At 41.7% G+C, this 128,660-nt stretch overlaps 1 protein-coding gene across 2 annotated transcripts; it reads left to right on the top strand.

Moving 5' to 3' along the window:
• Positions 1-28,268: 28,268 nt before the first annotated feature.
• ppp2r5eb (protein phosphatase 2, regulatory subunit B', epsilon isoform b) lies at positions 28,269-125,944 on the top strand. 2 transcript variants are annotated; one of them, XM_078406773.1, is made up of 13 exons: positions 28,269-28,944; positions 78,722-78,918; positions 80,582-80,683; positions 82,672-82,764; positions 84,576-84,706; positions 87,793-87,852; positions 89,413-89,521; positions 113,167-113,220; positions 113,311-113,361; positions 117,399-117,518; positions 120,583-120,710; positions 122,130-122,231; positions 122,746-125,941. In XM_078406773.1, the coding sequence occupies exons 1-13, from the start codon at positions 28,791-28,793 to the stop codon at positions 122,837-122,839; spliced, it is 1,395 nt and encodes a 464-aa protein (XP_078262899.1). In that variant the 5' UTR covers positions 28,269-28,790; the 3' UTR covers positions 122,840-125,941. The 2 variants fall into 2 exon arrangements, with proteins under 2 accessions (XP_078262899.1, XP_078262900.1); XM_078406774.1 differs by lacking the exon at positions 122,130-122,231 and having other exon boundaries at positions 122,746-125,944.
• Positions 125,945-128,660: the final 2,716 nt, after the last annotated feature.

The raw sequence follows: 128,660 nt of genomic DNA, 5'->3' as shown, positions 1-128,660 counted from the left end.
TCCGAGGGTTCGACGACCTAGACCATTCTCCATGGTCGCTACATGACCCCCCCCAGAACCCGAGGTGCGGAACCTAGCTGGGAGCCTGATTTCGCGACCACAACGAGTACGGAGAGGGACAGCCTGAACCACAGGAGCCGGAGGTTCCGGACTTGGTGGAACAGCCGGAACGAGAGGTTCTGGAGGAACTACCGGCACGGGGGGCTCTGGAGGAACTGCCGAAACGGGAGGTCCTGAAGGAACTGTCAGAACGGGGGTTTCTGGACTGGGCGGAACTAACGGAGGTCGGCCTCTCCGAGGGGTTTGACCGACCAAAACTGGTTGATCCGGGTCCAAATGGGCAGGTTTAAGCCGGGACACCGAGACGAGTTCGCTCTTGCCGCCCATGTCTAAGGTGAAAGTAGCCGTTCCCTTACGTAACACCCGGAACGGCCCTTGATAGACCCTCTGCAACGGGGCGCGATGGGCATCCTTACGCAGAAAAACAAACTCACAGTCTTTCAGGGCAGCCGGTTCGTGTACCATGGAACACCCATGGCGTGAAGTCGGCACTGGAGCCAGGGAGCCCACCCGTTCCCGGAGAGATGCTAACGCTGATGGGACCGAAGGGAGCAGGGCTGAAGGGTCCGAAAAAAGGTCTCCGGGTACTCGAAGTGTCGAGCCATATACTAGCTCTGCAGACGACGCACCGAGATCTGGCTTAGGAGCAGTCCGGATGCCCAAAAGAACCCAAGGGAGTTGGTCCACCCAGTCCGGGCCTTCAAGCCTTGCACTGAGGGACGCCTTAAGTTGGCGGTGGAACCTTTCTACGAGTCCATTTGCCTGGGGGTGATATGCAGTTGTGGGTTGTAACTTGGACCCGTACAGTTCCGCCAGCGCGGCCCAGAGGGACGAAGTGAACTGTGGCCCTCTGTCAGTGGTAATAACTGCCGGGACCCCAAAACGAGCTACCCAATGGAGGGCCAAAGTCCTAGCACAAGACGCTGACGAGATATCAAACAATGGGAAAGCCTCTGGCCACCGGGTGAACCGATCCACCACCGTGAGGAGGTGGGTGTAGCCCCGGGAGGAAGGCAAAGGTCCGACCAAATCCACGTGGATGTGAAAAAAACGAAAGGCCGGGACCTCGAAATCCTGTACGGGGGGCTGGACGTGGCGCTGGACTTTAGAGGTCTGACAGGGCACGCAGGAACGTGCCCACCCCGCTACCTGTTTTCTCAGGCCATGCCAGACAAACCTCGCTGCTACCAAGGCAGAGGTGGAGCGGATGGACGGGTGCGCCAACCCATGAATGGCATCGAAAACTCGGCGCTGAAGGGAAGGCGGCACTACCGGCCTGGGACGAGGAAGAGAAATATCGCACCAGACTTTCGTGCCCTCCGACCCACAAGCCACCTGGGCCAACTTTAATCCCGAAGTGGTGGACCGGTAAGCCGAAACGGTATCCGCCAGAAGCTGCGCCTCCGCGAGCTCCTGGGGATCCACCTCGCAGTCCACCGCCGAAATAGGGGGAAAAGCAGGTCTAGACAGGGCATCAGCAACGGCATTAAGCTTACCCGCGATATGACGGACATCTGTTGTAAATTCGGAGATAGCAGTCAGGTGCCGCTGCTGGCGGGCCGACCATGGGTCAGACAATTTCAAAAACGCAAATGTTAATGGCTTGTGGTCCGTAAATGCCACAAATGGGCGGCCCTCGAGGAAATACCTAAAATGACGGACAGCTAAATAGAGAGCTAGAAGCTCTCGGTCAAATGCACTATATTTCAGCTCGGCCGAATTTAGTTGCCGGCTGAAAAAGGCTAAAGGCTGCCAATGGCCACCAACCTGCTGCTCCAGAACCCCACCCACCGCCACGTCAGAGGCGTCAACCGTCAGGGCCGTGGGGGCGGAGGGGCTCGGATGGACCAACATGGTGGCGTCTGCCAGGGCTGCCTTAGCTGCCGTAAAAGCCGACTCTGCGGCCGGGGACCACAACAACTCTACCGGGTTCCCTGCAAGGCATTGGAAAAGCGGGCGCAGGACTCGCGCCGCTGCCGGAACGAATCTATGGTAGAAATTAACCATACCGACGAACTCCTGCAGCCCTTTTACAGTGGTGGGCCTGGGAAAGGCCCGGATGGCTTCCACCTTCTCGGGTAAAGGTGCGGCACCGGCAGGAGTAATTCTGTGCCCTAGAAAATCAAGGGCAGGCAGGCCGAATTGACATTTGGAGGGTTGGATAATGAGCCCGTGGTCTTGGAGCCGCTGGAACACGGTCCTCAAATGGGCCTGGTGTTCCAGCACGGAGGGGCTGGCTACCAGGATGTCGTCTAGATAGATAAACAAAAAGGGTAAACCCCGGCCCACGCGGTCCATCAGTCGCTGGAAAGCCTGTGCCGCGTTCTTTAAACCGAAAGGCATACGCAACCATTCAAACAACCCGAACGGAGTTATAGTTGCAGTTTTTTGTATGTCCTCCGGTCGCACCGGAATCTGATGATATCCTCGCACCAAATCGATTTTGGAAAACACTACCGCACCTTCCAGCCCAGATGAAAAGTCCTGTAGGTGCGGTATGGGGTAGCGATCAGCCGTGGTGACAGCATTGAGACGCCGATAATCGCCACATGGCCTCCACCCCCCAGATGCCTTGGAGACCATGTGTAACGGCGAGGCCCACGGGCTGTCAGACTGACGGACAATTCCCATTTCCTCCATCTTCCTGAACTCCTCCTTTGCCACCACCAGTTTGTCTGGCGGTAGTCTCCTGGCCCGAGCGAAAACGGGAGGGCCTTCGGTGCGGATGTGATGGACCACACCGTGTTTAGCCGAAGGTGCGTCGAAACGTTGAACGAGCAGCTCTGGGAACTCGGCCAGAATCGCAGCATACGAGTCGGGGGCCGCGACGACGGCCTGGACAGTAGGGCTGAGCGAGGAGGCGATTGTCGGAGCGACGTGCTCGTCTTCGGCGGAAGGTCGGAGGTCGTTACCGCGGACATCAGGAACCAGTGAAAAAGCCCAGAGAAAATCTGCGCCCAGGATCGCTTGTTTGACGTCGGCTATGATGAATGGCCATTCATACGTGCGGAGGCCTAAACCCAGGGACATTTTCCGTGTACCGAAAGTGCGAATTGGGCTGCCGTTCACCGCGATGAGGGTGGGACCTGTCTTACCCGATCTGGTTTCGAGGTCGGTCGGCGGCACTATGCTGACGATGGCTCCCGTGTCTACCAAAAATTCTGTGTCCGTGAATCGATCATGGACATAGAGGCGCCGGTTCTGGCCAATCGTAACTGCCCCTATGTACGATCGGCCGAGGCATTTCCCGCGAAGGTACAAGGCAAACGGCAGTTGCGGGATTCGTTACCCCATCGTAGGTGATAATAGCACCAGCCGCGCTTGTGCGGATCTTTTTGGCGGGCTTTCGGAGAATTGGCGGGAGACGTGGCGCCATCTTGCCGTCGCTGTGGCGTGGTCACCGATGTCGAGACTTTGTTGATGGAATCCCCTGCCTTGTTTTTTCCCGCTATGAGCGCGTCCGCTTTCGCTGCATATGCTTCGGGGTCCTTAAAAGAACAATCCGTAAGCAGCAATCGGACATCCTCGGGAAGTTTTTCGCGGAATGCCTGCTCAAACATCGGGCAATCCGTATGCTCACCGGCTAGCACCATCATTTCGGCCATGAGGACGGAAGGCAGTTTGTCTCCAAGCTCCGGTAGGTGCAGAAGTTTTGCCGCACCACCATGCTTTTTTAACCCGAAGGTCCGCAGTAATACCTTCTTCATGGTTTCATACTTGTCTTCCGCAGGTGAATTTATTATGAACCGCATCACGCGCTTGGTTGTGTCCGGCGATAGCGCGCTGACGAAGTAGAAATACTTCGTGGAATCATCCGACACCTTCTTTATATGGAATTGGGCCTCGGCGTGGATAAACCAAGCTTGCGGTGCGTACGTCCAAAATAACGGAAGATGAACGTCCGCCGCGCTTGACTCCGGTGTGCCCTGCTCAGTCATCGTCAACGAGGCGTCGGGTTTTTCTCAGTCGGTGATCGTCCAGATCACGTTCGGGGTCACCAATATGGCGTGTCCGAGACTTGTAGTTGTAGATGAAGTTTATTGCAACCGCAATACACGAATACAGAATCAAAACAACAAGTCGCAGGACAACCAATATAAACTTACTGTCTTCCTTGAAGACTCAGACGAACTAACTAATTCGGGCGCCAAACGCACCCATGACATCGCTGGCCAATCAGCGATGTCCTTCCCTGGACCAATCCCCATGGTCGCGTTCCCACGTGACCTCGCTGGCCAATCCGAGGGTTCGACGACCTAGACCATTCTCCATGGTCGCTACAGTATCACAGTTTATTGATTTGTGCAGAGTGCTCTGGACATGGGAAGACTGGTTTAAAAATGAAATCTGTTCTAGTGGTAATTTGAGTTTTGCAACTAAGCGCTGCAGTTGATGTGCAAAATACACAGGCATAGCATGTTGCTGGTGTCTGCAGAAGCAGATTAAATAGACAAAAGGAGAACCTAATTAGGAGATCTCTCCAGGTTGGGTTCTTAATATTGACCTGGGACCTTGCAGGCAGGACCCCATTAAGGCATTAATAGGCTCTGGTTTACCTGTTTGTGTATAACTGAGCCACTCGTGGTTCAATAAAATCCCCAAAGTGGTGTCCACACATTCACATGATCAGCACGTGCCCAGAGCCCTTCAATGTGTCGTGCTTCAAACGTGGAAGACTGGAACGTAAATCACATGTCACTCTCGTGAAGTCCATGATTTTCATTAATGTTTTGTTTTCCATAAAAACTAGATTGCATCATGTTCAGAAAATATTGTCATTACGCTATACAATTTCTATCCATTTACCAAAACTGTTAATAAAATTGCAAAGGTGATATACTAAAGATGTTGTAAATATGAAATATAGAGTGCACAGAAAATGAATACGAGCAAGCACTAAAACTTGGGTTCTCTCTGTGTGGGTGCTTACTGACCTGCTGAGATTTTACAACATTTGATATGTATATTTATTAAAGCAATATTGCTTTAGGTAGGAATAGTTATGAAAGTACCAACTAGAAGCATATGAAAAAACATATTTCCATTCACAGACACAATGTGGAAATTTGGAAATAAAATAATCAACCCTTTATCTACCATTTATCAGCAAGGGACTGGAGAAAGTGGTATTCAACCAAATACAACACTTTCTGAATCAAAATGACATTTTAGAGAAATTTCAATCTGGTTTCAGAGCAAATTACAGCACCGAGACTGCCCTGGTAAAAATAGTCAGTGACCTTTTAGTTGGCACTGACGTGGACAAAGTCTCAGTGCTGATCTTTTGACACCATAGATCACAGTATTGTTATAGATCGCCTAGAAAACTGGGCCGGCCTGATCTGCCTTAGATCAGGTACTAAGTTGGTTCCAATCACATATGTGGAAGGAAGTACTTTGTTAGCCTTGGGGACTATGTGTCACAGCTGCATGATATACCCTTTGGTGTAGCACAAGGTAGCTGCCTTGGCCCGTTACTCTTTCCCTATACTGCCGCGAGGAGGAGTTATCAGACAGCATAATGTAAATTTTCTGTTATGCCAATGACACTCAGTTATACCTCTCTGTCGAACCCACTGATGCAAATGCCTCGTTATTTGACCTCCTGCCTGTTTTCCATTAAAAAATGGATGAATGCTAACTTTCTTAAACTCAATGATGAAAGACAGAAATGTTATTACTTGGATCAAAACTCAAGAGAGAGATGTTACTCGGTAAACTGGGAAATTTGACTGCCTACGTCAAACAAGAAGTCACAAGCCTGACAATGATCTTAATTTTAAATCTCACATAAATAAGGTAACAAAGTGTGCTTTCTATCACCTCAGAAATACGGCCTTTCTTAACTCAACATGACTGTAAAAAAATCATACATGCTTTCATATCAAGCAGACTTGATTAATGTAATGCATTATTTACCGGTCTGCCTTCAAAATCTACCCACAAGTTACAGCTCATTCAAAATGCCTCAGCCCAGCTTTTAACAAATAACAAGAAAATGGACCATATCACCCCTGTATTATACTCCCTTCATTGGCTCCCTGTGAGATCCAGGATAAACTATAAAGTCCTCCTTCTTGTCTGTAAAGCCCTAAATGGCTAAGGAGCAGCATATTTTACAGAGTCCCTCCTTCCCTGTGCCCCTACTCGAGTGCTCAGGTCTTCTGATGCCAGCCTGTTGGCCTCTCAATGCCGCAGCAATAAGAAAATTGGTGAAGCAGCCTTTTTCAATTATGCCCCCAAGCTGTGGAATACCCTACCCAGGGCTATGAGAGACGCCCACTCATTTGACATTTTTAAACGGCAGCTAAAAATGTATCTTTTCAATCAAGCTTTTAACTGACTTTACTTCTTCTGATGACATTGTAAAAGTTACCTTTATTCTCTTGTATTTCAGCAAACCCTTCAACAGCTTGTGAACTCATATAGTATATGGGACTCTGTATTTGACCTCAGTGTTTTTGTTTTTTGTCCTTTTACACTCTCAATGTTTTTATTTTTATTTTTATATAAATACTAGACAAAGTGGACCCGTTGGGCCCCAACTTCTCCTGCATTGGTGCAGCACCCTGTCCTCCCCCACTCCCCTCTCCTCAACCCCCCTTCCCCTCTCCCCTCTCCCTTCTCCCCCACTCCCCCTTTCCCCCCTCCCTCCCTCCTCCCCCCTCCCCTCCCCCTCCTCTCCTTTTAAACTTTAAAATGTGAATAACTTAAAAAATATAAGACCTATTTCAATAAAACTACTTGCATTATCACTAAAGTGACAATGGTGAGTAAGGTGGGCCTAAATTGTCACGCTATCGTGTACCGTTTTGGCTGAAGTTCAGTCACAAACAAGATAACAAACAAGAGTTTTAGTATATAGATTTAGGACTTGAGAAAAGTCCATGTAGAATCCTTGTGTGGGAATATAAAGAATTGTGCATTTCTTCTGCGCAGGATCTTTCTGAAGTGTAGTGACAAACCAGATGCTTATTAAAGAGATATAATTATTTGACAGCAAGTCAGCACTACAAAGCATTAGCTGTGCACTTCTGGGCTTGAGGACCCATATGATACATTCTCACTGGCTGCTGAATACATCATTGATTCCATTGAGAATACATGTTGGACAAACAAATAGTTGAGTTGCCATTACCTATATAATGAGCTATACTCCACTGGTTAAGAACAAGCTACCTGTAGTCTGTTCCTCATCCCTGAAACAGGATAACATCGTAACAGATGAGGCAGACTTTCATTCCAGCTGAGATTTGGATAGAAGGATAGAGCAAGCTGGGTTAATGATGTATTAAAACAAAAAACTCCTTTCCAAATATCAGCTCTGGTGAAGGCACAATATTTTATGAACAAAAACCTAGTCCTACTTGGGAAATACCTCAAACATTTTGTTATACCTCACCAGGTCACAAGCTTGTTATTAAGCTTCCAGTGACAGAAATAAGAGAAAACAAATATTGAGTTTCATGGAGCTGCATTTGTGTTGGCAATCTGCTTGAATATTAGGAACTATCATATTTTCAAAAACAAACCATAGTTCTTCATATTCCTGAAAAATAGTTGGGCATATGGTATATTTTACCATGTGGAGACTATTACTTAATTTAAAAGTCTAAAAGAGAGAGACTAGAATTTTTGGCAGGCTTTCAAATTTAATGCACAGTTAACCTGAGCAGTCACCATGACAAATGAATTTATACCCTTGGAAAGAGTCATTATGTTGATTTGATCACTACTTATGATTCACAGATCAGTTATTTATTAAGCCTGCATCCTCAAAAGGTTTGAACATTTAATTATGGTCATTTCTAGCAGATGACGGTGGTGCTGCAAAACTACTGGTGATGATTCATTAAATTCCCACAAATAGTTTGCATTTAGAACAAATTCATTCTGCACCAAACTGGGTTAATAGATAATAATCAAAATATCAATCTCACTGCAAATATCTTTTATGTTCCGGAGGTTAAATAAAATCTTTACGTAATAATGTGCAAATAAATGTTCTGGCATTACGATATTATAACTATTGAGCAATTTTGTCTATTTGTGGGATATCCAATGATGGTAGCACTTTTAAATTTCAATGGGAGTACCCCACATGCGACCATAATTAGTTATCCCATAAATTTACAGAATAGTCAGTACTGGCGTTTACATTCCACAAAAGCCTTCTCCCACCTGATGGCTTCTACGCCATCCTGCAGAAATTTCCATCCTTTCCTCCATCTGTAATTATCTAACCTACCCATAAAAGTTTTAATGACATATCTTCCTATTATTTCATGTGTAGTAGTAGGTTCTAACGACAAATAGAATTATAAATAGAATCCAATGTACAACAACCCCTCAAATGTATGTTGCAATTTTAGGTGATTTGTTAGTAGACACCTTGCATTAATGACTCGTAGTTTTGGACTCTTGCTCAATGGAAACATTATGTCCACGTATTAATTCTCTACACAGAGATTGTAAGATTTCCATTAGGCAACTGATCAGCCTTGTCTCTTCTAAAGAGGTAAAACATGTTCAGTCTTTTCTGATGGTTCAGTGTGATACAAAGACATTTTTTGTGTAGAAGTTAATTTATTTTCCTTTGTCTTTGCTTCCTCTCTACCATGCAGGGATGAAGTCTGGGAAATGTATGCCTCTGGTACCCTGAACATTCTCCGTGTGAGTTTCAGCAGAGAACAAAAAGGATTGTCAGCTACTTAAAATGGAGCATGCAAGCAAACAAAACAAAAAAATCCCAACCCATTCAGTTAGCCAATCTCTGCTTTTTCATTATCATTATTCCCTTTCACTAGCTGGTTAAATTTAACTGATCCGGTGCATTCAGTAGGTGGTTTGAAGGATACTGTGTGCTGTCAAGTAATAGCTTGCTCAACCTCTCCATGGTAGAAGTGGAATGAAGAAAAATGGGAGCAGGAAATTGCTCTTACAGCCCATTTGAGCCCACACCACTAAAAACGATCCTCTATCTCATACCTTTATACCTCCCCATACATTTTGATATCTCTGCATCTAGAAATCTACCTCCTTCTGATCTATATAGTGACTTGGCATCAACAACTGTCAGTGGTAGAAAATACCACAGGTTCATTGCTCTCTGAGTTAAAAAAACTTCTCCCCACCTCAGTCCTGTTTTACCCCATATATCAAGATTGTTGGTTCAAAACTCCCCCAGCTAGGGGAAAACTCTAGTGAACTCAGTGAATACAGCCTTAGTCAAAGCTAGGAGAGTTATTGGAGGAACTCAGGGGGCAGGCAGCATCTATGGAGGGAAATGGACTGTCGATGTTTCAGGTTCAGACGTTTCATCTTGACTAGACTGGACCCTTCAAACAATCTAGATGAAGGATCTTGACCTGAAAAGGCGACTATCCATTTCCCTCCACAGATGCTGCCAAACCCGCCGAATTACACAAGCAGCTCTACTTTTTGCCTCAGATTTTTGCATCTGCAGTCTCTCATAACTCCTCATCAAATCAATCTCTCCTAAAATGCAGTCTGGCCATGCCAAGAATCAATCTGGTGAGCCTTTGTTCTGATGGTTTTTGGGACTGCCTGCAGAACAGAAGGAGAACACAGATTAAAATGGCGGCTGCATCACTTCACAACAAGTTTATAGTACAATATAGAATCACAGAATGAGATTGTACAGAGTTTTTGGAAAAACTACTCAACCAATCTTCCTTTGCCTGGCAAGGGTAATGCAGCTAAGAAAACGTAAATTAAACAAACCATGGCATGTGACAGTGTTCATTCAACTTAAATAGCTGCTTCTTCGAAGGTAATGGTGACCTTCATGCAGTGACACCCAACACCATCAAATGTATCTTGATCCACATCTAAAAATTTGCAGTTTTAATAATTAATACAAAGATGTGTAGTTTTATTTCTGAATACTTTCCTGCCTGGGGTGGGGGCAATAGTTTTCCCTGGGGTGGGGGCAATAGTTATTTATGTTATTTTGATGTTAACAAACGCATACATGACTTTGGAGATATAAATCACTGCAGATATCAGAATCTGGAGCAAAAAAAACAAACCTCTGGAAGAACTCAGCAAGTTGAGCAGCATCTATGGAAGAAAAGGAAATGGTCAAAGTTTCAGGTCACCTACATCAAGGCTGAGGTAGTGAGCCTTGATGAGAACGCTGTTTAGAATGGAAAAATACACCTGATGCAGTGTCTTAACCAAAAATATTGACCATCCTTCTACATATGCACGTCTTTCTCGGGTAGAACTGAAGAATCTGTGATATCTTTTGACAAAATCACATCTAGATTTACCAGGATGTTGGCAGGACCTGAGAGCCTGAGCTATAGAGAGAGGTTGGGCAGGCTACGATTTTATTCTTTAGAATGCAGGAGGATGAAGGGTGATCTTATAGAGGTGTATAAGATCATGAGCCGAATAGATAGGGTAGATGCACAGTCTTTTACCCAGACGTGCATCTGGGTAAAAGTAGGAGAATAAGGAACCAGAGAATATAAGTTTAAGATGAAAGAAGAAACATTTAATAGGAACGTGAGGGGCAATGATTTCACATAAAGGGAGTGGATATCTGGAACAAGTTGCCAAAGTAGTTGAGGCAGGTACTATAACAACATTTCAAAGACATTTGGACAGGTATATGGATTGGAAAGATTTAGTGGGATATGGACTAAGCAGGGGCAGATGAGACTAGTGGTAGGCTTGGGGAAATTGGGCCAAAGGGCCTATTTTCATGCTGTAAGACTTTAGGTTTCCAGTTCAAATGGGTTGATTCTTAAATGGTTGAAGTACCAGCAAATGTCAAGGAACCTGTTTAGTTATCCTAAAAAGAATGAACGTAATGCTCCACCCCAGAGTACAGGAATGTGTAAGCATGCAAAGATAAGAAGACTAGTGGAGCTACTCTGCAGAATACAGGATGGAGTAAGAGTGATTGCTGCAAACTGATACTGTTTGTAATCTCATTCTCTGGCAAGAAACCCCTCAAAATGTTTTGAAATAGGATACACATTGTAACACCACAACTTTCCATATTAAATATAAGAACGTACAAAAAAAAAGGTCACTCAGCCTGCTTCACCATTCATCAAGATCATAGAAACATAGAAAATAGGTGCATGAGCATTCGGCCCTATGAGCCATCACCACTATTCAAGATAATCATGGCTAATCATCCAAAATCAGTACCCGTTCCGGCTTTCCCCCCATATCACATGATTCAGTTAGCCCTAAGAGCTGTATCTAACTCTTGAAAACATCCAGTAAATTGGCCTCCACCGCCCTCTGTGGCAGAGAATTCCACAGATTCACAACTCTTTGGGTGAAAAAGTTCTTCCTCATCCCAGTCTTAAATCATGCTGATCTATTACTTCAGTGCCACTTTCCTGCACTAACCTCATAGCCCTTAAATTTCCTTACCATAAAAAAAACACTGTGTAATGTGCACTAATTGTTTATGGAAGCCCTATAATGTTCTGTGATTATTTGAACATATAGTGTCCCTGAAAATTTCAGACATATATATTGTAAGATAGGATTATGAGTACAGAGGAGTATGTAAAGAGACTTTACGGGAATACAGACAAGCCAAGTGAGTGGGTGACAACATGGCAGATGGAATATAATGTAGGAAAGTGTGAGGTAATCCATTTTGGTGCATATAACAGAAGTTTTAGATAGTGCTGATTTTCATAGGGACTTACATGCACTTGTATAGCAGACCTATATATTGGTGCAGCGAGCGATGCAAAGGGTGCTTTATTATACAAGAACTAAGGAGATTTTATTGCCACTGCATAGAACCTTGGTGAGAGCACACCTTGAGTATTGTGTCCTGCTTTGGTCTCCTTATTTAAGAAAGGAAGTATTTGCTTTAGTGAAAGTGCATGAAATGTTCCTGAGTTTGGTTCCAATGATGGTGAATGTACCATATGAGAAGAGTTATTGAGTAGGCTGGGGCTATATTCTCTAGAGTCAGGATTGAGACAAGAAAAAAATCATTATGTAGACAGAGGATGGTGAAATTTTTGATTCGCTACCTAGAGGCGTGGAAAACGATCACAGTTTTCATCCAAAACTAACATCTTTAGATTTCTGGACATTGAGGGTACCAAGAGATATGTTGGAAGATGGTACTGTGTTAGAAGATCAGCCATGATCTTAATGAAAGAGGAGTAATTTTAAAGAGTCTGATGGCCTACTCTTGCTCCTCATTTTTTCTGTTAAAATACTGAGTGCTTCTATGTTCATTGTTGTAAATTCAATCTTGTTTAAAGCAAAATCTGACACATAGGACATTAGCAATGTATTATATTCATGAGTGGATTTACCTATTATTGTTTATTTTAACAACATTGAAAAAAAGAATGTTACTCATTATGGCACCTTATACACCAGAGAATAAATAAGTTTGATCTTTCCACTGTTAATACTCTTGTCTGCTTGAATTTAATGTAATAGGTTTTTTCAAACAATGGTGCTTTACACAATCATTACTGGAAGCTTCTGGGATTGATAACTACTTGAACCTCAAAAGCAGATATTTTTAACTGAGCAATCTTTTGTCAGAAAAATAGTGGAAAATAAAACTAGTTGCCACTTCAACTGAAAATAAACAACCCCAGTCAGCATACCCAAAATAGTCAGATTCAACTTCAAATGTTAACTCTGTTTCTTTTTCCACCAATGCTGCCTGACCTATTGAGTATTTCCAGCATTTTATTTTTCTGTTTCAGATTTCTGACATTTGCAATTTTTTTCATATCCAAACTAGTGTTGATTAAATAGGTGCCTCGTGTGCCCTTCAGTGCAGAGAACTATGTATAATGTTTTCAATTAATATCTGAGAAGCCACAGCTTTTTACTCTTTCAACATCCAGAAGATATGGGAGCAAATGAGCTGAAACTGCCATTCCAGAAACTGCCAACTATACCCAATAGTACCTTTATACATTAACAAAATAAGGAAGCCACAGTGTTTTATTAAGATTATTATATATATATACTTAAGATAGCCTAACAACAAAGCATTGATTTTAAATAATGACCAAACCAAAGTGCACAATCTACAACATACAACTGGAATTTTTCTGACATCTTCCATCTTTAAAAGTGCACACAAAACATTCTTCCAACATTACCCATGATAACAATAACCAGGGGGAGAAAACAGGCGAATGGGGCTCCTATACCTCTCAATCTCCTAAGGAAGTAGAGACGTTGGCGTGCCTTCTTAGCTGTCGCTTCAGTGTGGTTGGTAATATTGACTTCAAGAAACTTGAAACTCTCAACCATTTCCACTTCAGCACCATTGATGGTGTTTAGGACATGTACGCAACCACGCTTCCTAAAGTTGATAACTAGCTCCTTCGCCTTGCTGACATTGAGGTAGAGCAATAAGCTCCTATGTTTTATGAACTTACAAACCCTTGATTTGCTTGTCCAAATCTTGAGTTGCACATTGGTTTTTAGGGCTCACTATTCTTATCCTGATTATTTTGAAACTGCTAGCAATACAATAAAATGATAGAACTGCATTAGATATACGGCACAGAAATTGTCCATTAAAGGCTGCACAACATTATGATGATGGCCTCTAATTGTGTTCTAACAAGTCGACAAATTTGCTATAATAAGACCCCTCAAAATTTCTAAGACTCCAATATGTTCATCACTTATCTGTGTTTTCTCCGAAAAGAATGCAGAAATATCATATACATACAGCCGGAAACAGGCCTTTTTTCGGCCCTCCAAGTCCGTGCCGCCCAGCGATCCCCGCACATTAACACTATCCTACACCCACTAGGGACAATTTTTACATTTACCCAGCCAATTAACCTACATACCTGTACGTCTTTGGAGTGTGGGAGGAAACCGAAGATCTCGGAGTAAACCCACGCAGGTCACGGGGAGAACGTACAAACTCCTTACAGTGCAGCACCCGTAGTCAGGATCGAACCTGAGTCTCTGGCGCTGCATTCGCTGTAAAGCAGCAACTCTACCGCTGCGCTACCGTGCCGCCCTAATAAGCCAGGTCAGGTAGCATAAATGATACAGTACTACTAGAATACTAGGGTGGCAGAAGAATCGAGGAGGTGGAGAGTTGATAGGCATGTGAGAGAGTAGTTTACAGCTAAATAAGTGAGAGCATGAGACTAATGGTAATGCTCTGGAAACTGGCATATATCCAACAAGCTGAATGGCCTCTTTCTTTGGGATATGAAAAATATTCACTATAATTTTTTAGAATAGTATCTAATAGAATTGAAATAGAATTAGCCAAACTAATTTTAGTGATGAGTAGTGAACTGGAATTAATTAACAATCTAACATAAATTCTGTAATTCAAATTGTAAAAAAACTGTAAAATCAAATGTTTTAGTTTAGTTTATTATTGTCAAGTGTGCACAGGACAATCAAAATAAAGAGTTTTAAACTTTTGTCAGGCAACCTTTAAAACTGAGAAATAAATCTGCTGCAGTAAATTGATTGAACTATTCTGAAGAAGGGCCTCGACCCGAAACGTCACCCATTCCTTCTCTCCTGAGATGCTGCTTGACCTGCTGAGTTACTCCAGCATTTTGTGAATAAATACCTTCGATTTGTACCAGCATCTGCAGTTATTTTCTTGAACTATTCATAGATATACGCACAAACAATAAGGACTTGGTTGCGTAGAAAAATCGTACATAAACTTAACAGCTTGACATCCTACTTTTGCCGCTAAATATTAGTTGTCTAAAGGAGAGGTATGAAGCAGTAACAGACAACTTGAAAACATAAATGAATGGACTAAAAAAACTAAGAGAATTTAAAAAAGTATTTACAATCTAATTCCAAAGACGCAAAAGTCATCTAGCCCTTCAAGTCTTTTCCACCATTCATCAAGATCATAGCTGATCTTTTACTTCACTGCCATTTTCCTGCCTTGATCCCTTTTATAACTAGATGTAAATCAAATTATGTTCTGAATGGACTCAGTGAACAGCCCGATATAGGGTTTAGGTTTAGGTTTGTTATTGTCACATGTACCGAGGTATAGTGAAAAACTTTGATTTGCATGCTGCCCAATCAGATTAGGTAATAGTATACACCAACACAATCAAGTCAAATTCAAGTAAGAGCAAAGCCAAAGATACAGAGTATAGTAAATGGTTCTCAGCAATGTAGCACACCAGTCCCATAGACAAAGTCCAATGTCTGTAATGGGGTAGAAGCAAATCGAACAGTATCCCGGCTTCTGGAGGGACCATTCAGAAGCCTGACAATAAAGGGGAAGAAGCTGTTCCTGGGTCTGGTGGTGCATGCTTTCAAGTTTCTGTATCTTCTGCCCGACAGGAGCAGGAAGAAAGAGGAATGACCGGGGTGGGACGTCTTTGATTATGTTGGTTGCCTTTCCAAGGCAGCATGAATTGTAGATGGAGCAATGATGGGTGTAATGGACTGGGCTACGTCCAATTTCTTGCAGACATGGGCAGAGCTGTTGCCAAACCAAGCTGTGATGCAATCCAACAGTATGCTTTCTATGGTACATCAGTAGAAGTTGGTAAGAGTAATTGGAGACATGCTAAATCTCCTCAGTCTCCTAAGGATGTCGAGACGTTGGTGTGTGTTCTTGGCTGTCGCTACAATGTGTTTGGTTATATTGATGCCAAGGTTCTTGAAGCTGTCAACCATTTCCACTTCGGCATCATTGATGCTGATTAGGGCATATACTCAACCATGCTTCCTGAAGTTAATAACTAGCTCCTTCGTCTTGCTGACATTGAGGTAGAGAATCTAAAGATTCACCACCTTCCGAGTAAAGAAATATTTCCTATGAATTCAAACTAGCTTTTCATAGAAACATAGAAAGTAGGTGCAGGAGTAGGCCATTCGGCCCTTCGAGCCTGCACCGCCATTCAATATGATCATGGCTGATCATCCAACTCAGTATCCCGTACCTGCCTTCTCTCCATACCCCCTGATCCCTTTAGCCACAAGGGCCACATCTAACTCCCTCTTAAATATAGCCAATGAACTGGCCTCAACTACCTTCTGTGGCAGAGAATTCCACAGATTCACCACTCTCTGTGTGAAAAAAAACGTTCTCATCTCGGTCCTAAAAGACTTCCCCCTTATCCTTAAACTGTGACCCCTTGTTCTGGACTTCCCCAAAATTGGGAACAATCTTCCTGCATCTAGCCTGTCTAACCCCTTAAGAATTTTGTAAGTTTCTATAAGATCCCCCCTCAATCTTCTAAATTCCAGCGAGTACAAGCCGAGTCTATCCAGTCTTTCTTCATATGAAAGTCCTGCCATGCCAGGAATCAATCTGGTGAACCTTCTCTGTACTCCCTCTATGGCAAGAATGTCTTTCCTCAGATTAGGAGACCAAAACTGTACGCAATAGACCTTTTTTTCCTTTTACATGAATTTGTGAGCCCTAGCTTTAGTCTATTCAGCCAGGAAAAGTATGCTCCTTGTGTCCACCCTGAAAAAATGTTGTAAATTTCAATAAGATCACCTAATCTCTCAATCTCCTAAACTCGAGAGAATGCAAGACCAGACTACGTAATCTCTCCTTGTACAACAGATCAGCCATCAAAGGAACCAGTCCAGTGAATCTTTGCTGCATTCTATGATTAGTAAATCATATTTTGAATTGAATACGTTTATTGGCCAAGTATGCATATACAAGGAATGTGTCTTGGTGCTCCACTCACAAATGACAACACAAACATACAGTTAACAATTAAGAATAAAGCATAAGCACATCAAAACAATAAGGATACAACATTATGGTCTAAACATGTGGGTGAAAATAAACCAGAGCAAAAAAGAGACAACAGACTTTGGTTATTGAGTAGAACTATCACTCGTGGAAAAAAAGCTGTTTTTATGTCTGGCTGTGGCTGCTTTGACAGTCCGGAGTCGCCTTCCAGAGGGAAGTGCTTCGAAGATTTTGTGGCCAGGGTGAGAGGGGTCAAAGATGTTCTTCCCCGCTCGCTTCCGGGCCCTTGCAGTGTACAGTTCGTCAATGGGGGGAAGGCTGCAGCCAACAACCTTCTCAGCTGTGCAAACGATCCATTGCAGCCTCCGGATGTCGTGCTTGGTGGCTGAGCCAAACTGGACCATGATGGAGAAGGCGAGGACGGACTCAATGATAGCAGTATAGAATTGGACCATCATTGCCTGTGGCAGATTGTGTTTCTTCAGTTGCCGCAGGAAGTACACCCTCTCTTGGGCCTTTTTGACTGTGGAGTCGATGGTGGCCCCCCATTTAAGGTCCCTGGAGATGATGATTCCAAGGAACTTAAATGACTCCACAGATGTGACAAAGGTGTTGTTGATGGTGAGTGGGGGGAGGGGAGGGGAATCTCTTTGAAAGTCAACAATTAGTTCCACTGTCTTGAGAGCATTGAGCTCCAGGTTGTTGTGATGGCACCAGGACGCCAACTGTGTCACTTCCCATCTGTAGGCAGATTCCTCCCCATCCTGGATCAGTCCAATCAGGGTAGTATCATCCGCAAACTTGAGGAGCTTGACAGAGGAGTCTGTGGAGGTGCAGTCGTTGGTGTAGAGAGAGTAAAGGAAAGGGGAGAGTACACAGCCTTGCGGTGTTCCTATGCTGAGAGTCTGCGGGTCTGAGATGTGCTTTCCCAGCCTCACATGCTGCTTCCTGTCCGTCAGGAAGTTGATGATCCACTGACAGAGGGGTTGAGGCACAGTCAGCTGGGAGAGTTTGTAGTGTAGTAGCTCTGGCACAATGGTGTTAAAAGCAGAGCTAAATTCCACAAACGGAATCCTGGCATAGGTGCCCTTGTGGTCTAGGTGCTGGAGGATGAAGTGCAGGCCTAGATTGACTGCGTCGTCCACTGATCTATTGGCCCTATATGCAAACTGCAGGGGGTCCAGCAGGGGGGTGAGCAAAGATTGGAGGGGGCGGGGGGTGAGAGTCAGTCTCAGTCTACCCCATGACAGAAGGGGGAGGAGTTGTAAAGTTTGATAGCCACAGGGAAGAAAGATCTCTTGTGGTGTTCTGTCCTGCATATTGGTGGAACCAGTCTGTTGCTCAAGGTACTCCTCAGGTTGACCAGTGTGTCATGGAGGGGGTGAACTGTATTGTCCAGGATGCTCTGCAGTTTGAGGAGCAGGTATAGGAGCAGTTTGAGGAGCTAGTCCTCCTGATGAGTTTGTTGATCCTATTGGTGTCCACAGCTTTCGCCTTGATGACCCATCACACGACAGTGAAGAAGATGGCACTGCCTACCACCACTGATTGGTAGAACAGCTGCAGCATCTTACTGGAGACCTTGAAGGAGCGGAGCCTCAAAACCTCAAAAAGTACAGTTGCTCTGTCTTCTTGTACAGGACCTCAGCATTCCTGGACCGGTCCAATTTACTGTCCAGGTACACTCCAAGGTATTTGTACTCCCTGGTAAACTGCACATCCACACCATTGCGGGGGCTGTGCGGGTCAGTCGCCTCGGTAGGGGTTGAGTTATCTGTCCATGGGCATGGGGGTAGAGAGGGGAAGTTTTGTTGCCTTCCATCACAGTGAGGGGGTGTTTGGAGTCACTGTGATGGATGTTTGTGTTCGGGTCGTGTGTCTTGTGTTCTTTTTTTTTGTGTGTTCTGTGACTGCTGGAAAATGTAATTTAGTTCGGTATCTCGGTACCGAATGACAATAAATGAATACAATACAATACAATACAATTGATGGAGACAGGGGACAGGGGTGTTCCTCTCCTTCTAAAGTCCACCTCCAACTTAATCTTGTTGATGTTGAGCTGCAGGTGATTCAGCTCACACCACTCAGCAAAGTCGTTGACTACACCTCTGTATTCAGCTTCCTTCCCCTCACTGATGCAGCCCACAATTGCAGGGTCTTCTGAAAACTTCTGCAGGTGGCAGGAGACGGAGTTATATCTGAAGTCCGAAGTGTAGATGGTAAACAGGAAGGGAGAGAAGACCCTGTGTTGCTCATCACCAGTTCTGTGGCCTGACATATTGCAGTTGTCCAGTCAGGTAGTTGGTGATCCAGGACACCTATGGAGCATCCACCCCCATCTTCGTCAGTTTGCTCCCTGGCAGTGCAGGCCAGATGGTGTTAAAAGCACTGGAGAAGTAAAAGAACATGACTCTCACAATGCTTCCCGGCTTATCCAGGTGAGCATAGGAACGATGGAGCAGGTGGATGATGGCGTCCTCAACCCCCATCTTTGTTTGGTAAACGAACTGCAGGGGGTCCAGGTTTTACAAATAATGCCATGCGCTCTAATCTTGACCAACCTCATGCAGACCTCAGAGTCTTTCAAAAAGACTGGTTTCCCTTAACTATTCAAGGTTACATTTTCAAAGAGCTCCAAAAAATGATGCAAGGATGCCAATTTTGCACTCTTCTCTTACAGAGTTATATAATTATTGCCCAAGTTCAGAAGCAATTCAAATTCCTGGCATATGTTCCACTGACTGCAAAGTTCTGTTACGTTTTCATTTAGTATGTTTCCAGGTAAATTGTAATTAAACCATGAATGGAAAATTTGAAATGGCCTGCTAAACTTGTTTTGCGCTCAAATTCCAAAGATGGTTCACGATCAGAACAGGTTTGCCCATGAGGAGGCAAAAACCATGTAATGACTCGCTTTCATCCCCAGTCACATGCTCCCCATGCTCCTGATTGCACACAGCAACTGATTAAAATTGGAAAAACCTGTCTCATACATTTCTCAACAACCTATAGGAATGTAATTTTACAGACATAATGAGATATTTTAAGGAATAGAATGATTTTATCTTTAAAATTGAATTCACTTTGAGAGCCTTGAGCACATATTTCCCTGAGACCACTGACGTATCAATGAACTAATTAACGCTACAACTTTTCACTGTGCCAATTGTACAGTGACAGGCACGCCTAAACTGGGAATGCATGGTCTGTCTTCAGATGTCATTCCTGTTACCTGATGAAGGCGGACTGTGGATGATCAACTTTGTTAGTATCAGTTTTCACAGCCAAAATCATGACCTGTGAGCTGTGCATATGCACATTTCAGCTTCTATACTTTTCCTTAATGAGGATATGTGTTCCCATTTTGACAAAAAGGTGAATGATATCTGTATTCACCTATCACTTGCCAGGGTTTGTTCCGCCCCCACCTCTTTTCCAGGTTTCTCCTCCCTACTATAATTAGTCTGTAGAAAGGTCCAAACCCAAAACATCACCTATCCATGTTCTACAGTAATGCTACCTGCCCCATTGAGTTACTCCAGCACTTTATGTTTCTTGCTCATGGATTATACTTGACTATGGAGTCCAGGCTCACACATTTGAAATCTCTTAACAACGTATTAGATGACTGTAAGCAGCTGGGAGTTGCTTTCCTCAGGAAAGGTTAAAGAAAAAAGGTGAGGGGAAATAAAAAGATCTTTAGTACCCATTGTTTTAAATTATCTGAGGCAGACATCTGACCATTACAGGCAGTGAAGATGAGCTATATAATGCCCACTGTTGTAAATAAACTCAGTTTCCAAAAGGGCAGCACAGTGGCGCAGCTGGTAAAACTGCTGCCATACAGCATCAGAGACCTGGGTTCGGACTTGACCCAGCCTCAGGTGCTATCCGCGTGGAGTTTGCACATTCTACCTGTCACCGTGTAGGTTTCCTCGTGGTGTTGCCAAAGATGTGCTTTGTAGGTTAATTGGTCTCTGTAAAATTGCCCCTGGTGTGTAAAGTGTGGGTAAGAAGTTGGGATAACAAAGAACTACTGTGAACTGGTGGTTGATGGTCGGCATGGACTCGGCAGACTGACGGGCCTTTTCCATTACTGTATCTCTAAAGTAAAGGACTGTGTGCAAATCTGGCACTGCATTTTACTCAAACGATCAGATATGTTAAGAAAAAAGAAATGACTTTCATTACTGTACTGCCTTGCATGGCCTAAGGACATCTCAAAGCGCATTACAACATATGAAATATGACTGACACCTATAATGGCAAACATACCATGTGAACAAAATGTTTATTTGATGCAAGACCATGAGACCTTTTACATCTGCCCTCTGGGATTCAGTTAAGTATTTTATCTGGAAAAATGTCACATTGGCATGGGTAGAATTAACAATCATCATTTCTCCCTTAAATCTGAAATGTGGGACACTGGTGTCCCTTTTCATGAAGCTCATTTTGGTAAATATTATTTGGATCTCAAAATGCTGCGTGAGATATAGATAAGAAAAAAATGCTAGACATGCCTTACGGAGGAAATTATTGCCAGATAAGTATGCTGAGCAGATTCCTGTGAAACAATCTAAAGTGTTTAACACTCATAATTCCCATTAAAATGCCATCGCTCATACTAAGGTAGAGTTATCTTGGGATTACGTGTTTTTTTACAGTGGCGCTATTCTTTGTCTGCAAGCTACAAAGCTTAAATTGCTTAACTTGATCATCAAGTCAGGCCTTCTTTGCACTTGATCACACATACTTCCAGCAAGATTCATTACATTATGATGAGAATGATAAGTCCTAACCATAGATCTGTAAAAGTTAAAGCATATAAAGAGGCACAACCAATCTTACCTGAGCCAACACTTTGGAGGTCATTTTAATTTTCTTTAACAACATTGTATGACTGAAAATTAACATATTCTTTTCCTAACTAAAGGACATTGAATTTGTTTGTGAAGGTTTGAAGCATTCTGATCTGTATATGTTTGGGGCACTATACGTGTTACCAAACCACAATTTTCTAATAGCAGAGAGTCAATTAAAGACAAGAAAGAACTTGTACTTCACCTTACATTTCAAGACGTTACAGAGTACAGTCAATCACATATTGTTTCTGATCATTATCTCATGGAACCTCCACAATTGCACCGGCAAATATTCCTCCCAATCCTTTTCATGTGCAACCTTTCCTGCCTACACTGGTCCCATATAAAATACCCTGAACTAGCTCCAATGTCCCAGGGATCTGAATCATACCCCTGACCACCACTCCTCTAGCTTGGTAACTTATCTGCTGTCTCCTGTTGTTTTTACTTCAACTAGCACGTGGCACTGGTTGTAAACTTGAGATTACTGCCTTTGTACTCCTAGTTTTTTATTCAGGAATCCTGTTTATTGTTGCAGATGTGTCTATCTATCCTTCTCACAATTCAACACTCCATAGGTTTTGAATGCCCAATTTACAGACAGTTCGTACATACAAACATGTGTTTTAAGATTAGTAGGATGGATTTTCAGCAATGTGGGAACTTGTTTTGCCCCAATATCATTGCATTTTACAGAGAAATCTGAATGGTTGAGTTAAACACTTTGGTTTAATTGCTCTTCATCCTTTGCTGGCCTGTGTTTTATTTAAATATATTTTTAGTCAGCCACATTTCCAACTTGTGAGGTGTTCGGGTTACAAACAGTTCTCAGGAACAGAACCCTGTTGTAACCTGGAGAGGACCATTACTCTATCATAATGGGCCTTCCCATCTTGTTCCTCCATTACTGTGCAGCAGGGCCAACTGTGGTGCCATATACTTCGATGCTGCAGACTATCTTGATGAGCTATCTTCTCCAACAACATATACCGTGGAATATCTGGCAAATCGCCGATTCCTGCCATCAGTGGCATTTTATACTGTGCCTGGTGGTCACCCAATCCCTTCCAGCATGTGCACATTTTATCCTTGAGTAAATACATCGCTCAGTGTACTATTCAATTCCCAACAATTAATTAATCCCCAATTCAAGCTTCACATTGCATGCTCCATGTTTGCCCACATGGAGCAGGAGGAGCCATTAATCTGAGCTCTCCTTATGACATCCTATCATACTAGCAACCTAGACGCCACCCTCAACGACACTATGCGGATCATCACTGGCTGCCTACGCCCTACTTCGACGGATCTCCTGCCGGTGCTTGTAGGTATCGCACCCGCCAAGCTTCGCAGAGAGTTCTTCACTCAGAGGCTGGTGTGCAAGGCCCCATCGGACGCCAAACACCCTTTGCACCACCACGCCCAGGATTCACAGCAACTGGGACCTCAACGCCTGTCATCTCGTCGCCCTTTCTCCCGTGATGCAGCGACCCTCTGTGGTTCCGGTTTCAACATAGGAGCATGGAGAACCAGCTGGGAACAGACATCGCATCCTCCTCAATTCACTGTCGCACTGAACACCACAGCCCCACCCAGCTCGGACATGCCCCGCAAAGAGTGGGTCGCCCTGAACCGGCTCCGCACAGGGGTCGGCCAGTTCAACGCCAACATGCATCGTTGGGGGTTGCGTTCATCAGCAGCCTGCGTGTGTGGAGCAGACCAGCAAACAGCGCAGCACGTCATTTTCGACTGCACTGTCCTCCGTCCCCCTGGTGGAGGGGTAGACCTCACGTCCCTCGACAACAGCACATTTTTGCACTGGCTACAGCGCCTGGAGGGAGTCACATAACGTCTGCTGCCTCAAAGGCAAGAAGATGACATTCTATAACTTCTTTAATTTACATTAAAGCCTACCAATTATGCTAGAACCATATTTTACTATTAACACACCCCACATAATAAAAAGAAAACTTGTTTTTACTTTGTTAAATAGTACTCAACTGCTCCTGCTTACCAATCAACTGCTAGCTGTGCTATGTGTCACTTTTCAAGTAGTGTTGAACTCTGAAATATTTATGCTTCTGCATAGATTCTCCTCTTGCTTTTTGGCCAACTGTGAGAATATAAATTGGTAATAATATAAAAATGACTCAAAAGGGGCAGGACTCGGCATTAAATGTTTCTGAATACAGGAAGTCCATGATGAATAGCAAGAGAACGAAGAAGGAGGAGTAGCAATATTGATTGAAGAGAAGGTAGATTGATTGAAGAATTTTGATTGAAGATTGAAGAGAACATTATGGTGTTGTGCCGAGACAATGTCTTTGGGGGTTGGGGGGTCAAAGACAACATTAATTTAGTTCGAGCTAAAAAACAGTACAGGAAATATTACACTACTGAACGTTTTCTATTAGCCATGAAATGTGAGTGAGAGATAAAGTGGCAGTAAGATATAAGTATCTTACAGAGCAGCTGAAAATTATAATGGGTTAGTTTAAAGATCTCAAATGTAAACTGAGATAGTAATAGTACCAAGGGCGGGAGTGGGGTCAAAGTTTTTTAAAAAAGTCATCTAGGATAATTTTCTGGTCCAATGAGGAAGGAGGCATTGCTGGATCTAGTTCTGGGGAATGAATTGTAGTACAGAAATAGGCCCTTCGGCCTAACTCATCCATGCTGACCAAGATGCCCCATCTGAATCACGTGCAAAAAAATTGGTAGGCAACATCAAGGAGATATTGATCACATCTTGAGTTTTAGTTTAGCTGTAGAAGGAGCAATCAAATGTAAAAATAATTATCTGTAAGGCCAATTTTAATGGAATGAGACTAGATCTGGTCCAAATTGAAACCTAAAGTTAACAGGCAAAATTGTAACAGGAAAATGGGACTAAGAAATACATCATTCAGATCACATTGAGGCACATTTCATGTGGCCAAATAAATCCCTGGATGACATAAGAGAAATAGAAGATGCTAAAGTAAAACAATAACAAAATGGTCAGGTGATGTGTGTTGGATTGAAAATACCTGTGGAAATTAGGATGATTGCAGAGTAATCATAGGGAAAATTATAAGGAGAGATGAGAACATGTGAGAAACAATGAATGGGAATCTAAAAGTGTTCTATGAGCATATAACTAGTAAATAGATCGAATATGGAAAAGTGGAACCCATTAAAGACAAAAATGGGAACTTGCACACAGATGCTAAGGGCAGTGTTATGGCACTTTGCATCAGACAAGTGAAAGGTTTCAAAGGCGGAGAAATTTAGTTGAGAAATTTGATGCATTCAAAATTGATAGCATGGAGATATTAGAAAATTTGGCTGAAATAGAAAAGTCATCAGGACAAGATGGGATGCATTCTACGAATCTGAGGGAACTATGGGAGGAAATTGTGGGGTGATCTTGCAGTGGTTTGTAGATATGAGGTAATGGCATTAACCTGGAGAGATGCAGATATTAATCCCTTGTTAAAAAAGGGAGATAGGCTTAGTCCAGCAACTAAAATCCGGATAATAAAACTTAAATGGTGGAAAAGCTTTTAGAAACATTGACCCAGGAGAGCACATACAAGACCTGTAGTTGAATGGATTAATTCAGGCAAGCCAGCACAGATTTGTTAAGGGCTGTTAACTTCACTGATAGTCAGTGAAGTTGAAGCACATGACATAAACGGGACATTGACAGTTCAGACGTGAAGTTGCCTCAGTAATAGACGGCATTGCTTAGTACTGGTTTATTGTGTTTTGGGCTTGAGGAAGGTGAATAATAACACTTTCCAGGATTGAGTGTTAGATGACCATTGTTTATTTTTAATTTATATTTATGACCTAGATGTGGAGTATGTAGCCATAATTTCTAAATTTGCATATAGCACAAAAATACAAGGATGACAATAATACATTCAAGACCTGGATCCCTGAAACAGGAAGGGTGAAGGTGGCATTTGGCACATTTGCCTTCCTGGGTACAGGTGTTGGGGCATCATGTTGCAACCGTATAAGTCATTGGTTAGGCCACATTTGCAGTATTGTGCATAGTTATTGTTGCCCAGCTGGAGGAAGAGTGTCATTAAGCTGGAAAGAGTGCATTAAAGATTCACAAGGCTGTTACCAGGAATGGAAAGTTGAGTTATAAGAAGAGGTTGGAGAGGCTGGGAGTATTTCTCCTTGGTGTGGAGGAGGTTGGGGCAGGAGGGGACCTTACACGGTTGCATAAAACCATGACAGGCAAAGATAAGATGGATATCACAGCCTTTTTCCCAGGGGGAAACGAGAGGGCACAGATTTAAGATGAGATGGTAAAGATATAAAAGGGACCAAGAGAGCAATGTTTTCACACAGAGGATGGTGGGATATGTGGAATAAATTTCTAGAGGAAGCTGCAGGGATGGGTATAATTACAACATTTAAAAGATATTTGGACCAGTGCATGGATAGGGCTATAGTTTAGTTTAGTTTATTGTCACGTGTACCAAGGTACAGTGCAAGCCTTTTTGTTGCATACTAACCGGTTAGCAGAAAGACTATGCATGATTCAATTGTACCGTCCGCCATGTACAGATGATAAATGGAATAACATTTAGTGCAAGGTAAAGTCTGATTAAATATAGTCTGAAGGTCTTCAATGAGGTAGTTAGTAGCTCAGGCCCACTCCCTGGTTGTTGGAAGGATGGTTCAGTTGCCTGATAACAAATGACTCTGGAGGTTTGTGTTTTCACACCTCTTTCGTGATGGGAGAAGGGGGAGTGACTAGGGTGAGACTCATCCTTGATTATGCTGGTGGCGTGTGCAGCGTAGATGGAGTCAATGGAAGGGCGATGGTTTAGGTTGCATCCAAAATCTCTGGAATTTCTTGCGGTCTTGGATGGAGCTGTTCACAAACCATACTGAGATGCATCCCATAAAATGCTTTCTACGGCACAAATGTAGAAGCTAGTGAGAGTTGTTGGGGACATAATAATAATAATAATAATATATTCCTTTATTGTCCCACATCGGGGAAATTTACATGCCAAACTTCCTAAGCCTTCTGAAGAAGTAGGCATTGGTGTGCCTTCTTGGTCATTGCTTCGATATGGCTTGTTCACGATTCAGGGACAGTTTTCCCCCAGCTGTTCTCAGGCAACTAAACCATCCTACCGCAACTGGAGAGCAGTCGTGAACTACTATCTCATTGGTGACCCTCAGACTATTTTTGATCGGACTTTACTGACTTTACTTTGCACAAAACGTTATTCCCTTATGTGTCTATACACTGTAAATAGACCGATTGTAATCATGTATTGTCTTTCCACTGACTGGTTAGCACGTCACAAAAGCTTTTCACTGTACATCTGTACATGTGACAAGCGTACACGTGACAATAAACTGAACAATTTGCTGGTGATATTTACATCTAGGAACTTGAAGCTTTCACCATCTCTATTTCGCTGCTGTCAATCTACCTCGGGTCGGCAAGGATAAATGGGGCTGAAGGGCCTGTTTCAATGCTGTATAACTTTCACTCTATGAAGAAAATAGTTTTCTTTTACACACTGTGCAGTTGGAATCCATCCAGAATGTTATGTCTACAGGCATGACGGAGGTAGGTTACAATGTGGTCTTCAAGGGGGAAGTGGGTAAGTATATTATGAAGACACAAACAAAGGCAAATTTACAGATTTTGGGCTGATGAAACTAGAGTTGCCCAATTTTTTTTTTCTTCTCTGTATTGTATCCATTCTGTGACAGAACATGCAAGAATGCAGCTCTCCCTGTATAACTCAGTTTTAGCCTAGAGGTTTGCCATGAAATCTCTGGAGAGCGACCTGATTGTAAAAGTCACAAGTGAACACTGACTGAACATATATCTAAAAGATACACATTCAGTCAAAATTCGATATATGCAATAAAATGCAAGGACTTACAGAACAAGATATTGTTTTGAACCTCAACAGACGGCTTCAGTACTGTGTAGCAAGGAACTGCAGATGTTGGTTTACATCAAAGATAGAAACAAAATGCTGGAGTAACTCAGCGGGTCAGGCACACATCTGGAGGGAAGGAATGGGTGACGTTTCGGGTCGAGACCCTTCTTCAGACTGAAGTAAAATTAATCAGGACAGTGAAACTAGTCGGAGTGGAGGAGGGAAGGGGAGGGAATGCTTGAAGTTAGAGAAGCCAAAATTCATACCGCTGGGGCGAAAGCTGCCCAAGCAAAATATGAGGCGCTGTGCCTCCAATTTGCGTTGGGCTTCATTCTGACAGTGAAGGAGGCCCTACACAGAAAGGTCAGACTGGGAGGGGGAGTTAAAGTGTTTAGCAACCGGGAGTTGTCGTAGGCCTGGGCGCATGGAGCCAGCAGAGGTGTTGAAGGGCCGAATGACCGCCAGGACCAGCCTTTGTGGAACGACGACAAAGTCGTTCAACCGAACTTGATTGTTCCTCCTTCCACCTCAAACAAGCTTGCCGACGTTGTGACGCAACCCGATTGACGTCGGCGCCAGCCAGTCAGAGAACTTTGACGTCTGCGGCGCGCCTTGCCAACGGCCAATCATCGTGGAGAGGGGGCGGGACTGAGCGAGAGCCCCCGCCCACATCCTCCCTCTCCCCCTCCCCCTCCTTTCAACAACCCCCCCCTCGCCGAGTTGACCGCACAGCCAACCCCATGTTGGAAGTAGACGCGGCCGCTTGGTGCTGACACAAAAGGAGGAAGAACACAATAGGGAGGGAGTTAGAGAACACCACGCCAGCACGTAAGAGGGACGGACGAGCGCTGGTGAAGCGAGTGCGCTCGAGGAATGTGACAGTTTTTTCGAAAAAAAATATAAATCGTCCAATAATTGTCTGCCCCCCCCCCCCATCGCGGAGGGGATCCGATCCCAAACACACGCCGAGGCCGTCCGATTTTCATGGACGCTTGAAGTGAGCGGCCCGGAGGCGGGGTGGCACTGACTGGACAGTGGGGTTGTTGTGGCCCCGAACTCGCCCGCACGACATCCCCTCCCACCCCTCGGATCGAGAGGCGGTGAGGACGCCGGCCGGTGGTGGGTGGGGGGCCACCCGTTCGCTTGTTACCGCCCGCCCGCCTGCTCTCAGTACGCGGGCTGCCGCTGAACGCCGCTCCAGCGAGGTGACCGGGCGCCGGGTTAAACTCGGTCGGAAGGGATATGTCCTCGCCCACTGTCACCACACCAACCGAGAAAGTAGACGGATTCACCCGCAAGTCCGTTCGGAAGGCCAAACAGAAGCGCTCGCAGGGCTCCTCGCAGTACAAGATCCAGGGTAAAGCTGTCGACTTGAATCCCCTGCCTCTTCTCAAAGGTAAGGCCACAAAAGTCAGCCTTCGCTCTACTCCACCTGCGATGCCTTCAATATCCCACCGTCCCCATTCATGCACTTTGCAAAGTTGGCGGGTAGACAAGGATGACAGTGTGTTTGGAGATGATCTGGTGTGAACTTGACCAAAGAGTAGGTAAATGCAATGCTGCAATTGGTAGGAACAGGAACGATCTTGCGTGGTTGAATCAGTAAAATAACTTTTTATTCCCCAAAGGTCCTGTAGATGTTTCTTTAATAAAATGTAAGCTTATGTAAAGTTCGGTAGTAACGTTCACTTAGATGAGGATTGAATGGCTCCCCCTTTGCGCTTTACTTCAATAGTTTTTTTTCCTGGAAAACTAACATTGATATTTATAAGGTTTCCCTGCAACTTCCCCATGTAAACTTTTCTCCATTTCCTGATAAATCAAAGTTAAAGATCGTATTCCCCTCATATCCATGTGATCCAGGTGCAGCACAGTAGATGCATCAAAGTGTGGTTGCTAGGCTGACAGTCACTTCATAATCCATTCCCTGTGCTGAAGTAACAAGGGTTTCTTGAGGCAATTACTTGTAGCTTTTAGTGTTAAATATATTGTTTGGAAAGCTTGAGTTGTGTACACCTGTGGCATTGAACTAAATCATATTGATCTAGTTAGTTACTATAGTGTAAGAAAATAACTGCAGATACTGGTACAAATCGAAGGTATTTATTCACAAAATGTTGGAGTAATGTAGACATACCTTGAGGAAGGGTCTCGACCCGAAACTTCACACATTCCTTCTCTCCTGAGATGCTGCCTGACCTGCTGAGTTAGCATTTTGTGAATAAATAGTAAGTTACTATGACCCTTTAAAACATTAATACTATGAGCCAGTGTGTTGTATGGTTTTCAAAAGTCTGTGCTGCTAAATGATTTGTTTCCTCCTAAAATAAACTAAAAATTAATGACACGTTGATGGTTTATGGAGTTTTACAGTAGGATTGATGGATCATTGTAGTTATTAATTTCCACAAATGAAGTCTAGATTTCTCGTACCTATGAATGTTTCAAGAAAGGGCAATAATGATAAACCATTGATAAAATCTTCATTATATAGTATCTATAATGTTGCTGATGAATGCTAAACATTTTCAAGGGTTAGTATTACATGTTAAACCTTTTCTCTGTTAAATGTCAGTTTTCTTTTTAAACCAAGTAACTCTTAGTTAATCTTTTTTTTTTTTAACAGCGTTCTAATATTGGTAATTGGGTGCAAATGACAATGTACTCCACAATATTACTCAGCATTGCAATACATTAATGTTTTAAAGCATGTATTTTGGATTCTGATGAATATTAGTGATGCTTGGGAGGTTTGTCTATCAGCTGGTGTATAATAGCAATAACTGAAGTTTTGGCTAACTATCATCAGCCATCACTGGTTTAGTTGTTGACACTCTCTAAGAAGGTAACATCAATCAAATAGTTTAAATAAGCACACAATCATGAATATAAATCTCGTGATTCATGTCCAACATCTAAATCCTGGAAATCTTCTGGTTCAAATTTATTTTGCTTTTGAGGAGAGAAGTCTCAGACTGACTTAATAGAGGAGTGGCACATAGTATTTACTGTAGGAACTTAGACTAATTATTTTCAGCTTACATATTGGTAATTTATGCAGAAAATAGCAGTAAAGCTGCTTTCCATCTTTCTTTAAGATACTGGCTTTTTCTTGGATTCAGTTCCTTGCATGCTAGCATTCTCTCAGTTACTTAAGGGCCTCTGTTTCATTGCCTAAAGGTGGTTATTTTATGCTGTATGTTGTAATAATATAAAGCCAAACTGTTGATCACATTCCTACAGTAGGTCATCACAGGGTACTCAATCAAGAATAAATGCCACTGATTTTAATTTGTATTTTTCTGTCCTTTCCAACTTGTGTAGCCCAACTTATCCAAACCAGCTTCTCTCACTTGAGATCAGCAAGCTCAGTCCAGACTGGTGATAAGACCTGGAACATATCAATTTCACACATCTCAGAAGCACAGTGTATTTTGCAAATAAAATTTCAAAGTGCAAGGAATGTTAAATACAAGCATCACAGAGCAAATGTAATAAACACATTTATTGGAATATATTCATTGGGAATATAGTTTTACAGTTGTAGGCCACGTATAGCGTTGTAGCCTGAGTGCAACGCGGTCTAACTGAAAATTTACGAGTGTCTCTATGTAGCTGTTAAAAATTGGCTCCAAAGAAGTCTTATTCAATTAGCATTAGTTAGAAAATATTATTGTTATTCGATTTGTACCAGCATCTGCAGTTATTTTCTTATACTTATTGTTATTGATGTTCTTTCAGACCTTACACAAATTGAATACCTTGCTGTTTTGTGCTGATGTTAAGTTCAAATATTTGGTTGTTGACAGAAGTTGTTAATGCAGACTCTCTGAAAGAAATGATGTATGTCAATTGAATGGTTCGATAGAATGTCAGATCATGAGTGCATTTTGACTGATTCATGCCCAACCCCTGGATCCTGAACAACAATGATTTGCGTTTGCTAAACAGCCTGGTTTGCTTTTCTTTTGATAAAAAGGCATAAACCCTGTAGAGGCCTTTAAAATTAAGAAAGATTTTAATAGTGCATGCAAAAACAACGTTTCCACTTGTGAGCATGCATAGTGCTCGTCATAATAAAATAGTCACCAATATATCCAAAAGATAATTCTTTACCCTGAGTCTGGTGTGTATGTTGATTGTGTTTCAAGGAGTGTTTGAAGTGAATAGGTGCATTTAAGAGTTCTGGATGTGAATATGGAAGAGTTTAGAAATTATAACTAAAATTTTACGGGAAATTAGGAAAGTAAAGAGAAAGAGAGAAACTTTTTCCTAAGTATGTTACGAGTAAGAGGCGAATGAAGGAAAGAGTAAACCAGCAATCAAAAGGATGATCTTCATGTGGTGGGTAAAGTGCTTTATGAATATTTAGTGTATGTATTTACAGGGCGGGGGACACGATATTGCAGTTTTTTAGTGTGAAATAATAGATGGGAAAAATAAAGGAATGAGTTGTAAGGGATTTAACATCTTTGAAAATTCATAAATCGCCAGCCCTAGAAGTATATCCCAGACTTTTAAAATAATCTGAAGAAGGGTCTTGACCCGAAACGTCACCTATTCCTTTTCTCCAGAGATGCTGTCTGACCCACTAAGTTACTCCAGCTTTTTGGTCCAGTCTTTGGAAATTAGTGGTTCGTACAACAATTTTTTAACTCGCCGACTGCAAGAATAGTGCCAAAGGATTGGAGGGCTGCTAATGTACATGGTTTATTCCCTTCTTCCCTTTTTAAACAAAGAAACTAGAGTAGTTTAAATTTGGTGGATAATTTATTGCAATCCATTTCTAAGGAACCATACAAACTTTCATTTAAAAGGTACACATTAATCGGAGGTAGTCAGCATGGATTTGTTAAGGGGAAATTGTGTTTAATGTCAGATTGACATTTTTTAAGGTAATGAGAACGATCCGTAAGAGTGATCCATTTGACTAAGTTGCATGTATTTCAGCAAGGTTTGTATTGAGGTCCCACAAAAAAAGTAAAATCCATGGGCTCCAAGGAGGAGTGGCAAATGGATGGATTATGGGTTTAGTGGCAGGAAACAAAGCTAATGATTGATCACTACTTTAAGGTTCATTATCACACTCTTGCTTTGAATGTGTATGTAATTAATGCTTTGGACAACTGTTGGAGGCATGATAGTTGAAGATGATGCAAAAATTGTTTGCAGTGGACAAAGAGGAGGAAATCCTTTCGGCTGCAGAAAAATAAAGAGCGTCTGATCAGTTTGGGGGAAACATACCAAATAAAGAATATTGAAAGTGTAAGAGAGAAATTTAAAAGGGAAATTGGGAAAGCAAAGGGGGAATGTTTTGGAGGGGTGCAAAAAAGTAAAGGAATATATAGTGAAAGGGAGTATGTTGAATAGTGTAGGAAAATAGTTTTGCTAGAAATATATTTTTTAATGTTATTTCACAACTTCAGTATTTTACAATTCTGGTTACCACGTTACTGCACTGAAGCTTTGCGGACAAGATTTACGAGGATATTGTGAGACTGGAAAATTGTAGGCATGAGGAAAGATTGGATACGCAATTCTTTGGATCAGAACAATATGAGAGGAGATTTAATTGGAATTCTGAGGGGTCCAAATGGCAGAAATAGGAAGGGCATCTTCTCTCAAAAGCATGATCAAAGACCGAGGGACATATACAGAGTAAATGGCAGAAGGCTAGAGGACAGAAGAGGCAAAACAAACCTAAAGGGTGGCAGAAGCGGAAACCCATATCACATTCAGACTGTAGTTGCGGGAACCTGCAGGGGCCTGACCTTATGCTGGAAGGGGCGTGATTAGGTGGGGTAGCTTATTTTTGTTGTAATTTTTCTGTGATTTTGAATGAGGGAAAAGGAGATGCAGGGGTTTATTGACATATTGGAAATGAGGAAATGCTGGAGGAGTGCCAACCCTGTGCTTGCCCTGCATTGCTTTTCTCGACAGATAGACTCAAAAGGTAACTCAGCAGGACAGACAGCATCTCTGGAGAAAAGGAATAGGTGATGTTTCGGGTTGAGACCCTTCAGACTGAGCTATAGTTTTTCCCTATAATGTGTATGCTAAGTAATGCTTGCATAAATGATACATCGATGGTGTAGTAGGAAGTTTTCATAACCTAGTTAGGTGCTGCTTCAAGATTCTGTTGAAAAGACATGTTCATATTGAAAGATGCTTCTCCAATTAGGGATAATGTGGTCAGCGTGGCAATGCACCATACATTGTAACAATTATTACTATCGGATAGACACCAAATGCTGGAGTAACTCAGCGGGACAGGCAGCCTCTCTGGTAAGAAGGAATGGGTGACGTTTCGGGTCGAGACCCGTCTTCAGACTGATGTCAGGGGAGTGGGTTGGACAAAGATCTATAGGATATATATATGGTTTGTTGTGACTTGGCTCTGAAAGAATTATTTCAGAACTTTCAATAGACAATGAGTACAGGAGTTGGCCATTCGGCCCTTCGAGAGTACCCTGTTCCTGCCTTCTCCCCATACTCTGCTATCTTTAAGAGTTCTATCTAGCTCTCTCTTGAAAGCATCCGGAGAATTGGCCTCCACTGCCTTCTGAGGAAGAGAATTCCACAGATTTACAACTCTCTGGCTGAAAATGTTTTTCATCATCTCCATTCTAAATGGCCTACCGCTTATTCTTAAACTGTGGCCCTTGGTTCTGGACTCCCCCAACATTGGGAACATGTTTCCTGCTTCTAACATGTCCAATCCCTTAATAATCTTATATGTTTCAATAAGATTCCCTCTCATCCTTCTAAATTCTAGTGTATACAAGCCTAGTCGCTCCAGTCTTTCAACATACGACAGACCCGCCATTCCGGGAATTGACCTCAATACCAACTTTCACAGAAATGTCACTTGATAATTGTTTATACCAATTTTTCATGGTATCATACCTATGAAATGCATGCTCGTTGCTTTCTCTCATTTGCAAATCATTGTGGTAGATAAAGAAAGAGCCTTTTCTATTATTGCCATGTTTTGCTTTTTCATTTGTAATTGGAATGGGACTGACTTTTGAATATTGCTTTTCAACAAAAATTCAGCTGAAGACTGGAGCAGCTGATTGCCCTGTTCTGCATTTGAAAAATCTCCTGACATCCTCAATGAGTAATTATTAGATTTGGCAAATCTTTATTTGTTATTTTCATCTAGATGTTACATGGTGAAAAGTGATTACATTGATTAAAAATTTCTGGCAAATCCCTAAACATTTCATAAAGTTTAATGGATTAGAATGAAAACTTTTTTAAAGCAATTTAGTTTGATGATGTTCTCAAAGGCAGGTAAGGAAGAAAGTGTATTTTTTTTTCGGCTTCCTGCAGAAATATTGAAATGTGAGCACTTTGTATGTTTGAGGCAAGGCTTATTGAGCTTATTATCCGTTAGTCATTGTTTTACAGAACACGCAATTTCTTCCAAGAAATTAGAGATTTGTTGATGTCCCCAAGAAACTGCACAGAGCTGGAGATGTAGCCCAGTCCATCACACAGACTATCTTTGACTATCAACACTGCACGCTGTCTTGGAAAAGCAGTCAACACAATCAAAGACTTGCCCCACCTGGTCATTCCTTTCCTTGCTCCAGGATGGCAAACAGTACAGAAGCTTGAAAGCATGCACCACCAGATGTGGGAATAGCTTCTTCCCTTATAACACTTCTGAATAGTCCTTCCATAGATTAGGGTACTGTCTGATTCACCTGTGCCCCAATGTTGATATTGAACTTTATCCATGGAACAGATATGCTATAATGCTGGTATCTACATTCTGCACTCTGTATCTTTCCCTTCCCTCTATCGTACTCACATTTGATTTGATTGTACTTGTGTATGGTATATCTGATCAGTTTTGTTCATCATGCAAAACAAAGCTTTTCACTGTATTTGGTACCTATGACAATAATGCACTTAATCCTAGTGCTGGATTGACTCGGCAGGTGAGCCAGCATCTCTGGAGGACATGGACAGATGCCGTTTTGCGTCAAGACCCTTCTTCAGACTGCCCCAAAACATCGCCTATCCACTAACCACATCTTCCTATCTATACCGTTTAATGCTTTCTGTGGAGACTATTCCATCCGCAACTTCCTGGTTAACTCATCCCTTCCCACCCCCTCCCCAGGTACTTCCCCAGCATCCACAGGAGATGCAACACCTGTCCCTATACTTCCTCCCTCGACTCTGTCCAAGGACTCCGACAGTCCTTTCAGGTGAGGCAGAGGTTCATTTGAACCACTTCCAACCTCATCTACTGTATCCGCTGTTCCAGGTGCAGACTGCTATATATCGGCGAGACCAAGCGAGGCTAGACCTACGCGATCCCCCTTTAACTCCCATTCCCAAACTGGCCTTTTCTGTCCTGAGCCACCAAATTGGCAGGATTGCACCTCATATTTCGCTTGGGCAGCTCACAACCTAGCAGTATGAATATTGATTTCTCCAAGTAGCCCTTACTTTTCCCCTCCATCTCTCCCCATCCTAGTTATTCGGCTAGTTTCCCTGCCCTCCTGATTAATTTTACTTATTGCCTTGTCATCTTTCCCTCAGCTAACAATGACCCATTCTACATTTCCTTGATAATCTAGTCTCCCCCTCCCCTGACTCTCAGTTTGATGAAGGGTCTTGACTCAAAATGTCAGCCATTCCTTTTCTCCAGAGATGTTGTATGGCCTGCTGGGTTACTCCAGCATTTTGTGTCTATCGTCATTATGTTTCAGATAGTTTCAGAAATGATAACCCTCAATTATGGTGAAAGTTTTCCACAAATGAAGCTTGTATTTTGTTTCAGTCAGAAGTCATTCATTGTTCAGCTAAGTTACCACTAAGAGTTCAGTTATGCAAATAAGCAAGCATGAAGTTGATCTTTGAGCAGGCAAAACGACATTTATCACAATTAACTCTCCTCTTGCCAGCTGCAAGTGAAATACTCATCAGCGAACATTTTAAACTAAGTAAACCAGAGGTGGTGAATTATTGTTCTCTGTCCCAACATTATGGACTGGCTTTCAATTGCCACATTTCACCCTCTGTCAGATTTACAAAAAAGTATGTTTCAGGCTTTCTAGATTTCTCTACGCTTCATAATATCTGCATGCTCAAAGAAAGGCATGGATAGAGTGAACATGGAGATGATGTTTCCACTAGTGGGAGAGTCTAGGACTCTCATAGCCTCAGAATTAAAGGACATTCCTTTAGGAAGGAGATGAGGAGGAATTTCTGTAGTCAGAGGATGGTTCTTTGACGCAGAAGCTGTGAAGGCCAAGTCAATAGATCTTTAAGGCAGAGATAGATAGATTCTTAATTGGTATGGGTGTCAGGGGTTATGGGGAGAAGGCAGGAGAATGGGGTTAGAAGGGAGAGGTAGATTAACCATGATTGAATAGCAGAGTAAACTTGATGGGCTGAATGGCCTAAATTTGCTCCTATAAAATTATGACCTTCTGATTGTGTTCTTATGATAGCTTTTGTGGGATCAGAAATTGAATGGATGTTACTTCACTGTGTGCAAGACATGTTTTGGTGCAGTTTATTTAAAACAAACACCTTTCTGATGTGAGCCTTGTGGAAAAAAAATATTTGCCATATCAGTTCATGAGGGGTGAGTTATGAAACTTGTAAGAGATTTAACTGATTATAAACTAGTTAATTGATAAAGTTTCTTAATTTTTCCTGAGGTGATAATAAGATGCAACATGGAATGTACCTCAGCAGGTGCATGATAGAAAGCACACTGTAGGGTTTATGGAAACCCAGAAAAATAGGTGCCGGAGTAGGCCATTTGGCCCTTCGAGCCACCATAACCAGTCAATCTGATCATAGACAATAGACAATAGGTGCAGGAGTAGGCCATTCAGCCCTTCGAGCCAGCACCGCCATTCAATGCGATCATGGCTGATCACTCTCAATCAGTACCCCGTTCCTGCCTTCTCCCCATACCCCCTCACTCCGCTATCCTTAAGAGCTCTATCCAGCTCTCTCTTGAAAGCATCCAACGAACTGGCCTCCACTGCCTTCTGAGGCAGAGAATTCCACACCTTCACCACTCTCTGACTGAAAAAGTTCTTCCTCATCTCCGTTCTAAATGGCCTACCCCTTATTCTTAAACTGTGGCCCCTTGTTCTGGACTCCCCCAACATTGGGAACACGTTTCCTGCCTCTAATGTGTCCAATCCCCTAATTATCTTATATGTTTCAATAAGATCCCCCCTCATCCTTCTAAATTCATGGCCAATCATCTAAAATCAGTTCCCCGTTCCTGCTTTTACCCACATCCCCTGACTCCTTTAGCCCTCCGAGCTAAATCTAACTCTCTCCTAAACATCCTTCTGTGGCAGAGAATTCCACGGAATTCCAACTCTCTGGATGAAAAAATGTTTTCTTCATCTCAATCCTAAATGGCCTACCCCATATTCTTAAACTGTGACCCCTGGTTCTGGACCCCCCCCCCCCGCGCATCGGGAACATTTTTCCTGCATGTATCCTGTCCAATCCTCTTAAGAATTTTATATGTTTCTATAAGATCCCCTCTCATCCTTCTAAATTGCAGTGAATACAGGCCCAGTCGATCCATTCTTTCATTATATGTCAGTCCCCCCATCCCCGGAATTAACCTGGTGAACCTACGCTGCACTCCCTCAATATCAATAATGTCCTTCCTCAAATTAGGAGACCAAAATTGCACACAATACTCCAGGTGCGGTCTCACCAGGACCCTGTACAACATCAGTACGACCTCCTTGCTCCTAAACTCAAATCCTCTCGCAATGAAGGCCAACAGGCCATTAGCTTTCTTCACTGTCTGTTGTACCTGCATACTTGGTTTGGCAACCGCTTTGCCCAAGATGCAAGAAATTGCAAAGAGCAATAGACGTAGCCCCGTCCATCACATAAACCAGATTATCCACCCATGACTCCATCTACACTTCAGTGCTTGGAAAAACAGCCAAAATAATCAAAGACTTTTCCCACCCAGATCATTTCCTCCTCCTCCTTGCTCCCATCTGGCAGAAGATACCGACGATTGAAAGCGTACACCACCAGACTCGGGGACAGCTGCTTCCCCTCTGTTATTGGGCTTCTGAACGGTCCTTCCTTAAGCTGGGACACTGCTTGATTCACTTCAACCCCATTGACGACATTGGACTTTGTCTACGGAATTGATATGCTACAATGCTGAGATTGTATCTATGGTAAAACAACTCCCCCCCCAACGACCAGGCTATTTGTCTGTCTCCAGGCAGTGTGAGGAGCACACTGTTAAGGATTAACACCCGGAAAGCTTCTGGACCTGACAACATTCCTGGTCGTGTGCTAAAAGACTGCGCAGCTGAACTCACAGATGTCCTCACAGACATCTTCAACATCTCCCTGAGCCAGGCTGTTGTTCCCTTGTGCTTCAAAGAAACCACCATCATACCTGTGCCCAAGAAGTCTTCTCCATCCTGCTTCAACGACTACCGCCCTGTAGCGCTGACTTCAACCATCATGAAGTGCTTCGAGAGGCTGGTCATGAAGCAGATCAGATCCAACCTCCCCCCCTCCCTGGACCCGTTTCAGTTTGCATATCGAGCTAAGCGGTCCACTGAGGATGCCATCTCCTCTGCTCTACACCCAGCCCTCACCCACTTGGACACTAAAAACTCATATGTTAGGATGCTGTTCATAGACTTTAGCTCAGCATTCAACACCATCATCCCCCAGCAGCTGGTTTGTAAACTAACAAATCTGGGCCTCAGCCCCCTTCTCTGCAACTGGCTGCTGGACTTCCTCACTGCCAGACCCCAGTCCGTACGGGTCGGCAGCAACACATCGGACACCATCACGCTGAGTACGGGTGCCCCTCAAGGATGTGTGCTAAGCCCCCTGCTCTTCACCTTGCTGACCCACGACTGCACACCCACCTACAGCTCCAACCACTTCGTCAAGTTTGCGGATGACACAACAGTGGTGGGTCTCATCAGCAACAACGACGAGACCCACTACAGGAAGGAGGTGGACCAGCTGGCCGCGTGGTGCACAGACAACAATCTCTTCCTGAATGTGGAGAAAACGAAGGAGATTGTTGTCGACTTCAGGAGAACGCACACCCAACACCCCCACCCACTGACCATCAATGGTGCTGCTGTGGAGCAGGTGAGCAGCACCAAATTCCTGGGGGTGAACATCACCGAGGATCTCTCCTGGAGCAACAACATCACGTCCATCGCCAAGAAAGCCCAGCAGCGCCTCTACTTCCTCCGCAAACTGAAGAGAGCGGGAGCCCCCACACCCATCATGTACAGTTTTTACTGAGGCGCCATCGAGAGCATCCTCAGCAGCTGCATCACTGTGTGGTTCGGCAGCTGCACAGCCTCCAGCCGCAAGACCCTGCAGCGCATAGTAAACACTGCTGAGAGGATCACTGGCGCCTCACTCCCAACACTCCTGGTCCTTTACACCACCCGCCTCACCCGCAAAGCATTGAGCATTGTGGGTGACCCCTCCCACCCCTCCAACAGCCTCTTCACCCTCCTGCCTTCAGGGAGAAGGTTTCGCAGCCTGAGGTCAAGCACCACCCGACTAAAGAACAGTTTTTTCCACCAGGCTGTCAGGATGCTGAACTCTCTCCCCTCCCTTCCCCCTCTCTCCCCTGCCCCTATTGGACCTGGACTTTAACACCCCACACACACGCACATCCAGCACCAGACACTTTAAAAAAAATGTTTTAACGCATTTGAAGTGACTATATTTTATATTTTATGTTGATTGTTGTTTGCTGTGCCTTTTTAATTTTAACTTAGTTTTATGCACTTTGTTCCTCGGGATTGTGGGAAACGGTATTTCGATTTTCTGTCTGTGTAAACTGGCTGAGGATTGACAATAAAATTGACTTTGACTTGACTTTGACTTGACTTAAATCTGATCTGTTTGCATCACATGCAAAATAAAGCTTTTCATTACATGTAACAATAATAAACCTAAAGGTTTTGGGTGGCACGGTCTTGCAGTGGTAGAGCTGCGGCTTTACAGTGCCAGAGACCCGGGTTTGACCCTGACTACGGATGCTGCCTTGTTTTGAGCGCTGAGAGATGTTGGATCGTGAGTTTTTCCTTGATGGATTATGCAAAATCATCTAAACAAAAAGAGCATCATAGATTTGAATGTGCAAATTTAGATGCGTTGCGATGGTGAGAAATTAAAGTCTAATTTGTGATCTTCAAAGTTGTGTGCCATAATATAGAAAGCATGTTGGGAACAGGATTTAGACCCTCTATCGCACAAAACAATTACAGTGAAAGAATGGTTTATCAATTGCAAGATATAGTGCAAGATACCAGACTCGAGAGTTAGAAAGTTAATTATAAATATTGCTGATTTTGGACTTTGCTGTTTGACTCCCGTTTCATTTCTCTTGGCATTGGTAAGTTATACTGGGTGTTGGGTATCATAGTTGCTGGCTGCCTTCTAAAACCAAGTGAGTATTCCCAAATTTGTCTGCTACATCGGAGGATCTATGCCTCCCCAAGACTGAGCCCAGTCTTGTATATTCGTGTTATCCTCGTTCACTTTTATTGATTTAGTTTAGAGATACAGCGTGGAAACAGGCTCTTCAGCCCACCGAGTCCGCACCGACCAGCGATTTTCCCCCCACATGATCACTATCCTACACACACTACGGACAATTTTGCATTCATACCAAGCCAATTAACCTACAAACCTGTACATCTTTGGTGTGTGGGAGGAAACTGACGATCTCAGAGAAAACCCATGCGGGTCACGGGGAGAAAGTACAAACTCTGTACAGACAACATCCGGAGTCAGGATGGAACTTGGGTCTGTGGCGCTGTAAGGCAGCAACTCTACTGCTGTGTCACCCAGTTGGGAAAATGCTAATCGGAATACAAGATTTGACACGGATGCTGGGTTTTACTTTGAACCCTATCTGCAATGTGACACATTTAACATCTGAAGAAGGGTCTCGACCCGAAACGTCACCCATTCCTTCTCTCCTGAGATGCTGCCTGACCTGCTGAGTTACTCCAGCATTTTGTGAATAAATACCTTTGATTTGTACCAGCATCTGCAGTTATTTTCTTACACTAACATATGTTAGTGGTTTGTATAACTTACTGCCTAACCAGGCAATATCTTCATCTATGGAGGATTAGAATCTTAGAAAACAGACCATATCCAAATCTTTTGAAAACTGACCATATCACGGATTTCTGTGACGCAAAGCCACTTCTATGTATACATGAAGACGCCCAAGATTTAAAATAATTGTTGGTTTCTTTACTTTTTTCGCATATTTTATTTGTGGATTAGTTTATTTTATTGCATACCTCAATTTTATGGGTAGTTATTCGTAAATTATATAAAGGCGAATTTCTGTATCCTGTGATTTTTAACGTGGGGGTTTCCTGTGCCCTTTTATGTTATAAATGTGAATAGAGTTTAGGAGTCCTCTAGTAAATATTGCTTACCTCCAAAATCTGTGGGTTAATTTGTCTATGCTCTGTGTAGGCTAAAAAAATGGTGAATATGGCGCGAGCAGAATCTGATGGCTTAATTTTTTTTAAATCAATTACAGATATGAATGGAATTTTGCTGACAAATGCTCTTGAAATACCAGACACAAGAGATTGCCCGTGTTCTGCATTGATTATTTTAGTTTATGCTAATGAAAACTATTTGCCCTGTTTGAGAATATAAGGAAGCAACAAGCTATCATGACAAAGATGAAAAAGAATTGCTTCCTTTTACATCTTTGACAATCTAATTGTCAGAAGTCCAGTTTTGGTCTTTAGACTCCCTGCATATTTTTGCAATGATATTCTCATATCTGGAGACCTGTATACTCGACAGGCAAATTGTCAAATGGCTAATATAATCAACCGAGCAGTAAAGATCTTTTCGGTCTTTGGATTCCAACATAGACCTTTCATTGTAATGAAAAAATAATTGTAGTAATAGAAAGATGAAAATATTGCACCCATGTCTGAGGAAAAGAAAATGGCGATTATGAACAGCATCTAAATGAATGCCCTGCTCTTTTGCATGGATCACCATTTTCCGATTGGAGTCGAAGACTCTGGGATGGATTTGTTGCTGGTATCATGAGTGCTATTCAATAGTATACATGAACACCATTGGGTCTACGCAATATACAAAATTCATTGTAATGTCACTTCCGTATAGCTCCAGTACACGAGGCCCATGAACTCCTGAGCATGTCTTCGCTGGAAATTTGAGTCCTGCTTTAGTGTTAAGAGGACTGATACCCACTGGAAGGAATGCATTGGAGTTAAACTATTCACCTTCCTCAAAGTATCCTTTATTAATTTATGTCCCTATCTTCTCATCACCCTTTTTTCCCTCTTGCTGTTAGATATTTTCAGTATCTTCAATGTCATATGCCCTTGCAATTCGCTGTCCAACTTCCGTCATGACCAGGAGGTTGTGGAATAAACTACATTCCACGTGAAACTATTTACCCTGGTGAAATATTTCGGCAGCAGGACAGGCCATATTGGGCCATAGTTTGGCCGTTCATGATCAAGATTTTAAAATATTTGTACATAGTTTCTGAACTTTAATTCATGTTTTGCTGTTGATGATCGTGTTATTCGTCAATTCAGTTTTAATCTAATTTTGCTTTGTATCATGTGCTTATGAAACACAAATCTGAGCAGGAATATGCCACCTGGCCCCTTCAGCCTGCTCTGCCATTGAAATGATCACGATTAATCTGTCAAAGGCCTCAGCACAGTCCTGCATTCCCCTCAATTCCCCCATTTAAATTTATTTTAATTTTATCTATCTCTTATTGAAATACCTTGTGATCTAGCCTGAAGAACCCCAGGAGTGCAGAATTCCAAACATTTACCACCTACTGTGAGATGAAATTCCAGTGCTCAGTTTTATATGAATAGCCAATATACCAAAACAATGTCTCTTCATTTGTGACTCCTTCCAATGGAAATATCTCAATCCTGTCTTGTCTTGCCCTCCTGATGATCATGTATGTTTTAATAAGATTGCCCCCCATTCTTTTAAACTCCAGAGAAGTTCAATTCAAGACTACTTAATCTGAAGGATGATAACATCTTTATTCTTGAGATAGGTGGGTGAATACTTTGGTTATCGAAAGCTAAAATGTTTTGGATTTCATTATTGCTTGGAAGAACCCTGTCAGCAAACAACTGTGAGAAGCACTCACTTGTTTTTGTGGTAGCTCACATCCTGGGTTAGTAGTGTGTGAATTCTGGTGCCATTCAGCGATTTTACCACTAATGGTGTTTTATTTAGGCTGCGATGAACTTTTACAAATGTTGAAAAATAGACTTTTTGATGCACGGTTGTTCAAAGGATCCTCTTAATACTGTTTTGGGTAGAGTAGTGGAGGACATTACCTTGGCAGCCACATTTGAATGACAGTTGAAGGAGAAGATCAGGCCATTTAATTGCTATGTATAGGACTTTGTTCTGAGCAATTGGTTGAACCTTCTGTTCTTCATTAATGGTGACCACAATTAAATACTAAATTGATTGGTCAGTAATATTCTTGGCCTCAAGAAACTAATAATGTAAATGTTAAAACAATTACAGAAATAAAGCAATATTTGCTGGAAATACTTAGAGGTCAGATGACATTTGCAAAGAGAGAAATTGTGTTAGGCCAATTTTCATTATGGGTCATTGACTTGGATCATGCTTAATGATCAGGGGTTAGAGGTAGTGTTTCTGATCAGAAATGTTTAAAAACAGCTTGGACTTAAATTGAAGTAAATGTTTAAAGCTATAAAATGAGAAAATGTACTTGTGCTATATGTTTTACAGAAACCCTAATATTTAACCATTTGGTATTGGTATATTATTGAAGGAGAAAGATGATGTTTGTGACGTGGTCTTTTGATTTTATTCTTGGGATGTGACCTGCAGTAGTATTGATTTATTATTATCATGTGTCATGAGATACAGTGGAAAAAGACCTTGTTTTGTATGCTATCAAGGCAATGCAGGCAAATCATGCTATGCACGAGTACAATCAACCCATACATAAGTAGTGCAAAGAACAAATAAACAGAATGCAGAAAATTGTACTTGAGCTACAGAGAAAGTGCAAATGAAAAATGTGAAAGATTTGTAAAGAGGTAGATTGTGAGATCTGAACCACATGCTTATCTTGGGGGAGGTCCATTCAATGGTCAGAAAAAAGTGTGGAATGGGCTCTTCTTGAACCTAATGGTATATGCTTCATGTTATCTTTTCAATCAAGTTTAAGTAAATGGTACCACGTGGTGTAGGTTGAACAATATAAATAGCTGGTCCTTTGTGACTATCTGTTTTTGTAACACCCAATGACTCATTGGTGAATAGAGTGGCAGGAAGGATAGTTAGATGCAATGACCTTCAACTGTTTCCGAGCGACTCTTATGCATTTCAGTTCAGATCTTGGAATCAATTGATCCCTGCATTGCTGTCCACTGGTGGTTTTTATTGAAATAATACCAAATATAAGCAGCAGCATTATATAGCCTGTTAACACCACGAAGCTTTCCGACCCAAGTGTTTACATAATTTTGTTTTATTTTAGGTCTCCAAAATTTGTAGTATTTAGCTTTTCCTTGACCATGTGTGTGGAATAACAAAAACGAGTTTCCATCTCCCAGAACCTTCCATTGTTTATCTTTTGGGTAATGAGATCACCTCAAATGATTTTAACCGATATTTTCAAAATTAAATGATTTGACTTTGGTGATAAATTATGACATTAACGAAAGATTCAGAAACTGGAGTATACAATTTTAAATGAGAAATAAATGGATTTTTTTTGGGAGACTCTTGCAAGGAAATTGTCTTGGTGGATCCATTGAAGGGATTCAAAAACAGTGTGTTTCTGTAGAGAGGACGATCTGATGGGATGATAAGATTTAAGTGTATCACAAACCTGTTTTTGAGTCTACAACTTCATTCCATCCTTGGGTGAGTCCATTACGAAAGTTATTTTGTGCTATTAATTTATTTCATTTGACACGATGGGATTATGATTATTATGCTGTATTCCATTGATCTTATGACAGGACTGAATTGAAAGAAGATAATTCTTTTCTCACCAGGATCATGTGGTTGCATTCCTTCTCTCCAGAGAGGCAGCCTAACCCACTGAGTTACTTCAACATTTTGTTTAGGCCAGAATTTGCAGTTCCTTCCTACACAAAGGCTTTCAATGTTGGCTATCAGTTTGAATTTAGATTGAACGATGTGAAGTAATTTAGGATTGATATCCACATGAACTTGAGAATAATTATTTTTAAAATATTTGTTTGGTGTCACCTGAATTGCCAAGTGGCAAGCTCATGTTTCTGAGGCCTTATCTCAAATCTCAAATCTCAAATCTCCTCCTCAACGGAGATGCGACCTTTACCGTGTCGTATCTCCGTTCGCGCTACGGCCTAACATCGTGGAGTCGGCGGCCTCCAGCTGGGATCGACCTCAAAGACTCCGGTCGCAGGGCCTGGACTTACCATCTCGGAGGCTTCGGCCGTGGGCCCTGCAGACCGCAACATCGGGAGTTCGCAGGTCCCTGGCTGGCGACCGGCTTTTGGGAGCTCCAGCCGTAGCAGCTTCGACCGCCCCGAAGCGCGAGGTACGATCGACCCGCCCGCAGGCCCTTCATCACCCTGCGTGGCCTGGCCACGGCACTTTCCATCGCCCGGTGGGGGCTCAGGACCTTCATCGGCCTGCTCGGCTCGGCCCTGGGACTTTCCATCGCCCGGTGGGGGCTCAGGACCTTCATCGGCCTGCTCGGCTCGGCCCTGGGACTTTCCATCGCCCGGTGGGGGCTTCAAAAAGTTCGGAGCCTCGATCACCTCGTGGCACCACGGGAGAAGAATGAGGAGGAGATAAGACTTTGCCTTCCATCACAGTGAGGGTGTGCCTAGAGCAATCACTGTAATGGCTGTTTGTGTAAAAATTATATCTGTGTCTTGTGCTTTTTGATGTCTACTGCCGGACCCTGACGTGAGAGGACGCTGGCATTGTGTATTTGCCGCTTTTCCGTCAGGATAGTTTGTCTGTTTGTTTCTATGTTAATTGTTTTTGTAAAGCGCTTTGAGCATCCGATAAGGCGCTATATAAAATAAATAAATTATTATTATTATTATTATTATCTGATAGTTGTCCAAGTTTTAACACCAACCAAAGTTTTTATTCTTAATTCTTCCATTCTTGATCTATATTGTTGGGACACAATCTTATTTGTTTGGGTTTAGACTTAACAGCACATTTACTTTTGACGTGGAAAATTAAGAGTGAGATTGTCACTATGTCCTCCTTCAAAAGTTCTTATTCTATTTCAAAGTGCTGGAGTAACTCAGGGGCAGCATCCCTGAAGGACATGGATAGACAATAAATAAACAATAAACAATAGGTGCAGGAGGAGGCTATTCGGCCCTTCGAGCCAGCACCGCCATTCACTGTGATCATTGATGATCATTCACAATCAGTACCCCGTTCCTGCCTTCTCCCCATATAGACAATAGGTGCAGGAGTAGGCCATTCGGTCCTTCGAGCCAGCACCACCATTCAATGTGATCATGGCTGATCATTCTCAATCAGTACCACGTTCCTGCCTTCTCCCCATTCCCCCTGACTCTGCTATCCTTAAGAGCTCTATCTAGCTCTCTCTTGAATGCATTCAGACTTGGCCTCCACTGTCTTCTGAGGCAGTGAATTCCACTGGTATTCCACTGGTATTCCACTGGCGTTGTGGGTCTGGACCCTTCTTCAGATTGATTGTATGTGGTGGGGGTAGGGGGGGGGAGAGGAAGGGGAGACAACAAGAATAGAGGGGTAGGATAAAGCAGGGCAGGTGATAAATGTTCACAGGCAGAGTTTAAAAATATATATGTTGTAGGAAGGAACTGCAGAAACTGCAGAAACTGGTTTAAACCGAAGATAGACAAAAAATGCTGGAGATTAGTAAGGGTCTCGACCCAAAACGTCACCCATTCATCTATCCAGAGATGTCTGTCCCTCGTGGTTTTTTGATAGGCAGGTGGTTGGATAAAAGCCAGAGATGCAAAAGGTGTGAGACAAAAAGATTGAAAAGTTGCAAATTGTAAAGCCAGAGGAAGGAATGCAGAGGGAAGGGAGAAATTGATGTGTTTAGGTGGGACACAGGGGAGTGCCCCGGGGAGCCGCGTGGAGCCGATCCACCAACCGATTAACCAAGATGCCGAAGACCGGAACGCACCCCGGTAGGTCCCATTTGCCCCACAGGCCTCCCAGGGGAGGTGAAGCCGGGCGGCGAGGCAATAGACAATAGGTGCAGGAGTAGCCTTTTGGCCCTTCGAGCCAGCACCACCATTCTCTGTGATCATGGCTGATCATCCACAATCAGTACCCCGTTCCTGCCTTCTCCCCATATCCCTTATCTCCGTTATCTTTAAGAGCTCTAACTCTCTTGAAAGCATCCAGAGAATCGGCCTCCACTGCCTTCTGAGGTGGAGAATTCCACAGATTCACAGCTCCCTGGGTGAAAAAGCTTTTCCTCATCTCTGTTCTAAATGGCCTACCCCATATTCTTAAACTGTGGCCCCTGGTTCTGGACTCCCCCAGCATTGAGAACATGTTTCCTGCCTCTAATGTGTCCAATCCCTTCATTTCATGTTTCAATAAAATCCCCTCTCATCCTTCCAAATTCCAGTGTATACAAGTCCAGTCGCTCCATTCTTTCAACATATGACAGTCCCCCCATCCTGGGAATTAACCTTGTGAACCTACACTGCACTCCCTCAATAGCAAGAATGTCCTTCCTCAAATTTGGAGACCAAAACTGTACACAATACTCCAGGTGTGGTCTCACCAGGGCCCTGTACAACCACAGAAGGACCTCTTTGCTCCTACTCAACTCCTCTTGTTATGAAGGCCAACATGCCATTAGCTTTCTTTACTGCCTGCTGTACCTGCATGCTTACTTTCAGTGACTGATGTACAAGGACACCGAGACCTCGTTGTATGTCCTCTTTTCCTCACGACACTATTCAGATAATAATCAGCCTTCCTGTTCTTGCCACCAAAGTGGATAACCTCACATTTATCCACATTAAACTGCATCTGCCATGCTTCTGCCCACTCACCCAACCTGTCCAAATCACCCTGCATCCTCATAGCATCTTCCTCACAGTTCACACTGCCACCCAGCTTTGTGTCACCTGCAAATTTGCTAATGTTTCTTTTAATCCCTTCATCTAAATGGTTATTGTTTATTGTAAATAGCTGAGGCCTTTCTGGACCGAAGGAGCCTCAGTGGCGATGGCAATGGGAGCCGCGGCGGCAGGGAGCCTCGGCAGCAGTGGGGCCTCGCGGTTGATGAGCGTGAGGAGGAAGAAGAGGGAGGCAACGGGGATCCGGCATGGGGGCGTCTGCAGTGAAGAACAATGGAGGACTCGGCATGGGAGACCGCCTTGAGGGATGGTGGGAGAACAAAGGGGGATCCGGTGTGGGGGAGGGGGGGCATTCTAGAATCCTCTACCCAGGGGTTAAGTCTGTGTTTGTTTGTTCATTTGTTCTGGTGAAGGCACTGTGCACATGACAGCCAACCAACAGTCGCTTGTCTTTTAGTTTTCACTTTTAATTTCAAGTTTTTGTGTACCTTTTGTGTTGTGCTTGTCGGCAGACCAATTTCCCCAGGGGATGAATAAAGTTTATCGTATTGTAGAGGTTGCCTAAACTTGTCGAATTCAATGTTCATCTAACTTCAGATAGTACTTGCTTTCCCTCTCTATTCCCTCCCCCTTCCCAGTTCTTCCACTAGTCTTCCTGTCTCCGACTACATTCTATCTTTGTCCCACCCCCCCCCCCCTGACATCAGTCTGAAGAAGGGTCTCGACCCAAATGACACACATTCCTTCTCTCCAGAGATGCTGCCTGACCCGCCGAGTTACTCCAGCATTTTGTGTCTACCTTCAAAGTTCATACTGTTGGGTTGTAAGATACCCAGCAGAATGAGGTGTTGTTCCTCCAGTTTGATTGAGATTTCCTGGTTGCCAACTATTTTTAACCCCCTTTCCCATTCCTAGACTGTCCATTCTGTCCTGGGTCTCCTCCATTACCAGAGTGAAACCCCACGCAAACTGGAGGAACAACACCTCATTCCGCTTGGGTGGCTTACAATCTAACAGTATGAATATTGAATTCTCCAATTTAATTTAACCACTAACAGCCCTCTCTTCCCCCCCCGCCCACATGCCCAACCTAAACTCGCACCAAATCCCCCTCCACCTATGTTCCATTCTCTTGCTTCACAATTTCCAACTCTTCATTCTTTTGTCTCACACCACACTTTTCATTTCTAGCCTTTGTCTAACCATCCGCCTATCAAAACAATAGACAGTAGGTGCAGGAGTAGGCCATTCGGCCCTTTGAGCCAGCACCACCATTCAATGTGATCATGGCTGATCATTCTCAATCAGTACCCCGTTCCTGCCTTCTCCCCATACCCCCTGACTCCGCTATCCTTAAGAGCTCTCTAACCCCGCCTTGCCCGTGTTCACCTACTACCTGCCACATTTTGTCATGCCCCTCCTTTCTTCTAGCTTTCATCCACCCTCCCCCAAAATCAGCCTGAAGTGCCCTGAGCAGAAACATCGCCTATTTATGTTCTCCAGGGATGCTGCCTGATCCGTTGAGTTATTCCAGCACTTTTTTTTGTTCCTTGATTCTGCTATAATAATTTTTGATTTGTTTTAAGATTATTTTCACTACACTACAATGATCTAATCATGTAAGTGGGTGTTAAATTTATAGTTGTTGGACTAAAAAACAAAGTTTGGAAAATATGTAGCTATTGTAAGACCTGGATTTCCTTAATAATGAGAGAAGAAAACATAATTATTCAAAACATTTGTTCATGTTTGTTTAAACTTGAGCAGTGCACCATGTAACAATAACTTGCAATTCTGTGGATAGCCAATTACAGACTTGTGGAAATAGTTAAAGTTCTGTGATGCCGAGGCCATGTAAACTTTAAGTATAGTGTTTTAATTCCACTATGACTAATCTTGTAAGCTATGGTTTAGGTCATTGCCTCTGTATTGGGAAGGTTGGTGCTGTTTTGACGTACTTTTCTTGCGCACACTCGTCAAACTCCTTTTAATTGACGATTATGAGAAATTGCAGATACTCTAATCTTGAGCAAAACAGAAAGCACCAGTGGAACTCAGCGGGTCAGGCACCAGCTGTGGAGGGAATGGACAGACGACATATTGTTGGGACCCTTCTTCAGCTATATTTATTGACTATAGCTCTGCCAGCAACACTATTAATCCTAAACGAGCTTGTCTTCAAACTCTTGAACCTAGGAGTCAGCACTATCCTTTGCAGCTGGATCCTCAGTTTTTATTAACCCACAAACCACAATCATGAGGATAGGTTATGAAACGCCCTCCACAATAGTTCTCGATGCCAGTGCCCTTCAGGTTGCAGTCACAGCCCCTCACTCTACACTGACGACAGTTCTGACTCCATTTACAGGTTTTCAGATGACGCCACCGTAGTGGGCAGCGTTTCAAACAATGATGAAACAGAGTATCGGAAGGAGATAAATAGCTTGAACATGGTGCCAAGACAACAATCTCTCTCAATGTCAGAGACGCACCCTGGCCATTCCCTCTTCTCCCCTCTCCCATTGGGCGAAAGGTATAGACATGTGAAAACGCACACTTCCAGATTCAGGAACAGTTCCTTCCCAACTGCTATCAGGTAACTGTATCATCTTACCACAACTAGAGAGCAGTCCTAACTACTATCTACCTCATTGGTGACCCTTGGACTATCTTTAATCGGATTTTACTGACTTTACCTTGCACCAAACGTTATTCCCTTATTTATCTATAAAGGGCCCGATTGTAATCACAGATTGTCTTTCCGCGGACTGGTTAGCATGTAACAAAAGCTTTTCACTGTACTTTGGTACATGTGACAATAAACTGAAGATGAACGAGCTAGTTATTGACTTCAGGAAACAGAAGCCATTGATGTCCCAGTTATCCAAAGTGGAGACGGTCACAAACTTATCACCAATAATTTATCCTAGACTAACCACATTGAAGCTACGGCAAAGAAAGCATACCCATGCCTCTATTTTCTCAGAAGACAATAGAGGTTATGTCTCCAATGACTCTTACCAACTTCTATACATGCATCACGGAGGTACCCAATGAGGATACATCACAACTCCAGCTCTGCACAAAATTGCAAGAAATTGGAGAGTTGTGGATGTAGCCCATCACACAAACTAGCCGCCACCCTATTGACTCCATATATACTTCTCACTGACTTGGGAAGGCAGCCAACATAATCAATGATCATTTACACCCCAGCTATCCCCTTTTCTACCTTCTTCCTCTAGAACAGAAGCTTGAAAGCATGGACAACCAGATTCAGGATCAGCTTCTTCCCCACTGTTACCTGTGATAACCTAAGGGTCTAGTCCTGATCTCCCATTCTACCTTATTGCGCCCTTGCACTTTATATTAAGCTGCACTGTCTCTGTAACTAATGCTCTAATGACATAATATTATATTCTGTAACCTGGTATTTTTCTCTATGCACCACCTGTTGTACTTGTGAATGTGTAGTATTATTTGACTGACAAGCATTTTCATGTATCTTAGTACAAGTGAAGATAAAACTCAAATACCAGATGTAAATGGTATACTAAAACCAAACTACCATTTTGGTTTGTTGTCTTCGTTATGTTAACCAATGGGGAGAAATCTGTCTTCACTGACATTAAAGGGTGAGCAATTGCAAATCAAGAATTATAGCCCTGTAACTGGAAGGTACTAGGTATAGATCCAAAAGAAGTTTCTGATTAATTGATGGATCAACAGAGAGAATTCATAGAGAATAAGGCAAGTACTCGTGTAGAATTTGGCCTTGCTGTGGTACCCCAGAAAGAGGTGTTTACAAAGAGATTGTTTGAAATTTGACTTTAGAAATAATTGTTATTGAGTGACATTAAGTTTTTTGATTTTTTAAAATTTCATGCATCAAATAAATATTTTGATCATCCAGTTCCTTGATTGTGAATAACATTTCTAGATCCAAAGGAAAGCTTTCATAATAACTCAAATGGCTTTTTGGACAACTTTGACCTTTTATTAAGTAAGCTACCCAGCAAATGGTTCATCTATTATTGTTCATAAAAGCTTGCTTGTTTATTTATTGTTTGATGCATACAATATCTAACTTAAGCCTTTGAAGTGCATTGTTCAGAAAACTCTTGAGCCAAAGCCCAAACTTGCTATAATGTTGAGACATAGTTTTGGAGTAGCTCAGTGGGTCAAGCAACATCTCCGGAGAACATGTATGAATAGGTGAAGTTTCAGGTTGCGACCAAAGCTAGACACTGTGCTGGAATAACTCAATATGTTGGGCAGCATCTCTGGAGAAAAAGGATGGGTGACATTTTAGGTCAGGATCCTTCTTCAGACTAAAAGTAGGAGCTGGGAAGGGGAGGTGAAGAGCTGGAGATGAGAAATGATCGAGGCCAGCCACAAATTACCTCAGGGAGGACATTGCCTAGTAGGTCCATTGTTGGTTAGGGAAGATGTGATCTCAAGATAAACCATGTGGAAAACTGAGGACCCTTCTTCAGACTATTTGTAGAAGGAAGGGACGAGACAAAAAAAGGTTATATGGTTTGAAGTTGCTTGGGTGCAAAAACTATGGAAAATCAGTTTGGAATATAGATAACAATTTTTTTGGAACAGAATTGTGTCAAATAAAGCAGAATCCTCATCCCTTCTATAATGTTCTTATCCTTCATATTTAACTTTCGCACTGCAAACATGGCCCTTCTACCCCAGCCTGAGGTATACAATGTTTATTCCAGGGGTCAAACAATGTAGGATTCAGGCATGGGGATTTTGAAGTTTGACACAAAATGCCTAACTCAGGCAGGGTCAGGCAGCATCTCTGGAGAGAAAGAATGGGTGATGTTTTGGGTCGAGACCCTTCTTCAAACTTTGAGGTTTATGGATAATGTCTAGTTTCCAGGCAAGAGTGTTTTAGTGTCATATGTCCTGAAATGGAACAATGTAAATCTTTCTTGCAGCAGCACAACTAATATGTAAGCATAGTACTCTGTAAACACCATAATAAACAATGAAAAGCATTCAGTCTGTTTATATCTTTGTCTCGGGTTTATGTAGTTTGTGACTTATTTGAAGTTTGTAGTGTTTCATAGCCTGATGGTTGTAGGGAAGAAATTGCTTCTGAACCTGGATGGTGCAGTTTTCAGGCCCCTATACCTTTATCCCGATGGCAGGAGAGAAATGAGTGTGGGTGTATACTGGCCGTCTTTTTGAGGCAGTGACTCCTGTAGATCCCTTTGATGGTGGGTAGGTCAGTCGAGTACATTGGAAGGGTTTTGGAAAGTCAGGCTGTAGCTGACTTGCCATAGGATACCCAGCTTGTTGAATACTATTTATTGGATTAGTTTATTATTGTCATGTGTGCTGAGATACAGTAGAAGAACTTTTCTGTGTGTTATCTGGGTAAATCATTGCATACATGAGTTCATTGGGTAATGGACACGATTTCAGAAGGAATGTAGAATATACAGAGAAAACACAGATTTAAAAAAATGTAAGGGCTACAATGAGGTAGGTTGGAAGATCAGGAATTCAACCTTGGCATATGAGAGGTGCGTTGAAGAGTCTGAGCTGCTCTTGAATTTTAATGTTTTCAAGCTTATGGATCATCTTTACGATAGGAGAGGGGACATGACAGAGTGATTGGGCATGTGTGGTCTTTATTTATGTGGGCTGTTCTCCAGAGGCATACTATAATATAGATGGACTCGATTGGCGGGAGACATGTTTTGCCGGATGGACTATGCTGCGTTCACATCTCTTATGAAGTATTTGTATCTCCCAGGATGTTTCTTGTGGGAAGTTCAGGGACAGGAATACTATTGAATGACTTGGGTAGATGTCATATTGATTTATTAACCCATTCCTGAGTCTTGTCTAGGTTTTGCTGCATGCAAACATGGACTGCTTCAATCTCTCAGTAATTGCAAAGTGAGAAACACTGCGAGCATCAGCGAATATCCCACTTCTGATGAAGGGGAAAAAAGGTGTTTATGTGACAACTAACAACGATTATGCCTGTCAAGGTCAATTTGGATACTATTCTCAAAAAAAGTCACAGAAACTCATGCAAGTTAGTGCATTTTTGAACAATTTCAATAATATGCCCATTTCCCCCTGAAATTCTCGATCCATCACCATTGCACTATTTATTAACTACAGATAGCCTGATCAGTACAAAAATGACTTCAAAGCTTCAGCACATCTGTTTGTATAGATCTGCTGATGCTTTGAAGTCACCTTTGTGCTAATCAGCCTATCCCCACTTAATAAATTGCGCATAGCTACATGAATCAAAATTTATTCAACGTATTTGAAGGTAACTTTTTGATCATTGCTGAGAAAAACAATCTACAAAGTAGTCAGTCACCTTCAGACCAAGAAGAACATTGAAATGAGTTGAATTTGAAGTGTCTATAGGATTGCTAACAGGTTAAGATTATTGCAGGTGGATATTTTTTTTAACCCTTTGGTTTTGTTTTCAGTTTTATTTAATAGTTTTATTTACCTCCTGCATTGTAATCACGTTGCAATTTTTTTGCAGGTGACATGATTTATTTCATTATTTGCTTGTATATTGCCTGGATTTTGTGGTGTTAACAGCTAGATTGCTGATATTGCTCTTCCACTGAATACTTACCGAGGCATTACTGAGGAAAACTGTCCTGAAACCCCAAATGTCAACTAATAGAAACTTGTCCTCTACCTTTGCATGAGATTTATGGAAACGTTACTGATTGCTTTGTGCAGTGGTGCTGATAAATCCTTTGATCTTAAACTTTGATGGATTGATATTTTTTTTAAACGTTTTTTAAAACTCCCATGAACACCTATATCTTTTATTCGTTCATGGGATAGGGTCATATCATATCATATATATACAGCCGGAAACAGGCCTTTTCGGCCCACCAAGTCCGTGCCGCCCAGCGATCCCCGTACATTAACACTATCCTACACCCACTAGGGACAATTTTTACATTTTACATTTACCCAGCCAATTAACCTACATACCTGTACGTTTTTGGAGTCATTGGTCATTGGTATCAAGGTAAGCATTTCTTATGGAAGATAGACACAAAATGCTAGAGTAGCTCAGTGGGATAGGCAGCATTTATGGAGAAAACAAATAGGTGACGTTTTGGGTCGAGACTCTTCCTCAGACATTTAATATGTATCCCTAATTGGTCTTGAAAGTACTCGTGTGCCAGTTCTTCATAAGGTTTCGTTTATAGAGTTGATTAGGGATAAACGCTTTTGAGCCAGTAATGAAAGAACAGTAACATATTTACGAGTTGGGTGGGAAAATGCATCTTTTAATCTTTATTTTGCCCTTCTGCAGAATTAAAACATAACTTTTTATTTAAATTTCTTGCTGTGCTGACCGTGTGTGTGTGTGTGTGTGTGTGTGTGTGTGAGAGAGAGAGAGGGGATTTATTAGTCGGGATATAGGGTGCCTCAGCTGCATGATTTGCCTCCGATGTCACAAAGGCCATATCGAGAGTGACAGGCTGAATAAAATACTTGCATTAATCTCTACTAATTAGTTTATGAAAAATAACAAACTGCGAAAGCCATTCGAATGCCACCTACGGCAAAATCTTGGCGTAGTCATTCCTTTGAGGCAATAATGAGTCTAACCAACAAAGGTCAATGGGGGGAAACAAAATGGTGGAGGAATATATTATTGTAATGATTCAAACATTTTCAATCTTTCAGTGTCATTGGGATGATCTATGTAACATTTAGACATCGGTTACATTTGTTTTCTTTCCCTTTATCCCCTCATTTTGGTCATTATACAAAAATCGCCTTTTGTCGAGCAACTTCATGAAAAATCCAATACAGTATATTTAAAATATAACATATCAACTGTACCAGAATCAAGATATTTAAATTTCATAACTTATTCACAAAATATTTTGTTGTGGATTTATTAGGCTTTTTGGAGGAGTAAAGATAATTTCCTGATTCAAAGATAGTCAAAACTGAAACTATTCTAAGGCTAGTGTGAATGTCCCATTAATCTTTCTATTTGAAACAAATTAAATTCTACCTTTAATGAAAATATACTTGCATTTAACATACACATTTTTGTTACTTCGTTTTACAAAGCTTCTTGTTCAGTTTTTGTTTTGAAATAATAGATGACTGGAATGTAGAGCCTCAACCTCCTAACCCTAGTGTGATGGGACACAAATGTATATTTTGAATTTGGGTGATTCAAATTTTGTTGCAGCAGTCAGAGTGATCGTGTGAAAATGGGCCCTTCGGCCTAACTTGCACACACTGGCCAAAATAGCTACATTAATCTCAGCTGACTGCGTTTGGCCCAAATCCCTCCAAAGCTGTCCTATCCTTATACCTGTCTGTTTCTTAAATGTTGGGATAGTCCCTGCCATAACTACTTCCTCTGGCAGCTTGTTCCATACACCCACCATCCTTTGTGTGGAAAAAGGTACCCCTCCGATTCCTATTAAATCTTTTCCCCTTCACTGTAAACCTATGTCCTCTGGTCCTTGATTCATCTACTCTAGGCAAGAGACTCTGTGCATCTACCCAATCTATTCCTGATTTTATACACCTCTATAAGATTACCCCTTATCCTCCTGCACTCCAAGGAATAGAGTTCCAGCCTACACAACCTCTCCTTATAGCTTAGACACTTTAATCCTGGCAACATCCTCGTAAATCTTCTTTGTATCCTTTCCAGCTTGACAACATCTTTCCTATAACATGGTGCCCAGAACTGAACACACTACTCTTAATGCGGTCTCACCAACATCTTGTACAACTGCCATGTGACCACCCAACTCTGACTGATGAACAAAATGGAGGAGGAATATATTATTGTAATAATAATATTCAAATCACACCCAATAATATTCAAATAACACCCAAATCAATACTCTGACTGATGTGTGCCAAAAGCCCTTTTGAGCACCCTATCTACCTGCTACTCCACCTTCAAGGAACCATGCACTCTGCTCTACAGTGCTCCCCAGAGCCCCACCATTCACTGTGTAGGTCGTACCCACATTAGACTTCACATTTCACTGTATTAAATTCCACCAACCATTCCTCAGCCCCTCCTGGGCTTTTGATCAAGTTCCTGCTGCAATTTTTCACAACCATCTTTGCTATCTGCAAAACCATCCACTTTAGTATCATCAGCAAACTTGTTAATCTGGCCATGTATGTTCTCATCTAAATCATTGATATAGATGATAAACAGTGATGGGCCCAGCACCGATCCCTGAGGCACACTACTAGTCATAGGCCTCTAGTCCAAGAAGCAATGTTCCACCATCACCCTCTGCTTCCTTCTGTGAAGCCAATTTTTTTAATCCATTCAGCTATCTCTTGTTGGATCCCATGCAATCTCACCTTCCTGAGCAGCATACCATGCGGAACCTTGTCGAATGCAGTCCATGTATGAAACACATCATGAACATTAGACACTGAATAAAGAGCAAGAAATATGTATTAGCCTGTTATTGTGTCTGGTGCCACCATGGTTTGGAGGAATTAACATGAAGAGGCCAGAGAATACTGTGCTGTAAAAGAAAGAGTGATTGTTATTGTACTTTTATCAATGCATACTGATATGGCATTGAGTTGAAATATCGATAACTATATTTTTAATTCCTTGCTATTGGTCTGTACCTTGTGAACATCTCTCCAAATAACAAGGCAATTTTATTAATTATCGCTCACACTACAAGTTTCCTCACATTTCCCTGAAGTACACCGAATAAATTTTTTGGCTCAGCTACTTTATCCAAAATATTATTCCAAATATTCATACTATTTACATGGAGAAATTAATCTTCTGAACTATTCTTTCATGTGTTATCAGTCTGAAGTGGTTTTGAAGTTGTGCTGCAATTTATGTTGACTTTTGTATCCTGAATATGTATTTAAAAATTTCCCCAAGAACTTGAATTTCTTCCATTCCAAGCTAATAACTCAATCCTTTAACACCCAGAATCAGCCATGTGGGTTTTCATTTAATTTCACCTGATGCTTGAATGTTTTAATTCAAATTGGATACTGTACTCAATGCTGTCTGACCTGGTTACAATAAAACTAAGTCTCAAGAAGAGACCTTATGACTTTCATTGTAAACCTTGGCCTTGGGATTGAATATCGTGTTAATGTCAACCTTTTAGATTTCTTACTTATTACATTTTTCTGACTGCACATATACAATATCCACGTTCACCACTACCATCCTCCTATTTGAGCAGTTTACATGAGTTGCTGATAGTTTTAACAACTCTTCATCTATATACTAAAACTTTTGTTTGTTCCTGAACTACAGTCAAAACGGTACATGATAGCGCAACAATTTAAGGCCCACCTTACTCACTGTCGTCCTTTTGGTGCTAATGGAAGAAGTTTCCTTCAAATCAGTGTTCTATTTTTAAAGTTATTCACATTTTAAAGTTTAAATCTATCTCCTTGGGAGGGAGGGGGGAGGATAAGGGGTGGTGGTGGGAGGATAAGGGGTGGTGGTGGGAGGATAGGGGGGTGGAGGGAGGATAGGGGGGGTGGAGGGAGGATAGGGGGGGTGGAGGGAGGATGGGGGGGGGTGGAGGGAGGATAAGGGGGGTGGAGGGAGGATAAGGGGGGTGGAGGGAGGATAAGGGGGGTGGAGGGAGGATAAGGGGGGTGGAGGGAGGATAAGGGGGGTGGAGGGAGGATAAGGGGGGTGGAGGGAGGATAAGGGGGTGGAGAGAGGATAAGGGGTTGGAACGGGGGGGAGGGGACAGGGAGAACGTACAAACTTCGTACAGACAGCACCCGTAGTCAGGATAGAACCCGGGTTGATCACTGTAAGACAGCAACTCCCTTGTTGGTACCAGCTATGGAATCTGTTGGTGGCCAGTTGGAGATTTCCTTGCCCATGTTTGACATGATGATATTGTACTTGATAGAGTTCGAGTCAACATTGAACATTTACTGATCCATTCTCTTCCCAATTGAAACAAAAGAAGATATTCTGAGCATGTAACTTGACAAATCTCTAAGGCAGTTCTTGCAATTATGGCTCCTTCCCAGATGCAAGATATCTTGCAGGAATTTACTTTTATGTTTGAATTTCATTTCTACACAGCTTATTAATTTATTCACTTTTTCTGCTACAATTGAGTGGGTTATTGGGACCCGAATGAACCAGATGGGACCCTAATGAACCCATATGAGCCAGATGGGTTTTTACAACACTCTTGAGATTTAATTTCAACAATTACTTCCAGAATTTAAATTTCTATATTTAATTAACAGAATTTAAATTCTACAGCTGCTGTAATGGAATTTAAATCGCTATCTCTAGATTGTGAATCTAGATTCCAGATTAGTTATTTGGCTGACTGGATCACCAGTTTACTGGAACGTATCCCTTTGAAACAATTCATATTGGCTTGCAGCCGCATCACCAGCATATAGACTCGGACAACGCAAAAATAAATCTCCATAAATTATACATAAATCCCGCAAGACAGTGAAAAGTAAAACAGACTGCTAAAAACAGGAGTTTCATGCAAATGAGAAAAATGAGTAATTAGGAAAAAACCAAGTCGAAGTTAGTGCAAAATATTGTCCTTAATGTTCCATTGCTGAGGTAGGATTCGGGTTGTGCGGATTAGTTCCAGACCCGGAGTCGCTGAAAAGTAGTTGATGATGTGTGACATCAGGTATCTGTACCTCTTGCTGATGGATCAGTGAGAAGAGATTGTGGCCTGGATGGTGGGGATCCTTGATGATAGATGAGCCTAGTTGGGGCAGTGCCTCGTGTAGATGTGTTTGATGGTGGGGAGGGCTGAGTCCACTGCTCTCTGCAGCTGCCTGTGTTTAATAGACAATAGGTGCAGGAGTAGGCCATTCGGCCGTTCGAGCCAACACCGCCATTCACCGTGATCATGGCTGATTGTGCACAATCAGTACCCCGTTCCTGCCTTCTCCCCATATGTGCATTGCATTTGCTGTGCCAATCCAAAATACCTGTTTGTTTTTTTTCCTTTTGGATTCGCGCTGTCACTTTGTCCTTTCACTATCTTGAACTGAACTGATCACCTAAAATGTGATATCCACCAAATAGACAGCCTCACAAATGTTTAGTTTGAACCAGGGGCCACAGTTTAAGAATAAGGGGTAGGTCATTTAGAATGGAGATGAGGAAAAACTTTTTCACTCAGAGTTGTGAATCTGTGGAATTCTCTGCCTCAGAAGGCAGTGGAGGCAAATTCTCTGGATGCATTCAAGAGACAGTTAGATGGAGCTCTTAAAGGCAGTGGAGTCAAGGGATATGGGGAGAAGGCAGAAGGGGAACTGATTATGGATGATCAGCCATGATCACGTCACCCATTCCTTCTCTCCTGAGATGCTGCCTGACCTGCTGAGTTACTCCAGCATTTTGTGAATAAATACCTTTGATTTGTACCAGCATCTGCAGTTATTTTCTTACAGTGAATGGTGGTGCTGGCTCGAAGGGCCAAATGGCTTACTCCTGCACCTGTTATCTATTATCTATTGTTTATTGTCACGTGTATTAAGGTACAGTGAAAAGCTTTTTGTTGCAAGCTGTCCAGTCAGCGGAAAGATTATACGTGATTACAATCAAGCCATCCAGTGTACGTGAGTTAAGCTTGAAAATTCGCAGCTCAGGTTCCTATGGTGAGCTTGCTGTCCAGTATAACCAACGATATTCATGAGCCTGAGGTTCCATAGCCCGTGTCTTTTTGTTAGCTACTTTATGAAGTACCAGAAATCAACTCTTCCCTTCTCCCCATCTCAGTCGCTAAAGTCCTGAGATTCATAATCCATGTAAATGGAAATGTGTGCGTCAATGAAACCATCCTATATTGACATTGAGGTAGCAAAGACAAGAATTAGTCCCTGCTGATAGCAATTATCTCCTTTTTCATGTTCAAACTGAAAAGAAAGCTCATGGAGTTGCCCTTTGCTCTTGCATAAGCTGCATTAATTAATGATTGGGCAGTGTTTCCTTTTAAGTACTTCATTTGATTTGTTTCATCCTGCCATGACATTTTTGAGCATATCATTTGCTGCCTGTTTATTAGATAGGTGAATGTATCTAATATCTGAAACCACAATAAGTTGCGTGCAGTTTCCCCATTGTTTAATTGCATTCTAATTTGACATTGCACAGGCTTTAATTTCAGATAGAAAAAATATATATGGGATATAAGTCACTAAATGTATGAAGCTATGAAATACACAAACATTATCATAGAGACTATGCTGAAATTTGAATTGGTAATGGTGTAAAATTGAATAAAACCAGACTATTAATATTCCAGTTAATGAACATTTACCTCCTCCAACTACCCTACAAAATTATCGAGATGGTTCTCAACTTATGGACACTGATAATTAATGCTTGTTTGTAATTATTTACTTTCATGGTACAGGTCTTTCCTAGCTTGCAAACATCTGACCTGTATATAACCCCGTACATACAAACAAGCATCTGGGAGACTGGTGGGATGCATGTTGCCAGTTGCTGTGGAGCCACAGGCATCTTCTGCTTGGTTTGTAGATGCATTTCCAACTTGGAATCTGCTCAGGTTAACTGTTCTCGGGAAGAAATCTCCACCATAATTTGAGGAGGACTTGCAAATTACTTTAAACCATGAGCTACTGATTATTTAGCATTGATATGTTACAAGTGTCATTAAGTTATCAATGCATTGATACTTCTGTTTTAACTGGATTCAGATATCCTAGGCATGCCTAGATTTATTTTCTCATCCCAAGTTACCTCATGGTTCTGAATGCTGCGTATTCGCTCAGTAATATTTTGGGAACTGATGTCACAGGAATAATGTTCATCAGAATGGGGTATGAATTAGCTATTGGCGTTTCCACTGTCTGTCTAGTTAGTGATGGTCACAGACTTTAGACTTGCTGCTGCAGAAACTGGTTAATTATTTTGTTGCATTCTTGAGATGCTCCGATGATATTACTGGCAAGGCTGGTATTTCTGAGCACTTTCTGTGGCCCTTGTTTGATAAAATATTTTCTTTACATTGCATAGATGACACTGATTGTAATCTATTTGCTGCTGCAGTGCAACCTATATATATATAGCGTGCACTGCCACAGCACATAGTTGATGGAGAGAGTTGACTTTTGGATGTTAATATAGTGCCAGAAGGAGGATCAATTTACAAGTTTTTAATGTCGATTTGGGAAGCAAGTAAAATAAACAGTGACCCAGAATTTGTCACAAGACGGCAAAGTTGGTGGCTGACGTTCAAACGAGGACCACATTTTGATCTCCTAAAGCCACAGTTCCTGCCTTTATGACAAGGCTCTGTAAAGAGACTGGTTCTACTGCACAAAACAATTCCATCCTGGCTCCACCTCACATGATGGTAGAGTCTTGCCTACCAATGAATTGAAAAAAAAGTTGTGCTCTATAGCCTTGTGCTCCAGAACCCCAGAGGCAGCAAGTGATTGTAAACATTCCTGAACAGTTAAACTGGTCAGGACGTATGAATTTATGCACATACTCAGCAATACCTCTGATAGTGCCCTACAAAATCCAGCTTGACTTATTGTCCAACAAAATAGAATTAAATTGTTGCCTGGAAATTTGTAAAATATATATGCTACTCTAGTAAAAAGCAACACGAGTAATTCCACATGCTGCAGATTGGCATTTTAAATGGTTTACTCCAGATTGTCACAAGTTCCTCTCAATTTTAGTGGTTACTTAACTGTGCCTTCCTGATTAATATTATATTCTTCCCATTGCTTTTCTCCTTGTCAATTTTCATACATTTCATCGGATTGAGATGGGAGTGGAGGAAGATTCTTGATTCTTATCTTGATTACCAGCTTGGAGTTGGCTGACTGAAATTTCATGTACTTATTGAAATCCAATTCCAGATACAAATGGCAATCAATGTATATGAACCAATTAAATGATCATTCTATTCACAGCAACTTTAACATTGCCTTTGTGTGGCTGAAATTGGGAACACTTATTTGTTATTTTTCAGAAATATTGCATTTATACCCAAAGGAAAGAATAGATGATGCAAACATTAATGGAGTATATAACTTTTAGCCATATCTTGAATCTGCAATAATCCTGATTTGTGCAATGTCTCCACAGCGTAAAGTGGACCTGCTGATAGGCATAGTATAATTAGATATCCAATAGCCTACATTTATAGAACAGCTTTAAGTAAAATGTTTTGCAATGGATGTTGATGGTGAATCATTTAAGAAACTATGAAGGCATGTGACCAAAATTGTAATCAAATAAGGAAAGAACAAGGGAGACATTTAGAGAAGGAATTTCACTATTGTGGGTTTTTGGAGCTGTTGGTTTGATTGCCAGAGGGGAAGCAATCAATTCAGGCATGAGAAAGGCTAGTATTAGAGGGATAGTGGTACCTTTGAATGTTTGGAAATCAGAGGAGATTATGGACAGGAAAGGGTAAAACTGGAGAGGGATTTGAAAGCAAGGGTGGCTCTATATTATGTAAGTGTAAATCTGGAGGAAACGCATCAAACAATTCGGATTTATTTAAGGATGTGAGAGACGGGAGTTGTAAGTAACCAATTGGTTCCGCTAACCTGCTCCGTCATTCAGTAAAATCATGGCTGATTCAATGTTGGCTCAGCAGCAATTAAATTGATTGATCCCCAAGTTCAAATGGTTGTCATTCACTGCCTTGAAAATATTCATTGGCTCGACTCTACTACACTTCTTGGAATAGAGAGTTCATTGTTTTTTGAGAAAATAACCTTGTTCTCATTTCCGTCTGAAATGGCCACCTGTATTCTGAAATGATGCTTCCTTGTTCCATGTGCCCTGCATGAGAAAACATCCTCTCTGTTCCACCCTGTCAGATCACCCCTCATTCTTTCATACACCAGGAAATATAGGCCCTCCTTGAGTTGATGGATAGGAACACCTTCCATCCATCCTGAATTAGTCGTCAATGATTTTTATCAAGAAATGCATTGACAACCCAATCTGATAAAGGCAGTTACGGTAGATCCTAATCAGAAATGTTGGATGAACAGGAAGATTTTACTCTGCTAATGTCCAAATCAGAGGCTTTCAAGAAGGATGAACCCGCACTGTACAAGAAAGCCAAGTATAATCTCCGCAAGGCTATTGGGGATGCCAAAAGAGAATGCCAAAACAACCTAGAAGCTTAATTCTATCCAGGTTGTACGGCGACTGTGCAGGGCTTGAATATTATCATGGGCTACAAGTTGAAATTGGGAGTGTCTCTGGAAATGGCCTCTACCGGATGGGCCGAATGACTTGTACGTCCATTTGTAACAGGCAAACAAAGTTCTACCAATGTGTGCACCTACCCTTCATCCCCTGTTTGTTCTGTCCCATACAACTTGATGACAAAAATCGGCCTTCACGAGGGTAACTCTCAGGAAACAGCCAGCCTGGATAGGTTCTGAAATTGTGTTAATCAACTGGCTACAATATTTGCTAACACGTTCAATTTTTCACTCCAACAGTCTACTGTCCCCATCTGCTTCAAGAAATCCTCCATCGTTCTAGTCCCCAAGAAACAGTGTGGCCTCCCTCAATGTACCACCCAGTAGCTATAACATCGATCATAATTAATTACTTTGAAAGGTGGGTAATAGCCCACAACTGTGCCAAATTTTCCAGACAATTGAGACTCCTTGCATTTTGCATTCAGCAAAAATAGCTCTACAGAGGACGTCATCTCCCTTGGACTACATAAGAATACCTAAATCAGGATGTAGAAACAAGGAACTGCAGATATGTCTGGATTCTATTCATAGCCTTCAACACCATAATCACAAATAAACCCATCACTAAACTTTTGGGGCCTCCACCCTGCAACTGATCACAACATTTCCTCCACCCTGACCCCTTAGCACTGGTACTCAGTACCTTGCTCTGCTCCCTGTGTATTCTTGAATATATGGTCAAGTACAGAGCCAACTTGATCTTTAAATTCACTAATGAGATGGAGTACAGGAAAAAGATTGAGGATAATCATCTTGCTTTTGATTTCAGCAAGATGAAAGAGTAGGTTGTTGACAAGGAACCGGTTATTGTTGGGGAGGTTGATTAGTTGTGAGCATAACCTTATCCTCGTCAATGAAGCTGCTGTAGAAATGGTCAATGTCTTCAGATTTCTTGGCATCTGTGTCACCAGCAAACTACCCTGGTCCCTTCTCGTTGATGCAGTGATCAAGACAGTACACGAGCATATTTACTTCCTTGGATGTCTGAGAAGATTGAACATGTCCACAAGGACTCTCAAACTATTGCAAATGTGCAAAAGAGAGTATCTTGACTGGATGCTCTCAGCCTGGTATGGCAACTGATGTGTTCTTGACTGCCTGAATCTGCAGAGGGAGATAAATTCAGCCCAGTCCATCACGGGCTTGTCAATTCCTTCCACTCAGTCCATCTTCATAATGTGTTGCATCAGGAAGGCTGGAAGTATTATCCAGAAGGCCTACAATCTCCATTGAGCACCCTCCCACCTTCTGGGAGAAGGTCAAGGAGCTTGAGCGCCCGGATATCCAGATTCAAGAACAGCTGCTTCCTGATAGCTGTAACTCGGAACCTCTTTTACACCCCTTCACGGTGTTGATGCCCCATATTATTACTCTTATCTCTACACCATTTGGTTTTTTTTTCTGTTATTGCTCTTTAGCTTTTTGTTCATTTTCAGATTGCTCTATAATCTTTGCACCATTTTGCTGTTGTTTCAATCACTGTTATATTTATTGTGTACTTACTGTGTTTATTGTTCATGATAATTAGAACTTTCATTGCAGCCTGCTACATATGAAATAAATCGGTCTGAATCTGCTTAACCTCTTCATATGTCAATCACTTACTTCCAAGATTCAACTGAGTACTTGGGAGCAGTGTTTATGCCTATTCTCTCGGTTTCTAGACAGTTTGTACAGATGCTTGCAAGAAGTACATTTTGCATATTTAGTTACGTTTCTCCTCTGCTTGAATGCTTATTTTACAAAATAACTTTTCCCACTTCCTATTTATCCTATACCCTCGATATAAAAATGTGCATGTAAACCATGACATTGTATCCCATTTATTAATCTTTCAGTTAAAAGCTTTGAACAAACCTATATTTTCTTCGGTACTTGAAATGTGATAGTTTTTGTATTTAAATTTATTAACCTAAACCATTGCAAAGAGTTGAATATAACAATATAGAATTTGCTATCCCAATAATGTCAAGCATGCAAGATTGGTAATTGAGGTAGGTTGCCATTGGAATACTGGATTTTAGCATAATTACTGAGATGTCGGAACTGACATTTTCTTTCTCCCTCCTAAACCATATTTTATTATTCCCTCAGACTTACAGATATTTAGTTTTTTGATTAGCCTTGTGTTTATCCCTTGATAAGAAGCTACCAGAAAACTCATGTGATTGTGAACATGTATTGGCACTGCTACAAATTAGTCTTGGTCCTGCAGGCAAAATTTGTGGCTGGGAAAACTCAATTGTGCCATCTGTTCCTATCACTTGGCATTGGTGCTTTTCACAAAATCATGTGATTGTACAAAACAGCCCTTTTGAGTTTTTTTTCCATAGAAGCTAATGATTCAGAATTGAAAATGTGAGTGTTTTCTATTTTTTAAGTAATTGAGCTGTTAAACAGGAAGAGAAATGTCATACAAGCTTGCAGATACTCACACATGCAGCGTTAAGAAAGATGTAGACACAAGGAACTGCAGTTGATGATTTACCAAAAAAAGAGACAAAATACTGGAGTAACTTAATGGATCAGGCAGCATCTCTGGAGAACATGGATGGGTGTTGTTTTGGGTAGGGTCTCTTCAGTCTGATGGAGGATCCTGACCTGAAAAATCACCTATCCATGTTCTCTAGAGATGCTACCTGACTTGTCTTTTTCAATGTTAAGAAAACCCTTTTAATTTCAAGTGATTGGAGTCTGTCAATGTTGGTGTCAGATCTTTAGTTGATAAAGGCTTGAAAAAGGACTCCAGTGGAGAGTGGTATTCATGAACTTGCCTTCAAGTAATCAATGCAGCCTAAAAGAGTGCTTTCTTTTGTTGAGTCATAAATATTGGATTCGGATAAACAAGTTTAAAAATGTACAAAATGCAGTCAGATCCTCATTGCTACACAACTACTAAAACCTTCATAAGCTAAAATGAATGCCCTTTGAAACAGCGTAAGTTAAATAAGAAATATGTTGCAACCTACAAATGGCACACTTTGCGCCTTGGCTATCTCTTTCAACTTTATTTTAATTATTTTGAACCATAAGTAGTAGTAGGGAAAAACTATATAGTTCCTTGAACCAGCTCCACCCGGTTGAGAACTTTTGGGATTCTCTATTCCAAAAAGCCCAAGTTTATTTGAGGCTCAGATAGATATTTATACTTTAGGGCCATTGGAGTTTATGGAAACCTGACAGTTTTGCAGCGCGATACTTTATTTCAAGCTTTCATAAAAATGATCTTGGGGGGTAGCAGAGGGTGCTGTACCAATGCAGGAGAGGTTTGGGCCCAACTTGGTCTAGTTTGTTACAAAAAAACAAATTACTAGAGGTGCTGCATTTGTGGAAGACCTGAAGGAAGATCCCGACCCAAAATGTTGCCTGTCCATTTCCCTCTGCAGATGCAATCTGACCAGCAGAGTTTATCCAGCAATTTTTGCTCAAGATTCCAGCATCTGCAGTCTCTTGTGTCTCCATATGCCATCTGCTGTTGTTTTACATATTACAGCTAATCTTTTTATATCTATTTGACTTTGTCACAACTTTTGAAAATAAAAAAAAACTGCAGATTCTGGAAAACTGATTTTTTGTTGTTGCTGAAACTCAGAATTTGGATATCCTTTTGTGTTTGCTGCTGGTCTTGTCTCAATCTCTCGTTAAACTTCACCTCTGTTTTTCTATAATTAGCTTGGATTCACTCGTGTCAATGGCCTGACCTGTGTCATTCTGTGCCCGATAACTGCTGGCACCATGTTAGAATTGCTACTACAGTTGCATGTGTTCATCAGTTTCTGATAAACACACTCTGTTCCCTCCCCGAATTGTTTCTTCCAATGAACTCAATGCAATCTATGCCCGGTCTGAAGAGAAGGTCGGTGAAGGAACGTCACCTATCTGCCAGTCTTGGGTGCGCCTGCATCAACGGTTACATTGGCAAAACATAAGATCGGCCTTTGAGTGATTCCGTTGAAAGCAAATGGCCCGGATGGAGTCCCTGGCTGTGTCCTCTGTACCTGTATGGATCAGCCCGGTAGAGGTGTTCAGACACCTCTGAACCTCTTTAACCTCTCACAACTCCATTCTGAAATCTTCACCTGCTTCAAGAAGATCACAATCACTCTGTACCAAAGAAAAGTAAGCTAGCATGCCTGAATGTTTGCTGTCCAGTTGCTCTGATATCCAGCATCGTGAAGTGCTCTGGGAGACTGGTAATGGCACACGTTAACACCAACCTTCCTTGAACCACTGTAGTTTGCTTACTGTCCACAGCTGATATAATCTCCCTTGCCTTAAAACATTTTCTGGAACAAGTAGACAACAAGGACTCGTATGTTAGACTCTTATTTATCGATTATAGCTTTGCCTGCAATGCAATAATTCCATCCATACTCATCTCCAAACTCCTGGATCTAGGAAACAGCAACCCCCCCCCCCCTCTCTGCCATTGGAACCTTGACTTTCAGACCCACAGACCAAAGTCAATGAGGATTGGTGACAGCACCTCCACAATAATTCTCAACACCAGTGCCCTGCAAGGATGTGTTCTCAATTCTCTACTATACTCCAGATGCACTCATGACTGTATGGCCGAATTCGGCTCTAATTCCACAATTTTGCAGATGATGCAACTGGTGGGCTCGATCACAAACAATGAAGTGGAGTACAGGAAGGAGTGTCAGGGCCATAACCTCTCCCTTAATGTCAGCAAGACAAAGGAGCTAGTTATCAACTTCAGGAACCATGGTGGAGTATATCCTCCAATCAGCGTTATTAGTAATGCAGTGGAAATGGTTGAGGGCTTCAGGTTCCTTGGAATTAATATTATCAACGATGATGTGACAGTCAAGAAGGCACATCAGTGCGTCACAGCTTGGTTTGGGAACAGCTCTGCTCAAGACTCCCAAGAAATTGCTGAGAATATTAGAGGCAGCCTAATCCCACACAGATCGAACTTCCCACTATTAACTCCAACTACTCATTACACTGCCTTGGAAAAGCAATCCACATAATCAAAGACTTGTCCCACCCTTCCCCATGGGACTTTTTCTATGTACTATAATGCTGAAAACCACGTCTGCGCTCTGTATCTGCACCTTTAATCTACCTATTCTACTTAAGTTTGACTGAATTGTATTTATTTGTAGTATTATCTGATATGATTGGATAGCATGCAAAACATATATTTTCACTGTACCTTGGTACAGGTGAAATAATAAACTTAAATCTAAGTTTCTATTTTGGGAGCATTGTGCAAACCAGAACTTGGTCTTGGCAATTGTAGCATACCTGTTGTAGAATATGTTTAAATTATATTCTTGAATAAAATTTAAATATTTACATTAGGTTTACTTGGAACATAGAACAGTAGAGTCTTTGGCCCATGATGTCTATGCTGAACATAATGCCAAAGTAAACTAATCTGCTCTGCCTGCACATGATTCATATCCTTGCATGTTCGTGTGCTTGTTTAAAAGGTTCTTCCACTGCCATCCCTGGCCAGTGCATTCCAGCCACCTACCACATTTTATGTAAAAACCTGAACTGCACATTTCCTTTCTACTTTTTCTGCTCTCACCCTTTTAAAGCTTCGCCCTCCACTATTTGACATTTCCTTCCTGGGGAGAAGATTCCAGCTGTCTACCCTATCTGTGCTACTCAAATTATAAACTTCCATCAGATCCTCAGTCAGCCTTTGACACTTGAGAGAAAGCAATCCAAGTTTGTCTAACCTCTGCTTATAGCTAATACCATTTAATCCAAGCAACATCCTGACAAACCACTTATGCACCCTCTCCAAAGCCTCCCCATCCTTCCTGCACTGGGGCAAACTGCACACAATACTCCAAATCTAGTCTAACCGAAGTTCTTTCTTTTTAAAGCTACAACATGACTTTCTGACTCTTCTACTCAATACTCGATTGATGAAGGCAAGCATGATGTATGACGCTTTTACCACTCTATCAACTTTAGTTTCGAGATTTGTGTTGCAAATTTCAGGGAGAGAATTGACTTGGACCCATCTGTACATCAATGCTGTTAAGGGTCTGCCATTTACTCTATACTTTCCCCTTATATTTGACATCCCAAGTGCAACACCTCACAATTGCCCAGATCAAATTCCATCAGCCATTTCCCTATCCATATCTGAAACTGATCTAAATCTTTTTGGCATTACGCCACATTGTCTGTAACTCCACCAATTTTTTGTTTCATCAGAAAAATACTACCTATCCCACCTACTCTGACTTAGTCATTATATATCACAAATAACAGAGATCCCAGTGATTCCTGTGGAACACCAATGGTCACAGACCTACAGCTAGAATAACACCATTTCACCATTTCCCACTGTCTTCTAAGGGTAAGGTCGTTCTCAATCCAAACTACCAAGGTACTGTAGATCCCATGCATCTTACTTTTCTGGACCTGCAAAACATGAAGGAACTTGTCAAATGACTTAAATCTGACAACATCCACAGTCCAGTCTCTTAAATACCCTAATCTTCTCAAAAAAATGGAATATAATCATTTACATTCACTCTATGATGTGGCTGTTCATATTTTTGAGTTTAAGTTCAGTATTGCAGTAATGTGCAACTGTCTTAAAGTTTTGAAGTACAGTGCTTAAATAAATTATTTTTTCTTCCTACTAAAAGCTGATTGCACCTCTTTTTAATTTGTAGTTAGTTTGCAATGGAGATATAGTAATGTATACTCCTGGTAATTCTGAATGCAGGAAGAATTGGGATCTGGGGCCACGTGTGGATCAAACTACATAAATCTTAAAGACCTTTTATGCAGAGATGTAATGAAATTAGCATGAAGTGTCCTGGTCTTTCATATTTTCATGCAGTGTAAAAGTCTGAAACTCGAAAGCAGAAATCCTGAAAATGTATTGCAAATCGATCAGGTAGTGAAAGAGGGATTTTTCCAATGCTTTCTCTTTCGTTCCATGTTTCCATCCAGAGTGCTTTTGTGTTCTGCAGTGACTGTTTTGATCAATTGCAGCATTGTCGTTCGTAAAGTATAGTTTGAGCACAAGGTACTACAAATGCGGCACAGTGGCGCAGCGGTAGAGTTGTTGCCTTACAGCGAATGCAGCGCCGGAGACTCAGGTTCGATCCTGACTACGGGCGCCGCCTGTACGGAGTTTGTACGTTCTCCCTGTGACCTGCGTGGGTTTTCTCCGAGATCTTCGGTTTCCTCCCACGCTCCAAAGACGTACAGGTATGTAGGTTAATTGGCTGGGCAAATGTAAAAATTGTCCCCTAGGGTGTAGGATAGTGTTAATGTGCGGGGATCGCTGGGCGGTGCGGACCCAGTGGGCCGAAGGGCCTGTTTCCGCGCTGTATCTCTAAATCTAAAAAATCTTTTTAAAAAGGAACATGAAAATGATATAACAATGAATTGCGACGTGTAATTAGAATTAGCATTTTCTTGGCATTCCATTTACTCTTTGTAATTTGAGTAAGATTGCTAGGTTAAAGCAGTAAATAGTTGTATTCGAGTCATAGAGTGATACAAAGTGGAAGTTGCCCACACCGGCCAACATGTTCCAGCTACACGTCCCACCTGCCAGCATTTGGTTGATATCCCTCCAAACCTGTCCCATCTACAGACCTTTCTAACTGCTGCTTAAATGTTGGGATAGTCCTTGCCTCAACTAGCTCCTTTGGCAGCTTGTTCCATACATCCCCTACCCTTTGTGTGAAAAAGTCACCCCCAGATTTGTGTTAAATCTTTTTCCCTTAACCCATGTCCTCTGGTCCTCGATTCACCTATTCTGGGCAAGAGACTGTGCATCTACCAATCTATTCCTCTCATGATCTTATACATTTCCATAAGCTCACGCCTCATCCTCTTGCGCTCCAAAGAATAGGGTCCCAGCCTACTCGACATCTACCTACAGCTCAGACCCTCCTCTAGTCCTGGCAACATCCTCGTAAATCTTCTCTGTGCCTTTTTGACTATTTTACATTTTTGCAATAGGCTCATTGTAAAATTGCATAACCTCATTCTGCCAATTGTAGACCACATCCATGGTGCAGGAATGGTTGACGAAAACCTCATCATACTTGCACAATCAGTGTCCCACATTGCATGAAATGTTCTGTTTCTGTCATGTCTTGGGTTTTAAAATAGGGAGGGAAGTTTGCATAATTAACCATCAACCCATAACATTCCCTTCCTACCAGCTGTTGATCTTGGAATAAACAGTTTAAATGATGTAGAAATTAGTATTTTTAAGTGCCTAATCGGAGCATGCTGTGCAAATGAAAGATTGTAAAAAGCATTTGGACAACCAAGCACATTCAGAATGTATTTACATTTGAGAACAAAAGTCACCTCTTTGTAAAAAATAATGCATGTTTTACTTTGTTTTCTAAATAGTGCATTTTCGTTGTTTTGATGCTCGTTGATTAGCTGTGTTTTGAGGTTATAATTTTAAATATGGAAGAAAATTAAGTATAGGTGTTTGTATGAATAAAAATGAGTAGTGAATATGCAAAAACAATGGCAGATAGTAATTAGTATACAAATTTAAGTTAAATGTAGCCTGATTATTAGTTCTACTTTTATCATTTATGTTCAGTACATCGATGTATTCATGTATGTTTTAAGATATATTAATGTCTTTCAACATGCGTTAACGATCCTAGAGTTAGTGTATAATGAAGTTAGTGATTGTTATTTTTGGCCTGAATCATGATAAAAGCTGATCGTTACCATCGTTACTTTGGTTATCATTCATCCCGATGGCCATTCTGTGGGTAGAAAGTTACATTGAGAGCCATAATTACCTCTGAGAGAAGCTTTTTTTCATATAAGCCAAACAGCTGCAGTTATCAGCTGTTATTCTTTTTGTTATCATCTGTAATGAGGCATGGCGGTATCGTGCCACATAATTACTTGCTTCATGGCAGCTGTTATTTTGACTATTTTTTTGTGCTTCAGATCACTAAAAAGTGAGTTCATTAAGTTTGTATATTATTTACATTTTATCTTCTCTTCACAGAAGTAATTATGGTTCAGTAGTAGTGTTAACGTTGTCTATTGGAATTTTCGATAACTGAGCTTAGGACCACGATTGACATCTGAGTCATAAAGAACTTGAGTTACATTAATTTTCTACAGATCACCAACCCAACCTGTTACAGAAAATTGCGAGATTGTTTTCCAGGGACACAACCACTCTGTTAGACGGGATTGCTTGTATAATTCGTTTAAAACTGCGTATGTCTTGTGAGATGTGGGAGGAAACCAGAGCACCTGGAGGAATCCCACATGGTCATTGGGAGAAAGTGCGAACTCCACTGAGTCAGCACCTGAGATCGAACCCATTGTTTCTGGCACGGAGGCAGCAGCTCTACCAGCTGCACCACGATGCGGCCCCTTTCGTTAAATGATAAATCCCATGCAAGATGGCGAGTTTGATAAGATGCCATACCAATTTGTGTAAACAAATCAATGCTGAACAGCAGTAACTTAGACAATAGACGATAGGTGTAGGAGTAGGCCATTCGGCCCTTCGAGCCAGCACGGCCATTCCATGTGATCATGACTGATCATTCTCAATCAGTACCCCGTTACTGCCTTCTCCCCATACCCCCTGACTCCGCTATCCTTAAGAGCTCTAGCTCTCTCTTGAAAGCATCCAGAGAATTGGCCTCCACTGCCTTCTGAGGCAGAGAATTCCACAGATTACAACTCTCTGACTGAAAAGGTTTTTCCTCATCTCTGTTCTAAATGGCGTACCCCTTATTCTTAAACTATGGCCCCTGGTTCTGGACTTCCCTAACATTGGGAACATGTTTCTTGCCTCGTGTGTCGAATCCCTTAATAATCTTATATGTTTCAATAAGATCCCCTCTCATCTTTCTAAATTCCAGTGTATACAAGCCTAGTCGCTCCAGTCTTTCAACATACGACAGTCCCGCCATTCCGAGAATCTACGCTGCACGCTCTCAATAGCAAGAATATCCTTCCTCAAATTTGGAGACCAAAACTGCGCACAGTACACTAGGTGCGGTGTCTCTAGGGCCCTGTACAACTGCAGAAGGACCTCTTTGCTCCTATACTCAACTCCTCTTGTTATGAAGGCCAACATTCCATTGGCTTTCTTTACTGCCTGCTGTACCTGCATGCTTCCTTTCAGTTACTGATGCACTAGGACACCCAGATCTCTTTGTACGTCCCCTTTTCCTAACTTGACACCATTCAGATAATAATCTGCCTTCGTATTCTTACCACCAAAGTGGATAACCTCACATTTGTCCACATTAAACTGCATCTGCCATGCATCTGCCCACTCACACAACCTGACCAAGTCAGGTCTGAAGAAGGGTCTCGACCCGAAACGTCACCCATTCCTTCTCTCCCGAGATGCTGCCTGACCTGCTGAGTTACTCCAGCATTTTGTGAATAAACTGACCAAGTCACCCTGCAACCTCATAGCATCTTCTTCACAGTTCACACTACCACCCAGCTTTATCATCTGCAAATTTGCTAATGGTACTTTTAATCCCTTCATCCAAGTCATTAATGTATATTGTAAATAACTGCGGTCCCAGCACCGAGCCTTGGGGTACCCTATTAGTCGCTGCCTGCCATTCTGAAAGGGACCCATTTATCCCCACTCTTTGCTTTATGTCTGCCAACCAATTTTCTATCCATGTCAGTACCCTACCCCCAATGCCATGTGTTCTAATTTTGCCCACTAATCTCCTATGTGGGACCTTGTCGAAGGCTTTCTGAAAGTCAAGGTACACTGCATCCACCAGCTCTCCCCTGTCCATTTTCCTAGTTACATCCTCAAAAAGTCCAGAAGATTAGTCAAGCATGATTTCCCCTTCGTAAATCCATGCTGACTCGGAACGATCCTGTTACTGCTATCCAAATGCTCCACAATTTTGTCTTTTATAATTGACTTCAGCATCTTCCCCACCACTGATGCCAGACTAACTGGTTTATAATTTCCTGTTTTCTCTCTCCCCTTTTTCTTAAAAAGTGGGATACCATTAGCTACCCTCCAATCCACAGGAACTGATCCTGAATCTATAGAACATTGGGAAATGATCACCAATGCGGCCATGATTTCTAGAGCCACCTCTTAAGTACTCTGGAATGCAGACCATCAGTCCCTGGGGATTTATCAGCCTTCAGTTCCTCCGTCCCCCAAGGATCTCTGGCCACTAGAACATCTGGGAGTTTGTTTGTATCTTCCTTAGTGAAGACAGATCCAAAGTACCGGTTCAACTCGTCTGCCATTTCCTTGTTCCCCATTATAAATTCCCCTGCTTCTGTCTTCGAGGGACCCACATTTGCCTTAACTATTTTTTTCCTCTTCACATACCTAAAGAAGCTTTTACTATACTCCTTTATATTATTGGCTAGCTTATCTTCGTACCTCATCTTATCTCCCCGTATTACCTTTTTAGTTATCTTCTATTGCTCTTTAAAGTGTCCCAATCCTCTGGCTTCCCACTCTTCTTTGCAATGTTATATTTTTTCTCTTTTATTCTTATGCTGTCCTTGACTTCCCTTGTCAGCCATGGGTGCCTCTTACTCCCCTTAGAATCTTTCCTCCTCTTTGGGATGAATTGATCCTGCAACTTCTGCATTATTCCCAGGAATACCTGCCATTGCTGTTCCACTGTCTTCCCTGCTAGGGTCTCCTTCCAGTCAAATCTGGTCAGCTCATGCCTCTATAATCCCCTTTGCTCTACTTTCCCTTCTCCCTCTCAATTTGTAGATGAAAACTTATCATATTATGATCACTGCCTCCTAATGGCTCTTTTACCTCGAGTTCCTTTATCAAATCAGGTTCATTACAAAACACTAAATCCAGAATTGCCTTCTCCCTGGTAGGCTTCAATACAAACTGTTCTAAGAAACCATCACGGAGGCACTCCACAAACTCCCAGTACCAACCTGATTTCCCCAGTCTACCTGCATGTTGAAATCTCCCATAACCTTACTAGCACGAGGTACAGGAAGCAATCCAGAGATAACCACCCTCGAAGTCCTACTTCTCAGTCTACTTCCTAACTCTCTAAACTCATGTTGCAGTACCTCCTTCCTCTTCCTCCCGACGTCTTTCGTGCCCACGTGCACAACTACTTCCGGCTGATAGCCTTCACTGCCTTTAACAAGTCCACTAGCTATTTCTTGGCCTTGTCTAGAATTGCTGAGGTAAAATATAATCCACATTTACTTAGTGTTATAACGTAACTAAGTGTCTTCATAATGGAAATGTCAGTGTCTTGAATTGTGCCAAAAGCACATTACTTTATTTTAATAGGCAAAGGATTTTACATGCCTTTCATAGCCTGGTTGATAATATTGAGCTGTCTGATAAAAACTATCGTATGGCAATAATTTTCCATTTTTTAAAAAACTATAGCAGTAGGTTGTAAATTACCAAAAATATACTTTACAAGTGTACTTCTTTCTAAAGTAAACTGAGCAGAAGTACACTTTTCCTCCCTGGTCCTATTAAAACTTCATGAGTTACTGCTGTCTTGTTGAGTATGACGTTCCATTTAGAACAAATTATTGTTGAAAAAAACAAATTACTTAAATCCTTAGTAGTTAAAAGTTGGACAAGTTGCTTCTATTTTGAGGCTTTGTGGTGAAGTAAGTAGAAGTATATAAAAGTTTCTCAGTTTGTGAAGTACAGTGAGAAGTCAGGAGATTAAATGTCTTTAAGTCGTGTTTTTAAAAACAGCCGTGATTTGTATTTTGAACTGCAGCCAAGGTTTAGATTGATGTAACTTTAGATCTACTTCTTGCGTTTGAGGCAGCAGAAATTATGTAACGCCCTCCAGGTGCTGTAGCCAGTGCAATGTGCTGTTGTCGAGGGCCGTGAGGTCTACCCCTCCACCAGGTCCCGAAGGACAGTGCAGTCGAAAATGACGTGCTGGGCTGTTTGTTGGTCTGCTCCACACACGCAGGCTGCCGATGGACGCATCCCCCAACGATGCATGTTGGCATTGAACCGGCTGACCCCTGTGTGGAGCCGGTTCAGGGCGACCCACTCTTTGCGGGGCATGTCCGAGCCGGATGGGGCTGTGGTGTTCGGAGCGACAGTGAATTGAGGAGGTCGCGATGTCTGTTCGCAGCTGGTTCTCCATGCTCCTAGTATGTTGAAACCGGAGCCACAGAGGGTCGGACTGGAGAAAGGGTGACTAGATGACAGGTGTTGAGGTCCCAGTTGCTATGAATCCTGGACGAGGTGGTGCAAAGGATGTTTGATGTCCGATGGGGCCTTGCACACCAGCCTATGAGTGAAGAACTCTCTGCGAAGCTTGGCGGGTGCGATACCTGCGAGTACTGTCCAAGTTTGCTTGCTGAGGCTTAACATTTTCAATCATGGACAATGGAAGTGTTGAGATGATCAAATACTTTGGGGGTATTAATATATAATTGTGTGCTTATATGAGTAGAACATGATCTTGAGCTACCATAACTACCTTGAATGTTTCTTTTGAATATGAAAAGAGTATTAAGTGGGTTCCTAGGCCCCTAGGAAAAAGATCCACATGAAGAGGAACAGAATTTACAAGGTTACTTTTTTATTGGTGGTTTGAATGATTGGAAGCTTAACTTTGACATCCTGCTGGCATTACTGAAAATGGTTCGACATTTTCGAATAGTGTTTTAAAATGGAAATGCACTTGCTTTCAACTGGGCAGTTGTTATAGTTCTCATCTATTCTAACTTTGATCTTTTTTGGCTCTCTTGCAGACGTTTCTGCAACTGAGAAGGTAGCACTCTTTCAAAAGAAATTACAACAGTGTTGCGTTGTATTTGATTTCATGGATTCATTATCGGACCTGAAAATGAAAGAGTACAAGCGCGCAACCCTCAGTGAATTGGTGGACTTTGTTGCTGTGGGTCGAGGAATATTGACAGAACAGGCCTATCCTGAAGTAGTTAAAATGGTGAGTATTTTTTTAATTCACAAATCTTTGCAAACTCCGTTCCTCTTCATCTCGGACTTGCTGCATCTTCTAATCCCATTATTTTATAGTAATGGCAAAGCATTCCACCAAAATGCAGTACAGAACACTACAGGAGATCCTTTTTCCTTGTGGCTTTCAAACTGTACAACTCCTCCCCTTCTGTCAAGGAGTAGACTGCTTCTTCTTTCCCCCACCCCCCCCCCCCCCCCCCCCCCCCCCCCCCCACACACACACACACACACACACACACACACACACACACACACACACACAACCCCAATCCTTTCCACTCGACACTTTAATTTAATGTATCTTGTGTTTTATAACATTTGGCAGACCAATTTCCCTCCTGGGATAAATAAAGTTCTATCGTGTCGTTACACTCTGAAATTTAGTAAAGCCATGCCTTTTTTGTTGTTGTAGCACATCCAAATTAAAAGACAATGAGAAATGTTTTCTTATGCTAATGATGTTCCACAACTTCAATTGCATAGTTTTCTTGAGTGTTTTGGCACAAAAAAAATTAAACTTTATAGTTTATTAATCAAATGAAAATGTATTACTGTAAGACACTGATAATCTGCTAACCAACCATTTAGAAACACCAATAATTCAGCAGCCGATTCACTGGGACCCTACCTCCCCTACTCCCGCTGACACACTTGATCTATGTTCCTTTAAACATTGGCTTCACTTGATTTTTATTATTCTACCGTGTAAAAAAAAGTGAATTAAAAGCATGTTGGGCCATAATAGAGAACACTCCAATAGTTCAGAAAATATGCCAATTCAGCACCACCAAAGAGCCAAGCATACTAGATGATTGGAATTTGACTGCAACTGAATCATATTGTAGGGGTGCTTCCACAAACGTTTTGGCTCAGCAACTCCATGATTTTGACCAAGAAATTAGGAAGATATGCATTTCATAGACATTGCAGGCATTCATCAGAGAGGTCTTTGCAAACTGTTGCAGTCTATCTGGCAGAGAGTAAACACCAACGTTGTAATGGTGAATTCACTCAGTGATGTCGCTCAAGTGGCCTGCTTTGAAATGCATGGTGTGTAGGAAGGAACTGCAAATGCTGGTTTGAACTGAAGATAGACACAAAATGCTATAGTATCTCAGTGGGTCAGGCAGCATCTCTGGATAGGTGATGTTTGGGATTCATCAACATTGCAGCAAACCTGCTCAAACTAAGCCTGCTCTTCACCAGAAGTAAGCTTTCTCCTTTTATCTGAGGGGAGGGGGGAGGGGGGGATGGATTTATTAACGTTTATAAGGTAAATTGTAAAAGTAACGAAAGTGGGTTTATTCACACCATAGGGGAATTGTGAGTAGGGTGGGACACATTGTGGCGCTATCGTGCACCGCTTTAGCTGTGTTGAGGGCAAGGGCAAACGCAAACAAACCAAGAGTTTTAGTAAGAAAGATAGGCAGGTAGATATTAAATAACTGATTAATTAATTCTTTATTTTTAAATTCTGAGATAATGCTATATTCCCAAGTCAGAATAGTGTGTGGCTTGGATGAATAGTTTCCATTCGACCACTGTCCTTGTCTTTCTAAGTTGTTGGTGGTTATTAACATTATAAAGTTTTGACAAGGAAATTCAATGTATGATTTTTCGCTCTATTGCAGGTTTCTTTAAATATATTTAGGACCCTTCCACCTTCAGATGCTTTGGAGTTTGATCCAGAAGAAGATGAACCAACGCTGGAGGCATCCTGGCCTCACTTGCAGGTGATCTCTACAAATTCCATGTGAAATATTTGATTATTATAATCTGGATATTAAAAATATCTAGTTTAGCTACTCTTTTATTTTGGTTTCCAGTACAATGTAAATTATAGGACTATAGGGTTCAGACCCTGAATTTAAATCTGCCAATTGTGAAATGTTAGTTTAACCATTTTCACTAGATTAAACAAAGAATTTCACAAAATGCCAATCAGTATTATGTATTTTTCAAAAAGGTCAAGGATATAGACCATAATGTTAACATTTTAACGTTTTAATTGTTTTTTTCCTAGCAGTATTCGGGATTTTAAGTAACAATTGGATAATGCAAATGAGGATTATTTATTTCCAGAATGGATATGGGTAACAGGGCATTTCCTGAGGACCATTTCCCCCCAAATAATTAAATCATTTGGGTTTCTTTATCAATCTAGATGTTTTCACAATAGTTTCAATTAGTACCAGCCCATAAGTTAACTGCTGATTCCAACTTCACAGTAGAACTTTTACTTTGCCACTTTTGTATTGCTCATCCCTAACCATTGTCGTGTGATTACCTTGCACTTGTAGATTTCAATTCTATTGATTAAATCACCAATATTCAAACTCAAATTTTGTATCAGTTGTGACATTAGCGATGCACATTACAGGTGCAATTTCAACATTGTCTCCTCTTAGCACTGCTGTTTATTTTGAAAATAAATTTGAGAATGTGAATAGTTGCTTCACCCTGTAATCCAGGACTATCATTCCAAATATATTGATTAAAATTATACTTTTGATGACTAAGAAGTTATTTGAATCGTATTAGATTGTGTACTGCATCAAGTGTTTATTTTCACGCAGTGCAGATAAAATAAAATTGCAAGGTCCACAACAAAGTACTTGGCTTCACTGGAAAGTATAGAAATTCAGAACTTTAAAAAAAAAATCACATTAAACCAGTTAATTAATATAATTGAAACTTTGGATTACTTCATCAAAATTATAATATAAAGATGTTCCTCCTTCATTCCTTGCAGAATCCTCTACTCTGCTCCGATGTTGATAATATTCCAGTACAACCAGCATGTGTTAAGGCAGTTTCTTTTAAAATGAGGCTGTTTATCACAATGACAATAACCCATCAATGCCAGATGTATTGCACTATTTTTGTGACATAACTTGAAGGAATCCTTTTACATCAAAGCATGTCTTTTGCTATCAGCTTTATGCATTTGTTAAATACGTAAATGGCTATTATCTTGTCCTGTACCCAGGAGGTGTATGCTAATTCAATTTTCAGTGCACACGATACATTAGCAAGCTGCTTGTCTGAATATAATTAGGATGAAATACTCTGATATTTGGAGGTGACAAACAGTATGTAAATGTTAGTTATTTTATATGGAAATTAGATCTTTCAGGAATCATCTTGGCATATAAAAGGTAAAACTGAAGTCCACAATGAAGCAGTTAATGGAATGCCTCATGTGAATGACTTTCATGATCAGTCTGCATATGATGCGATGACAAACTATTTCACATCAGATGGTCTGAATTTTCTATGATTATTTAGTCAATAAAAATTGTTCCTTATTGATTTCATACTAGTTGATTAATGTAATCAGCTTTTTACGACACTAGCTCTTTGTTTAGGTCATAGGAATACTGTAAGAACAATATCTTCCTGCATTTTTGAGATAAAAACAGATTTTCTCTGCTATTCCTATTCATCCTCAGCAATGGTTTTCCTGTCATCAGTAAGGAACAGGTCAAAAGGGTTCCTTTCATCGGAATTGATTCTCTATGTAAATCTTTACATTTAAGAATTACTCGTGTAACTTGGAATCATATTTTTAATTTCACATATTGCAATATGTCTTGGTCTTAGTAAGTGATTAAGGATGCAATTTTTTTTTCCATACCTGACTTTTGTGCTGAAATGAATCCACTTAGAAGTGAATAAGTGTTTTTCCTTAAGTAATTTAACTTTTTATTGTCTATTCCAGCTTGTATATGAATTCTTCATTCGATTTTTAGAGAGCCAAGAATTCCAGCCCAACATTGCCAAAAAATATGTAGATCAGAAATTTATATTGCAGGTATATACACACTTTCTGATTTTTCTACTTAAGCAAAAAATGCGATGTCTTTCCTTTTTGTCTAATATCTCCCTAAATAACATTGTAGTTAATTAGTGTCATCTTTTATCATTTCAGCTTTGTGCTTTGTTTAACAGGCCTTGAAAGCTTATCAATTAATTCATATTTCAATTAATTCATATTAATCAGTGAATAGGCTTTGATAATCATGATTCTTCATGAAATTGTTATTATGAAAGCTTTTCCTGAATTTGGCTAGCCGATTTCCTGATTAATATTTTGCTTTGAAAGCCAATTATAATTTTTAGCGGTTCATGCTTTGAAGCTACTTTTGTAATCTTTGTTAATCAGTTGTTAAGGGCGGCACGGTAGTGCAGCGGTAGAGTTGCTGCTTTACAGCGAATGCAGCGCCGGAGACTCAGGTTCGATCCTGACTACGGGTGCTGCACTGTAAGGAGTTTGTACGTTCTCCCCGTGACCTGCGTGGGTTTTCTCCGAGATCTTCGGTTTCCTCCCACACTCCAAAGACGTACAGGTATGTAGGTTAATTGGCTGGGTAAATGTAAAAATTGTCCCTAGTGGGTGTAGGATAGTGTTAATGTACGGGGATCACTGGGCGGCACGGACTTGGAGGGCCGAAAAGGCCTGTTTCCGGCTGTATATATATGATATGATATGATATGATATAGTTACAATCATTAAGCCTATATTGTATTTAATTTGAACTAAAAAAATAACAATAATTTCATTAAGAATCATGCTTCTTTGTTTGTTTCCTGTAGTTGGATGGCTTATTTCAAGTTTAATATTTTACTTTGAAATCTTATTACAATTTTCAGGTGTTCAAGAATTCTTTATATACTTCGTTTTAGGTTTGAATATAATTAAAGATAGCCGATTAAGGAGTTTCTGATTATAGATCTTCATGAATCTCTTACTTTGAAGGGCCTCTACCCGAAACGTCACCCGTTCGTCTGTCCAGAGATGCCGCTGAGTTATTCCAGCATTTTGTGTCTATCTCTTAAATCTCTTGATTTATTTTCCAAGAAATTAATAATATTTTCCAACTTGGCACATAGGATTTTTCTCATATTCTGTACGGAATTGGCACCTCTTGTAGATAAATTCACCAGGTTGAAAATATATACTTGGCAATCTGTTTGTGATGAGACCAGGGAAGGCAACAATGAATTTTGTGCTGCCCGCGATGATACACCTGTGACTGACTGAAGTTCACAGTTGCATGTTGACATAGATTTTCAAAAAGTAGTAAAAATTGTATTTTACTACAGATACAATTGTATCTGACTACAGATTTTAAATCCTTAGAAAATAATTTTATGCTTGGCATTGTCTTATCCCTCTGAGGGGGATTTTATTTTAAACTGTCCTTATTTAGGAGACATTTCTTAAAAGTCGCATTTAGAATTGGATTTCGATATCTTGTTTTGGTTGGGTAACTACTTTGTGGGATTCAAGAGTTCATTGCTAAATTGTCATTGATTTTGCTCTTTGTGTCATTGGATCTCAGCTAATTATCCATTTGAGAAAATTACAAAAATGTTAATTAAGCCTTCGGTTGTAAAATATTTGCTCCCTCAGTTAAACTACCATATAGTTTTACGTTATGTAACACTTAAATGTGTTTTGAACAATGCTGATATAAATGTTTGTTTCATAGTCTGTTCTAGTGGATTACTATTTCTTGCTTCTGTAAAGACCTTGCATTTCAAGCTGCTGAATTGAAAACCCCATAAAGTTTGTGATCCAGACGTGAGCTTTATAGCAAAGATTTGTTTGGTACTTTTCAGCTTTTGGAGCTATTCAACAGTGAAGATCCCCGGGAGCGAGACTTTCTGAAGACTGTTTTGCACAGAATTTATGGAAAGTTTCTTGGACTTAGGGCATTTATTCGAAAACAAATTAACAATATTTTTCTACAGTAAGTGTGTATTTGCCTTGTCAAAAGTCACTTCAGAAGTAATTATACCTTTTATCCTCAAATGTTTCCTATTTGGCAACAGTGTGATTGTGGAGTTAATTTAGTTAGAGGAATATTACAACGAATAAGGAATATGATAATTGCCTATTCAACACCAGCTTCTCATCATAGTATGATTTTTCCCTCTTCCAAATTTAATAGGCTTATACACACGTCATAGAGGCTACACTAGGGAATGCAATCTCAAAGCTTGAGGAAAATTGTAATTGGATATGGTCACTGATGCTTTGAATAAATTCGTGGACCAGCAAAGCTGTAAGGGAATTGAAAACACTAAAATATAATCCTTGCCATAAGTATATACATTTCTTGCATCACCAGTGGGTCTAATTGGGCATTCTTAATGATTGAATCGATCCCGAAATTGAAAGAATTATGTTGCTGCATTGAACTTTAAAAGATCCATTGGGGAAGAGGTTAGCATCTTCCGAGGTTTCCATTAAAGTTGCTTCTAATCTAGTCAATTTCAAATCAGTCCGAATGAATTTTAAGGTGAACTTTTCCTGTCTTATGATCTAAACTCTTATTAAAGTTGAAGTTTTTAACCATTAATTTCAAAAATACACAATATACCCGAGGCTTTCCTGCAACCTAATAAAGCTTCAATAGGCATAATCATAGTTTTGGTTGCTACAGTTTTCACTGTACCTCGGTACACGTGACAATAAACTAAACTGAAACTGGAACTTCATGTAGAATTGTGTGGATCATTCAGTGAATCATAGTAAAGCCATTTTAGTCATTTGTCATTTGACTAACTGGAAAGTTTTAAAAGGCCTTTGAAAAGAATACTTGCAGACTTGAGTTTGCTTAAGTGGTTGACCCTCTTTTGAAAGAACTCTTGGCACTTCAACAGTTCAACAGTTCAACAGAGCTTTATTTGTCATTCGGTACCAAGGTACCGAACGAAACTACATAGCAGTCATACACAAAAAAGAACACAAGACACATAACCCCAACACAAACGTCCCATCACAGTGACTCCAAACACCCCCTCACTGTGATGGAGGCAACAAAACTTCCACTCTCTTCCCCACGCCCACGGACAGACAGCTCGTCCCCGACCGACCCGCACAGTCCCCGCAAGGGGATGGAAGTCCCCGCGGCCGAGTCGCACCGGGCGCTGAAACGTCTCGCGGCCGAGCCGGGCGATGGAAGGCCCCGCGACCGAGCCTTGCGCAGCTAAGTCCCGCGGCCGAGCCGCACCGGGCGATGGAAGGCCTCGCGGCCAAGCCGCACCGGGCGATGTTAAGTCCAGCGGCTGAGCCGCACCAGCGATGAAAAGTCCCGCGGCCGAGCCGTGCCGGGCGATGTAAAGTCCCGCAGCCGAGCCGCGCTGGGCGATGTAAAGTCCCGCAGCCGAGCCGCGCCGGGCGATGTAAAGTCCAGCGGCCGAGCCGCACCGGGCGATGTTAGGCCCCGCGGCCGAGCCGCACCGGGCGATGTTGAGCCCCGCGGCCGAGCCGCACCGGGCACTGTTAAGTCCAGCGGCCGAGCCGCACCAGCGATGGAAGGCCCCGCGGCCGAGCCGCACCGGGCGATGGAAGGCCCCGCGGCCAAGCCGCACCGGGCACTGTTAAGTCCAGCGGCCGAGCCGCACCGGGCAATGTTAAGTCCAGCGGCCGAGCCGCACCGGGCGATGGAAGGCCCCGCAGCCGAGCCGCACCCCGCGCCGTGAGGAAGAGACCTAAAAGAGGTTTCCCCCACCCCACCCCACACCCCCCCCCACCCACACCACCACCCCCCACACATACACAACCAAAAAACCCAAAAAAAACCATCCCAACACCGACATACAACAAAAAAAAAAAGGAAAAAAGACGAACAGACTGCTAGCGAGCCGCAGCCGTTAGGCGCCGCCACTTCCGCCACTTTCTATTATTCTTGTACTTTTGTGAACGGTGAAACCACCTAACTGATGTTCAAAAGAGTTTTATCAAGTATAGTGCCAAACTCAACACTTTCTGAAGCTTTACACCTGCTTTATTCCTGCATCCCTCTCCGGTTTGTCAACATCACTTCTTTCTGCAGGATGTGGAGAGACTGGCATACCTGAATATCCCCATCTGCCAAATTGTTCATACCCTCTTAATCCAAGTTGCATAAACTTTGACTTCCATTAATTGTCCATATGCTGTTCCATTTCCTCTTGTGATGGCCTGTAAAATATTTCCTGTTATCTATTTCATTCATTTTAACTATCTAGTCTAGTATAATTCAAGATAACATAGCTGTTTTAAAGATTAGTATCCAATCTGACTATATCACAAAAAGCGCGATGATCATTGCTGCTCTCTGCTGAAGTTGCCCAATATCATAGCGTTGTCCTGGATACTTAAGACAACCCTGCCTGTTTCCACATTGCCAACTCTTAAATTACGTTCTTATTTTTCCGACTGACTATCATGTACAGCTGCTACTGTATTTATTCCCAAATCCATCATTGCATTTACTTTGCTGTTTTCCCAACCTCCTCCTCTGCTTTCAAAATAAAAAAAACATAGTAGGTATCTTGAAAATAGCAAAGTATCTTAAGGCCTTAAGATACATGAGAGTAATCAAACTAAAATTGGAACTGTATAAACAAAGGAAAGTCTTGTAACTTTGTCAAAAAGTTAGGTTTTGAAGAAGGAAAGCTGGAAAGTTGATGATTCAGGAATGCAAATCCAACACTTCAGATCAATGTGGCTGAATGTAGGTCAATGGGCAAATGGAGTCTGTAATGAATAAATGCTTAGATTTACGTGAATTGATTGGGTGGGGTAGGGGTTGTTAAAGGGCCGAAGAGTTTAAAGGTTTATTAGTGCTTCAAGAAAATAAAAAAGGTTTATTTTGAGAGAATGAAGAGCGTTTAAATTAAAGTCCTGACCTGGTCACACCTCATTTTTAAAAAAAAGTCACCTGTGGCATTCATGTTGGGCAGCCAAACAAAACATTAAAACTGAAGTTAACTGCAGAGTGAAAAATCTCAGCTTTATTATGAAAATTTGTTTGTTGCACATAATTAACTTGTGTTCTCTTTGCAGATTTGTTTATGAAACAGAACAGTTTAATGGTGTAGCAGAGCTTCTGGAAATATTAGGAAGGTAAGCAATCGTGCATTTAGATTTATTTCTAATTGTTTCCTATCTTCCTGTAGTTGTTGGATTCAAATGGGTTACAATTGCGTACCTTTTTCAATTTCATAAGGGAGATGTCCTAGCCAAACCTCAGCAAGTTATGTTTAAAGTTCATCTTTTTTCAATGTGCACTGACAATTTATTGGATTAAAAAAATAACAATATTGAGTGCAGCTCCATCTTGTAGTTAAATGCCATAAACTTTACTTCAGATAGTATGAATATTATGCATTGCTTTCGATTAAAAATGATTTCAAACATTTCACGATTACCTACTTTTCTCTGCCTCAAAATGCTTCTATTGCAATGAAATGAAATAAATAAGGCAAGAGTGAAATGTACAGATAGAAGATATTTCACATTGAACACCAGTGCCTCCTTGTGTTTGTCTTCATAAAATACCCTTAATAGACAATAGACAATAGGTGCAGGAGGAGGCCATTCGGCCCTTCGAGCCAGCACCGCCATTCAATGTGATCATGGCTGATCATTCTCAATCAGTACCCCGTTCCTGCCTTCTCCCCATACCCCTGACTCCGCTATCCTTAAGAGCTCTATCCAGCTCTCTCTTGAATGCATTCAGAGAATTGGCCTCCACTGCCTTCTGAGGCAGAGAATTCCACAGATTCACAACTCTGACTGAAAAAGTTTTTCCTCATCTCAGTCCTAAATGGCTTACCCCTTATTCTTAAACTGTGGCCCCTTGTTCTGGACTCCCCCAACATTGGGAACATGTTTCCTGCCTCTAACGTGTCCAACCCCTTAATAATCTTATACGTTTCGATAAGATCTCCTCTCATCCTTCTAAATTCCAGTGTATACAAGCCTAGTCGCTCCAGTCTTTCAACATATGATAGTCCCGCCATTCCGGGAATTAACCTAGTAAACCTACGCTGCATGCCCTCAATAGCAAGAATATCCTTCCTCAAATTTGGAGACCAAAACTGCACACAGTACTCCAGGTGCGGTCTCACTAGGGCCCTGTACAACTGCAGAAGGACCTCTTTGCTCCTATACTCAACTCCTCTTGTTATGGCCAACATTCCATTGGCTTTCTTCACTGCCTGCTGTACCTGCATGCTTCCTTTCAGTGACTGATGCACTAGGACACCCAGATCTCGTTGTACGTCCCCTGTTCCTAACTTGACACCATTTAGCTAGTTTAGTTGCACTTTCTGCAAAATGGTATGATGTTTTTCTTATCAAATTTTCTTTAATATTACTTTTTCCCCCTAAATTCCAAGTTCTGCCAATCTTTCCTGTCGTAGAGATACACATATTGTAATGTTTAATTGTAATTTGGGTTGAAATGGGAATCCTAACCATGCTTTATTTAATTTGGACATATTTAGCTTTAAATCTGAGAAGTTTGTTGCACTGATATGCTGAAGAATATTTGTTCAAAATGATCACTTCTCTGTTGGGACGTGTTTCTTCTTTGGACCTTTATCCATTTCTCACATTATTAATTTAAGTATGTGAATCTGCATTATGAGGTAGATAATATCTTTCTCTTTCTATCAACAGTATTATAAATGGGTTTGCATTGCCACTCAAGGCTGAACACAAACAATTTTTAATTAAGGTGTTGCTCCCTTTACATACTGTGAAGAATTTATCACTTTTCCATGCGCAGGTAGGGATGGCACTTGATCTTTTTATATTATAGTTTTCTTATTCCTCACGCATATGCGTGGATAAGGAAAATTGTTGGGGGGAGAAGGGATGGATGAGAGAAATGACCATGGATATCATCTGTGTCAATGTAGTTATAACTAATATGTATGAGGAGTTCTCATTTTACTGTGTATTATACTCTGTAATCCTAGATTGTCTATATAGGAATACAAGAATGAATTGTTTTCTATTTGTGTGGCTATTCCAAATAGGGATATGGCTATTTATCAATTCCCTTTAATAACTCTTTTATTTGGCACAAGTTTACCCTCTAGTCATTTGCAACAATTTTGAATCTTTTGAGTGTTCTTCTGAGTGATCAACTTGTGGCCGCATGACCTTTCAGTGTGTTATTTGCTTGGAATTCAGCATGGGGTCTATTTGAATTGTTACTTTTGTTTGACTTCATTATTTTTCAAAATAGTGTTATGGAGAATGCTCCAGCATTAAAGGAAAAGTGCATCCTTCAAAGCACTTCTGTCAGTGATTGAGTTGGCAACCTTTGAAATCCATCGTAGAAATGCTGAAAAGGTCAAGCCACTGGTTTTCCGATAGTTAATATCTTACTAACATATTCATAGTACAGTTGTTAAAGCCATTAGAAGTAGTCGCCTTATTTTGGCTGTATTGTCATTTTGGGTCTGACAGATTAGGCACAAGTCTGTTACCTGCTGCTTTTTGCCCACATTGCATGACAGCAAATTAATGTGATGTTTAATGATATTGAACAAAGGCTGACAATACAGCAAAATGTAATGTGACTTTACCAAATGGCTAAACTGGTTAAAACTACATAATTTAAATGTCAGTGAAAAATCAACACTCAGAAACCAGTGGCATAACTATTTTGGTGTCTCTTCAATGAAGATTCCATTCTACATGTAGCATTTCCCAAGACCCCAGAATTGTTAAGAGCAAGTTAAGCTTGAGAGATGTAAAATGAGGCTGAAAGCCGCCTCGAGATACATACGACATTTTAAAACATACAGCTTTTGCAGCAGCTTGATAAAAAGTAGTGAAGTTCCATGAGTTGACAAATGCTGCTTATTAAACATCATCATTGAAAATATTTTGTTTAAATGAGCTGAGCTGCAAATGCAAGAATGTAACAGGTTTTTGATGAAGCATTGCTAATTATAATCTTGTGCAACAGTAAATTGAGGATTAAGATGTAATTTTAAATCTCTACTGTCATTAACTGCTATTTTGATCCTCTTCAGCTCTAAAATGTCTGTTGGAACTCCTTTCAAAGAGCCAATATGATCACTGATATTTACATTTATGGACTGGTACCAGTATACTATTAGCATATAATAATATGCATATCGTATATAATTCTTAAAGAAAAAGCTAGGCAAGTGAATATGAATGACAGTGAACATTTCTTTTCATTTTGAGGGGGGACAGGGAAGGGGAGATGTTGCCACTTACCTCGGCCCCGTGGCGCCAGCACTGCAGCCAGAGCGAGCATGGACCCAAAGCCTCTCCTGTATTGGTCTAGCTCCCTGACCCCCCCCCCCCACTCAATCCCCCTTATCCCCCCACCTCACCCACTACATCCCCCCTACCCATGCCCCTCCTCCCCACCCACACCCCCTCCCCGACTCCATTCACCCCCACTCTCCACTCCCCCCCCCCCACTCCTCCCCCCACTACCCCATCCCCCTCCCCTCCACCCCATCCCCCTCCCCTCCACCCTCCTCTCGTCCTTCAACCCGGGCATCAGTCAGACCCCCCACATCGCCCTCCCCTGCAAGAGATTTATATATATTGAAAGATATACAATATATTTTATATTCTTTAATGACCCACTCCATCCCCCCTCCCCTACCCCCACTCCCCTCCCACCGCCACTCCCCCTCTCTCCTCCCCCACCCCACCTACCCCCACTCCCATCCCGCTCCATTCCCCACCTCCCCCTCCCCTTCCCCCCTCACCCACTCCTTCCCCCTCACCCCTCCACCCCCCTCACCCACTCCCCCCTCTCCTCCCACCCTTACTCCCATACCCCCTCTCTCCTCCCTCCCACCTCCTCCCATTCCCCACCTCCTCCACTACTCCCCCCCCTCTCCTTCCTCCCCCCCTACTGCCCTTCCACTCCCCACTCTCCCTCCCCCTCGGGCCCTCAATGCAACCGATGTGTGCAGCCGTTAGCGTGCGGGGAGCGTCCCCCGGGGCTGTGACGGGGGCAGCAAGCCGACCGGTGTGTGGACCCGTTGGCGGCAAAAGCCACTTACCTGTGCCCCGTGCCTGCAGCGCTTAGTGGCGATGACGGCGGCAGCTGGGGCCTGGCGGGAGCTGGGACTACACTTCCCAGCGGGCAGCGTGGCGGCGGGAGGCGTGCACAAGATGGCGGAGCAGGAGGAGGCGGAGAAGGAGAGTGGAGGCCATTTTTGTGGAGTCGTCGACGATGCCGTCGGTGAAGCGAGCGCTGGAGGAGATGCGGAAGGAAGCTGCCCGGTGGGGGTTGTTTTCCGGTGATGGTGCAGGGCGCTGGGCCCGGGCAGGAGCAGGGACCCGACGACGCCGTCGCTGAAGTGGGTGCTGGAAACGGAGGTGAATGATGAGAGGACGGGGACGACGACCATCTGCCTGTTGCTTGGAATCTCCCTTAAGGCCGGGTGTGGGCGAGGGGGGAGAGGAAAGGGGATAGGGAGCGACTCACCTTGCCTTCTTGCCACGAGAGGAAGGTCAGGTGGTGGGGGGGGGGGCGGGCGGAGAAACGCATTTGTTAAAGTCAGTTTATTGGCCGCGACTCCCTGGCCCTCCCTCTCTCGTTGGCTCGCACTCGTGCGGGTCCCATTATGATCACACACACTGAAGATCATAATGAAATCGGTTTAAAAGGTAATTTTTAAACTTTAAAATCTCTCTAACTTTAAACATATAACACCAATGTGAATGAAAGTTGTTTTAAATGGTCCCCGGGATAATGGTGAGTAAGGTGGGCCAAGAATTGTGGTGCTATCGTGTACCGTTTTGGCTATGCGGAACCTTAAGGTTATGGTGCACACATACACAAGCATGAGATTGAGGCACAAGAAGAACAATTGGAAGAAGTACAATTCAAAATAAAAGAACAATTGAAAAGAGAGGAAGAACAGAAGAGGTAAGAACTATTGAAAATAAAAGAACAACTGAGAAGAAAGAAAGAACAACTGGAACCAGATGCTGAACTGGCAGCAACCAATGCAAGAATCAATGTACTTGTGGCCATGAGATCAAGAAGCAGCTCTAGAGTATTTGATGGGATGAACTCAGCTAAATTAGATCCACATGCAGCTGAATACTTACCTGACCAAATGCAACAAAGACAGAATGTGTTGACGGGAACTGAATCTTCCTCCCAACAACAGGTTGTTAGACCAAAACAAACAATTCGGGGGCCATCTGCTAGAGCTCATGATAGGACCCATCTCTCCCCCCCCCCCCCCGTATCGAATGATGAAAACCAAGTTGATATCTGTAACCTAATTCAGAAGCAAAATGATATTTTTTCTTGCTCAATAAAATCTCTCCTACTCTACCACTAAGAGACATTTCTGTTTATGATGGTGATCCTTTGCAGTATGAAGTTTTCATCACAGCATTTGAGAGAAGAGTGGAAAGAAAGACCAATGATAAGTGACCGCTTATATTTTCTAGAGCAATACACAAGAGGACATCCAAAAGACTTGGTCCACAGCTGCCAACACTTACCTCCAGCCCAGGGCTATCAAAGAGCAAAAGATCTGCTTAAAGAGCATTTTGGTAATGAACATAAGATTACCACTGCATACATGGTCAAGGCATTTGCCTGGTCAGTGATCAGATCAGAAGATGTGAAAGCATTGCAAACGTTCTCACTGTTCCTTAGAGGTTGATGCAATGAAACATCTCACCTATATGGAGGAAATGAATGTCGCTTCCAATATGAAAACTATTCTTCTAAAACTGCCTTACAAGCTCAGGGACAAGTGGAGGGATAAGGCATGTAAGCTACAGAGGGAGCGTGGACATTGGGCTAGATTTTCTGACCTGGTAGACTTCATGGCGAAACAAGTGAAGATACTATCAGATCCACTTTTTGGAAACATCCAGGATGCTAAGCCAGTTCCAACTGTCAAAAGCTCTACTTTTGCTAAGGCAAAAGGAAGGTAGCAACTAAGAGGAAACAGTTTTGCAACAACTATAATACCTGTAGAAGCACAGGTGCAAGAAAATCTGACAACAAATGGAATGAAAAGAAATGCATCTACCACCAAGCCACAAGGTTCTTGTTTGTTCTGTAACAAAAGTGGTCACACATTGGGGCAGTGTCTACAGATCAAGAAGAAAGGGCACAGAGAAAGGATAGACTTCTTAAAGGAGAAAGGAGTCTGTTTTGGATGTTTGAAAATAGGTCACACGAGCAAAAACTGCAAGAGGTGTTCGACTTGTAATGTGTGCGACCAATATCATCCTGAAATACATCACATTGAACAAAAGGACAAAGAAAAGAAGCCAGAACATACAGTACAGAATGAGAAGCCAATTGTGAGCAATGTTGTTCTCTCACCTCAAATGTGTGGGCATATTGGGGCCGGTGATGAAACCTGCATCTTCTCCATTGCAGCAGTACAAGGAAAGAGCCACAAGGGGGACACAGTGTTGCAAACATACGCATTTTTGGATCATGGAAGTTCATCTACCTTTTGCATAGAAAGCATGATGAGAAAGCTGAACATTATAGGACAAAAAAACAAAATTCTCTTGCGTACCATGAGCCAAGTGAAGCCTGTGACCAGTCGTCATATCTCAGGTTTGGAAATATCTAGTCTGGACAAAGACTATTTTCAACTATCTGATTTTTTCACATACAAAACCATGCCTGTTTCTCAGCCAAACAGTCCCAGGCAGGAAGACCTGACACAATGGCCTAACTTGAAGGATATCAAGATTCCTGAAATAAATTCTGGCATTGACCTATTCATCGGGACAAATGCTTCAACGGTATTGGAACCTTGGGAGCTGGTCAACAGCCAAAGGGATGGACCATATGCTGTGAGAACCATACTGGGGTGGGTCATCTATAGTCCCCTAAGAAGAGACAATGACAGCAGGGATGTAAATAGCTGCCCTGTTGATATTGTCAATCGAATATCCATTGCAAACCTAGAGGAGTTACTGGTCAAACAGTACAATCACGACTTCAGTGAAAGAACCAGCAAGGAAACACAGGAAATGTCCAGAGAAGATGTAAAGTTCTTGGATATTGTGAATAGCTCAGCAAGGATGACAGATGGACACTATTGTCTGGACTTGCCTTTCAAACAAGAAAATGCCAGCATGCCAAATAACCGTTGCATTGCAGAACAGTGCATCCAGAGCCTGAAACCCAAATTTGGCAAGAATGAGAAATTTCATGATGAATGTACACCGATCAGCCAAAACATTATGACCACTGACACGTGAAGTGAATAACATTGGTTATCTTGTTGCAATGGCACCTGTCAAGGGGTGGGATATATTAGGCAGCAAGTGAACAGTCACTTCTTGAAGTTGATGTGTTAATGCAGGAGAAATGGGCAGGAGTAAAAGACCTGAGCAACTTTGACAAGGGCCAAATTGTTGTGGCTAGACCACTTGGTCACAGCATCTCTGAAACGGCAAGGCTTGTGGGGTGCTCCCGGTCAACAGTGATGAGTACCTACCGACAGTGGTCTGAGGAGGGACAAGCCACAAACCGGCGACAGGGTGTTGGGCACCCAAGACTCATCGATGCGCAAGGGCAACAAAGGCTATCCCGTCTGGTCTAAACCGACTGGGAAGGCGACAAGCTGGTGGAGGGAGCGTGATGCTCTGGGCAATGTGCTGCTGGGAAACCCTGGGTCCGACCATTCATGTGGACGTCAATTTGACACGTCTCACCTCCCTAAACATCGTTGCAGACCAGGTACACCCCTTCATGGCAATGGTATTCCCTGACGGCAGTGGCCTCTTTCAGCAGGATAATGCGCCCTGCCACACTGCACACATTGTTCTGGAATAGTTTGAGGAACATGATGAAGTGTTCACGGTGTTGCGACTTGTTCATCTCCTTGTTTGTACAACTACTTCAATAAACAACTAATTAAACTGGAAAAAAAACAACTGGAAGTTCTGTTCTGTTGGGTCTGTATAAGATCACTCCGACTCCCTGTGTAGTAATGGCAATTGGAAAATAAGTCACTGGAAAAGTCGGAAAGTTGCCATTACAACTTGTATATATTAATCATCACAGATTCAGTGTTTCCCATTGTATACAGTTACATTTTAAAAATAATTTAGTGTAGTGAAATAAAAGGAAGCCTCTTTTGGCGTTGCTATATTTGGGGCACAAGAACAAATTTCTAATTTTCCATTTTATCTCTGACATTGTGAACACTTTGCATTTGTTCATGATGCTTCTTACCAAACAATTTTTGACTATCATCTGCAATGTCAAACCTGTTTACTGCAAGGTTGTGACATTGCATAGTTCATCTGTTAACATGTCTTCTGATATTTTCTTTGCTTGGACATTTTTTTTCTGTAAACATCTGAAAACTATGCAGCCTTACTCCATGCTATCGCCCTGCCTTCCCGTGCCTCACTTGTGGCTTACAAAGCTACAACAATCTCTGCCAATGGCATTTTCCAGAATATACCTGGTCAGACCCTGGCTTGCTTGCAATCTCCTTCCTAATGTGAGAGAATGTGATGTGCCTCAGAAGTGTGATTCATAAGGAATGAGTTGATTTAGGAGTGTTTCTGTAATGATGAATAATTTAGCTAGACATCAAGTTTAGTTTGTACAATGTAACTGTAATATCCAGTATACATGAGCCTTCCAATTTGTTAAGAAGGTTGTGACGTAGCATTTGCTTCTACTGTGTACAGGTAACTTTTGTACATTATTATTTTGCCTCCTTCCAAGTGCACACACCTTTTCAAGTGCACACACACACCTGGGGAATTTATTATGGGGAACAAAGAAATGGCAGACGAGTTAAACCGTTACTTTGGATCTGTCTTCACTGAGGAAGATACACACAATCTCCCAAATGTTCTAGGGGCTGGAGAACCTAGGGTGATGGAGGAACTGAAGGAAATCCACATTAGGCAGGAAATGGTTTTGGGTAGACTGATGGGACTGAAGGCTGATAAATCCCCAGGGCCTGATGGTCTGCATCCCAGAGTACTTAAGGAGGTGGCTCTAGAAATAGTGGAAGCATTGGAGATCATTTTTCAATGTTCTATAGATTCAGGATCAGTTCCTGTGGATTGGAGAATAGCAAATGTTATCCCACTTTTTAAGAAAGGAGGGAGAGAGAAAACGGGTAATTATAGACCAGTTAGTCTGACATCAGTGGTGGGGAAAATGCTGGAGTCAATTATAAAAGACGAAATTGCTGAGCATTTGGATAGCAGTAACGGGATCGTTCCGAGTCAGCATGGATTTACGAAGGGGAAATCATGCTTGACAAATCTACTGGAATTTTTTGAGGATGTAACTAGGAAAATTGACAAGGGAGAGTCAGTGGATGTGGTGTACCTCGACTTTCAGAAAGCCTTCGACAAGGTCCCACATAGGAGATTAGTGGGCAAAATTAGGGCACATGGTATTGGGGGTAGGGTACTGACATGGATAGAAAATTGGTTAACAGACAGAAAGCAAAGAGTGGGGATAAATGGGTCCCTTTCGGAATGGCAGGCAGTGACCAGTGGGGTACCGCAAGGTTCGGTGCTGGGACCCCAGCTATTTACGATATACATTAATGACTTAGACGAAGGGATTAAAAGTACCATTAGCAAATTTGCAGATGATACTAAGTTGGGGGGTAGTGTGAATTGTGAGGAAGATGCAATAAGGCTGCAGGGTGACCTGGACAGGTTGTGTGAGTGGGCGGATACATGGCAGATGCAGTTTAATGTAGATAAGTGTGAGGTTATTCACTTTGGAAGTAAGAATAGAAAGGCAGATTATTATCTGAATGGTGTCAAGTTAGGAGGAGGGGGAGTTCAACGAGATCTGGGTGTCCTAGTGCATCAGTCAATGAAAGGAAGCATGCAGGTTCAGCAGGCAGTGAAGAAAGCCAATGGAATGTTGGCCTTCGTAACAAGAGGAGTTGAGTATAGGAGCAAAGAGGTCCTTCTACAGTTGTACCGGGCCCTGGTGAGACCGCACCTGGAGTACTGTGTGCAGTTTTGGTCTCCAAATTTGAGGAAGGATATTCTTGCTATGGAGGGCGTGCAGCGTAGGTTCACTAGATTAATTCCCGGAATGGCGGGACTGTCGTATGTTGAAAGGCTGGAGCGATTGGGCTTGTATACACTGGAATTTAGAAGGATGAGGGGGGATCTTATTGAAACATATAAGATAATTAGGGGATTGGACACATTAGAGGCAGATAACATGTTCCCAATGTTGGGGGAGTCCAGAACAAGGGGCCACAGTTTGAGAATAAGGGGTAGGCCATTTAGAACGGAGATGAGGAAGAACTTTTTCAGTCAGAGGGTGGTGAAGGTGTGGAATTCTCTGCCTCAGAAGGCAGTGGAGGCCAGTTCGTTGGATGCTTTCAAGAGAGAGCTGGATAGAGCTCTTAAGGATAGCGGAGTGAGGGGGTATGGGGAGAAGGCAGGAACGGGGTACTGATTGATAGTGATCAGCCATGATCGCATTGAATGGCGGTGCTGGCTCGAAGGGCTGAATGGCCTACTCCTGCACCTATTGTCTATTGTCTATTGTCTATTGTTTCTTTTCCCCTCATCCATTCTTCCCCTTATCTCCTATTCCTCCAAGTACCACATTTTCTTTTTGTCCCCTTCCACCTATATTTCTGTTTCCAGCTTTACATTTTATTCCTCCTCTTTCCCCTTCTCTGGCATCCTTTTGCTTCTATTTCACCCCCAGCTTTTTGTTACTATCTCCATTCATTCATCTGCCAATCACCACTCCTCAACTGAATCTCCCTATCACTTGTCAGTTTTACCCCGTTCTTACGTCTCTTTACCAGATTTCTCCCCTCTATTTATTCAGTCTGAAGAAAGGTCCCAACCCAAAGCATTGTATTTGATCAACAGATGCTGCTCAACTTGTTGAGTTCCTCAGCACTTTGTTTTCTGTTCAAGATTCCAATATCTGCAGTCTCTTGTCTTCTTTACTACCCCATTGTTCAATTAAGCGCAACACCAAGGTGCATATCACGGTTTACTCTGTCCATTTATTGTGCTATTAGGAATAATTGATAACAAATATGTATAAACTATCTTGCTAAAGCTTTATTACTGAGTAATTTCTTGCTCTTGGTTGTTGCCAGTAGGACACATTGGATGCTGTTTGCAATGATGAATAGGTCAATGATGTGCAGGAAGAACAAGGATGGGCTGCAGCGGTTCCTTGCAATACCCTCTCCTTCTGTAATCTCCATGCTTTCCTTTTCATGAGCCCTGAATCGTTTGGCACAATTGTTTTTGGACCCATGACATTTTAACAAGCAGGCCTTTGTGCCTCAGTGTGCCACATTGTGGACAAAGAAAATAATATCTTCTTTCAGATTTCTTTGAAAGCAGTTTTCAACAAAGGTAATCAGCAAAAACAAAGAATACTGGAATTACTCTGCAGATCGGACAGCATCTGTCAAGGAAGGAGTTGTAGTCTCAAATGATACCATGAAGCTTCTAATGAAACATTAGCAACCTAATGTTCTCTCCATAGATACGGTCAGGCCTGCTGAGCATTTCCAGCATTTTATTCATTTAGATTGCCATAATCTGCAGTCTTTTGCTCTTTGATTATGGTCAGCATAAATACTTTATTATATATGTCTCTGCTGTTCTATATGCCTTTTGGCCAACATCCAAGTTATTTATCCCTTATGATATTCATTATTGTATTGCATCTTTTAGGACTGGTGATGTGAGAGAGTACTTGAATGGCAGCTTTTGGATTTCTATCAGATTTGGGAGGGTTCTTCCCCCCCCCCATATTTTCAGCAGTCGTCTTCCATGTAAAGAACTGAACCATCCAGTAACTGGTACCTGGGCCGATGTGTTTTCTGAAATGGAAGTTACTGTTGTTGCCAGCAGTTGTATTGATCTTGATGTTGTTGATTATTCTGATCATCTGTGGAACTGTGAAGGATTTGGGCAACATCTGTTTTTATGCTGTACACAGAAGACTGCCTAATTGGTAACAGCTTGTTTAGAGCTCACAGACAGACACATTGATGACAGCTGTTCCAAGGTGATGTAGTTCAGTCTGAAGAAGGGTCCCCACCAGAATCCTCGTCTATCCATGTTCCCCAGAGATGCTGCCTGACTCGCTGAGTTACTCCAGCACTTTGTGTCATTTTTTTGTTCCAAGGCAAGAGGCTTATTTGGGTATCCGAGCCCACATGCTTTGCATCAAATCATCAAAGCATAAACTAAAATGGTTTTGGCTGTTTTGTGTGTGATTATAGTCTCTTTTAAGCTTGCATCTTGGGGATGTGGAGAATAATATTGTTACATTGTTCTGTCATTTTACAACATTTCTCCCACTTGGCTTTACACAGATGTCATTGTCTTTGCAAGCTATTAATTGATAATTTATAGGCATGATCTTGAATTTGTGATAATCTACGCCTTTCAAATTTAAATTAATTCTCGAAGTTAATGCCTTGAGTTTTGATGAAACATGTTTACTTTTGTTTACTTTTTTGCAATTCCTGTATCCACTGGAAAATTTTACATTTAATTTTTGGACTTGTTTTTTTACAAGCAAACTTCTTGAATGGTAGTACAGTTGTTAGGACAGCTTTTTTTAATAGCAATTAACACCCAGCACCTATAGTTGGGTTTTTTTTTGTTGCACGATTTAAAAGGTGGTATATTTAAACAACCAGGTTAAATTCATTAAACTTTCCCAAGTAACTTGTAACTTTAAAAACAAAAGCCTAATTGTAATTTCTTTCTTGGAGCTAGCATGATTTTTATACTGGACTAACATTTTAACAGATTCTAATTTTAATTTGGAGTATATTGCAAAAGATATTAAACTTGATGGGTGCACATTTAATGTTGGTTGACAGTGGAGTGGAATTAATGAAAGCTGTGAGCAAGCCTAATGAGGAAACAAAGTAGCTGATTGAATGTAGCACTAAGAACCTAAAGGTAAGGAGTTTATAAATGTGTCCATGTTCCGTCAGTACATCCAGTCCTTTTTTACCTCCAGTCCCTTTATACCCCCACTCTCACCAAGAGGTCTGCCGGCTCTTCCTTGAATAGAGACCCAGTCAGTTTCCCCTCTGCTAACACTACTCTGCCTGGAGGATCTTCTTCCCCTCAACAACTTCTCTTTTGTCCCTTCCCTTCATTAAAGGTGTAGTCATGGGCACTCGCATGGGCTCCAGCTATGCCTGCCTTTTTGGTGGTTATGTCAAACAGCCCTTGTTCCGAATGTACACTGACATCATCCTCAACTCTTTCTCCGCTACATTGATGACTGCATCAGAACTGCCTTCTGAACCTGTGTGGAAAGGAGGCACAGGTTCTGTGGGGCTACCGTCCTGTTGCACTGACATCAGTCATCATGAAGTGCTTCGAGCGACTAGTCAAAACTCACATCTGCTCCTCTCTCCCTGACACCTTGGACACTCTTCAGTTTGCATATAAACCAAACAGGGCCACGGACGATGCCATCGCCATGGCAATACATACTGCGCTCACCCACCTGGACAAAGGAAATACACATATGTGAAAATGCTCTTTATTGACTACAGCTCGGCATTCAACACTTATTCCCTCAAAACTCGTCCCCAAGCTCCTTGATCTTGGACTGGAGACCTCGATCTGCGGATGGATATTCGATTTCCTGACGGGCAGGCCCCAGGTGGTGAGAATTGGCAGCCACACCTCTTCCTCACTGATCCTCATCACAGGCACACCACAGGTCTGTGTGCTCAGTCCTCTCCTGTACTCCCTGTTCACGCACGACTGTACTGCTAAGCACAGCTCAAACATCATCCTAAAGTTTGCTGATGACATGATCATCTTGGGCCTCATCACAGACAACAATGAGACAGCCTACAGAGAGGGGGTAAAGGCACTAAACAGCTGGTGCCAGGAAAATAACCCCTCTCAATGTCAGCAAAACTAAAGAGATGATCGTGGACTACAGGAGACAGCGGGGGAGTGGACACCTCCCCATCTACATCGGTGATGCTGAGGTTGAAAGGGTCAGCAGCTTTAAGTTCCTCGGTGTGCACATCACTGAGGACCTTTCCTGGACACTGCACACGGACACAATAACAAAGAAGGCCCACCAGCGGCTCTTTTTCCTGAGAAGACTGAGGAAGTTTGGCATGAACGCCAGCATCCTCACAAACTTCTACAGATGCACCATCGAGAGCCTGCTGACGGGCTGCATTATAGTCTGGTACGGGAACTGTTCTGCCCACAGACACAAATCACTACAGAGAGTGGTGAAGACAGCACAGCACATCACTGGTAACTGTCTCCCGGCCATTCAGGACATTTTCTACCGGCGGTGCCTGCGGAAGGCACGCAGCATCATCAAGGACCACAGCCATCCAGCACGCAGGCTGTTCTCCTTGTTACCGTCAGGCAGACGATACAGGAGTATGGCTGCGCGTACCACCAGACTTAAGAACAGTTTCTACCATCAGACTTCTGAACTCATAAACACATTTCAAATCGTATATGTTGATTATTTCACAATTCGCAACTATTCTTTCCTTATCTCAACTTTTGAATTTTCATCTCTTGCCTTTATCCAACCATCTACCTATCAAAAACTCCCCTCACCTGTATCCACCTATTACTTTCCAGGCTTTGTCTTGCACCTTATCTCTTCTATTCTGCCTCTCACATCCCCACCCCACCACAATCAGTCTGAGGAAGGTTCCCGTCTTGAAAAGTCACTGATCCATGTTCTCCAGGGATGCAGCTTGACCCGCTGAGTTACTTTGACACAAAGACACTGTGTCTTTTTTGTAAATCATCATCTGTAGTTCCTTACTTCCAAATATAAATATTGATTAATGCAAGGATAATTTTTTTTACTGTAGGAAAGATTAACCATAATAATGTGGAATTTATTTTAACTACAGACTGAACTGGTGTTCATGGCTTGATCTTCGCAATGTAATGTTATGACTTTGTAGTGTTATAACAAATGGGAATGCATAAACTAAATCTGGATAATGTATACAATCAGCTTCTGCACAGGGATACTTCCTTTTGATTCTTAGGTAAAAGTAGTTTCTCACTGCTCGAGGGCTCAACATTGTGGCACTTTCAATGCATGTAGTGCTGCTAAAATAAACACGAACAAAGTTAATACAAATATGTGAATGCCAGTCACTTTAAAATGTAATCTGTTTGAATTGGTTAGTAGAATGAAACATACATGCATATAATTTTTAAAAGTATGCAGAGCTCTACCTTTTCATATACAATTCACTGTCCTGCTTTGAACATATGTTTACATATTTCTGTGACGTGTTCCTTGTTCTTTTGCAATTTTTGGGGGAGTTTTGCATTCAAACTGGCATTTTGGAGATAGAAAAGCTTGTGGAAAGAATTGTCATTTGCTGATAACTACTTTTAAAAGTGAATAACGTAGGCAATATGGGAGTCCCGCCCATTCCCTTGACATCTGTCTGAAGAAGGGTCTCGACCCAAAACGTCATCCATTCCTTCTCTCCAGAGATGCTGCCTGTCCTACTGAATTACTCCAGCTTTTTGTGTCTAACTTAATGTAGGCAATTGTTGGTTCGGAAGTTAATGTTGACTTAGTAACCTTTAATATGTGTTGATATTGTTTAAGTTCCTTCTATGGCTATTTAAAAGCAGATGGTTTGACCAGTGAGTTGCATCAACACATCCTGGCAGTAAAGTCTTCTTTATAAATTAGTATTTGTAGCATCAGTAGGTTAAAATGAATGACAAAATGCTGGAGTAATTCAGCGGGTCAGGCAGCATCTCTGGAGAAAAGGAATTGGGGACATTTCGGGTCGAGACCCTTCTAAAGACTTATAACATGGTGACCATCAACCAATACAAAGTACTGATTTAGAAATTATAAACTTTGCTTGAACTGAAGCATTGATGTTATTAATCTTTTTATTCTCTTGGGTGAATTATCTGGTTGAATTGCCGTACTGCAATTCAATACAATACAATACAATATATCTTTATTGTCATTGTACAGGGGTACAACGAGATTGGGAATGCGCCTCCCATACGATGCAATAAATTAATTAGCTAGTCAGTATTAATTTATACAACCCAATGAAACAAATTAGAACAGTTTTAAACAGAATAAAGTGCAGTAGATCTGTGCCAGTTCACTGTGCAATTCTTGATCAATGATGCTTGATTGATTTAAAGAACATGTTGGTTTATGATATTTTGGTCAAATTCATTGACCTTGAAAACATTGTATGTTGCTTAGATACAAATCTTGGCCTTTGTAAGAATTTGTTAGCTAATTTCTTGCAGATGGAAAGCAAATGTTTTGAAGAAGTTAATGTGCTTCAAGACTCTTATCTCAGACATTTATCTTAATTTCACATAATCTTTGAGGTAATATTTTTCAATTGTCATCCATGTGTTTCCTTTTGCAATTTTACAAGCAAGGAAAATGTATTTTGTGAAACTACCAAAAGGAAACTTTAGTCTCCCTGTGAATATGGGTAGCGCTCCATTCCATTGGATGTAAAAGAAAAGTGGGTACAGTCAAGTGTTCAATGTTAAGATAAAATGGTAAGGAAGCACAAAATACTACAAATGCTTGAATTTTGAAATTGGATATAACCAAATACATTTTGAATATTTGCTTATTATTGGAATGGGTTTATTGGAGTTTTATAATCTAATTAGGATACTTTGTTTCAGAGTCCTCAATTTAGAACTTTCTTTTTGTTCAAATTTCTTCCACAGTGTTGCCTGTGCCATCCATTCCATGTCCTTTGATCCTGTAGCCAAAAACTAATTCTAACTGGATTATTCTTTCACCCCTACTCCAATTTTTCCATTGGTGGTTGCATCTACTAACATTTTACTATCTAATAACTAATATTTAGAAAAATGAATGTACTGAAACAATTTTTCAGGTGCTTTTTGTAGTACTGGAGTTGTTGAATTCAATTTTTTTGAAAAATAGATTTGTTAAAATTTATATCAAATTATTTACATTTTATGATATTTTTAAACATTGATAATGTTAATTACTGTTTATACTTCATGCGACATGCTGTTTTGTGGAACTATTGTCAGGTTCATGAAATCGTTCACTCATATCATCATATCATATATATACAGCCGGAAACAGGCCTTTTTTTTCGGCCCACCAAGTCCGTGTCGCCCAGCGATCCCCGCACATTAACACTATCCTACACACACTAGGGACAATTTTTTTTACATTTACCCAGCCAATTAAACTACATACCTGTACGTCTTTGGAGTGTGGGAGGAAACCGAAGATCTCGGAGAAAACCCACGCAGGTCACGGGGAGAACGTACAAACTCCTTTCAGTGCAGCACCCGTTGTCAGGATCGAACCTGAGTCTCCGGCGCTGCATTCGCTGTAAAGCAGCAACTCTACCGCTGCGCTACCGGGCCGCCCAAAAGTACTGGAGATAGTGTATAAAATGAATGCAATTTAATTCATTTCATAAACAATTCGTCTTAATGCCAATTATTTGAAAGTTGAATGTCTTATTAACTGGGTTAATAGAATTGGTGCCATTTCAAAACGTTTGTCCGAGTATAAAGTAAATTAACATATTTGAATTATTGAACTATATCCTCATACAGATATCCAATCCTCAATAGGTGCTTATGGTTTTAGCTGAGATGTAGGTAATCGCAAATGTAATCCAGATATGCTGGGTCATGAATATGCAAAATCAATAGAACATACAACAGTACAGGACAGAAGCAGGCCCTTCAGCACACAATGCCTGTGCTAAATATGATACCAAGACCAATCCTTGCATGCCTGCACATAATCCATATATCTCCATTTCCTACATGTCCATTTGCCTATCTAATAGGCTCTTAAATCATATCTACCTGCACCACCATCTATAGTGCCATGTTCTAAGCAACAGCCACACTCTGTTCAAAAAAAAAATTGCCCTGCACATCTATATATATATATATAAAACTCTCATCTTGTTTGTCGCTTTGTTAGTTTGATTGTACATACCCGAAATTCAGGCAAAACAGTACACGATAGTGCAACAATTTTAGGCCCACCTTACTCACCATTGGCCTGCGGTTCAAATGGTTGTTATATTTTAAAAGTTATTCACTTTTTAAACTTTAATAAATCCCTTTTCCACTTGCCCTGCCCGTCAACCGTGTTCGATGTCACAATGGGAACTCAACGGGTCCATGCCTGCGCAGATGGGGCCGGTTGATCTAATACTTACGTAAGATGGCCGCTGGATCCGTGCGTGCGCTCAAAGCGTGCTGGTTGTCCGGCGAGGCTTCTTCCTGCTCAAAGCAATGGCTGTCACCCTGGAGCTGCCGCTGTAGGAGAGGTTTGCACCCAACGGGTCCACTGGTCGCTCCGGATGCCGCGATGGCCGCCCGGGGCCGGGGTGAGTGACTCCCTCTCCCCTTTCCTCTCCCCCCTCGCCCGCCAACAGGTCCACGCGTCGTCAGTTGGGGGAGTGTTGCCGGGCCCGCAGGAGAGGTTTGGGCCCAACGGGTCCACGCCAGGCTAGTCTTTTTTAAACTTTACACTTCTACCCTTATAGCTATGCCCTCTAGTATTTGATATTTCCATCTTGGTAAATGTGTTCTGACTGTCTAGCCTATCTATGCCTCTCATAATTTTATTTCTCGGTCTCCCTGCAACCTCCGGTGTTCTTAGAGAGAACAAACCAAATATGTCCAACCTCTCCTTGTGGTTATGTAGGAAAGAACTGCAGATGCTGGTTTAAATTGAAGGTAGACACAAAATGCTGGAGTCACTCAGCGAGACAGGCAGAATCTCTGGAGAGAAGGAATGAGTGATGTTTCGGGTCGAGACCCTTCTTCAGACTGATGCCTCCCCTGACATCAGTCTGACGAAGGGTCTCGGCCCGAAACGCCACCCATTCCTTCTCTCCAGAGATGCTGCCTGTCCTGCTGAGTTACTCCAGCATTTTGTGTCTACTCTCCTTGTAGTTAAAACCCTCTAATCCAGGCATCATTTTGGTAAAGTTAGGAATATTTTGGTAATGTGCCCTGCGCCCATTTTGCTCTGCACCCTTTCCAGAGCCTTTACATTCTTCCTGTAATGTGGCGACCAGAACTGCATGCAATATTCCAAATGCAGCCTAGCCAAAATCATATACAGCTGCATCATGACTTCCTGACTCTTGCACTCAATGCCCCGACCAATGAAGGCAAGCATATCACATGCTTTTATTGTAGGAAAATGTTCAAATGTTTCTAGGGTTGTTTTCTGCATTCATGTAACAAATAGGTCAAACAAGTCGGTATGAATTTCCGAATACATTTAAGCACGGATGTAGGTCTTTTACTGAGATTGGTACATTTAGATCTCTATATTTTTTTCATCGGTACCCTTAAGAAAAGATTTGATGGGGGAGAATGCTAAAATGTCCACTTGTTAGCAGGGCATAACTAGAGACTGGGAAAATAAGATTGCCTTTATTAAATCCAATGTGAAATTTAACCTGGAGACTTGACAAAATGTGGCATTGGGTTGGTGAGGTGAGTATTGTTATAGGGAAAGGAATGGGTAGTGGAAAGTTTGCTGAAATTTAGGGGGTGCAAGAAGAATAAATTCTATTAAGTCTTTTTTTTCCCTGTGTAATTTTAAATGAGTTGGATATAAAAATAACTGATTTTTCTTGCTACCAAAGATGGTGGAGACAAGATTTAAGGTGAAAATTGATAAATATTGATAGATCATGGAATTGAGGATTGAGGAGAACTGGCATAGATTTGAGGAAAGATGAGATAGAATGATTATTTTCTCTGGAAAATAGAACATAATAGTAAATAGAATTGAGAGGCCTGGATAGGAATGATTTGTTTCCCTTGGTAAAAAAGAATCATCAACCAGGGTGCAATACATGGATTAGAAGAACCATGATGAAGTACTGAAGTCTTTGTGAAGAGAACAATCTCAGTGCTGATGTGTATTGTGTTCTTGTCATCAAACTACTGCAAGGACTTGATAGCATTAAAGAGTGCAGAAGAGATTTGCCAGGATATAGAATGGAGGACTTTAGTTACAAGGAGAGATTGGATGGGTTGGTTCTCACTGGAGAGTAAGTAGCTGAGACGTGTCCTTTTTGAAGCTTATAAGATTGAGGGGCATAAATAGGGTTGATTGTCAGTTTTTTTCTTCTGCAGCAGAGGAGTCTAAAACTAGAGGCCTGTTTAAGGGAAAAAGGGAGAAATTTAAAGGAGAGATCTGGAGAGCAGGTTTTTCCTCACAAAGGATGCTGGTTATCTGGAATGAGCTACCAGTGGAAGTAGGAGCTGATACGATTACAATGTTTAAAAGGTATATGGGTTGCAGAGTATGTGTAGGAAACAACTGCAGATGCTGGTTTAAATCAAAGGAAGATGCAAAATGCTGGAGTCACTCAACAGGACAGGCAGCATCTCTGGAGAGAAGGAATGGGCGGTGTTTTGGGTCGAGACCCTTCAGACTGAGAGTTGGAGAGTAGAAGGATATGGGTCTAACACAAGTCAAGTCAAGTCAAATTTATTTGTCACATACACATTCACGATGTGCAGTGAAATGAAAGTGGCAATGCCTGCGGGTTGTGCACAAAAAGAATTACAGTTACAGCATATAAATAAAGTTAATAAGTTACTATTAGTGTCGACAAAAATTTAGTCTCTGGGGTTATAAAAGTTGACAGTCCTGATGGCCTGTGGGAAGAAGCTCCGTCTCATCCTCTCCGTTTTCACAGCGTGACAGCGGAGGCGTTTGCCTGATCGTAGCATCTGGAACAGTCCGTTACTGGGGTGGCAGGGGTCCCTCATGATCTTGCTTGCTCTGGATCTGCACCTCCTGATGTATAGGTCCTGCAGGGGGACGAGTGTAGTTCCCATGGTGCGTTCTGCTGAACGCACTACTCTCTGCAGGGCCATCCTGTCCTAGGCAGAGCTGTTCCCAAACCAGACTGTAATGTTGCCGGACAGGATGCTCTCTACAGCCCCAGAGTAGAAGCAATGAAGGATCCTCAGAGACACTCTGAATTTCCTCAGTTGTCTAAGGTGGTAAAGGCGCTGCTTAGCTTTACCCACCAGTGCGGCAATGTGCGTTGCCCACGTCAGATCCTCGGCGATGCGGACTCCCAAGTATTTAAAACTGCTCACCCTATCCACAATAGACCCATTTATCTCCAGTGGCGTGTACGTCCTTGGATGTTTAACCCTTCTGAAGTCCACAATCAGCTCCTTTGTTTTAGTGACATTCAAGAGGAGGCTATTGTCCTTACACCAGAGTGCCAGATCAGCCACCTCCTCCCGGTAGGCCTTCTCATCGTTGTTGGAGATCCGGCCCACCACCACAGTGTCATCAGCAAACTTGATGATGGAGTTTGAGCTGAACCTGGCCCCACAGTCATGTGTGTACAGGGAGTACAGTAGAGGGCTAAGGACGCAGCCCTGGGGGGATCTTATGTTCAGGGTGAGGGAGCTAGATGTGTGTTCCCCCATCCTGACCACTTGGGGCCTGGCAGTGAGAAAGTCCAGGACCCAGGCACACAGAGGGGTGCTAAGCCCCATTTCCAGCAGCTTCTCAACCAGTCTGCTGGGGACTATTGTGTTGAATGCTGAACTAAAGTCAATGAACAGCATCCTCACATAGCCCCCCTGGCTGTCCAGATGAGAGAGAGCGGTGTGTAGAACCTGGGAGACCGCATCATCCGTGGACCTGTTCGGACGGTATGCGAACTGTAGTGGGTCCACGTTGCGAGGAAGGAGGGCGCAGATGTGCTTCTTGACTAGCCTCTCAAAGCATTTCATGACAACCGAGGTGAGGGCCACCGGTCGGTAGTCATTTAAACACGCTGGAGAGGCATTCTTTGGCACCGGTACAATGATGGATCTTTTGAAGCATGCAGGGACCACGGACTTTGCCAAGGAGAGGTTGAATATTGTGTTGAATACACAGGAGTAGCGTAGATAGACAACAGGAGTTGTGCCAAAGGACCTATTTCTATGTTGCACAACCATGATTGCCAAGATTTTGAAGTTCCAAAAATGGAGGAATGACATTTCCTTGCCCTGACTGTGTGGTTTAGGCATGTTTGCATTTTGTCATGTTGCTATGTACCAGTTGCCTTTATTCCTGTGCACGGTGGAGCTTGCATGTTTGGGATGTTGGAAGAAGCCTTGATGAGTTGCCACAGTGTGTGGTGGTAGAAGAAGTGAATGTTAAATGTGGTGGATGGGATGTTGATCAAATAGGCTCTTGGTTAAAAATAGGAAAGGCTTGATATGATCAGCAGGTCAGGCCCCATCTGCAGGAAGTGAGAAATGTTGGAAATCATCTTCTCCCAGATGTGGCCTGACCTGATTGTTTCCAGCATTTTTCTCTTATTTTAGATATCCAGCAAGTGAAGTTTTTATTTTATTTTCACTTTCCAGTTGCTGAGTTTCTGACAAATAAATTGATTTGTGGTCTGCAGATGATAGAGCTTTTGAACATCAAGAATTAAGTCACTTGCCTAAAAATACTTTGCTCCATCCATATCTCGTCAAAAAAGTATTTCTGTGGCTTTTTTAAGATTTTGAGTCGAACCCAACAGTCACTAAAGATGTTGATCATCATAATCATAATCATACTTTATTAGCCAAGTATGTTTTGCAACCATATAACCATATAACAAAACCATATAACAACTACAGCACGGAAACAGGCCAGTTCGGCCCTTCCAGTCCACGCCGACCACTCTCCCTGACCTAGTCTCATCTACCTGCACTCAGACCATAACCCTCTAATCCCCTCTTATCCATATACCTATCCAATTTACTCTTAAATAATAAAATCGAGCCAGCCTCCATGAATTTCATTTACCATACAGTCATACCAATAAAAAGCAACAGAACATACAAAATACATTTTTACATGAACATCCACCACAGTGACTCCTCCACATTCCTCACTGTGATGGAAGGCGAAAAAAAATTCAATCTCTTTCCTTGTTTGTTCTCTCGCGATCGGGGACCTCGAGCCTTCTGTTGATGGGGCGATCTTATTCACGTAGCCAGCGGCGTTTGGGCCCTTCATTTGGGGCGATCAAGCTCCTGCATCACGGGGGGGGGGGGGGGGGGGGGGAGAATCTCAGCTCCCCCGTGCGATCTGACCCGGATCAGGGTTGGTTGAACCTTTCTGTGTTTTTTGGAGCTTCCCGACATCGGTCTCTACCCAAGACTGTGAGCTCCTTGATGTTGAAATCCGCAGGCCGCGTCGAATGGAGCGTCGATCCCAGGCAAGGGATCACACGCTCTGATGGTAAGTCCATGGCCCCTCAAAGTCTCGAGCAAGGCCTCCAGCTCCATGATGTTAGATCCGGTAGACAATCGCATCCTGGCAAGCTAAGAGATTGAAAAAAAAAATCCCCTGACCCCCCACCCACCCCCCACATAAAATAAACCAGAGAACATTAACATAAAACTTTTAAAACTCACTAAAATATCAAAAAAGAGGAAAAGACAGACTGTTGGCGAGGCTGCCATAGCAGTGCCACCTGGTGGATTGATGGTGAAGGATTCAATGATGCTCATGCTGTTATGTCAGGAGAAATTGTCTGCTTTTTTGATGAAGATAGCAACTGCTTGACAATTGTGTTGTGTAAAAAACTGTGCCACAAGCATGGAACTACCTCTTTACTGAAGGTATAGCACGTGGGACTGAATACTCTGATTGTCAGTACATTTCTCCACTTCTATGAGGGAAGAAATAATTGAAGCAGCTGAAGACAGTTAAACCCGTGCAGTTCCCTGAGAAACTTCTACATTGTGTTTATTGTCACGTGTGTACCAGGTACAATGAAAGGCTTTTGTGTGTTAACCAGTTGGCGGAAAGACAATACATGTCCGATCAAAGATAGGCCAAGGGTCTCCAATGAGGTAGATACATTGTTCCGGATCTCAACTGATTGGCACCAACAACACATTTTCTTTCTGCTAAAACTACGATCTGAGCTGACAGATTTTTTTATTTTTGACACAATTTAACTCCAGTTTTAATTGGGCTAATTGTCAACATACACAAATGCCACCTTAAAGTCACAGATTCTCGTTTATCCCTCCTCTGGAATTTGACTCTCCTGTCTGTTAGGATGGGGCTTTAATGTGATTGGAGTTGAGATTTCCTGGCAACACCCAAACTAAGAATCTGTGAGCAAATGAAGCCTTGTGGCACTCTTGATTACTTTATTCACTTTAATAGGATAGGTTGTCTTTTTTGTGGGAAGATCATACCAGTATAATTTTCCTTATTAGGTTTGTGCCATTGTGGGAGTCAAACACTTTGGCTACAGGGAGAGGAAATTATGGTACGCAAGTCCTCGGTACAAAGGTTGCAACAATTTTTGGGCTTATATCCTTTGTATATTCAGGATGGCCACTGTTGCTATACGAGCAGAATCAAATCATACGAATATCAATTTGTAAGTTGTTGGGGATCTCAGCATGAAGTTAAGGTAGACAATTCGCTGAACACTTTAAGTCTAATGGTTTCAAGTGGCTCTGCACTGACAGCACTTTTAAGGATGGAGGCATTCCTGTAATCACTACCTCTTGTCCATGGATCAATTGTTAACCTTTTACAATGGGATGTGACAAAACTGCAAAACCTTCCCCATATTTGCTGTTTATGGGATTGTTTTGCTTTTTATAACGTACTTTGGTTTTCATGCATGTAATTCTGCATTGCAGATTTAGCAGGTTATTAGATGCATTGGTTCTGGTCATGGCATGCATTTTGATACTCATGGAACCAAGCCTGATCCCCTGTTTTGATGGATATGCTGGTCTTTGAAATTATAGATTGTAGTGAAGCACTTTTCTGCTGCTAATGACTTCAGCAACTCGTAGATTTCTGCTAGATTTATTCTAAATTTATCACAATTGGCATGCTAGTAACATCATAAGATACTATGAAGGGTCCACTTTATGAAAATTGAACTGTCTCTACTTTGGTTCCAGTTACTTCAGTCATTGATGTCATGAGCCAGATGATTCTGTGAGGTGCAAACTATTGATCCCAAGACAACATTTTTGGCCTTGGCAACATTGAGTTCATGGAAACTTCTCGCCTTAGATGAGCAATGTGACAAATTCAAGGCCATGGAAGAATTGAGGGCTGATGTGTGACCTGGAGTGGGATATTAGTGTTTTTATCACTTTTTTTGCATTTGTAAAGGCAAATAGGATTGGCGTTTAATCCAACCCTTGGTGTGATGCTTGGCAAATTTCTATGTGCTTAATTGCCTTGTAGATGGGACAAAAATAATAATTGTTCCTATGGCACAGATGTAATACAATTATTTAAATCTTGCATCAGTGTTAACTCCTATGTTTTTTAAATGTACTCTTTTCCTGTTTTAATATTTTATTTTTCTTCAACAGTTGGCATATTGTATTGTACAGTTTCTTGAAAAAGATCCATCATTAACTGAATCAGTAAGTTTTCTAATGCTTCTTGATTAATATAATTCTATTAAGTTTTCAAATGGATTGATCTTAAAACTTTTGTCCTTTATGCTTCTTTAGGTCGTCAAGGGTTTACTGAAGTTTTGGCCAAAAACTTGTAGTCAAAAAGAGGTAATGATAACAATTTGTGTCCTCTCTTGTTAGAATATGAAAAGGTTGCTGTAGACTGATGTAACAATTACATATATAACTTATACACAATATAATTAATATATTCTTGAGAATTTGTATTTGCAAGAATAAAAATAGTTCAAGTTGGGTCTCTCCATAATGTTCTTAAACACTTGATGTTGAAACCTATGAAATTTGCATTGCTGCATTCACTATCATTCTAAATTTAAATTCTCATTTTTAAAAAAATGGGCATTGTCAATATATGTATAATACTTGCAGATGATTAAACACGATTTTTTTTTAGTATTCTCCCACAAAGTATTTACAAAAGAACAAAATGGCCTATAAATCCACAGAAAAACCATCTATGAAGAACAGTTGAATTTATTTACGAGCTAAATACTTGTATATACTCTGTGTTGTTATTTAGTGGTGTTTATTATTGTCCCATGTGCTGAGCTGCGGTGAAAAACGTTGTTTTGCATGCTATCCAGGCATATTACACCATACATGAGACATGAACAAACAGGTAGTGCAAAGAGAGAAAGGAAACGGTGCAGAAAAGTGTTACAGCATCAGAGAAAGTGCAAGGGCCGCTTTGAAGTCGATAGGCGTATCTTTAGCTTATGAGAAATCCATTCAATAGTCTGATAACAGTGGCAGAGAGCTGTTCTTGAATATGGTGGTATGTGCTTTAAAGATCTTGTACCTTTTGCCCAACAGAAAAGGTTAGAAGAGGGAATGACCGTGGTTTGAGTGGTCCTTGATTACGTTGGCTGCTTTCCCAAGACAGCATGGAGTGTAGATGGAATAAGTGGGGGTGGTGGAAGGGGGACGGAGAGGGTAGCAGAGGCTGGTTTGGGTAGTATTTAATTTGGCACAGTGTTTATTTTAAACATTAAAGATGTGTTCTGAGAATTTTCCCATATTCTTAATTTCAATAAAGGCAAAATCATGCACAGGTCGCCCCCAGTTTATGTACATCCGTACATATGCATACGTGTTTGGGAGACCGGAGTGTTGGGTTGGCAACTCCTGTGACAACGGTTCTTGACACTAGCTGGAATTTTGCCGCTTTGAACCCAGGATGATGCATTCTAGTTAGTCCATTGATTAGTCAGCAACCGTGTTATTTTGAAAATCATTAATACCATTTAAAACCTCACTTGCAGTGAAATATTTTATAAGAATATTATTATTAGCTTGAGGCTTGGGCTAAATTTTTAAATATTTTCTTTATTGTGAAGAATGACAAAAACAAGATTTAAAATGCTTCACCAGCCTATCTATTGCTCTGAGCATCTCATGCATGTGGGAACTTGATTCATGACTGCTTTTCTGACTTGCAAGCTGTTTGGGTTACAGTCAGTTCTCGGGAAAGGAGCCTGGCTGTAACCCAGGGAAGATTTGCAGTCCATTAATGATGCTGTTCCCGAACAGGAACTGCGTTGTCTCTGTGCGCATGCACTCTCCAGGAAAAAAATCTCAGGAAATAACTATCACCAAGATTAATTCTTAAAGTTATTAATAGTTATAACATTTATCTTAATTGCTGCTTTAGTAAAATAATTGCAGTGGGGATTAACTGCATCATAGTGTTGTTTCATGCAGGTGAATTAGTATTGACTAAAATATAGACTTTAATGACTCAAATACTAAAGAATGTAGTATGCAATTAAATCAATAAATTGAGGATTAATTGGAAGGAAGGTACATATTTAAAGTGAGTAAATTAATGTGCAGTATCTCCTTTCCAATGAAAATCTCATGGCTTGTTCATGACAGATTTTGGGATACTGTGACCAAATCTCATATTTTGATGTATTTTGATGTTAATTTTATTTCCAATAATTTTTTTCTTCATAGAAGCATCACCTTAATAATAAAAAAAATTCTCATACCATTTCATAGGCGCGTGACTACAAATTTATTTTTCTAAAGTATACAGCTGTCCTGATGTCACAATTTCCATCTGTTTCCCCCTTTCCCCATTGCACGGTGAGATCATCTTATGTTCTGTGTGTCAGCTATGATTGACTGTCGGTCATCTCTGACACTGAACTAATCATATTCCAGGTTTCCAAGTCAGGCTATGCATTCCTGCATATTCGGGTCAGAGCAGCACCCCAAGACTTTGACAAAATAGTGATCCTGGTGAAGTAATAAGATTACTTATCACTTTTATTCTGCATCCCAAGCAGTAGCATTTTCTAAATTAGCCATATCTGCTATTACTGAGTGAAAACATATGTAAACAAAGCAAATCTTTAATGTGCCGGGCTTGGTTTAAGTTCTGGAGTAGTCATTTGTGAGATTATACCTAAAAAACCCCTGCCAAAAAAGCTAAATTTTTACTACTGTTGATTCAATTACGTAATGAGCAGGGAAAATGTGTTGTTTTGCTATAAGAAAATCATTTAAAAACGACATTCATAATTTGCAATAAAAAATTATTGTTACTTCCAACTAAGAGGTGCATAAAACAGACCAAATAGAATTGAAAGCCTGTCATACATCCTGTGGAATTTTCAATTGTGTTGAATATATAACAAGTAGTTGATCTACTGCGATCTAGATCAGGGCTCTACTAAAGGTTAAAGGCCTACCTGTTATTTCAAAGAACAAAATTAATTTTAAGATTGTTAGAAGGAATCACAAAGATATTGTGTCGAGGTGTGTTGAGACAGCAGGTGCCCAGTCCTTGTTTATTACAATTTTTCTAACAAGCTTTTTTATGGCAGGTTTTCAAATCAAACCATCATATTGAAAAGAAATGTTTCATAATGCTCACCACATTATTGAATTTAACTCGACAGGCAAGCATTTTTTGGCACAGCAGGAAGAGATGCTGCCTCACAGCACCAGAGACCTGGGTTCAATCTTGACTTTGGGTACAGTCTGTTTGGAGTTTGCAAATTGTCCCTGTGAATGCGTGGGTTTCCTCCGGGTGCTCCGGTTTCCTCCCATATCCCAAAGACGTGGGTTAATTGGCTTCTGTATATTGTCCCTAGAGTCTAGGGAGTGAATGCAAAAGTGGGATAACATTGAACTAGTGAGAACAGGTGATCAATGTTCAGTGTGGACTTGGTGGGCTGCAGGTCCTATTTCCATGCTGTATCTCTAAACTGGACTAAATGCTCTAAAGGTGCTCCACCTTATGAAATTGCAATTTTTATATTGATTTCTCATTAAATATGGAAATATTTTAAATGAGCAATCGTGATGACGTTTGTAGTGTGTTTTCATTGTTCTTTCAGTGCTGAAAATTATGATTAGTAAAGATTAAGGAGAGACTATTCTAAGCAATTTTTTAATGATTGGCGTGCTAAATAGCAAAATGAACAAACTTGTTGCACATGTCAGAATGTATGCATAAAAAATAAAGCATTGTTCTAGAACATCTGCAAATGAAAGTTGAATTATGTTTTAGAGGGCAAAACATGACTGCAATAAATTCAAAACCAGGGGGTAGTTTGGTGCACTGGGATCCCTAATGATTTGCCTATTCAGGACATGTAACTGCACCTCAGAAGATTATGGGTTTGTTCCCGGCCTGCGATTATGCACTCAACCCAGTTCCCAGTTCAAGAAAGTGTGTCCGTAAGAATGGTACTTTCATTAACATGATGCTCCAAGAGCACAAGAAGCTCTTGGAGCATCCATCACCAATCATACACCAACATCATTAACCTCTCGGAAGGGGGTGGGGGGGAGCGAGAGATTGATGAGGCTGTTGTCAATCAATATACCAATAGAAACCCATCATCTGATGAATTAAAGCAGGATAACTTTTGTAAATTAAAAGAGCATCCTTCGCTCTTGTAAAACAATAACTTCCAATAGTGGACCCTGTGAGGGGTGGTATTTAGAGGAATTAATTCTCAAAAGATCTGGTGACTATTGAAATTTAACACATTTAAGTTACAAGTGTGTAATGTTAGATGATTTGTATCCAGAAATTATACCAGAAAAATATATCATGTCACTCAACGTGCTGGAAATTAATTATTTTGTATAACTTTTTTCTAAACCAGGTCATGTATCTTGGCGAAATGGAAGAAATCTTAGATGTTATCGAGCCTGCACAGTTTGTAAAAATTCAGGATCCGCTCTTCAAGCAAATTTCCAGATGTGTTTCCAGTCCCCATTTCCAGGTTAGTTGGTTGAAGTACCTTCTATGTAAAGCAATATTGCTGGTTGTACATCAAACCTGGCGACGTGAATGTACACTGTTTTCTGTGAATGTACCAAGGAGCATCCAGTAAGTTAACACAACAGATTAGTATGCAGTTTGGACAGATTGGAATGCACAGTATTTTAGTTTAGTTTAGACATACAGCGCGGAACCAGGCACTTCAGCCCACCGAGTCCAGTCCGACCAACGATCCCTGTACACTAGCACTATCCTACGCACTAGGGACAATTTACAATCTTTTACCAAAGCCTATAAACCTTTGGAATGTGGGAAGAAACCGGAGCACCTGAAGAAAACCACACAGTCACAGGGAGAACATACAAACTCTGGGTCCAGCCATTCATGTGGATGTCAATTTAACACGTGTCACCTACCTAAACATCGTTGCAGTCCAGGTACACCCCTTCATGGCAATGGTATTCCCTGAGGGTAGTGGCCTCTTTCAGCAGGATGATGCGCCCTGCCACACTTCACTCATTGTTCAGGAATGGTTTGAGGATCATGATGAAGTGTTCACGGTGTTGCCCTGGCCTCCAAATTCTCCAAATCTCAATCCGATTGAGTATCTGTGGGATGTGCTGGATCGACAAGTCCGATCCACAGCGGCACCACCTCGCAACTTACAGGACTTGAAGGATCTGCTGCTAATGTTTTGGTGCCAGATACCACAGGACACCTTCAGGGATCTTGTAGAGTCCATGCCTCAGCGGGTCGACACTATTTTGGTGGCACACGGAGGACCAACAGCATATTAGGAAGGTGGTCATAATGTTTTGGCTCATCAGTGTATATATTAAACATCACCCCTAAGCACATCGGAATAAAAATAGAAACATAGTATGGCTGCAGGTGGATTTAACTTTGTTTGCTGGTGATCAAACCATTCAGAAAAACCATACCAATAGAATAAAATACATTGTCTTATGAGTCTCTGTAACCTTGAAGTACATCCCCCGCCCCCCCCCCCCCCCCAAATTGCCCTGGATTGTTCAGAAACTTGGTTAGCGTTAGGGTTATGCTTTTCTATATCTACCCTTTTTGGTTATCCCTAATTTTAATTATTCTACAATAGGCAGTCATGCGTTCAGCTGACAAAGCAATGGAATTCACTCCCATCTCTAAATCTAGTGATATGGGGCAAATGCAAGAAAGTGAAACTGAGGTAGAAGATCACGTGTGATCTTATTGAATGTTGGAACAGATACAAGGAGCCAAATGGCTTGCTCCTGCTTCTATTCTTACATATACCACTTCATCTTTATACCTCATTCTTTCTCTAAAGTTTTGTTTTTTCAGCATACTGTGGTTCATGGTGTGGGATATTCTTTTGTGAATTGGTGCCTAATCTTGGCAAATCTTGAAACATCCAGGGTGTTTTAAGTCAGTAAAGGTGCTGAATATATAACAAATTTTGTTGTTGGATGATGGAAGAGCTGAAGGAGTATGATGCTGAGCGTATTTCTCTTCTTTGGTACAGATCTCTGGATTTCAATGGTTCAATGGTTCTTTATTATCATGTGTACCGAGGTACAGTGAAATTTGATTTGCCGTACAGTCATACAAAAAAGCAACAAGATACCTAACTACATAAAGATTAAATATAAACTTAACGCGGTGTGTGAGGATCCCCAGGGCACACAGCAAAAGCGGATACCCACAGCCATTTGTTCAATGTCCGGGCCACACACACGCTCCTTCACCGTGATGTGACCAGAGTGTACCGACCACTGTCACTCTCTCTGCAATCCCTGTCCGCCCGAACAGTCAGAAAGCTGAACACACTCGGTCCAGACATCCGGGATGTCCTCATGGAGTGATGTTCCTGCAAACAGAGATTACTGCACTCACGGCACTCCCTCCCGAGTCCTCACCAGTGCAGGCAGCAAGTCCATCTTGTTTTTCTGGCGCCCTCTGATGGAAAGCAAATAACATATACCTTCTTTCCTCCTTTTTTCCCCACGGTCGGGGCAATCGAAACATCCGCAGTCAGGGCGATCGAAGCTCCCACAGGCAGCGATCGAAGCCCCCGCATCGGGGCAATCGAGGCTCCCGTGATCGGGGCGGTCGAAGCACCTGAGTTTGGAGCTCCCGAAGTCAATCCCTAACAAAGGGACCGCCAGCTCCAAAATGTTACGGCCGCAGTACAATATGGAAAAAGTCGCATCTCTGTCGAGGGAAGAGATAGTTTTCCCCAACTCCCCACTCCCCCCCCTCCATAATACAAAAACTAAAGATACATAAAGACACACTAAAACTTGCAATTAAAAACAGACTGAAAACAACAAAAGAAGAAAGGGACGAGACAGGCTGTTGGCAAGGCCGCCATGTACGGTGCTACCCGGTGGCCAGCTGTGGTATCCTGACAGGTAAATCATAGAACCAGACATGTTGTGAAACCTGTCAGGGTCTGGAAATGAATGATGCCCAAGTTCACTTACTGGTATCCTGATTAAGTATGCCCTCATGCTAATTCTCAGTTAAAGAATGGATTAAATAACCCATTTTGCCATTTCACCAATTAAGTCAAATGATCCCTAGTTGTTGACTTGTAAAATCATACTTTGTGCTATTAAATTTAAATAGTAAGTTGACCGATAATTGAACTTAAATATGATTGCCTCACAATTACATTTGTTGTAAAGTTCATGCAGTGCTTCAGTTCACTATGAATAGATCATTGATTTATCACTGATTCATCAAATTATGGTAGAGATACATAAATGAGACTGGCAGAAATTGGTGAGAGTAATTTAGGATTAATCTCCTGGGATATTTGATAGTATTCCAATAAGCAATCTACTTGATGGAGTTAATTCTCTATGCAGACGATTAACAATCTGTGTTGGCTTGCCACAAAATTATCTGACGTATTGGTGTTCGTCTTGGTCATCGTAAATTGACAAATCAGCGATCTATCGTGAATCGAAATATATTTTCTATATACTGCCCAATATTCGTACTGCCATCAACCAATGCAGTTTTAAAAAAATTGCTGATTATTTATTTATTTTCTTCCCCTTAAGGTGGCCGAGAGGGCACTCTATTACTGGAACAATGAATACATAATGAGTTTGATAGAAGAAAATTCAGCTGTAATCCTCCCCATCATGTTTCCCAGCCTCTATAAAATCTCCAAAGAACACTGGAACCCGTATGTATTTTTGCATATAAAGCAAATATATTTCTGTTGCCCTTTCTTGTTTCATTGTCTTATAATTGAATTCACCTTTCTGTCTTCTTGCTTGGGCACTACTTAATAGCGTGTAGCCTCTGATCGTTTCATGATGGTTTTGGAAAGTTGACCAATAATCATCCCTTAGTCAAAATAGTAAAATGAATTATTCGGTCATTATGGAGTTATTGAGGACATCTTCAACCTCTCATTACTGAGGTCTGAGGTTACGACCTGCTTTAAAAGGGCATCAATAATGCCGATGTCCAAGAAGAGTAAGATAACATGCTTCAATTACTGACTTCCGTGGTGATTAAACGCTTGGTGAGAAATTGGTTATGGCGCATATCAACTATCTTGGCATGAACCTGGATTTACTACAATTTGCCTTCACTTCTGTTTAGTTTATTGTCACGTGTACCGAGGTACAGTAAAAAACTTTTGCGTGCTATCCAGTCAGCAGAAAGACAAAACATGATTAGATTCGAGCCATTTATAGTATAGATACATGATAAGGGAATAATGTTTAGTGCAAGGTAAAGCCAGCAAAGTCTGATCAAGGATAGTCCAAGGGTCACCAATGAGGTAGATAGAGGTTCAGCATTGCTCTCTGGTTGTGATAGGATGTTTCAGTGCCTGATAACAGCTGGAAAAAACCTGAAACTGCAGAAACTGGGAATAAACTGGTCACTGAATCTGGAGGTGTTCGTTTTCACACTTCTGTATCTTTTGCCTGATGGGAGAGGGGAGAAGAGGGAGTGGCCAGGGTGCAACTCATCCTTGATTATGCAGCTGGCCTTGCCGAGGCAACATGAGGTATAAATTGAGTCAATAGAAGGAAGATAGCCACAAAGCTGGAGTAACTCAGCGGCACAGGCAGCATCTTTGGAGATAAGGAATGGGTGACGTTTCGGGTTGAGACCCTTACCAGCATCTGCAGTTTCTTCTTACTCAATAGAAGGGAGGTTGGTTTGTGTGATGGTCTGGACTACGTCCACAATTTGCGGTAAGTTTTTGCGATCTTGGATGGAGCTATTGTCTACTGCCACAATAGATCAAACAGGGGATGTGTTTGATGGCTTTCCACTCTGCACTGGACCATTTGGACAATAAAAAACATGATAGTCTATGATATAGGGATGGTGAAAATGTGTCAGTGGAAAATCACCCAAGATCTTGCTATCAGCACTGCGGGGCCATTCCTGCTGCAAGCCTTGTGTCCCCAGATATATTTTATATTTAGGTTTGATTGCTCTGTAAAAGTATTTGCAAAAAACTTATTATTTTTCTGGTAATACACTGTAGGATGTGTTATTCTTTCAATCCTGGTCCTTGAGTTTTCAACGACTTGATTCATAAGCACTTTGCCAATTGATCCACTCATTCTGCATTCTCCAGGGCAATTGTAGCTTTAGTCTACAATGTACTGAAGGCTTTTATGGAAATGAACGGTCCCTTGTTTGATGAGCTGACAGCAACTTACAAAGCAGATCGGCAAAAGTAAGATCACTTTTTTCTTAATTACTTTAATTGAAGCACTGAGGTGTAGTTGTGGATTTGCTCCAGTTGAAGTGGGATTTGCTCAAAAAGATAACAGATTTCTGATGAATGAATCAATGGGTTTGGTGGGGGTGGAATCAGAAGTTGGAGTTCATGTTTAGTGCACTTAATATTTTATTTGTGATAAAGAAATGTCACCTATCTGTAACGTCACCTATCCATGTTCTCCAGAGATGCTCCTGACCCGCTATGTTTGTTTGCACTTTGTCTTTTTCTGTAAACCAGCATCTGCTGTTCCTTGTTTCTCCATTTTAAACGTCCATACAGTGTTGACTGCCAGAATCAAATGAGGAGTAACATGTTGGGAGTTTTACAATTGTGTTTAGAGAATTGTGTGTTGGCATTCAAAGATGTTAATTGAGAGTTTTTTCCCTTTTGCTACAACACATTATGAAAATATCAATTTGCAATGAGATTATGATCTGAATATAATTATAAATTTAAATTTTTTCAGAGAAAAGAAAAAGGAAAAGGAACGGGAAGAACTTTGGAAAAAATTGGGGGCTCTTGAAATAAAGAAAGGTGTGAACAAAGGGATTTCAACTTAAAGAAGCATGGTACTAATATTCCATGGTGTATATTTATGTAGTAAGAGATGGATCAATGGTTTTCTGTATTGTGCTACTTTACAGTAGATTTCACATCTGTTTCATTATGAATGACAGTTCTGTAACAGTACTGTATATAACTTTTCTCATGTTTAAATAGTATGGCAAAATGAGGGGCAACAGTACAAAACCTGTACCACAGTTGGATGTCTGAGAGTTATTCTGTAAATGTAGTCATTGTTTTAACTTTTTTTTAAAAAGAAAAACCCCCATCTTTTTGCATTAGCGCAGATACTCCAGGAAGATTGTTATTTCAAAATCCCCAGATGTCTGGCTAACCTCTGGTGGCAGACCGCAAGAAAATATTTTTTTTAGACTGAAGATTGTGTTCTGCTTATCTCTGTGACTTTGCTGCATTTTAATTTATAGTTACAGGGAAGTTTTTTCTTACAAGTTTGTGGAAGTTTTCTTTTTAATTTGTTGGTTTTAAACCTTGTGGTGTTAAAATACCTCTACACGCAGCATACTAGTTGTGTAAAGGTTAATGTTCATGTGCATCAAGATGCTGTTCATTTTTTTTAAACTAGAAGTGTATTAAAATGCACTTCCTGCAGATACAGTATACTGTACATTGAAGTATCTGTTAAAGATATATAATTGTTTTGGTTGGATACAGAACTGAATAGGCAAGATGTCAACGGTAACCAACCAAATTTTAAGATGGCCATATCTTGTTCATTGGCATATAAGCTACATATCCTTTTACCTGCTGTATTTCACATTTACACCAAACATCAATAATTCATTCAACTAGCTTTAACTTGAAAGTTTCTGTATGAAAGTGTGCATATTTCCCTAATTCATGATTAGTGCATATTCTACTGCATTATTCATGGTACGTATGAAATTCCATACTTCAGTGTTGTGTGGCACTGAATTCTTTGGGTTTGTGTGTCTAACCACTTTAAGTGGAGTCATTAATACCAGTTGCATCTTAACCTTTTTTTAATCTAACAAAGCAGTAAGGAATTGAGCCATAATTTCTTATGGCATAATGAGCACTGTGTTGATCCAGTTGGAATGTTACACTACCAGTGTTATATTGCTCCATGTGTCACACCACTCTGATATAACAACTTTTTAATCCCACCAGGTGTGGGAAAGTGTAAGGTATAAAACTTTGTTTTAAAAAATAACTTTGTAGTTTTTTTAATTTTATGCAGTTCTGACATACACCATCTTGCACTGTTCTCAACCTACCAAGGAAACTCACCTCAGACTTTCAAAACAAAAAGAAGATAAGCATTGTTTCACTGGGTTTTCCTCAATCTTGCTCTTTTCGCTGCCCCTGTGAAATCAGAAACCTGTGTTAATATGATTTATTTCATCTTTGGAAAAAGAGCAAAGTGGGCCAAACGTGATACTGCCTCATCAAGCAATATATGCTGTTGAATAATCACTTGTTTCAAATCTTGATGCAAAATACTTGCACTCAATTGGCACTGGTTACTGTACAATAGATATACTTCAGAGCTTCACTTTCAAAGGTGCAAAGGTAACCAGAAAATTGATGTGGGTGTGTTAGTTATGGAAATTTACTTTTTTGTTTGTGATGCTCTGAAGCGAAAGAAAAAGACCTTGAGCAGAAATAAAGAGATTTCAGGGATACGTGGGGCTTGAAAGAAATTATTCAACTTTTTATGGAAGTTGAGAAATAAATTTAGACTCTGAAGTGGGCTTCACAGTGCTTTTGACGAATAATAAATGGTGAATGTGATGATGCACTCGAGTCTGTTACAGTCAGTAACCTCGTGTGTTTAAGCAATTAAAGTGTTGCTGAGTGCACATTGGTTGTATGTGGTTTGATACCAACATAAAACAGTTACTGTATTTCCTGACAGTTTGCTGTATTTCATGACAGGTTACTGTGTGAATGCCCTTGGGTCCATATTTGGATCAATACTGTAAATAGGCTGTAATCAGAAGCTCATGTATGACTGCAGAGTTTTAAAATACAGATCTTATCAATGATTTTCTTGTGTTACCTTCTTTATCAAATATAAAAAGACAATGTTAAACATTTAGGATTCTTTGTAAAGAAAATGTAATTGCTTTTTTTCTTATCCATTTCTGGCAGTATTATTAAAATCCTGCTGTGTGTAAGTTATGTATAGTGTTGCATAATTGTACAGTAAAGAGTCAAACACATTCTGTAAATTATGTTCCAAAAACTGAGGTTAACCTTCCTGCTTTGTCAAAACCACTGATTCAAAAAGTATTTTCAACGAGGTGGCATTGAATTAAATATAAGATATTAATACACAAATCATTTATGTTAAACTGCTGTCTCATTTAGGATCAGCTGAATCATCATACAGATGCGAGCTTTTCTTCTGTGTGCCACTCAGTGACAGACGCGGGTTGGATTATTTTGAAGTCTAATATTGGAATACCAATTGGTTTATGTAGCTACGTCAGTGTGTCTCGTACTTCTGTTCTTTACTAGAGAATTGGGAATGAAACTAATGCAAAAAAGTCATCCATCTATGTAGAAAACTGAACAAAGTGTGGTTCATCTCAGCTTTACTTTCTCAAATGCTAAAGAACTTCTCAAAGAAGTCTAAATTACATGAAGCACAGTGCAATGAGCAATAATTTTGTGAAGTTACACTTCAGAAGCAATTGTATGGAACTATGTGCACATTGTATAAATAATTTGATATTATCAAAAACGTACTCATCTGAAGTAATGTTGCAACAGTTAAAAGAGTCCAATTCAAAATTTACGTGACTCAATTTATTTTTCCGTTTCATGACCATTTTTTTACATACAATTCTCCCTTATTTATTGCTTTAAGCAATTTGTGCCTGTTATGAAAATTTGATGTGGAATATTTGAAAGAAGTTGTTCAATATTGGGCTCCTGGAGGATGGTTCACATTTTAAAAATCTGAAGTTACCCCAGTAACTTTAAAACCTCCCTGTATTAATAACAATCTATGGCCAGGGATTATTTTATAAACTGTCGTAAGATAAGTATGCAACAATTGTGTTTGGAGCTTCCTTGGGTAATTCACACAGAGCTTAATGTCTTTATGTCAAAGCTGGCAAATTATATTGGAAGTGAAATTTAAAATTTACGTTTTGGCTTTTCCTATGCTTGATAATGATTTTTTCACGTGATTAATAATAAAATGCCGCAATATGTATTGAAGCTTATTCCTTATACAACACGGCTTCTAATAATGAAAAGTATTTGTTAAATGGTTTCTGGCAGAGAATCCTGCATCCTACTATTAAATTTTAGCAAATGACTTAGACAATGTAGTCAGCTGACTATTTGTGGTAACATTTACTTTCTCTTAAGTAAAAGATCTCAAGTAGGTCACCCAAATGTTTAAAGATCTGATGAAGAAAGTGTTAGCTTTTAGCTCTTACCAGAACAAGAAGCATCCTCTCGCCATCATCCAAGTTACCCACTTCAGTCTGGTTAAGAGCTGCTCTTCTTCTCAGTCATGGCTGACCATGGGTGATGCATCCTAGTTGGCTGCTTGTTCCACACCTCGGTTAGAGCAACGTCACTTATGGCTGAAGAGACCAATGCGGGAGTGACAGTCTCTGTCGCAAAGGTCACATTTGTGTGTGGACTCTGGTTAGTTGAAGTTGCCGCGCTCCTTTTTGCGTTCCCGCTTTTCTGCCGCTGCATTCATCAGTTTCTTTTCCCCCGTATTGAGATGTTGGTTCAGGGTACCTCTCCAGCTTGTACGGTCAGCAGCAAGGCTCTCCCAGGACTCCACATCGATGTCGAGCACCTTCAAATCTCTCTTGCAGACATCCTTGTAACGTAGCTGGGGCGGCCAATGGTTCTCCTCCCAGATGTTAGCTCTCCATAGAGGATGTCTTTTGGAATACGGCCATCCTCCATGCGGTGGACATGGCCCAGCCACCGCAGCCTACGCTGCCTGAGTAGAGTGTACGTACTGGGAAGGCCAGCGCGAGACAAAATCTCGGTGTTGGACACTCTGTCTTGCCAGGATATACCCAGGATATGGCGGGATGCTTCTAAGGTGGAAGGTGTTGAGTCTTCTCTCCAGTCTGGCATATGTAGTCCATGTCTCACTGCCGTACAGCAGCGTGCTGTTGACACAGGCGTTGTAGACTGCTATTTTTGTCTTCACTGTCAGCTTTGGATTGGTCCACACTCGAGTTGTGAGGCGAGCGAGAGTTGTAGCTGCCTTCCCGATCCTCTTGTCAATCTCTGTGTCCAAGGAGAGGTTGTCGGTGATGGTGGAGCCGAGGTATGTGAACTGATGGACAGCATCGAGTTCGTAGTCGTCGATGGTGATGACAGGCGGTGCCTCTGTATTCTGTCCCAGGACGTTCGTCTTCAGGCTGATGGTCAGCCCAAAGTCCTTGCAAGCTCGATAGAAGCGGTCCATCAGTGACTAGTTCCTACTTGGTGTGGGACACAACTGCTGCATCATCGGCGAACAACATGTCTCTGATGAGAGCTTCACGTTCTTTTTGTCTTGGCTCGGAGGCGGGTGAGGTTGAAGAGCTTGCCGTCTGACCTAGTACGCAGGTAGATCCCCTCTTGTGGTGCCAAAGGCATGTTTCAGGAGCAGAGCGAAGAAAATCCCAAAGAGTGGGAGCGAGGACGCAGCCTTGGTTGACGCCACTGCGGATGTCGAAGGGCTCCGAGAAACTGCCATTGAACTGCACTGTCCCCTTCGTGTTGATGTGGAAGGATTCTATCATGCTCTGCAGTTTTGGTGGGCAGCCGATCTTTGGGAGAGCCTTGAATAGGCTATCTCTGCTGACGAAGTCAAACGCCTTGGTGAGGTCAATGAAAGCAATATACAGGGGCATCCGCTGTTCTCTGTACTTCTCCTGGAGCTGGCGAAGGGAGAAGACCAAGGAAGAAGGGTTAAGAGCAGTCCCCTACATTGATGTTGGATTTCCAATCCGACCTCTTGAAATATTACTATTAAGGAAGGTAGAATTTCTCTCTTTGCATCAGGGTTGTGGTTCAAGTCAAAATAGCAAGATGTCAATGAAATTGAGATAATAATGTTTGATTATTAAAGTTACTTTCCTATGGAGAACACGTACAACATAAAAAGAGCTACTTTAAAACTATAATAGGCTATTTGTGTGAATTTGCTAATTTTCTTTTGAGTTTAACCTATAAGCAAGTGTGGAGGCTTTGGAAAGTGGTGCAGAGGAAGTTTACCAGAATGCTGCCTGGATTAGGGTGTATTAAGTACAAAGAAAGCTTGGACAGGCTTGGATTATTTTCTCTAGAACGCTGGAGGTTGAGGGGAGACTTGATAGAAGTATATAAAATTGAGAGGCATAGATAGGGTAGATGGTCAGAACCTTTTCCCAGGATGCATATGGAGGGCATAGCTTTAAGGTGAGGTGGCAAAGTTTAAAGGAGATGTGTAGGACAGGTTTCTTACCCAGAAGGTGGTGGGTGCCTGGAGCTTGTTGCTGGGGGGTGGTGGTGGTGAGAGATACAATAGAGACATTTAAAAGGCTCTTGGATGGGCGTGTGGAATGAAGTGATATGGATCATGTGCAGGCAGATAAGAGTTTGTCATGGCATCATGTTTGGCACGGACATTGTGGGCTGAAAGACTTACTCCTGTTATGTAGTGTTCTGTGTTGTAAAGCTGTTGTGTTAAAATCCAGTGTCTTTTTGAACTGTTATCAATTTTTTTCCCCTTTGGTGCCATGAGAGGGCAGTAAAGTTCCTAAAACAAAACCACACTTCTGTACAAAATGCCAACTTTTATCCATTGATTCCAAATGCTGGAAA

This window comes from Rhinoraja longicauda, chromosome 10 (genome assembly GCF_053455715.1).
Source record: "Rhinoraja longicauda isolate Sanriku21f chromosome 10, sRhiLon1.1, whole genome shotgun sequence".
Taxonomy (NCBI): domain Eukaryota; kingdom Metazoa; phylum Chordata; class Chondrichthyes; order Rajiformes; family Arhynchobatidae; genus Rhinoraja; species Rhinoraja longicauda.
This window is presented reverse-complemented; position numbering and strand designations above follow the sequence as displayed.

What these genes read in the sequence shown, in the direction of transcription:
- ppp2r5eb (XM_078406773.1), top strand. Translation starts at nt 28,791, where the DNA reads ATGTCCTCGCCCACTGTCACCACACCAACCGAGAAAGTAGACGGATTC. An exon ending in TCCCCTGCCTCTTCTCAAAG is followed by an intron (nt 28,945 to 78,721) that starts GTAAGGCCACAA and finishes GCTCTCTTGCAG; the next exon opens with ACGTTTCTGCAACTGAGAAG. An exon ending in AAACTTGTAGTCAAAAAGAG is followed by an intron (nt 113,362 to 117,398) that starts GTAATGATAACA and finishes TTTCTAAACCAG; the next exon opens with GTCATGTATCTTGGCGAAAT.